This window comes from Chiloscyllium plagiosum, unplaced genomic scaffold (genome assembly GCF_037043375.1).
Source record: "Chiloscyllium plagiosum isolate Xiang-an unplaced genomic scaffold, Cpla_swu_hap1 HiC_scaffold_29, whole genome shotgun sequence".
NCBI classification, from domain to species: Eukaryota; Metazoa; Chordata; class Chondrichthyes; order Orectolobiformes; family Hemiscylliidae; genus Chiloscyllium; species Chiloscyllium plagiosum.
The window spans coordinates 35213002-35357180 of NW_028270167.1; the positions used below are offsets into that span (position 1 = coordinate 35213002).

The window sequence follows — 144179 nt, forward strand, 5'->3', positions numbered from 1 at the left end:
GAAGGTTATGTCAGAGAACTACAGGACCTTGATCAGATAGGACAATGAGCAGAGGAGTAGCAGATGGTCTTGAATCGAGGTGAATGTACACTTTGGAAAGGCAAATCAGGGCAGAACTTATACACTTAATGGTAAGGTCCCAGAGAGTGTTGCTGAACAAAGAGACCTTAGAGTGCAGGTTCATAGTTCCTTGAAAGTGGAGTCGCAGATGGATTGGATAGGATAGTGAAGAAGGTGTTTGGTATGCTTACCTTTACTGGTCAATGCACTGAATTTGGGATTTGGGAGGTCATGTTGCAGCTGTACAGGACATTGGTTAGACCACTTTTGGAATACTGTGTTCAGTCTGGTCTCCTTGTTAGAAGCCCTGAAGAAGGGCTTATGCCCGAAACGTCGATTCTCCTGTTCCCTGGATGCTGCCTGACCTGCTGCGCTTTTCCAGCAACACATTTTCAGCTCCTTGTTATGGGAAGGATGTTGTGAAACTTGAAAGGATTCAGAAAAGAGTTACATGGATGTTGCTGGACTTAGAAGGTTTGAGCTACAAGGAGAGGCTGAATAGGCTGGAGCTGTTTTCCCTGGAGTGTTGGAGGCTGAGGGGTGACCATATAGAGGTTTATGAAATCATGAGGGGCATGGATAGAGTAAATAGACAAGGTCCTTTCCCCAGGGAAGGTTAGTCCAAAACTAGAGAGCATAGGTTTAAGGAAAGAGGGCAAAGATATAAAAGGGGTAACATTTTCATGCAGATGCTGGTGAATGTATGGAATGAGCTGCTACAGGAAGTGGTAGAGGCTGGTACAATTACAACATTTAAAAGCCATCTGGCTGGCTATATAAATAGAAAGGCTTCTATGAGCCAAATGCTGGCAAATGGGACTAGATTAATTAGGGATATCTGGTTGGAATGGACAAGTTGGACTGAAGAATCCATTTCTGTGTTGTACATCTCTATGACTCTTTGTCTCTATATCATTTCAAAATATTAACTCTATTTCACCCTCCATTGATGCTGCCAGATTTGCTGAGTTTCTCTAGAACTTTCTATTTTCACTTCACATCTCCAGCATCAGCAGGTCTTCATTTGTTAGAGGGTCAGCCCTTGGCTACGGGCCCGGACAACATTCCGGCAGTAGCACTGAAGTCTTCTGCTCCAGTTCTTACTGATTCCCTAATCAAACTCTTCCTGTACAGGTGCAATAATGGCATCTACCCAACAAGGTGGAAAATTGGCCAGGTATGACCCGTACACAAAAATCAGGATAAATCCAACCCAGCCAATTGTCGCCCCATCAGTCTACTCCCGATCATCAGTAATGTGATGGAAGGTGTCGTCAACAGGGCTATCAAGCAGCACCTGCTCAGCAGTAATCTGCTCAGTGACACCCAGTTTGGGTTCTGCCAAGGCCACCCAGCTCCTGACCTCATCACAGCCTTGGTTCAAACGTGGACAAAAGAGCTGAATTCCAGCGGGGAGGGGAGAGGGACAGCCTTTGACATCAAGGCTGCATTCGACCGAGTGTGGCATCAAGGAGCCCTAGCAAAACGGATACATAGCAAGATGGTTGTGGTTGTTGGAGGTCAGTCATCTCAGCTCCAGGAAATCTCTGCAGGAGTTCCTCAGGGTAGTGTCCTCGGCCCAACCATCTTCAGCTGCTTCATCAATGACCTTCCATCCATCATAAGGCCAGGAGTGGGGTATTCACCAATGATTGCACAATGTTCAGCACCGTTCGTGACTCCTCAGATATTGAAGCAGTCAATGTTTAAATGCTTGGGCTGACAAGTGGCAAGTAACATTTGCGCCACACAAATGTCAGGCAATGACCATCATCAATAATAGACAGTCTAACCACCACACATTTGAATCACTGAATCCCCCGTGATCAACATACTGAGGGTTACCACTGGCCAGAAAGTAACTGTAAATGCAGTGACTACAAAAGCAGGTCATAAGCTAGGAATACTGCAGCAAGTAACTCACCTCCTGACTCCCAAAAGCCTGACCATCAGCTACAAGGCCTAAGTCAGGAGTGTGATGGAATACTCCCCACTTGCCTGGATGAGTACAGCTCCAACAACACTCAAGAAGCTTGACACCATCCAGGACAAAGCAGCCGATTGATTGGCAACACATCCACAAACATCCACTCCCACCATCACCAATGCTCAAAGGCAGCAGATTGTACTATCTACAAGATGCACTGCAGAAATTCACCAAAGATCCTCAGACAGCACCTTTCAAATCCAGGTTCACTTCCATCTAGAAAGACAAGGGCAGCAGATACATGGAAACACCACCACCAGCAAGCTCCCCTCCAAGTCGCCCACCATCCTGATTTGGAAATATATCACCATTCCTTCACTGTCGCTGGGTCAAAATCCTGGAACTCTCTCTCTAAGGGCATTGTGGGTCAACCTGCAGCAGCTCATGAAGACAGTTCACCATTACCTTCTCATAGGCAATAAACACTGGCCTAGCCAACTTCCCAACATCCTATGAAAGAAGAAAAGACAGAGAATCCAGAAATTCTCCAGAGACTGTTTAACTGAGGGCCCTTTCTCTCCCAGTCAGTGGTGCATTGATCCCTTTGACAGATCTGAAACAGGGGCAGACCAAGGAACACCCCCACTGTCTGGCATTGACCTGAATGATGGTAATGCCAGCAGCATTACCATCACTGAGGGGGAGGTGTGAATGGGGATGTGCTGTGGAGTGGGACCAAATTGATTTTGCGTTACCCAGGACACAGAGACGAAAGCAAAAGCTCAAGAGTGTCCAACGCAACTGGGATGGTGCTAGGGCAGTATTGTGACTGAACTGTAATCAGCAGAGGTACAGGCCAATGCTCGAGAGACATCTGGTGCAATGTAACATGTGATTGATTAATAACATGTTAAATTGAAAGCTGGTTTCAAATATGGTCAAGGTCAGAAGTCACACAACACCAGGCTATAGTCAAACAGGTTTATTTGAAATCATAAGCTTTTGGAGCGCTGCCCCTTCATCAGGTGAAATGTGAGACTCCACCTGATGAAGGATCTGATGTGATTTCAAATAAACCTGTTGGACTATAACCTGGGCACCCGCATGGCACCCAGCTATGCCTGCCTCTTCGTAGGATATGTGGAACAATCCATCTTCCGCAACTACACTGGCCCCACCCCCTACCTTTTCCTCCGCTACATCGATGACTGTATCGGCGCCGCCTCGTGCTCCCACGAGGAGGTTGAACAGTTCATCCACTTCACCAACACCTTCCACCCCGACCTCAAATTCACCTGGACAGTCTCAGATTCCTCCCTCCCCTTCCTCGACCTTTCTATTTCTATCTCAGGCGACCGAATCAACACGGACATCTACTACAAACCGACCGACTCCCACAGCTACCTGGACTATACCTCCTCCCATCCTGCCCCCTGTAAAAATGCCATCCCATTCTCCCAATTCCTTTGACTCCGCCGCATCTGCTCCCAGGAGGACCAGTTCCAAAAACGCACAACCCAGATGGCCTCCTTCTTCAAGGACCGCAATTTCCCCCCCGACGTGGTCGACGATGCCCTCCACCGCATCTCTTCCACTTCCCGCTCCTCCGCCCTTGAACCCCGCCCCTCCAACCGCCACCAGGACAGAACCCCACTGGTCCTCACCTACCACCCCACCAATCTCCATGTACAGCGCATCATCCGCCGTCATTTCCGCTACCTCCAAACGGACCCCACCACCAGGGATATATTTCCCTCCCCTCCCCTATCAGCATTCCGTAAAGACCACTCCCTCCGTGACTCCCTCGTCAGATCCACACCCCCCACCAACCCAACCTCCACTCCCGGCACCTTCCCCTGCAACCGCAGGAGGTGCAAGACTTGCGCCCACACCTCCCCCCTCACCTCCCTCCAAGGCCCCAAAGGAAACTTCCATATCCGCCATAGATTCACCTGCACCTCCACACATATCATCTATTGCATCCTCTGCACCCGATGTGGCCTCCTCTATATTGGGGAGACAGGCCGGCTACTTGCGGACCGTTTCAGAGAACACCTCTGGGACACCCGGACCAACCAACCCAACCACCCTGTAGCTCAACATTTCAATTCCCCCTCCCACTCCACCAAGGATATGCAGGTCTTTGGACTCCTCCATCGTCAGACCACAACAAAACGGTTGGAGGAAGAACGCCTCATCTTCCGGCTAGGAACGCTCCAACCACAAGGGATGAACTCGGATTTCACCAGTTTCCTCATTTCCCCTCCCCCCACCCTGTCTCAGTCAAATCCATCAAATTCAGCACCGCCTTCCTAACCTGCAATCTTCTTCCCGACCTCTCCGCCCCCACCCCAGTCTGACCTATCACCCTCACCTTGACCTCTTTCCACCTATCACATTTCCGACGCCCCTCCCCCAAGTCCCTCCTCCCTACCTTTTATCTTAGCCTGCTGGACAAACTTTCCTCATTCCTGAAGAAGGGCTTATGCCTGAAACGTCGATTCTCCTGTTCCCTGGATGCTGCCTGACCTGCTGCGCTTTTCCAGCAACACATTTCCAGCTCTGATCTCCAGCATCTGCAGACCTCACTTTCTCCTATAACCTGGTGTCACCTGACTTCTGACCTTGTCCACCCCAGTCCAACACAAACACCTCCACTTCAGTATGATGACTATGGAGTGTCATAACTCTCATGCCCTTTGGAAGAGGGTGGAAAATACGAGTAGGCCCCTTTGAACCTGCTCCATTATTCAACATGATTATGGCTGACCATCCAACTCAGCCCCTGTTCCTGTTTTCTCCCCTTAACCTGAAAACTGTATCTAACTCCTTCCTGAAAACATTCAATGTTTTGACCTCAACCTCCTTCTGTAGTAGAGAATCCCACAGACCCTCCAGTCTCTAGCTGGAGACATTTCTCCTCATCTCAGTCCTAACTGACCTCCCCCTTAAAGATCCTTAAACTATGACCCTGAGCTCTGGATGCTGTGACTCCAGACCCACAGCAGTGTAATTCTTACTGAAATGGTCTGGCACACTACTCAGTTCAAGGGCAATTAGGAATTGGCCACAACTGATGGCCTTATCAGTGACATCCTTGTTCATTGAACAATAAAAAAAATTGAATCCCAGATCAAGGACAGAACTTGATTTTTCCTAAGTTGGTGTTGCTCAGTGTAATGGTGAGCTACTCCTTCTGCACCAACATTTACAAATCACCTTGTGTTAATCTGATGGGAAAATAATTTATTTTACATGAGAACAATGGACCAACTTATTCTTTTTACATTTATTGTACAGGTCAGGGTCAGAGATAAGGGGTGGCATGGTTGCTCAATGGCTAGCACTGCCGCCTCACAGCGCCAGGGACCTGGGTTCGATTCCAGCCTCAGATGACTGTCTGTGTGGAGTTTGCACCTTCTCCCCGTGTCTGCGTGGGTTTCCTCTGGGTGCTCCGGTTTCCTCCCACAGTCCAAGGATGTACAGGTTAGGTGAATAGGCCGTGTTTAATTACCCATAGTGTTCAGCGATGTGTAGGTTCGGTGTATTAATCAGGGGTAAGTGTAGAGTAGTAGGGTAGGAGAATGGGTCTGGGTGGGTTACTCATCGGAGGGTCAGTGTGGACTTGTTGGGCCGAAGTGCCTGTTTCCACACTGTAGGGATTCTATTCTATAACGTGGTAATCTTGTGATTGTGGCAGCTTGGAAACACTTAGTTTGCAATGAACTGCATTTAGATAGCACCTTTTGACAAAATAACAGCATCCCAAAGTGCTTCACAGGGTTGACTATCTGAACAAAATTGATAGATTTAGAAATGGTGGGGCCTATCAACTGGCTTTGACTCTGGATTCCTTTTAGAAAAAGGAAAACCCTCCTCGATCGATGTATCTTCTGTTTTAAGATTCTCAAACGAGTACACATTTTACATGTGCGCAGGACTGTTTATTTTTGAATGTGTGGGGGATATTGCTAATCCCCGGGATCTGACCCTCTGCTAGTCTCAGAGTGAGTTGGTTTGAAGGGAAAGGTGATACCAGTGCCTGAGCATTCCATCAGAACAATCCAATCTGTTTGTTTTCCAGCCTCAGCTCCCTGAGGCCAGCAGGAGCCAGGTGTTAGAATGGTAAATCACTACGAGTGTCACTCGAGGAGGCTGCTTCACAGGCAGCAGTGCGGTACCCTCCTCCATCTGGCAAGCAACTCTACATCCTCACCGGCAAATAACAGTACCAACACCAAAGGATTACAGGCACAGATCTTTCTAACTTTTTATTCTTTCACTCATTCCTTAATTCATTTCCTCTCTCTCACTGCCTTCTCACTGTTCCTTGTTACCTCCTTTTTCATTTCTTTTTTACTCCATTCATTCTTCCCCCTTTCACTCCCACACCCTCTCTCTCTTCCTCACCTTTCATGTCCACCTCTTAACTCCATCCCTTTCTCCTTTACTCCCTCTCCCCAGCACCTTGTTGTTTCAGCCCCATTCTCTTCCTCTTTCACCCAACTCCTCATTCCCTCCCTCTTTGCCTCTGAGCTTCTCTTTTTCTTCATCCCTCTCTCGCTTCTAGATCTTCATTCCATCCTTTCCTCCTTCAATCCCTCTCCTCACCACCTTGTTCTTACACTCCCACTCCCTCATTTCACTAACCCCTCATTCACCCCCTGACTCATCTTTCACTTGTATCTCTCCTCCTCACAGAGAATCATTGAATCCCCACAGCTTGGAAGCAGGTCATTTGGCCCATCAACTCCACACCAACCCTCTGAAGAGTATTCCACCCAGAACCTATCCCTGTAACCCTGCATTTCCCACAGCTAATCCACCTAGCCTGCACATTCCTGGACACTATGGGCAATTTAACATGGTCAATCCACCCTAACCTGTACATTTTTGGACTGTGGGAGGAAACCGGAGCAACTGGAGGAAACCCACGCAAAATTGAACCTGGGTCCCTGGTGCTGAGAGGCAGCAGTTCTAACCACTGAGCCACCATGCCACCCCTCCCTTATAGGTCCTCTTCTCTCTTTCACTCTCAATCCTTCCATCTCCCTCCCTCCGTCACCCTTCACCACCTCTCTGTCACTTGACTCTACCCAATGCTCCTTAAAACCAAAGACCTAGGCCCTTGTTGAAATAACTCCACAGAGGCCGGTATCCCATCACCAAGCCACCCTTGATTTACACATGGAGGGGCCGTGACACTGATCCAGCTCCCTCACAGCTAACTCTCAGAGTGAACAGGATGTCTGACACTCCTGTTTACATCTGTCAGCCAGGACTCCCTGATTGAACCAGGTTAACAATCAGGGAACTCATATTCTGTGAGGCCCTGCTGGCTGACCATGTTACAATCATTACACTTGTCTAACCAGTGGCCAGCCTGTAACTGCTCTTGTCCTTGTTAATTGCCTGTGCCCCTCTACGACAAAGTAGACTCAAGAACGAAAATCATACAAAATAAATTCCAGACATGACTAACCTTGTGCAATACCTTCCCAACATGAGCCAGTTCCTCTCCAACTCACATCATTGGGGTTTGCTCTACTGAGCATTCATTCAGTTGTTCCAAGAGATTTTTTTCGACAAGCATTTAAGATGGGTTACACATGATTTATGTTACAGTCCTGCTCATTTATTGTTGGTGGTCATAGGCAAAAATTAAACTGGCATTTCCCATCATGTACTCAGTCCTCAGAGGAAATGAATAAAGCTTTCCCTTGGCAGGTTTACCCTGGCATCCACCTGGGAGGTCTAATTGAAATGTTTTCCAGATTCTTAAGGGACTTGACAGAGTCGGTGCAGAAAGGTTGTTTCCCCTTGTGGGAGAGTCTAGGGACCAGAGGGAAAAATCTCAGGATGAGCAGTCACCCATTTCAGTCAGAAATGAGCAAGAGTCTTTTCTCTCAGAGGAGAATAAATCTGTGGAAATCTTTACTGCGGAGTGCTGTTGAGGATGGGTTGTTTAGTATGTTCAAGACTGAGTATCAATTGCCTTTAATAAGTAAGGGCATACTGGAGAATGGGGAAAAGGCAAGAAAGCAGAGCTGAAGATGATCAGATCAGCCACTGAGTGGTGGAACGGGCCTACTTCTGTGCCTGGCTCTTCCACTCTTGTGGTAACACTGGGTCTTGCCCTTCCTTCCAAGCTGGAAGCTCTGCGTTCCAGTGCCATTCCAGGATTTGATAACTAAGGAGGTACATCCAAACAGGCTGAGTTCAAACCTAGAAATCCTTCCCAGCATTGAGGCACAGACCACCCTTGATCAGCTGCAATGGCCCGGAACATCGCCCACGTGACCAACAGGAGACTCCCCCAGCAGGAGCTCTACTTCCAGCCTCAAAACAGCAGGTGAGCCTCAGGTGGACAGAGGAACTGCTTTGGGGATACCCACAAGGCCTCACTGGTGAAGTGTGTCATTCCCACAGACACCTGGGAATGACTGACCCAAGACCATCCGAAGTGGAGGAGGAGAATCTGGGAAGATGTCGAGCGCTTAGAGATTTGCTGTCAGGAAAAAAATGGAAGCCAGGCGGAAACAGTGCGAGGAGCGTGCTGCCACACCAACACCCCTTCTACCCCCTTCCCATGACCATCTCCTGCCCACAGTGTAACAGAGCCTGTGGTAGCCGCTACAGCCTGCTACAGACTCACCCTGAGAGTGGGAGAGAGTCATCCCCATCCGTGAGGGACTGCCGATGATGATGAAATCCTTCCCTTGTCTGCCAATGGCAAGGGGTAAGATTCCTGGTCAGCCTGCATATTCCCTGAGAATTTCTGAAAGTTGGAGCCCATGTCATCACTGTCCAGAACTCCAGACTGCGCCATGCGTGTCAAAGCATGTAGTCCCTGATATGTCAATGATTACTCTTCTTATATTCAGAGGCAAATGATGAAACCCCCACAGGAACACTCCCCACCCATAGACCTTGTGGAGCTTGCAGTCTTTTGAATTATTTTCAACTGAACTGAGGTGAGGAGTTTGAACACGGTGAAAAACTGAGCCAAGAATGGTGAATCTCTCTCTAACCTGAGGCCTGAACTCCTGGGGTATGACATCGCCTGGACTGGATGGTAGCTATGTACACAATTCTAAGCCTGCCCTGTGGAATTTCCTGCTTGTTTACCTACGTCAAGGCAATCATGGTGCCAAGCAGTACCATCGCTGCGAAGCTGGAAGTGGTTTGGTACACCCAAAAATTGTGCGATAGTTTATCACAGTGAACTGAGTCCTCTGCTTGCGACATTTTCCCCCACCCCTTCCCCCATTGTTAAAAAACCTCGTGCCAGATTTTTGGGAACTGCTTCCAAATTACCACCAGATTTCCAGGCACAGCAGCCATCTTGTCCTCTGATCTTTGATTGCAATTTTTAAAAAACATAAACAAATGATCCTCACTGAAACCTGTTATGGGATTTCCCACTTCTTGAAAGGCATTTATACATACCACACTTAAAGCTATAAAGCTTTTCCAATCACTAGTTCTCGCAGTATCTGGCATCCCTAAGTGATGGTTAAGTAAGGAAAGACTTTAATTTCCAGAGTTAAATCAAGATTATTGGATGTGTGTCTGGCTGTGTTCTTGGATCCTGGTACTTTACACTGATTTATATATTTTTCTCAAGCCAGCAGTTCTTTGAGAAGTTCGGGATTTTGAGTGTTCCTTATAATCAGCAGAACAGGCATGGTGTTGGCCAGCTTTTTGGGTCTAGCATTCGGTTGCCCATTCTAAGACAAAAAGTGAAGATTTATCCCCAACTCTAAAGTTAATTGAATGGAAGTTCCCGGACACCAAGATGTTGTCGGGAAGGGAGGGGTCGAGTTGTCAGGATAGGCTGGAAAAACTGGGACTATTTATTCTCTGGAGCATAGGAGATTGAGAGGTGATTTTATAGCGGCTTAGGAAACCATGAGGGGCAGAGATAAAGTGAATGGCAGGTGTCATTTCCCTAGGGTGGGGGATTTCAAGACTAGGGGGCATATTTTTAAGACGAGAGGAGAAAGATTTTAAAAAGAGATGTGGAGCATATTTTTATCAGAGTGAGTGGTGAAAGTGGTGGATGCGGGTACAGTTATAACATTGACAAGGCCTTTAGGTAAGTACATGAATAATAAATGTTTGGAGGGATATGGTCCAAACACAGGCAAGTGGGACTAATTTAATTTGGCATTTTGGTTAGACTGGTTGGACCGAAGGGTCTGTGCCTGTGTTGTATGACTCTATGACTTTGTCTCCAACAGTCACACACACAGGCCCGTCTCACTGAGATAGCTCCCTTCATTCCGCACTACCAGACTATTATTCAGTGCTGACCAGAATTCGGAAATGGCCGGACTTGTGGGAAAGGGTCCTGGAAGGATTCCAAAGAAACATCATTTTAAGGTGCGTCATATTTCAATGTGGAGCCACTAGAGGAGGAACGGTCCTGGTTATCTCCACTTCCCTGTTTTTCTCTCTCCTCTTTTACATTGTCCCTGAAAACCTGCCTGATTGAGCAAGTTTCAGTCACTGTTGTGGATGTGCTGGTTTTAACTTATCCAGCGAAGTTTGGTATCTCTCAAAACAAAAGAAACTGGGCCTGGATAATGTGGTATTAATGAATCCAAAAGACTTTATTACAACTAATTATTAAGTACAAATATTATATTTCTCAGGCACATGGTGTCTAGGCTTGTGCTAATGAATAATTTACAACAGAGGAGTATGCTCTGGTAGGTTGTCATGCTTCAAGGGGTCCTGAGGTAAGATGGAGCATGAGATCATTATATCTTTAGGTCACATGTTACAACGCAGTGATGATACCATGTCTCTTAAAGACATATTGACCTACTGCGTCTGTAAAAGGTATACTGACACACTGATCATGAGACATACCACAACAGTTGTCCTTCGAGAGTGTGGTGCTGGAAAAGCAGAGCAGAGCATCCGAGGAGCAGGAGAATCGACATTTTGGGCATAAGCCCTTCATTATGTGGTGCTTTTCCAGCACCACACTCTCGACTCTGATCTCCAACATCTGGAGTCTTCACTTTCTCCTCCACAACCGTTGTGCGTCCTGAATGGTTGCAACTTTACTTGATAATGCTCTTGGGAAATACTTTGCTGCATTTCGCAACGTTAAAGGCATGAACGAAAGATGAGTTGCTCTTATTGTCATGGTGCTTTCCAAATTGGTCATTGTCCATTCAAAGTCAGAAGTCACACGACACCAGGTTATAGTCCGAACAGGTTTCTTTTGAAGTCCCGAGCTTTCGGTAGGTGAAGTGAGAGAGAAGGGCACACAGGCATAGAATTTATAGGCAGACAGACCAAGGGCAGAGAGATTCCATTCAAATTGATCTTGTTTGCTGGGAATCCAAAGGAGGGGCCTTACCTCATGATGGGCTTTGTAGAATCGTGCTGACTTGTGACACCATTATGTAGATACCTGAGTAGGATGACAGAATTCACTGTGTCAGTGTTTGGTTTCGAACAATGAGTGACCCATATGATATCCAGGTGCTGTGTCATGTATGCACCAACATGTGGATGTGGTATGATGGGGGATGGGGGAAGAAGTTCTAGTCTGAGACTTCCTGAATCACCAACGGAGACCAAACATTAAACCCTCTCAGGAATGCTCCCTCAAGACATGGGCCGGTTCCTCATCTGCAGCTCCTCAGGTACCGCGCCCTCTTTATCCTGTCAGAAACGACTGATCATAACCATAAATCAGCGCCCTTCATTCTTTTCATATTAATTCACTGCTGCGCCCCGAGGAAATCACGCCTCCCTCTTTCCTGCCCCTTTCCCATGTTCTCTCCCTAAAGCTAATACCGTGTTGCAGGACAAAACTACCAACTGCACCAATCAGAGAGCAAGGCAGCTGGACTCATGCACAAACTTCAATACAAAGCAAACAGGGTCTGTTCCTGCAGAATAAACAGGAATGCTGAAAATTGGGAACATTTGAACATTTTTTTGGGAAAATTGTCAGGCCACTGAGAGCCTTAATAAAAGTGAAACCCAAGAGATTTGGCCATACAATCAGTCACCACTGAGTGGCTTTTCTCCAACCTTCACTCATTATTATATCACAAACAGAGTAAGGTCATTGGTTAAAAACGTATTTACACATTGAATGAGCTTTGTGATTCTTTCTTCTTTCTGTTTTTCTTTCTTTCTCCCCTTTTCTTCTCTTTTCCATTCTCTGTCCCTCTCGACACCTGAAAAGGTTCCAATCCCAAATGTATAAGTTAAACTTGGTGACCAAAGGCATTGCCCGGAATTACAAGGAGCATCCGGCTAATCTTGAGCTTGGCTCCATCCATGTTCAAGGGACTTACGTTGGAAAAACCAAGTTGGGACATAGTCCATTTCCCAAGCCTCGCGGAGTCACTGTGACAAGCAGCAACGACAAGACCCTTCCAACCTCTGGAGCATTTGAGATGCAGCTTAAACTTCACTCAGCCTGTAACTACATTTAACTGTAAGATGTAGGAGCAGAAGCAAGCTTTTCGGCCCATTGAGTCTACTGCACCATGGCTGGTTTACAAACGCTGACACTGAACCAGGCAGAAAGTGAAGGCGATTGGCATCGATGCCTAACCATCATGATGCGTGAGTTACATTCACAGTGGCTCAGTAAGCCTTTCACTGCCCCTAACCTTCTCAGAACCAAGTCGGTCCTCCTTCTCAATCAGGCAAGCTAGTGATACACATTTCTCAGCTCCCGCCCCTCTTCTCCGGGGGCAATAATCAAGTTGTGGGCACCATGTCACTGATCCAGAAGCAGCGGCTTCTAACCTCATTCACAGTGAAAAATCAGCTGGGAGTGATGCACAACACTCACTGCTGATTCCAATCAAAGATGACAAGAAAGAGGGCATCAATCCCTCTACTCGAGGGTGGCACAGTGGCTCAGTGGTCAGCACTGCTGCCTCACAGCGCCAGGGACCCGAGTCCGATTCCAGCCTCGGGGGACTGTCTGTGTGGAGTTTGCACATTCTCCCAGTGTCTGCGTGGGTTTCCTTTAGGTGCTCCAGTTTCCTCCCACAGTCCAAAGGTGTGCAGGTTAGGTGGATTGGCCATGCTAAAGTACCCGTAGTGTCCAGGGATATGCAGGCTAGGTGGGTTAGCCATGGCAAACACGCAGGGTTACAGGGATAGGGTGTGGGGTCTTATCTGGGTGGGATACCGTTCAGAGGGTTGGTGCAGACTCAGTGGCCTCTTTCCACGCTGTGGGGATTCTACACTGGGGCTGGGGTATAGAATCCTACTACCTTCCCCAAAGGAATAGGGGGAGGCTGTTTGTCAGAATGCACAAAAAATGGCTGCCATAGTGGAGTTATATCAACATAGTCAACCCCACTTAATCAAGTAACTGGTCTTTGGTAACAAAGCTTTTGGACAAATATGAAGTCAAGCTAGAAAAAACGAAGAGAAGAGAACAGTAGACCAACATATGAGACAAGTTAAAAAATAATATTGAGAGAGAGCAAGAAGGCTACAGCCCAGTTCAAAGGAAACGCAGAGGCCAAAAAACTAGCAGCAAGAGACAGTGAATTCCAAATATTATGGTGTATGCTTTGACTCTGAGCTCAAACATGGCAGGAGAGTGTGGAAATGTTTTACTTGTTTTCAAAACAATTAAACTGTTTCCACATTTCTCATTCCCATTTGCTGTTCTAATCCTGTTGAAATGTGATGTCTGCCCATTAGCTCAGACTTTTAAGAGCGTTGCAGTTTTCCACTGAACAAATGACGGAGCTGCTTAACTATTTACAAGACCTTGCTGGGTGTCAGCGCAGTTTTAACTGAGGAATACCTCAGTTGTCGGTCTTTCTCCTTGCCTCCAATCCTCCTCCACCAAAGAATTTTGGGTTTATGGATTTGTCAGTTAGTTCTCTGAAACCGAGTATTTGGGTTGGTGGCACAGCTCGAGGATATCACAAACAGCTTTAAACTCCAGTCATTGTCGAATAGTAGAAAATGCAGCAGCTAATGTGCATGCAGCTGACTCTCATAAACAGCAAAACGGCAAATGATCAGCTTGCTTGTTCTTGTGATGGTCAGGGAGATCTGGGAGAATTGCCCTTCCCTGGGATCTTTCCCCTGCATCTGAAAAGGCAGCTTGGGATGCAGCGTCGCCTTGAGAAGGCTGAACCCTCGGTGGCACAGTGCCATCTCAGTACAGCACCGGATGTTGTGTCTAGTCACCGGGGTACAACCTAAAAAAACCCTGAAATTCAGAGGCAATACTGCAACAAACAGAGTGATGGTCAGCGCATGCTGAGCTCCACTGGATAGGACAGCAGTGAGAAGGGGCAGGATGTTGGGGGAGCAGGCAGCGAGAGGAGGTGGGGTGGTTGGGGGTGAAGAAGTGGAGGTGGAGGAGGTGTGGGGGAGTGAGTGGTGGTGGAGGGGTGGGGAATTGAGTGGTGGAGGGGTGGGGGAGTGAGTGGAGGTGGAGGGGTTGGGGGAGAGTAAGTGGTGGTGGAGGGGGTGTGGGGGAGTGAGTCATGGCGGAGGGGGTGGGGAATTGAGTGGTGGAGGGGTGGGGGAGTGAGTGGAGGTGGAGGGGTTGTGGGGGGAGTGAGTGGTGGTGGAGGGGGTGGGGGATTGAGTGGAAGTGGAGGAGGTGTGGTGGGAGTGAGTGGTGGTGGAGTGGGTGGGGGATTGAGTGGAGGTGAAGGGAGTGGGGGATAGAGTGGAGTTGGAGGGGGTGTGGGGGAGTGAGTGGTGGTGGAGGGGGTGGGGTATTGAGTGGTGGTGGAGGGGGTATGGGGGAAGTGAGTGATGGTGGAAGGGGTGGGGGTTTGAGTGGAGGTGGAAGGAGTGGGGGGAGTAAGTGGTGGTGGAGGGGGTGTGGGGGGAGTGAGTGGTGGTTGAAGGGATGTGGGGGAGTAGAGAGCAAGGGGGATGGGGAGAGAGTGGAGGTGGAGGGTGTGGGGGAGTGAGTGGAGTTGGAGGGGGTGGGGAGTGGAGGTGGAGGGGGTGGGGGAGTGCATGGAGGTGGAGGGGGTGGGGGGAGTGGAGGTGGAGGGTGTCAAGGGGGAGTAGAGGTGGAGGGGGTGGGGGAGTGGAGGTGAAGAGGATGGGGGAGTGACTGGAGGTGGAGGGTTGGGGGAGTGGAGGTGGAGGGGTTGGGGGAGTGAGTGGTGGTGGAGGGGTGTGGGGAGTGGAGGTGGAAGGGGTGGTGGAGTGAGTGGTGTGGAGGGAGTGGCGAATTAAGTGGTGGTGGAGGGGGTGTGGGTGGAGTCATTGGTGGTGGAGGGGGTGGGGGGGATTGAGTGGAGGTGGAGAGGGTGTGGGGAGAATGATTGGTGGTGGACGGGAGTGGGGTATTGAGAGGTGGTGGAGGGGGTGTGGGAGAAGTGAGTGATGGTGGAGGGGTGGGGGTTTGAGTGGAGGTGGAAGGGGTGGGGGGAGTAAGTGGTGGTGGAGGGGGTGTGGGGAGGGTGAGTGGTAGTTGAAGGGGTGTGGGGGAGTAGAGGGCAAGGGGGGTGGGGAAGAGAGTGGAGGTGGAGGGTGTGGGGGAGTGAGTGGAGGTGGAGCGGGGTTGGGGAGTGGAGGTGGAGGGGTGGGGGGGAGTAAGTGGTGGTGGAGGGGGTGTGGAGGAGTGATTGGTGGTGGAGGGGATGGGAGATTGAGTGGAGGTGGAGGGGTGTGGGGAGCGTGAGATTAAGTGGAAGTGGAGGGGGTGGGGGTTTGAGTGGAGGTGGAGGGGATATGGGGGGATTGAGTGGTGGTGGAGGGGGTGGGGTGAGTAAGTGGTGGTGGAGGGGGCTTGGGGGATTGAGTGGAGGTGGAAGAGGTGTGGGGGATTGAGTGGAGGTGGAGGCAGTGTGGGGGGAGTAATTGGTGGTGGAGCGGGTGGGGGATTGAGTGGAGGTGGAGGGGGTGTGGGGGGAGTGAGTGGTGGTGGAGGGGGTGTGGGGGGAGTAATTGGTGGTGGAGCGGGTGGGGGATTGAGTGGAGGTGGAGGGGGTGTGGGGGGAGTGAGTGGTGGTGGAGGGGGTGTGGGGGGAGTAATTGGTGGTGGAGCGGGTGGGGGATTGAGTGGAGGTGGAGGGGGTGGGGGTGAGTAAGTGGTGGTGGAGGGGGTGTGGGGGGAGTGAGTGGTGGTCGAAGGGGTGTGGGGGGAGTGGAGGGGGTGGGGAGGGGGGTGGGGAGAGAGTGGAGGTCGAAGGGGGTGGGGGAGTGAGTGGAGGTGGAGGGGGTGGGGAGGGGGGTGAGGGAGTGAGTGGAGGTGGAGGGGGTCGGGGGGAGTGAGTGGAGGTGGACGGGGGTGGGGGAGGTGAGCAGAGGTGCAGGTGGAGGTGGAGGGGGTCAGGGAGAGTCAGTGAAGGTGAGGGTGGTTGGGAGGAATGAGTGAAGGTGGAGGGAAGGGTGAACCGAGTATCAATTATTATTTCACCTTTTCGCTGTGATATGCATTTTTTTGTGGAGAATGGTTGATGAAAAGATGAGATGACCCTCCACAGTTGAATAGTTTGATGAAACTCGCTGCATGGACTGAAGAATTTTCAAACATGGATCATCGAGATGAGGTGCTGGCAACAGCCAGAGAGGGGTGAAGGCTTGTTGCAGGAATAATGGATATATGGGCAGATCAGGACAGACTAATCACTGTCCTTCCCTAAAAGCTGCAGCTAGTGTTTTACCCTCAAGGAATACAATCCCAATGGAATACAACCCTTTCCCTTTATGCCGATTATGGAGAATCCCAGTAAACCAAACCTTTTCCAATTCACTTCCACTGTGTAAGAACATGAGAAATTGGAATAAGGGGAGGCCAGATAGTTGCTCAAGCTCGCTGTGCTACTCAATGAAACTGGAGTCAATCATCTTCCTCTCTACTTTCTACGTCCCTCCTGTGAATACCCTATTGTGTTTTGAGCCTCAGATTCAAGGAGAGATAACACCAGTCCCTATGTTACAGGAGCTCAATTCAATGCTTTAACATGTCATGCACTATTGTCTAATTTCTCTTAGTCACCACACCCAGGCCCGACTAATAATACAGCAAACAGTTAACAGACACATGTAATCAAACACAGAACAATTGAAAAATTTAATGTTCCTCATTTTCTCTTTGTAAAACTAAAAGATGGTTATTTTTAATTTAAAACAAAGAACATATGCACTTCCAGTTATTTCTCAGAGTAAGAGTTCCATGTGGTCAGCTTGATAAGGTAGAAACATGGCCATTTACCAGAAAAATAAATATTTTCTTCAATCACTGTCCTTAGTATATCTTTGTTTGCTTGCTACCAGGTGTCTCATATTCCACTTGAAGTTGTTATTTATAATGGGAAGGGTGTCTTGTGAGGTGTAATAGTGTCCCTATCACTGAGCCTGGAGGTCTGGGTTTAAGTCCCACTGGATTCATGGATGTGGAATAATAGTGATTGAATTGGTTAATTGAAAAATATCATCCATATCACTTCCACCAGAAAGTGGCGGTGGTGAGGGAGGGTAGTTGGAGAAGTCAAATGGACTCTTGTTGTGAGACAGAATACCTTTGGGAGAAGGAGGGAAGGTGGAGCAGACAGAAAGGATTCCTCAGGTTAATGTGACCCACAGGTTTTGCTCCATGTATACTTCCTGTTTGTAATGAGCTGGTGCCAGTGGAAGGGCAAATCCCTGCTTCATGATCTTTGGACCTTTCATGTGTTCAAATCTCCTGCTATATCCCCAACAGGTTTGTACCGAGCAACCATTTGATTTGCTTTAGGTCCAGGACGAGATGATTTGAGTTTGTAGTCATGTGCTAGCCATCTGATGTGAACTCAGTCTCCAACTTCATAAATTGGGTTCCACTTGTTGCCGTACACTTTTTTGTTTTAGCTTTAAAATTTCTTCTGCTCGTGCTCTGCCATCCCCATGAGATACCATTGGTGGCTGAAGATTCACGACCATCATACATTGAGCTGGTGTCTTGCCCCTCAGAATGTCAGGCGTCGGTTGTCCTGTATCCTGATGTTAGCTGGTTCATTTTAGCAATAAAGTCCAGCAAACCTCATTTTGCAAGTAGTTTGTCTAAGAATATTAGTGATCAAAGTGGTGGTTGTGGAATTTGTTGCAGCAATTTCTGGCCATTTGGTTTGTACATCATGAACATAGTAAGCAGGAAATGATGGTTCCCAGGACCTGTTTGCACTTCTCTGAAAATATCTACTTGGATTTGTTGCCATGGTTTTGTTAGCCCTTGGGATCAGTCATCGAGATGTAGAACACTGCTTCACTGATTTCTTACTTTGTGTGAAAACCACCCAGTTTCTCATGGACTCGCCTCTGCAATTACCTGTTGCTGGCCATCAGGGTCGCTTTGCAGAAATGTTCCTCATTTGAACATCATGCAGATGTCCTCATGGGTAAGATGCAATACCTGTTGCTGCAGAACTTTCACAGTAAACTGCTCAAGTTCTGCATGGTGAGTCAAGTGCCAACACACAGTTTGAATTCGATGCAGACTCTGACATACGGGACACATTCCTCCTCAATGATGTCCTGAGACTAATTGTTTACTCGAGCTGCTGCCTTCTGCAGTCTGCTCATTCTGCCTTCGACTCTTCTCAGTAAAGAGGTTCATGGTTATGTGTGTAATCACCATAATTGTGTCTTCCTCAATATTGCTGGCTGCTTCCCTCTCACCAAGCAGTGTACATTAAACATGTCAGCTACATGGTTATGTGGACCTCTAAGATAAATCATAGTAACAGGAGTAGGCCATTCAGCCCCACGAGCCTGTTCCACTATTCATTGAGATCATGGCTGAACTGCGGCCTAACACCATAAACCTGCCTTTGGTCCATATCTCTTAATACCTTTGCTTAACAAAAATATATCTATCTCAGATGTAAAACTAACAACTGATCCTGCACCCACTACCATTTATGGTAAAGAGTTCCAAGCCTCTACCACTCATTGTGTGCAGATATGCTTCCTAACATCTCTCCTCAACGGTGTGGCCCTAATTCTCAGTCTATGCTCCCAGTTCTGGAATCCCGAGCTAGTGGAAATACTTTATCTTTATTTGTCTGTCTTTTCTTATTACTATCTTGAAGACTTTGATCATTTTGCCTCTTAACTTTCCAAACTCTAGCAAAAACAGGTCAAATTTGTATAACCTCTCCTCAAACGTCACCTCTGAAGTTTAAGCATCATGCTGGTAAACTGACATTGTATTCCTTCCAAAGCTGATATATTCTTCCCTCCAAAGGTGTGGAGCCCAAATGCACTCTCACTTCCCCAAGTGGGGTCTTTTCACATACTGTTATGTCTGCATCCTTATACTCCAATCCTCTAGTTCAGTATTCCTGCAGCCTTCCTGAATATCTTCTGCACCTATTCGACCTTGGAATTGTGTAGATGAAGACGGCTTGACCACCTCTTGGTATCGAGAGGTCAGTGACCAGGTCCTGATGCAGCTAACAATTAAGGCCCAGATTTCAACATCAGTGCAGAGAGTGAACAATCCCCTCTTGTGATGTCTGTGTCAAAGTTGTCACAAGTGGAGATGCAGCCTGATGCTCCCAGTAAAATATTTACATTCAGTTTCCAATCACAGGCATGATGCATTAGGAATTCCTTCTCAGCTTTCTTCAGTGTGCACTGTCAGAGTGTAGCTCCTGGTTCATCTCTTGTGGTTTGAAATTTACAAGGAACAGAGAGATAGGGTTAAATTGCTTCCCATTCCCTTCTATTGCACAGAATTCCAGTAATGCAATCTTATTCCCACTCCTTTCCCCTACATCAAGTGAATTCCCATTTATATAAATGCTCTGCTTCAGAGCCTTCCCCAGAAACTGCTGTTTAACTGACAGCTCCAGTGTATGGACTGGACGTGATCTGTGAATGATGTCTATTTGCACAGAATGAAAGATTGAGTAAAAGAGCAATGTTCTGCAGATGAGTTGTTTTCGACTTGAAAGATCCCCTCTGATATTCCTCTCTCTGCAGAAGCTGCCAGACCTGCTGAGTTTCTCTCCTGCACTTTCTGTTTTTATTTCAGATTTCGGAGATCCACAGTATTTTGATTTCCTTTTCATAAAAAAAAACGGCTCTGGGTGCAAAGAAGCAAAAAGGAGGCGATTTTTATCTGCAGTTTATAGAAATCTTGATCAAAGCAGAACGTTTCCTGGCAAACCGGTGAGTTTTATATTTATTGGAAACTTCCTGTGCCTATTAAAGCCTTCATAGAGAACATCAAAAGGACCAGGATGCGTGAATAAATCATTCCCTCTCCATTTCTGGATGATTAAACATCAATTGCCTTGTGCTTACGACTGTAGACCAAGGAGAAACAGTGGATACCAAGGTCATCGAAGCTCATCTGAGTGAGTGGGTGCCAGGACAGAGCAAATACTATCTTCATTTCGATGTGACTTGCCTCAGGCCTGCCGATGGATAGACCATCTTGCTCCTTGTCATTAAATGATGGGACATGGGCGTCACTGACAAGGCGACTGCTGACTTTGCTAGAGATGTGAGCGTGGGGCGGACTGCCACAGATATGGTCGTAAAGGTACTTCAAAGTTTTCTTGGCCGGGGGGGGGGGGGGCGCCCGGTGGGAGAGGAATTTCAGGAATTTGGCTCAGTGATCCCAGATCTTACTACTGTCACATCTTTAGCTTGTACCATTCCAAGTGGGAATGCAAATTTGCTGAAATTCAGTGTTAATCCCAGTCACTTGGAATGAGATCTGAAGCAGCAAAGATGGTTGCATATTTGTATCTTTCAGAATGATTCTGGTCATGAGTTGATGATGGGTGTTTAAATAATGGGTGGCATGGTGGCTCAGTAGTTAGCACTGCTGCCTCACAATGCCAAGGACCCAGGTTCATTTCCACTGTTGGGGCGACTGTCTGTGTAGAGTTTGCACATTCTCCCCATGTCTGCGTGGGATTCCCCCGGGTTTCCTCCCACACTCCAAAGATGTGCAAGTTAGGTGGATTGTCCATGCTAATCCTCCCACAGCGTCCAGGGGTGTGCAGGTTAGGTGGGTGAGCCATGGGAAATGCTGGCTTACAAGGGTGAGGTGGAGGGGGTGAGTCTGGGTGGGATGCTGTTCAGAGGGTCAGTGTGAACTCAATGGACCGAAAGGCTTGCTATCACTCTGTGATATTCTATTCTATGATTCTAACTTATTAAAGAAGGAGACTCCACAAATATCCTTATCCTCCCTGAATAAGGAGCCCAGTACATCAGTGCAAAAGATAAGGCTGAAGTATTCATAGCGATCTTCAGGCAGAAATACTGAGTGAATGACCTCCTTCAGAGGTCCCCAGCATCATATTCACAGCCAGTTTGATCACTCCATGTGATATCAAGAAACAGTTGGATATACTCGACACTGTAAAGCCCTGACAACATTCTAGAAATAGTTGTGCCCATGTCCAAGCTCTCCCAGTACAGTTACAAGACTGGCATCTAGCCGGCTAAAAAGCAGGCCAAATCCACTCTGGCCACTTAATACCCTGTCACTCTGCTCTCAATCATTGGTAACGTGATGGAAGGTGTTGTTGGTGGGGCCTTCACAGGAATAACCTATTTGCTGAATCTTCGTTTGAGTTCTGATCAACCAACTCATCATCTGACCTCAGATTAGCCTTTCAAAGCAGGACCAAAAGCTCTGAGGTTGAAAGGGGAACTGACGGGGAATGCTATTGATGTCAGGGTTACATTTAATGTGGCATCAAGGAAAACCTACTCTCCAATGACTGGTGGTTCAATAAGGCAACTCGCCACCACCTTTACCAGGACAGTTAGGAATGCACAATAAAGGCAGGTCTTGCCCGCATCCTGTATGCAGTGGTGAACAATTAAGCTATCCATTATAACAAAAAGATGACCCGAGTGTATACCCTAGGTTTCATTTGCAATATTTTAAACTTGTCTACTCCATTCATTGCTCTGGCTTCCGATTCTGATCATATATAATACATTTACTTTTTGCTGAGTCCACACTCAGACTGAACTAGTCAAACACAGTGAATATTAATACTGAACAGACTCAGCTACCAAACACAGAAAAATTCAATACCAAGGCAATTAGTGTTTTAGATTCCCTACAGTGTGGAAACAGGCCCTTTGACCCAACAAGTCCACACCGACCCTCCAAAGAGTAACCCACCCAGACCCATTTCCCTCTGACTAGTGCACCTAACACTCTGGGCAATTTAGCATGGTCAATTCACCTGACCTGCACATCTTTGGACTGTGGGAGGAAACCGGAGCAAACCCACACAAACACGGGGAGAATGTGCAAATTCCACACATCAGTTGCCCGAGGTAGGAATTGAACCCGGGTCCCTGGCGCTGTGAGGCAGCAGTGCTAACCACTGAGTCACCGTGCTGCCAAAAACCTGAACCTCTTTCACACACTAAGCTTCCTAAGGTTTTTGTTGGTGCATTTATTAACATTTGACAATGAGCCACAAGAGCTGATCAAATGTGATGATGTTAGGAAGTTGTTCGAAGTGAGCATCTTATTGGAAAGACCGAGCTTGTGACCTAGGCAGCTGGAGGCATTGCCGTAATGACAGGGTGATTAAAGCTGGGAATGCAGAAGAGACCAGAATTGGCGGGCCACTGATATCTCAGATAGTTGTGGAGATACAGGAGCTTGCAAAGATATGGAAGATCAGGTCCTGAACAGGTTTAAAAATAAGGATGTGAATTCTAAAATCTAGGTTTTGCTTAATTTAGATCCAATGTTGGTCAATATGCATTAGGAAGATGAATCATAGAATCCCTACAGGGTGGAAACAGACCATTTAACTGATCAAGACCACACCGACCCTCTGAAGAGCATCTCAGCCAGACTGATCCCATCCCTATACCTCTGCATTTCCCATGCCTATTCCACCTAGCCTACATGTCCCTTGACACTATGGGCAATCTACCGAACCTACACATCTTTGGACTATGGGAGGAAACCAGAACATCCAGAGGAAACACGTGCAGATACAGGGAGAAGGTACAGGTTCCACACAGACAATCACCCTAAGGTAGAATCGAACCCAGGTCCCTGGCGCTGTGGAGGCTGCTGGGCTAACCATTGTGCCACCCCAGAAAATCATAGAAACATGAATACACACAACTTTACATTCCCAGCAAAAGGTGGACCTTATGGACTTTTATTAAAAGTCCCAGAAGGGGCTGAGTGCTGCTTCCCTGAGATGCTGAAAGCCTCAGGAGTAGGAGGGTATTGGCAAAGGTCATTTGGTTCGTGCTTTAATGCTTTGAACTGACCTCCTTGCATTTACTTTTTCCCTGTGGTGTTTTCAGATTCCCACTCTCTTTAATGTATTCATTTGCACATAAGGAGATAAGAACTAGGTGCAGGAGTAGATAATCCATCCCTTCAACCTGCTCTGTCATTTAATACGATCCTAGATGACTCATCTTGGCCTCAACTCCATTTTCCTGCTTCTTCCAAGAACCCTTCCTCCCATTCCTGATGTTGTGGACAGATGATTCAAACACAATTAATCTAGATTTGAAAATCAGACTCAGTAAAGGTGGGTACAAGGTTATTATCAATTCATGTAAAAACCCACCTGGTTCACTATGTCCTTTATGGAAGGAAATTCTGCCATCCTTACCTGCTCTGGCCTCTACGTGACTCCAGACCCTCAACAATATGGTTGATTCTTAGCTGCTTTCTGAGATAGCTAACAAACCACTCCATTTAAGGGCAATTAAGGTACAGTCTGTCCATGTCCCATGAAAGAATACAAGAAATGAATGCGATAGTATTTCTGTATGAATTTCTAAAGCATCTACTGTGAATGAACACATCTCACATCTTGGAGCAACATCAGACCTACGTGGCATATATGAAGATATGCGATCAACAAATTTGCTAATGCTCTTCAGGAGGGTTTAAACAAATTCAGCGGGGGGGGGGGGGGGGGGGTGGGCACCTGAATTGTAGTTCCAGTGTCCAAGAGGTTAAGAGTAGTGAGGTCAGAAATAAGGTTTCAAGGTCGCAAGAGTGCACCAGCAAGCAGGAAGGCGGTTTAAATTTTGTCTACTTCAACGCCAAGAGCATCCGGAAGAAGGTGAGTGAACTTGCAGCATGGGTTAGTACCTGGGATTTCAATGTTATGGCCATTTCGGAGACATGAATAGAGCAGGGACAGGAATAATTGTTGCAGGTTCTGGGATTTAGCTGTTTCAGTAAGAACAGGGAAGACGATAAAAGAGGGGGGAGATGTGACATTGTTAGTCAAGGATGGTATTATGTTGCAGAAAGGACGTTTGAGGACTCGTCTACTGAGGTAGTATGGGCTGAGGTTAGAAACAGGAAAGGAGAGGTCACCCTGTTGGGAGTTTTCTATAGGCCTCTGAATAGTTCCAGAGATGTAGAGGAAAGGATAGCAAAGACGTTTCTGGATAGGAGCGAGAGTGACAGAGTGGTTGTTAAGGGGGACCTTAACTTTCCAAATATTAACTTGAAATACTATAGTTTGAGTACTTTAGATGGGTCAATTTTTGTCCAATGTGTGCAGGAGGGTTTCCTGACACAGTATGTAGACAGGCCAACAAGGGGCGAGGCCACATTGGATTTGGTACTGGTAATGAACCTGACCAGGTGTTAGATTTGGAGCACTTTGGTTTTAGTGGCTACAATTTGGTTATAGTTACTTTAATGATGGAATGGGATAGGTATATACCGCAAGGCATGAGTTATTGCTGGGGGAAAGGTAATTATGGTGCAATTAGACAAGATTGAGGATGCACAGGATGGGGAAGGAAACTGCAGGTGATAGGCACAATTGAAATATGGACCTTATTCAAGAAGCAGCAACCGCGTGTCCTTGATAAGTATGTACCTGGCAGGCAGGAAGGAAATGGTCGAGCGAGGGAGCTGTGGTTTACTAAAGAAGTTGAATCTCTTGTTAAGAGGAAGAAGAAGGATTATGTTAGGATGAGACGTGAAGGCTCAGTTAGGGCACTTGAGAGTTACAAGTTAGCCAGGAAAGACCTAAACAGAGAGCTAAGAAGAGCCAGGAGGGGGCATGAGAAGTCATTGGCAGATAGGATCAAGGAAAACCCTAAAGCTTTCCATAGGTATGTCAGGAATAAGAGAATGACTAGAGTAAGATTAGGGCCAGTCAAGGATAGTAGCGGGAAGTTGTGCGTGGAGTTCGAGGAGATAGGGGAAGCATTAAATAAATATTTTTCGTCAGTATTCAGACTGGAAAAAGACAATGTTATTGAGGAGGATACTGAGATACAGGCTATTAGACAAGATAGGATTGAGGTTCACAAGGAGGAGGTGTTAGCAATTCTGGAAAGTGTGAAAGTAGCTAAGTCCCCTGGGCCGGATGGGATTTATCCTTGGATTCTCTGGGAAGCCAGGGAGGAGATTGCGGAGCTTTTGGTTTTATATCATTATAGTCGACAGGAATAGTGCCAGAAGAAGGGTGGATAACAAATGTCCCCTTGTTCTAGAAGGGGAGTAGAGACAACCCTGGTAATTATAGACCAGTAAGCCTTACTTCAGTTGTGGATAAATTGTTGGAAAAGGATTATAAAAGATAGGATTTATAATCATCTAGAAAAGAATAGGTTGATTATGGATAGTCAACATGGTTTTGTGAATGGTAGATCGTGCCTCACAAACCTTATTGAATTCTTTGAGAAGGTGACCAAACAGGTGGAGGAGAGTAAAGTGGTTGATATCGTGTATATGGATTTCAGTAAGGCATTTAATAAGGTTCCCTAAGGTAGGCTATTACACAAAATATGGAGGCGTGGGATTGAGGTGATTTAGTGGCTTGGATCAGAAATTGATGAGCTGAAAAAAGACAGGGTGGTGTTTGATAGGAGGTGTTCATCCTGAAATTCAGTTACTAGTGGTGTACTGCAAGGATCTGTTTTGGGGCCTCTGCTGTTTGTTATTTTTATAAATGACCTCTGAGGGTGTAGAAGGATGGGTTAGTAAATTTGTGGATGACACTAAGGTCGATGGAGTTGTGGGCTTCAGATGGTTTCACAGGTTGGCACAACATCCAGGGACAAAAGGCCTGTACTGCGCTGTAATGTTCTAGGTTCTAAATTTGCTTAATGTAGCTTTTAAGGAACATCTTGATTGGGAGGCAAAAGCTGTAGAGGGAAATATTTAAGAAAGGAATTCTCAACCCTTGTCTTGAAAGCTGAAGACCCTGGGAGAGCAATGAACAAGGGGAGTAACACAGGGATGGAGGGTGTTTCAGAGATAGTGAGGGAGATCTGAGTTTTTAGCTTGCCCCCCACTATTCATGTAAAAACAAGACATAGTTTTGTTCCAAAGGAAAGTCAGACATTCAGGGCAGCAAAATAACTTCCAGCAGCGATCTGAGCAGGACAGTTCTGTCTCTTCTATAAATGCCAGCACTGTTTGGTTAACTGTGCATTAATCTCAGAAAGTGCACCCTCATTGTGAACTGCGGAGAAAGACAGAGAGAGAGAGAGAGCAGAAAGATCCTGTGCAGATCTCTGCGTAAACAAACACATAGGGATTGGACAGCAGGGAGCAGGAAACCGCAGTTTACAAATGAAATATAAATCCCGTTCCAGAGAGGAGGGGAAACCTTAACACTTCTGTATACTCCAGCCGAGAGTTTGTGTAATTTTGCTGCTGTTTGTTTTGTTTACAGTTACCAAAGAAATCATTGCCGTTCATGTCTTGTAAAGACAAATAAATAACTGACTGCCTGGTGAAGGAAGTGGTTGAGCGTTTGACCCTCAGCTTCATCATCGAACACTTGTGCCTCAGGGCTCCCATCTGCAGCCAGCACTGGGAGCAGGACTGGCCATCTCATTGTTGTGGGTTCAAGTCTCATTCCAGAGAGCTGAGCATATCATCTAGGCTGACGCTCCTACACTGCAGCCAGGTCCTGGTGATTACAGGCACCAGATGAGGGAGGGGAGAGAGCGTGGGGATAATATCAGTGACTGTGTGCCAGTGTGTTTAGGTTCTGTGCCTGCTGCAACGGCATAGTGGTAAGTTTGTGAAGTCAGTAACAAGTACATGTATGTTGGTATGATTCGAAGGGGAGATGGCACAGTGACTCAGTGGTTACCACTGCTGCCTCACAACACCAGGGACCTGGCTTTGGTTCCAGCCTCGGGTGATTGTGTGGAGTTTGTACGTTCTCCTTGTGTCTATCGGGTTTCCTCCCACACTCCAAAGGTGTATAGGTTAGGTGGACTGGCCAAACTAAATTGCTTATTGTGTCCAGGGATATCTAGTTTAGGTGGATCAGTCGTGGGAAATGCAGGGTTACAAGGATGGGGTGGGATGCTGTTCAGAGGGTCAGTGCAGACTCAATGGGCTAACTTGCTTCTTTCCACACTGTAGGATTTTATAATTCTATGATCTTCAGAGGGTTGGTGTGGACTCGATGGGCCAAATGGCCTACTTCCACATTTCAGGATTCTATGTTCAGGATGAGTCTAGAATGTATTGTTTGGGAATATTGATCTTAGTGAGATGTAGGTGGAGTGCTGAAGTGTAGTCTGGGGATTTGCTCACCTTGCCTGTCCTAGTGAGATCATTACATTTTCATCATCACTGCAGCCATGTTCAAAGTCCAGAGTCCGAAGATTTACAGGTTAGGTGGATTGACAATGGGAAATAGGGGTTATGGGAAATGGGGGTTGGGGGGCTGGTGGCTGGGTCTGGATGGGATTCTCTTCAGAGTTCACTGCAGACTCAGTGGGCTGAATGGCCTCTTCGCACACAGTCAGGATTCTATAATTCTTATGATTCTATGTTTCACACTCTGGACATTAAATGCCTTTGCCCCTATCTCACCTTCCACCACAATACGGCCAGGGGCCTCCTGATGAACCAGTGCTGCACTGAAGGCTCCTGTGAAGGTCATGTCACTTGCATTGGTGTAACCATCGCACTGTTTAAATATTCCAGGGGCAAATGCCTGGAATTTCAGACACTGATGCCCCATGAAAAGACACCAGTGTGGTTCTGGATGTAAGAAAACACCTGGTGTTGGAAGTGGTGAATTTCACTGACTTGAAATGTCTCCCTAACTTTCTCCACTCACTTTCGGCCTTATGTCCTCGAGTCTGACTTCTAACCCCTCAACGAACTCTCCCATGGTCTCGTCAATGTAGTACCGGATAAACGCAAGCTTCCAAATTATATCACTCGACACAACGCAGGGTTCAGCAAGTATTCATGATGCCGCATGTTGGGACAGCAAAGGAAGTTTGCCAGTTTTGGGAAATGAGCAACGCACACAGAACAGAGCACTAGCCACATTCCTCAAACACCAACGGCTGCATAGCCAGGATATCTTGATACTGAGGATAGTGCAGAAAAAGACAACCATTGTAGACCACAAGAAACACTGGCAAACAGGACTACTAATTTAGGATATCTGTTCAGCATGGACATGTTGGACCAAACAATCTGTTTCTGTGCTGTACAATTCTAAGACTTTAAATATGAAGAGGATTTAGGATATGGTCCATTGAGTCAACTTCATCACATGACTACTGGCTTGCCAATGTTGTTGTGTTACCCACAAAGGGTGGTTTGTAGATGGAGTGAACATACAATGATGCAGGTAAAATAGCAACATTTAAAAGACATTTGGACAGGTATGTGAGTAGGAAAGGTTTGGAGGGATATGGGCCAAACTATAGTTTAGTTTGAGGAACATAAATGTGAGGGCATCCGTTTTGATAGGAATATCAGCAAAATGGACAGTTATTTAATGGTGAAAATATGCAGCACGCTGCTCTGCAGAGGGACATGGGTGTTGTCATACATGAGTCACAAAGGTTGGTTTGCAGGTACAGCAGGTAATTAAGAAAGCAAATGGACTATTGTCCGTCATTGTTGGAGAGATAGAGTTTAAAAACAGGGAGATTATGCTGCGACTGTACAGGGTGCCGGCGAGGCCACACCTGGGAGTACTGTGTGCAGGTTTGGTCTCCTTACCTGAGAAAGGATGCACTGGCACGAGAAGGGGTGCAGAGGAGGTCGATTCCAGAATTGAGAGGGTGGGCTATTGAGGAGTGGTCGAGTAGACTGGGACTGTGCTCTTTGGAATTTAGAAAAATGAGGGGGGATCTTATAGAAACATAAAATTGTGAAGGGAACAGATCTGATAGAAGCAGAGAGGTTGTTTCTACGGGCGGGCGGTACTAGAACTAGGGACATAGCCTCAAAATAAGGGGGAACAGATTTAGGACTGAGTTGAGGAGGAAATTCTTCACCCAAAGGGTTGTGAATCTGTGGAATTCCCTGCCTAGTGAAGCAATTGAGGCTACCTCGTTGAATGTTTTTAAGGCAAAGATAGATTTTTGTACAGCAAAGGAATTAAGGGTTAAGTGGGTGGGTAAGAGGAGCTGAGTGCACAGAAAGCTCAGCCATGGTCTATTGAATAACAGAGTAGGCTCGAGGGGCCAGACGGCCTACTCCTGCTCCTAGTTCTTCTGTCTTATGAAATTTGGCCGGATTGGAGGAGTTGGAGCAATGGGTCTATTTCCACACTGTATGATTCCATGAAATGTAACACACATGAGATATAAGGCTTCTCTTTCCTTGAATTGCTCTGGTTGGGTCATTGATACCTCACCAAATATTCAAGCATAGAGTAATTTCCAAAATGGAATAATGCAACACCTTCTCCCTCAGCCGTAAATGCTTTCACTTCAGTTTGTGACAGTAATTAAACACAGAACGTAAAATGAAATATCGGAAGTGTGAAACTCAGACTGAGTGAATTTTCAGTGCTGTAAGAGTGACTATAAAAATAAAAAAAAAGCAATGATTAACCATGCCACAGCCTGTAACTTTGAAATGTGGAGTGAGAGAGAATTGCGCATTTTTCTCCTCACTACTTCTGTGGAAACAAAGAGATATGAGAGAGAATTGAAGGCTTCTTTTTGTGCTGGCAATGGTAAAATTAGATTACTTACAATGTGGAAACAGGCCCTTCGGCCCAACAAGTCCACACCAACCCTCCGAAGAGCAACCCACCTAGACCCATTCCCCTACACCTAACACTACGGGCAATTTAGCATGGCCAAGTCACCTGACCTTCACATCTTTGGATTGTGGGAGGAAACCGGAGCACCCAGAGGAAACCCACACAGACACGGGGAGAATGTGCAAACTCCACACAGACAGTTGCCCGAGGCAGGAATTGAACCCAGGTCTCTGGCGCTGTGAGGCAGCAGTGCTATACACTGTGCCACCATGCTGCCCATAAATTATGTGAGAGTTATGGATCAGAATAAAGCGACTGAGCGAAGCAATTCTATTTTCAGTGCTGAGGAAAGAGAGCTACAAGCTGTAGATTAGATTCCCTACAGTGTGGAAACAGCCCCTTTGGAAACAGTCCACACCAAACCTCCGAAGATTAACCCACCCAGACCCATTTCCCTCTGAATGATGCACTTAACACTATGGACAATTTAACATGGCCAATTCATCTGGCCTGCACATCTTTGGACTGTGGGAGGAAACCTGAGCAAACCCTTGCAGACATGGGAAGAATGTGTAAACCCCACACAGACAGTTGCCCGAGGCTGGAATCGAACCAGGCTTCCTGGTGCTGTGAGGTAGCAGTGCTAACCACTGAGCCACCGTGCCACCTAAATCTCACCAAGGAACAAAGAATTCAGACAGGAGAGATTTGAAAGTTTTGAAGATGTATTTTGATCCCTCCATTAATGTTAATCATGAATAACGTAGGTTCAACATCAGAGCTCAGAGCAGAGGGAGACTGTTAGCATGTGATAGCATGGATACATCTAGCTGAAACACGTACTAAAAATGGTTTCCTCAGAGATAGTATTGAATTAGGCGTAAGTAATCCTGGTGGGAGAACATATCTGCTGAAAGAGGTGAAACGTACTCTGAAGAAAGGCTGTCAATATTGCAGAAGCTCTGAGGTTGTCAGATATCATTTAGAGTGTATTATTGGATGAACAGATTCAAATTAGCATTATGCTGAGAGACCCAGTGTGAACAAAATATTGAAAAAAAGGAAGAAATATCTGAAGAAGGGTCTACAGTATAGTCGGAGGTGAAAGGCCAGATGTATATATTGGACAGAATACCAGACACAAAAGAAAAGGTTAACTACAATGGGAAAGAACAGCACTTACTGCAAGAAACTGAATCGCTCTTTAGTCATGTTTTTAGCTAGAAATGAGTAAGCCAGTAGCTGCTGGAGAGATGTCTGTTAATAATTGTCGTGAATGATTCTACACCATTCAACAAGTTGGTGTTATTAGATCTAAAAAAGTGAGAAGTGGCATTTGTGTGGGGATCTAGCTTTGATGGTGAGAGCCTAGTGTTAATAATGTCCCAGTCATGGGTTCAATCCCCACGGTAACAAATGTAGGGGGCTTGCATGCTAACAGTGGCAGTATCTCTATCTTCGAACCAGATTCAAGTCCCACCTGTTCCAGAGGTGTGTAATAACAACTTTGAGAAGATTGATTAAAAAATAGGTTAAAAATAAATGGTGTGTGACTGTTAGAATTATGACAGCAGAAGGAGAGCATCAAGTCAATGTGAAGTTTCAGATATGATGTGGAGACGCTGGGGTTGAACTGGGGTGTACAATGTTAAAAATCACACAACACCAGGTTATAGTCCAGCAGGTTTATTTGGAAGCACAAGCTTTCAGAGCGCTGCTCCTTCATCAGGTGGTTGTGGAGCAGGACCATAAGACACAGAATTTATAGCAAAAGGTTAAAATGTCATACCGATGAAACGATATATTGAATAAATCTAGGTTGCTGTTAAGTCTTTCATCTTTTAGAATGGGTTGCAGGTTTTGGTTAATTAATATGTAAATCCCAGAACTTCTTTTAAGTCACATTCTCAAGATAACTTAAGGTTTTATAAAAGAAAAGGTGACATCTCAGCGCCGACATTGCATGAAAGGTGTGAGGTTGGAGTCTGCCTGTATCCCAATCTTGAGTCAGACTGGTTCTATTTCCAAAGTAGAATTTACAAAATATTACATGGATTGACTGCCTGCAGGTTGTGTGCTTTTTGAACAAAATAGAGTGTATCTGCAAATATAATTCTGAAAATACAAATTCACCCCATAGACTTATACATGTGTGTGTGTGTGCATGAGGGAGAGAGAGTGAGTGTGTGAGTGTGAGTGCGCGTGAGAGAGTGTGTGTATGCTTGGTAAAGTGTGTGTGTGAGTGTGTTGGTATATCAGCCTGCGAGAGGGGGTGTGAGTGTGGGAGTGTAAGTGTGTGTGTATGAGAGAGAGTGTGTATGAGAGAGAGTCTGCATGAGTGTGAGTAGGTGTGTGTATATTGTAGTGGGGTCACCTGTAGTGTGACATGAACCCAAGGTCCCGTTGAGGCCATCCCCATGGATACCGAACTTGGCTATCAGCCTCTGCTCAGCCACTCTATGTTGTTGCCTATCCCGAAGTCCACCTTAGAGGATAGTCACCCAAAGATCCAAGGCCGAATGTCCCTGACCACTGAAGTGCTCCCCAACTCTGAGGGAATACTCCTGTCTAGTGATCGTTGCGCAGTGTCCATTCATCCATTGTCATAGCATCTGCTTGGTTTCACCAATATACCATGCCTTGGAGCATCCTTGCCTGCAGTGTATGAGATTGACAACGTTGGCTGAGTCACATGTGTACCTGCCTGGTACATGGTGGGTAGTGTCCCCACGTGTAATAGTGGTATCCATGTCGACACTCAGACACGTCTTGCAGTGGTTGCCAGGACCAGGTTGTACCGTGTTGTGGTCGATGTTGTCCTGAAGGCTGGGCTGTGCGAACAATGATCTATTTGAGGTTTGGCGGTTGTTTAAAGGTGAGGCGTGGGGAAGGTCTTGGTGAGATGCTCATCCTCATATCCTGCAGATACATTCTATTTTGCTCAAAAAGCACACAATCTTCAGGCAGTCAATGCAGGCAGTCAATCCATGTAATATTTTGTAAATTCCACTTTGGAAGTAGAACCAGTCTCACTCCAACCTCACACCTTTCATGCAATTTCGGCGCTGAGATGTCACCTTTTTTAAAAATAAAACCTTAAGTTACCTAGAGAATGTGACTTAAAAGAAGTTCTGGGATTTACATATTAATGAACCGAAACCTGCAACCCATTCTAAAAGATGAAAGACTTAACAGCAATCTAGGTTTGTTCAGTATATCATTTCAGTTGCATGACACTGTAATTTTGCTATAAATTCTGTGTCTTAGAGTCATAGAGATGTACAGCACGGAAACAGACCCTTCTGTCCAACTCATCCATGTCGACCAGATATCCCAATCCAATCTAGTCCCACCTGCCAGCACCCGGTCCATATCCCTCCAAACCCTTCCTATTCATATACCCATCCAGATGCCTCTTAAATTTTGTAATTGTACCAGCCTCTGCCACTTCCTCTGGCAGCTTATTCTATACATGTACCACCCTCTGTGTGAAAAAGTTCCCCTTAGGTCTCTTTTATATCTTTTATGGTCCTGCTCCACAGCTACCTGATGAAGGAGCAGTGCTACGAAAGCTAGTGCTTCCAACTAAACCTGTTGGATTATAACCTGGTGTTGTGTGATATTTAACCACGATTTAGATAGACATTGGTATGTGGGCAACATCATGAACTTCACAAACCTGTGTGAGGTGGCTCAAGACACCTAATCAGGATTGAAGCCCTTGAATATAAGCTCATGGCTATCTGCTGGAATGATGCTCATCCCAAAAGGACAAGTAAAGTTGAGAGCACAATGCAATGGGAAGAGCAGTTCCAGATAGCAGGCATTGTGCAATGTCTACTCATCTCAGCTGAAGCATTCTAAAACTGGGACTGGTTAGCCCACGTGGGCTGGAATAGATTTGCCGTATGTTGTAAGTTATAAAGCCATTGACTGCTGAACAAATGCTAGAAGATTTAAAGCGGACATTCTAATTGGTTTTGATTGCCTTACTGGTCATCTCCAAGTAGCTGAGAGTGCAGGATGAGTTTGGCTAAGTTAGTTAAGTACCGTCAGGTACAGTCTGAAAGACAAGATCAAGGAACCGGTGCTCCCAACCCAGGACATCCCAGAGACTGCAAGCTGATGATAAGCCAGTGACAGCAGGAGTAACAGAGTTCACGGAAGTGCAGAGGAAGAAGCTGATAACAGAAAAGAATGGAGCAAGGCGAGAACGATGTGCTGAAGTTATGAGTCCATCGATCATGTACTGATTGTGGAAACACTTTACCCAGACTCTGATAAGGAGACAGCTGCAGCAGTGATGTAGCTACAAACAGATGTAAAAGCAATGTCCTTACCTAATTTCTCATCAGAGAATGAGCATCTATTCCATCTCATTGCAAAGGATCTGCAGCAATAAAGGTCTCGAAGAAATGGACAAGAGAGGCAGAAATGAAGAAACAGATAGGGCCAAGAATAAATTACCGTGAAAGCTACAGCTACCAACACCAACAGTAAACTCTCCAATTTAATTCCAAAATCTCTTTGCTGTCAAATCGTAATGCCTAATAACTTTGCAAATCTGGTGGAAAAATTGGAGTGGGAGGATGACCATTTGGATTTTAAGCACAGTTGAACTAAGTATAAACAGGAGTCAGGAACCTTTGAAACACATGAACAAATATCCCATACACAAAGCTGCATCTGCCAGAGGTTGTTCAGCCAGGATCGAGGACAAGAATCAGCTTTCACTTGAAACAAAAATAAAACTAGCAACGATGTCTCTACATGTTCTGGAAGAAGTGAATCTGAGAGACAACTGTCTTGCTCTTTCATTCAGCTCAGGACTCATTCTACACATCGTCAAACCCATTTCACTGAAGGTGCTGAGGTGAGCACAATATCAGAAAGGCTGCAATAAACAGGGTGTGGAGATGCCGGTGTTGGACTGGGGTGTACAAAGTTAAAAGTCACACAGTACCAGGTTATAGTTCAACAGGTTTATTTGGAAGCACACTAGCTTTCAGAGCGCTGCTCCTTCATCAGGTGGTTATCACCAGGTGACAGCTACCTGACGGAGGAACAGTACTCCAAAAGCTAGTGCTTCCAAATAAACCTGTCGGACTATAACCAGGTACTGTGTGATTTTTAACTTTGTACAATAAACAGCAATGTCAGATTGGGGTTATATTTGACTTTAGAATGACAGCAGCCAGTGTCCTGTGCATTAAAACCCAACTTTTAAACAAGGTGATATATTTAGATTGAACATCACATTCAATCCCACTAGCAGCAGTTCTGAGAAGCTTCACAGACATGAGGCTGATATCTTATCTGCAAGGATTGGACAGGTTGAGTTTGTAGATTCAGAGAATCCCTACCGTGTGGAAGCAAGCCATTCAGCCCATCAAGTCAGCACTGACCTTCTAAAAAGCATCCTGTCCAGACCTACCCACTAAACTCTATAACCCTGAATTTCCCATGGTTAATCCACCTAGCCTGCACATCTCTGGACACTATGGGAATTTTAGCATGGTCAATCCATCTAACCTGCACATTGTTGACTGTTCCTTCTGCTATTAAATGGTATGTAGTGGATGAGGATGGCCACCTTTCTGAGCTAATTGGAAGAGACTTGTTGTCGTACAATATGGAGGTTATTATCATGGAACAACTATTTCCACATTACGTGGATAGACGATAGAGAATGTTGGCAGCTCGCTAGTCCCAGATTAGTCTCCTACCAGCTCCTTCTTTATTCTGACCAAGTCCTTGAGACATCATTGGGGTGTTCCCTGATGAAGGAGCAGCGCTGGGTGTTCCTTACTATACTCAATGAAGTATTAATCCTGTCAAGTTTCTTTTTCAAAATACTATTATTGCTGTGCATTTGTTTATAAATTTATATTTACTACTATCTCATCACCCCCATTCTCCCTCCCACTACCACCACCCTCCAAGTGTTTGACTTTCCAAATTCAGGTGATCTGGCGGTTTCACTATTCTCTCTGAACGTATTCTTCTTGGACTTGGAGCATTGTAGTTTGTCATGTCGAACGTATTTGGCTTGGTCTGTCCTCCTGATGCTCTAAAGTCTACAGTCACCTTGGGTTTCCCAGGTTTATATCCCGTTCATCCCAAAACAATAACCTGTGTCCTATCAACTCGATAGGAATGGGATAAGATTTTGTTGTTTCTTCACAACAACGTTGACAGTGCAGACGATGTACAATCTCTGTTGGTTTGTATCCACGTTGTTATTCTTATCTTTTCTACTCATGTTTTTATTCATATTCATATTTCAGATCTACACATGTTGCCTCACACCTAGTTCTGGAAGATTCTTGCACAAGTCATGTGAGGCCTCTTCTGGAATACTATGTCCAAGTCTGGTCGCCCTGTTATAGGAAGGATATTTTTAAGCTGGAGAGGGTTCAGGAGGGATTTAACAGGATGTTGCAGGAATCGGGAATTTGAGTTCTAGGGAAAGGGTGCATAGGCTAGAACTTTTCTCACTGGAACATAGGAAGTTCATGGGTGACCTTATAGAGGTTTATGAAATCATGAGGAGTACATATTAGGTGAATGGCAAGTGTCTTTTCCCTTTGGTGGAAAGTTCAAAACTAGGAGGCATATTTTTAAGATGAGGGAAGAAAGACTTATAAAGACATGAGGGGCAACATTTTTACACAGAGAGTGTGGAATGAACTTTCAGATGAGGTGGTGGATGTTGGTACAGTTACGATGTTTAAAAGATATTTAGATAAGTACATGAATAGGAAATGTTTGGAGGGATATGGGCCATGCGCAGGCAGGTGGGACTTGTTTACTTTTGGGTTATGGTCAGCATGGACTGGTTGGACCGAAGGGCCTGTTTCTGTGCTGTTTGACTCTATGATTCTAAGACTATGTTAACGTCTATCGTGATGTATTCTGTTTTACTTTTGGGTTATGGTTGGCCTGGACTAGTTGGACCGAAGGGTCTGTTTCCTATGTGCTGTATGCCTATGATTCTAAGACTCTATGTGAATGTCTATCGTGATGTATTCTGTTTTTAATCTCTTTTAACTCTGAACAAATTGGGATAGTTTCCTTTCAAAGGAGCGTTTGGCTTTGTTGTTCAATCTCTTCCACCATTTAAATGAGAATGAGGTTAATACATGCCTTTCTGCTCAGGAGACAGAATTTATAATTGTAAACTACATTAAAGTTTTCTAGTATGTACTGTCCATTATCTCCAAGTGTTTCTTGTAGCATACCTTTACTCTGAAGTGCAATGCTTCATGCATCATGAAGTTGAACTTGTGTTGCCTGTAAGCAGTGTTTTGTCAACCCAAGGTTCACAATTTGCCAACACTGTGAGACTTGCTCCCACATTTAAATTGACATTTGTGAAATGTCTATTGACATAAATGTCTGCACGTCAAAATGTTTGGTCGATGGTCAATCGTTTCTCCCAGGAAAACTTTGCTATTTTCTATTTGTTATTCCTCTGGCCTGCTTTGATGTATTTTCTGAAACTGAACTAGTTTTTCATGATGAAAGTATTTAGTTTTGAACGTTAGGCACAGTTTGTGTCTGTGAGACTTGTTTGTTCATCTGTCCTACCCACTGCATTGGCTTATCAGGTGTGTCTTTTGTGGATTGTGCCTTCAAACTGAATGAATTCTGTAGATTTCCTCTATCAAGTTTAATCTTAAGATGGATTTGCTTTACAAAGAACAAAGAAAATCTAAGTCACAAACAGGTCCTTCAGCCCTTCAAGCCTAGACCAATCCAAATCCACTGTCTAAACCTATCGCCCAATTCCTAAGTATCTGTATCCCTCTGCTCCCCACCTACTCATGCATCTTAAATGAATCTACTGTGCCTACCTCTACTACCTCTGCTGGTAATGTGTTCCAGGCACCTACCACTCTCTGTGTAAAATACTTTCTGCGTGTATCCCCCTTAAACTTTTCTCCTCTCACCTTGAACGCGAATTCCTCACCCTGGGAAAAAGCTTATCTCTCTCCATCCTGTCTATACCTTTCATGATTTTGTAGACCTCAATCTGGTCCCCCCTCAATCTCTTTTTTCTAATGAAAACAATCCTAACCTACTCAACCTCTATTCATAGCTAGCAGCTTCCATACCAGGCAACATCCTCGTAAACCTCCTCTGCACCCTCTCCAAAGTGTCCACATCCTTTTGGTCTCTCACCATGGCTCTCTCTCTCGAGATTGATCTTCTTTGGTTTGCGATTAATCTGAGTATCATAAAATCCTTACAGTGTGGAAACAGGCCATTTGGCTCAACAAGGTATTAGCTGTGAACAGTTGCCCCATAGTGCCATGGGATGTTAGGTTATTGTGGTATGGCCGTGTTAAATTGTCACGTATTGCTCAGGGATATGGAGGTTAGGGTGAATTGACTGTTTAAATTGATCGAAGTTCCCAACAATGTGCAGATTTTTGGGCACTTTGCGAAGAGTAATCCTCCCAAAACCCATCCCCATACATTTGCCCCTGACTAATGCACCTAACCTACCCATCCCTGAACACAATGGCAATCTAGCATGGCTAATTCACCTAACCTGCACACCTTTGGACTGTGGGATGAAACCCACGCAGACATAGGGAGAAATATGCAAACTTCACACAGCTGTTTCCCGAGGCGAGAATTGAACCTGGGTCCCTGGTGCTGTGAGGCAGCAGTGGTAGCCACTGAGCCACCGTGCCACCCAAATCGAGTGGTAATTGATCAGACTAAGTAATGCCTGCATCAATCTAAACTCATATGAATTCTGATTTTACATAGAGATCGGGAATTAAATTAGCTATGGATTCATTTGCATGTCATACTCCTTTTTGAAATATGTCCTTTGAAGAATGTTTCCAGTTCTGTGTTTAAATAATTCTGAAACATTTTCATTAACTCTTTAAATTTGACTGATGTTTCTGTTACCCCTTGGAGAGCAATAATGGTGTCTGTTATAGTCCCATTCGTGTATGGAAGTGTATTTACTTGTTCAGCTTCAGTCTTAATATCTAATTTGAAAACCACTCTAATCCTCAATAATTGTCTTTCCCAGAATGTGTAGCTTTATATTTTATTTGGTCCATCTGAGAAATTAAACCTTCCTGGCAATACTATTTCTGATGCCATAGCTTCCTAATGCGAAGAGCCAGTTTTATTTCATAACACCAATGGTTCTCCCACAGTTTGTAGTCGCAATGGAGGTTTTTCCATCTTCATGACTTTAAAGAGCCTCTTCGCGACTTGCATTCTCCTTGTTTCCTGAAAGAATTTCTGTGTTCGACCAGAATCGTATTCTTCTTCCGATTGTCCAAGCTTTAAATACCTTGGTTAGCAAAATACCCCAGCCCTGTGCTCCCAGCTAAAAAGTGTTCACTCCTCCTGTTCATTTGATCAACCAATCTCATGGTAATTGTGCTGTATGGAATTACTCCCAATCAGAACTACAACATTTTAAAAATTTCTGCCCTTTCTTTCCAAATTGTTGCACCATTTAATGTTTCCCCGTATTAAAAAAGGATTTTATCATTTTGTCTCAGGCAGTCATCAATGTTTGGTCAGCTCATTAGCTCAATTTGATTAGCAGCCTCTTCCACAGGTCATGCCTTGTGATGCTCCCTATTCCTCTGTCTTGGAGCTGCAGATTTTCTTTTTGTCTCTTTGCATCTTCTGCCAGCTCTGAAACATTTCCTTGTCATTCTCTGAAGGATTCTTCTTTGTCATGTTCTGCCGTAAGTTTTTGCAGAGCTAGCAGTTGTCAGCAAACAGCAAAATCTGCTGATCCTGAAAGCTGGTTCACCAGCCTGTCGTCTCATTGTTGTTTTTCTTGAAAGCTAGAAGTCAAATTTCTCTTTGTTAACAACCTTTACAAGTAACGTTGGTCAGTGCTGTTGGTGAGGTTGTGACAGGTCCTCAGCACTGTCTCGTCACATCACTGCTCATCATGCTGCATTTGTGGGTTCTTACAAATCCAAAGTGTTACAAAGTGCATGAGCATCGCTACATTTCTGGACTAATTAGAATAGTATTTTTGAGTAAATAATTTGAAGTTGTTTGCAAATATTTACAGACTATTTGAATCTGAACTTGCTTATTAAATCGTTAGGAGCATAGTAACCTCAGGTCTGTATCCTACAAGCTCCTTCTTTACTCCGAACCAAGTCCTTATGACATCATCACAGAGGATGGTACTATCAAGTGGCATGGTGGTTCAGTGGTTAGCACTCATGCTCCACAGCGCCAGGTACCCGGGTTCAGTTGCACTCTTGGGCGACTGCCTGCACTGAGTTTGCACATACACCCCGTGTCTGTCCTGGTCTCCTCTGGGTGATCCAGTTTCCTCCCACAGTCCAAAAATGTGCAGGCTAGGTAGATTGGCCATAGTACATTGCCCATTGTGTCCAGGGGTGTACAGGTTAGGTGGAGTAGCCATGGGAAATGCAGGGTTATGGTGATCGGCTGTGGTCATAGGTTTGGGTGGGATGCTCTTTGGAGGGTTGGCGTGGACTTGATGGGCTGAATGGCCTCTTTCTGTACTGTAGGGATTCTATGATTCTAAGTATTAATGCTTTCAGCCCCAAAGACAACAGAACCTGGATTAATAGAAGAATGGGAGGTGATCTTATTGAGACATGTACAATCCTGAAGAATTTGCTGAGAGGATGTTTCCCCTTGTAGGACAGACTAGAATATGAGGTGTCCCATTTAAGATGGAAATGTGGAGGTTGCATTTCTTCTCAGAGCGTTGGGAGTCTGGGAAATTCTCCAGGGAGCACTGGGAGGCTCCTTCAATAATTTTAAGGCAGAGTTAGATTCTTGATCAGAAAGGATCAAAGAGTCTGAGAGGTATGTGGGGAAGTAGACTGGAGGCGACAATCAGGTCAATTGCGATCTCATCAAATAGTGGAGTAGGTTCAAGAGACTAAAGGCCTATTCCAACTCCCAGTTTGTGTATTTATATGAATTGAAATTATTAGAAAAAAATGGGTCCATTGGGTTTCTATGGAATATGACAAAATGTAAAGGTGTTTGATTCATTGGGAGAATCAATGAAAAAGAGTTTGGTGAATATTTGCAGAACTGAACTGACACATTTTAGTCCAGGAATGTGTCTAAACCTAACAGTGCTCCTGTGCTTTACAAAACAGGTCTCCAACACTAAATCCCAGCTCTGTCCACTGCTCCAGTTCACTTTCTCTCGCCTGGGAGGAGTGGTTTCATCAGGACTGACCCTCTGTCTTGGTATTGTGGGGAGTCCACACATGTTTATGTATTACTGGCCAAAGTTAATCTGTGGCACCTCGAAGAATGGATGAGAACTGAACTGAACTGAACTGAACTGAACTGGTGTGAGCCCAGCCCTACATGAGCCTGGCAGCTTTGGAATGATTGTGCAGACGGCTGAGTGATAAAGTCTGGAATCACGCTCACAGGATCAGGGGGAATGGGAACTCTGGCTGCTCAGTACTCCCCAAATCCCAAGATCTGAACTTGGAGTTCCTTTAGGGAGGCCGTATCTATCCTCTCAAAACTTTGAAAAATCTTTTGCTTTGCAACCTCATGAACATGACTACCAGGAATGTACCGCACTCCACTAACAGTGAGATGTCCAACAGGCTGGTTGCAATTGGAGAAGTGTGTATTAGTTGAGTTTATATTAAACAGTGTACAACAGGTGGTTGTCGATAAGTGGAGTTAATAATGAGCAAGTGTATAACAGCGATGTATGTAAGGGGTGGGAGAGTGATGTGGTGTGTACCAGCTGGCTGTTTAAAGGACAAGCAAAATCAGAGGTAGCCTGTAACTGGTGACTGCACAACAGCCAAGTTATATAACAGGGTGTGTAATGGGAGGTTGTACAGGTATACTTTTGGTGCATAACTGGTGGAGTGTGTAACTAACAGATGTATGAGAGATAGGTTGTGTAGTAGGTGGGTGTGTAAGGGGTGAGTGTTTAACCAATGAGTGTGCCCCAAGCTGTATCACATTTGTGTAAAACGTGGATGTGCAATAGGTGAAAAGTATGGTGGCAAAGTGTAACAGGCAGGTGTGCTAACAGTAGTGTGAAATGGTTGGTGTGTCTGGGTAGTGGATGGTGTATATTATGCTGGTGTATAACAGGGTATCATGGTCACGTATGTAACAGACACGGTGTACAAAGGGTGACTGTGTACTGCTGGGTATATAGTGGGTGGGAGGAGGACGTGGTGTATAGTGGGTAGGGACATAACAGGTAGAGTGTGCAACATGGAGTGTATAACAGGCATGTTTTGGGCATGTATAATAGACAGAATATATCTGATGCAGATAAAGGCAGAGTGTATATCAGGTGGAGTGCATATATTTCTTAATCTTTGCCTGACCACTACAATCAAAACCATAACTTTACTACTCCATCTCCTGATGGACAAAATGGCTGCTGCGGGAGTCCTGGCAATGCCAGGTTGTGTGCTGGAAGGGGTCCTTTGCAGATGAGATGTTAAACCAGAGACTCCCCCCACCCAGTCCCCAGGTGGATGTGTAAACCCCATGCACCATTCTGAGGAACAAAAGAGTTCTCACTCATGCCCCAGACAATAGGTAACCCTCATGACCCTATTAAAGCAGATGATCTGGTCATTATCATGTTGCTGTTTGTGAGAGAGATACAGGTTGCTGAGCTCAAGTCAGCTGCTGTATTTCAAACATTCCAACAGGTCTGGTCTCCCTGTTATAGGAAGGATTTTATTAAGCTGGACAGGGTTCAGAATAGATTTGTCTAGATTAGAGTGGTGCTGGAAAAGCACAGCCAGTCAGGCAACATCCGGGGAGCAGGAAAATCGACATTTCGTGCAAAAACCTTGGATGCTGCCTGACCTGCTGTGCTTTTCCAGCACCACTCTAATCTAGACTCTGATTTCCAGCATCTGCAATCCTCACGTTTGCCTTCAGAGGAGATTTGCCAGGATGTTGCTGGGAATGGAGAGTTCGAGTTATAAGGAGAGGCTGGAAAGGCTGGAACATTTTTCACTGGAGCGTAGATGGTTGCGGGGTGGCATTATAGCGGTCTATAAAATAAAGTAAATGGCAGGTGTCTTTTCCCAGCGGTGTGGGATTTTAAGATTGGGGCATATTTTTAAGGTGAGAGGAGAAAGATTTTAAAAAGCCATGAGGGGCAATTGTTTTTACACAGATTCTCGCTCGTGTCTGGAATGAACTTTCACAGGAAGTGATGAATCCGGATAAAGTTACAACATTTAAAAGACATTTCGATAATGTTTGGAGGGCTAAGGGCCAAGCACAGGCAGGTGGGACTAGTTCAGTTTGTGATTATGGTCGGCATGGACTGTTGGATTGAAGGGTCCGTTTCCTAACTGTATGACTCTATGATTACAATTCACTGTCTGTAAAGCATTCTGGAATATCCTGTGGTCACTCAAGAGACAATGGAAACACATATCCTTGTTGTTAAAGCATCAGGAGACAGAGGGAGTAGCACACTGTCAGGTGATGAAAGCTCACTCACCACCAGAGAAGATGGAGATGAGGAGCATTTAGGTTTTAAATATATTGATGTTGAGAGAGTATTTCAGCTGGGTCCCTGAGAAAGACAGACTCACTGTTTCCTTTGGGTAAGGAGTGTGAATCAATTCCTTCATGACAGTCTTCCACAGGTTGAAGAACGAAAAAAGAAAGAAAATGCAAGGTCTCTGTCTGAATTAGGCATTACTCTGTTCAAAAGCTGCCTTTTGTTAGCAGCACAGACTTTGTCTATAAAGTGCATCCTGTCCTCGGCATGAGGGTGGAAAATTGCTACTCACCTCCCAGCCAGCACTGCAAGACCCTTTCCCCATTATTGCAATCACCTCAAAGCTTGGCAGCTGCCTAATTGAAGCCAAACTTTTGTTTCTTCTGCGAACAAACATGGAAGAAGGAGAAAAAAAAAAAATCCCCAAAGGTTTTCCGCTCCTTCGAGAGTCTAACTGTCCACAGGTGTCTGAGGAATGTTAATGGCTCAGGGCTGCTCTCTCTGCATTTGGGAAAAATTAAAAGCACCTCTCAAACAAAGATCCAACTGCCAGAAAGTGCCTTCAGGAGGCAATTATTAGCCACTGTTAGAAAAATGTGAAACACTCTCAAACAGATGTCAGGAGCAGATTGGAAATGCGTAATTGAATAATGTTTCCAGTGCTAATGAAAATTTGTGTGAGGGTAGGGAAGGGGGTAGAAAAATGAAAGGAAAATTTGGCTGCTGAACCGGACACGCAGTTGGAGCTTGGCTTTTTCTGCTGGAATGACTCTCTCCCCAGCCCTGTTGATTTCCTCTGGCTGTTCCCTAATGCATTAAGAGGGTCATAGGTCAAGGGAAGTGACTGCCATTAACCAGATGGCATATTGTCAAAAACAGTCACTCCCAGGGCAGCCCATAGCAGCCACAGAATCCTTACAGTGTGAAAACAGGCCATTCAGCCCATCGAGTCTACACCAGTCCTCCGAAGAGCATCCCACCCCCTTAACCCTGCATTTGTCTTGGCTAATCCACCTGGCCTGCACATCATGGGGCAATTTAGCACGGCCAATCCACCTACCCTGCACATCTTTGGACTGTTTCCCAGAAGAAACCCACACAAACACGGGGAGAACATGCAAAACCAAGCAAATACTCGCCCAAGGCTAGAATCGAACCCAGGACTCTGGTGCTGTGAGGCAATAATGCTAACCACTGAGCCATTGTGTTGCCCAGAGGGGTAGCTACATCCATAGGTGGTCTTTCATCCCCTAGCCCTGCCTCCCCATTCAATCAAACCATAGTTAATCTGCGCCTTCACTCTGTTTCCCCATCTTTTCTTCATGTCCATTGCTAGCCTTAGCCAACAAAAAGAGAAACCTGGCCCAATGGAAACTGCTGTGTCTACTAGTCAGGACATTCTGTGGTCCGCCTCCCGATTGAATCATGCTCCAACTGCCAACAGGCGCTGGCCAAGATACATAGAGGGTAACAGATGGCTGGCACTGAGCTTCAAGATACTAATTCAAGTGAGGCTGAGCCTCGAGTTGTTTACGAAAGTCAGCAGAATCGTGAGCTGGAATAGTTGTCTTTAGCAATGCCAGATGTGCGTTCGTTTAGATACAGTTATTATAATAATATCCAATTTTTAGTTGACTTTGGATTAACCAATACGGCATATTGAGGACAGTTAAGGATGGAGGAGATTGTAGGTGAAAGGTTCAGATGATTGATAAGTCTAATCACATACGAGGGAACATCTTGAGAACATCTAATTCTAAATTGAAACAAGTTGTTCAAACCTTGAATAGACTAGCGACGAGGCCATCTTTGGAATATTGTGTAAATGTAAGGCACCCGACCTTCAAGAGTTGCTTGATATTTTGGAGAAGGTCTAAAGAGCAGCGACTAGCCTTGTTAGAATTCTCGGCTACAGAAAGAAATGGAAAGAATTTGATCTTCTATTGAACTTTATCCCATTTTTAGGATGTCTCAAACTGCTTTATATTCACTTGGGCTAGAAATTGCAAGACATGGCCTTTACTCAATGACCCAAGCAGCAGAACTTCACAGGGATTTCAACACTTGGGGTCTCTAGAGTGGGGCTTGAACCTATAGATATCTGATGAGAATAACAGGGTTACCCACCGGATTTGAAACTGAGAATTTGGAATAGATAATCTAGAGATGCTCGGGTTAATTTTACTGGTCAATGAGCAAGGGATTGCAAACCATGGGTGGTGTCAGCTTAGACATCACAACCAATGCTCAGATTAGAGGCGATGTGTTTTTTGCTGAAGTTAGTGATTACGTAGAATAGATTCTGCGCATTTTCCCCAACAATCTGCTCACTACCATTTTACCATTTCCTTTTCATCCTTTCTTGTTTTATGGGATGTGGGTAGAGTAAGAGTTGGTGCCCATTGCTAAATGCCTTTGGACTGAGTGGCTTTGCTCAGCCATTTCAGCGAGAGGTTAAGAGTCAACCTCATTGCTGGAGATCTGCTTTGAATTCCAGTTACCGTGGTGGGATTTGTACTCCAGTGTATTAATCAGCTGCTTCTGAATGCCTAATCTACTTACATTAGTACCACGCCATCATCGCTCCTTCTTATCCCAGCGCTTTTGTGGATAGCATTTGAGAGTGATAATGGGACCTCAATATCATGTCCCATCATAAAAAACAGATCTTTGACCTTGATACTTGCGGTGTCCAAAAATATCCCAGTAAACAACAAGATTTGGGTTTGTCTGTCGTTGTGGTTTGGGCATTCTATTCTTCGTTTGACCTGAAATATTTGCCCATTTCAATATGTTTTTCCTTTGCAGCTTGTTTGTTAAATACGTTTATATGATTTTATTTGATTGCACAGCTAGCCCACTTTAACTCGTAGAATTGTACTTCATTGTGTAATTTCAAGTTAATGGTAAGAACTGCCTTGAGTTTGCAGTAATGTTCATTTAATGTGTCATTAATGTAGCTCTGTGTTTATGTCTGGCTTGCTGGCAGAAGGGTTTATTTATTTAGTTTGCTGTAATCAGCTTTCACCACGGCCGTGTGATAATACGCGTGCTCGGCTTTTTCTTACATTTTCATAAATTTTTAAAATTATACAGGTAATGCAAAATGGAAGCAGTCCATTTAACCCATCGAATGCATGCTGTGATCTTGAGGTGTGGAGCTCACATGCTTGCCCTGATCCAGGGTTGTCAATGGGATAGGATTGTCTCAAAGCCTTCACCAGGTCTTTCCGCAGGATACTGCTGAGAGCAACTCTGGAGAATTATTATAGGGGCATCCAAACTAATGTTTCTGAAATTTTCATAGAATCCCTACAGTGTAAAAACAGGCCATTTGGCCCATTGACTCCACACCAAACCCCTGAGGAGCATCCCACCCAGACCCACCCCTCTACCCCTAAACCTGTAACCCTGCATTTTCCACGGCTAATCCATCTAACCTACACACCCCTGAACACTATGGGCAATTTAGCATGGCTGATTCACCTACTCTGCACATCTTTTGACTGTGGGAGGAAACCAGAGCATCTGGAGGAAACCCACGCAGATACGGGAGAGAATGTTCAAACTCCAAACAGTCACCCAAAAGTGGATTTGAACCAGTGGGTGAGGCAGCAGTGCTAACCACTGAGCTACAGTGCATTTCCTTTGAACACATTTGTTTATTTGTTATGAGAATATGGTCAAAAGGGCTGTTGGATTGACAGTGGAGAACCATCCAATCAGGTAAAGGAGAGTCTATTGTGATTGATAATGGAAGGCAGGCAGTAGATAGATGGATGTGGTACACTGTGCAGACATAAAGAGCTGAATGTCTTCCTTCTATACCATGACAATCTGCGATGTGTTGGCAGCTCAACGACAGAAGTGTGGCTGGGTAACTAGCCATGGAATTCTCAGTCGCTGACCTGCTCTTGTATTGATAAGACTGGCCCAATAAGGTTTTGGTAATTCCCCCACCCCAGAATGTTGATGGTAGTGGAATCAGTGACCTTAATGCTGTTTAACGTTTGGGAAGACAGTTAAATTTTCTCTTGTGGGAGAAGATCATTGGCTAGCATTTCATTGGCACAAATATTATTTGCCACTAATCAGCCCAAGCATGGATGTTGTCCAAGTCTTGTTACCTACAAGATGGATTGCTTCAGTATCTGAAGCATTACGGGCAGTGTTAAACACTGAAATCATCTCCATTTCTTATCCTATCATGGAGAGAAGGTCATTGATGAAGCAGCTGAAGATGGTTGAGCCTAGGGCACTAGCTTGAGGAACTCTTACTGAGATATCCTGGAGCTGAGATGACTGGCCTCACATCCAACAACCACAACCATTTTCCAGTGTTCCAGTTATAACTCCAACTAGTTGCTGCTGGCAAAGTGCAACTTGATAGTACTGTTGGTGTCACCGTCCAGTACAGTGCTGATTATAAGAGAGCAGGCCACAAGGGTGCTAATAGACTGGGCTGTGTTGTTGCTGAATTTCGTGGGCAGGGAATATTTGCCACATTGTGGGTGGACATTGCAATTGTAACTTTATTGACGTAGCTTCGTTAGGGATGTTACATCTCTGGCTCCTTTATGCAAGTTCACTGATCTCTTGTACAATATTGCTAAACTATAAGTTGGTCCAACATATCACATAGTGTACAGAGGACCGAACAGAGAGATCTACTGTAGCTCTCCTCACTCAAGCTACAAACAGCTGAACTCCTACAGACGTAAGTGACTGCTGGTCACATGTGGCTTAATAGTTTGGTCCCTCAGTCATTTGCATATTCTCTTCAAATGTAATCGCAACAAAGGTTACGGATACTTGTGTCCTCAGCAGGATGTTACCTAGTCTGATAGCCTTTCCTGTATACACGGATTTAAGTCACTTCTTGAGATCATATGGAATGAATCAAATTTGGTGAAGATGGGCACTGGTGAAGTTAAGGACCTCAGAAGGGGGCCGCGCTGAGTTATCCATCAGCACGTCTGGCTGAAGGTGGGTTCAAATGCTTCAGCCTGATCTGTTGTACAGATATACTGGGCATCCCATCATTGGGGATGGGGATATTAACAAGGCCTCATCCTCTCCTTAGTTATTCATTGGTCATCACCATTCACGACTGGATGTGGCATGACTACAGAGCTTTCATCTGATCCTTTGGTGGTGGTGGTGGTGGTCGGGGGTGGGGGGGAGGTGGGTGGGAGATGTTGGTGAGAATCATTTAGCTCTCTCTGTAACATGTTAATGCCAATTTGGCACAAGTCCCAGGGGTTAGTGAGGAGGGGCTGAGATTTCACACAGACTGAGAAATAAGATCCAAATTTGCTTTCGAATCAGAAACCTGTCTCCAGCAGGAAACTGGAGAAGGTTAAAGCCGTTCAACTGGGGAGGCTCATGGCTGATCTAGATACACTGTCTGGAGAGACACTGAAGGTTTCTGCTTATCTGAAGGAAACAATTTACTGACTGTGCCAAAGTCTTCCACCTCCCCAAAGAGAAGCGAGATATCAGAAAAGGGGAACTCGGGGCAAGAAAGAACCTTTATGCAACAAAACTGACCTCAGACCAATTCTGATGGAATAAGAGTCCTGAGTGATTGTGTTTAATCCAGCCATAGTGCAACACTTAGACATGTCCTTCTTGTGTGCAGAATCAGTCAAGGTTTGTACTAGCAGCCAGAATGAAGCTGTTCACTCAGCACCCCTGTATGTTACATTGGCTCCTGAGGCAACACTCCTGTGATTTTAAATTTCTTACTTGTATTTTACTTCTATGGACTTGTCCATCTCCATCCCTGCGACTTCCTCTGACCTTACAATCTCCGAGACCTTGGTGCTCCTTAATCACTGGCCTCCTGATCTTCCTGATTTTCGTTAATCCACCAATAGCATTAGGCATTTCTCTAGCCTGTACAAAATACACGAGACTTTGTTTATTTAGCCTCTCCATTATTCTCTTTTTAGGAATGTGGTCTTTCAAAAAGTCTTTGCTCACCTGTTTGAAAAGCTTAGGTAGCTTAGTGGAAAATGCAGTTTGATATTAGCGACAGGAAAATGACTTGAACCATTTCACTATGCTGTGTACTTGACTGCATGGAGTGTAGTAACTCGGAATTTACCACTTTTCCTACCTCTGCTGGGTCATCCTACATGGGCAAGTGCTCTCAGAACCAGGAGAAGTGGCAACCATCTCCAAAAAACCTGACTAACATGGCTATTTACCTCTGCACTCTGGTGTTGCTGATTACAATCCCACAATAGTATTTGACAGTGTAACAGACAGAAGTTAATGCAACCATTATTTGCAGGACAAATACAAAAGGCAGGGGCTGTCCCAGGCTGTGAACATCCTTGTGGAAATAAAGAAACTGTCAGGGTGAGAGGCATATTCCACTTTTAAGAATTCACAGCATTAAAAACGATGTTTAACCTTAGTCTGTGCATGCTGCTTGGCTGATCATTGTACTAACCTCAACTATACACTGGTCATCCCTGTGTTGCAGGTAAAGGGCATTCACACTCTGAGACCAATTAGCAAGCTGGTTCAAGTGGAAGAAGAAAAGAATTTTGGCTTCTTCAAAGATCACAGTCTCAAAGATGATGACTATTAATGTTTCAATATCCCTTCTCAAGCCACCCAGAAAATGATCCGTATATCTATTAATTTTTGTTTTAATGGACTCACTTTTCTTTTCTAATCTCTTCGCATTATTGTTTCTTCTCATGTTTAAACTCATTCTTTGGTTAACTCAGGAAAGCCTACTTAGATTGGGTCCTATTAAACCATAACTTCCTTTGGACTGGGCGAATGGTATCCACAAAGGAGGTGGAGTCCTTTCTAAATTGACCTTCCTACAACTAACCAAGAAGGGAGAGAGTCCTCACTGAGGAACCTAACAATCTGGTGGTTCACAGATTGGGGAAACTCACCCTGGTTTTGACAGCAAAGCACACCAAATGACTCTCTCATGCAACATTGCCAAGCAAGAATAGTTAAAAGAAATGTTGGGGACTGATATTAAATGTCTGTGTCTTGCAAAACAGAGCCTTCTGGCTGATGCAGTTTTCTGCTGAGTACCCAGCTGACTGGAACTTTACAAACTGTTTGGCTATTTGGTGTCAGCTCTTCAGGGGTTCGGAATGCCTGTATGACACTTTGTAAAATGATGTCAGTCTGAGTTAGTGATACAACACAGAGCTGCTGAGGGTAGCAGGAAGTCTCATTCAGTTTATGATCTGCGCATTCTTCAGATACCATGAGTCTAGGAGTTTTCACAGCGACCATTTTGTTGGTTGAACCACCAGTGGTGAATGCCAGGAATCTGGATGTGGTTCAAATCTAACTGGTGCCTGGCCTTTTTATTGGACACCTGCCTCAGTTAGTGACACCGTCACCAGGGCAGGTCAGTCAGGATCTTTTTTATTCATTCATAGGATGTGAGCATTGCTTCTGGATGGAAGAGGTCATGGGTTTGGAAGGTGCTGACTAAGGATCTTTGGTGCATTTCTGCAGTGCATCTGCATAGAACACACTGCTGCTGCTGATCATCGGTAGTGGAGGGGGTGGATGTTTGTGGATGTGGTGCCAATCAAGTAAGCTGCTTTGTCCTGGATGTGCCAAACTTCTTAAGTGTTGTTGGAGCTGTACCTATCCAGGCAAATGGGGAGTATTCCATCACACTCCTGACTTGTGCCTTGCAGATGGTAAACTTTAGGGAGTCAGGAGGTGAGTTACTTGCTACAGGATTCCTAACCTCTGACCCGCGCTTGTAGCCATTGCATTTATGTGACGAGCCCAGTTCAGTTTCTTGTCAATGGTAACCTTTAGGATGTTGTGGAAATTCAGTGATGGCAATGCCATTGAACGTCAAGCTGTGATGGTCAGATTTACTCTTGTTGGTAATGGTCATTGTCTGGCATTTGCGTGACATGAATGAGATTTGCTTTCTTGTCAGCCCAATCCTAGATATTGCCGAAGTCGAGTTGCATTTAAACACATATTGTGTTATTGACCAGATCAAACCGCCTCAAACTATATGAAGAAGATAATCTAGACCCTAACTTTTTCTTTTTTTAGGGTAAGTGTAAGGCGTCCTGCTCCAGATGCAATTTGATTGGTCGAACTACTAGGCTTGAAACAAACCACACTTTATTCATACACTTTAATTGAAATACAGACAAAATAAAAATGAAGAATTTGGCTTAATTGTAACTCTGTCAAAATGCTTAACATAATATATATGGTAACATCTCACAAAAACACTCTTGGCAAAGGTAAATTCCGTAAAATAGATTGTCTCACAGGCAATTCTGCCAGCAGGAAGAGAACCCCAGCTTTTAGCTCTAACAGAGAGGGGAATAAGAACTTCCTCATCCAGCTTTAAGACCCCAAAAGCTGCTTAAATCTAACACTAAAAATCCTGGTTCTGTGGGAGCATAATCCCACCCATTCAGGCTACTTCTATTGTTCCAACCTTTAAAAAACCCAAGATCTCACTGCTGTTTACTGTATTGGCTTTGGAGCAGACCATTTGATACCTCTGTCTGAATTTTCCTTCTTAAAAATATCCAGGATAAAATACTCCTTTTAAAGCCATCACAACTGCTTCAGTATCTGAGGAGTCATGAATGGTGCTGAATATTGTGCAATAATTGACAAGTATCCATACTTCTTGACCTTATGATGGAGGGAAGGTCATTGATGAAGCAGCTGAAGATGGTTGGGCCGAGGACACTACCCTGAGGAACTCCTGCAGAGATTTCCTGGCGCTGAGATGACTGACCTCCAACAACCACAACCATCTTCCTCTATGCTAGGTATGGCTGCAATCAGTTTTCCCTTGACTTCTATTGACTTGAGTTTTGCCAGGGCTCCTTGATGCTACACTTGGTCAAATGTGGCCTTGATAACAAGGGCAATCACACTCATGTCATCTCTGGAATTCAGCTCTTTCGTTCATGTTTAAAACAAGGAAGTTAATGGGGTAAGGAGTTGAGTAGTCCTGACAGAACACAAACTGTGTGTAACTGAGCAGATTATGTCAGGTAAGTGTTGCTTGATGAAACCATCTGTTCCTTTACCTTCTTCTAAATTAAGCACCGAGAGGACCTGAGCACGGAACACCAATCTGAAGGTGCCACACTGTTGGAGATGCCATTCTTCAGTTCTAACTGGTGGTTGTGCCAGAGCGAACATTCTGGAGGCATTAAGCGCAGGGAGTTCTTCTGTCAGTATTACCATGAACCAACACAGTGAAGAGAAAGAGGAGGACCTTTCATTTATATAGGTGTCTTTCATGATTCTGGGATCTTCTGAAGCACATTATAGCCAATGGAGTAATAATGAACTGTAGTCACTGTTTTAATGCAGGGAACTTTGCACACAGCAAGATCCCATGAACAGCAAAATGATCTGCTCCCTATCGCGGATGTTAGTGGAATCTTGCTGTGTGCAAATTGACTGCACTCCCTGACTATTTATTGGTTGTAATGGACTTTGCTGAAACCACGAAAGGCATTATAGGAACAAAGGCTCTCCTTCTGCCTTCTTTTCACAAACCTCACATCTTCAAGAGCTTTGTTCTGAAGGGGATTGGGACCACAGTAACTAGATGTGTTAATGAACTTTGACCTCTGTCCGTTTCCATTAAACACACACTAAAGACAAGGCCTGTGCGCCTTTCCTTCCTCAACCCGTTCAAGGCCTTTCACTTATAATGAGCTCTGTTGATGGTTGGGTTTCAACTACTGATTTTGTGACTCATTTTCCTCTGATAAAATTTGAATAAGTGTCAGCTCTTATGGTTCATTAGCTGGCAGCTCAGAACCTGGATATTTTTGCCCTCTGACCTCTTATCTCTGCCACCTCCCTATGCTGTCATTACTCAACTGTTTCATTAACACAATGATTTCAATGTGCTCACTCTGTCTGTAAGGAGCCCTTAGCTTTCCAGCCCTGATTACCACGCACAGGAGAGAGTGAATCTAATTGGCCATTAGGATTTTACCTACCACAGTCATGACAGAAGTCATCAATCACACGTTGTCGTTTGGCACAGTGTGAACCTCCCGAGAACCGAGACAGATCCTGATCGGAGCAGCCCTCAGTTCCTCGGAGTTAACTGTGTTCCAGCAGAGGGACAGCTTGAGGTGACACCCAGATAGCTACCCTCCTGATAAAAACTGGCATGTTTATTGAAAGCAAGCCTTGTAAAAACCTTCCTGCAAAGGCAATGAAACACTGCCCTGCATATCCTGGGGTTCTCTCGTTAATGAGGGACGGGAAAATGCTTGCAAAGAAATATAGAAAGTAAATGTGAGACTGAGAGTTAAACAGAGAGAATGGGGGAATGGACAAAGAGACTGTTTAGCTGTAGAGCAAGGTGGGGAAGGTTGAGAGAGAGCTGCATATGGACTGGAAGAAATATTTAAATGGCATTGGTAAGTCGGTAAAGGTAACATAGATAATAATAGACATGATGGCAGAACAAAAGATTATTGTGAGCTTCCTGTCTCCAAATTTCTTCTCATTTCAACTCTGCCAATGTGATCCCAGTTTCAATTATTATAATCATTATTATAATCTTTATGATTATTCATCCTTGAACTGCTACGGCATGGATAAAACTGGGGAAGGCCGCTCAGCCTCCATAACCTATCAATGGGCCCAATATACTGTTGTAGTGGTTGCTGGATGGTTCAGTTATCAATTCCCAATATTTCTGATCACTCCCATGAAAAGATTGAGATCTTGCCACAAGGTAAATTGGTTGATGGTGAATTGATGGCCAACCTGTTACTGTCTTGATCTTTATTTATGGTATAAATAAAACATTGGATTGATGTGTGAAACAAACTGCTGACTCCAAACCCGTGGCTTCTACCACATACTGGGACAAGGATAAATGATTAGCAACACCACCACTTATGAGTTCCCCTCAAAGCCACACATCATTCTGACTTGGAGTTATTCCTTTAGTGCTGCTGGGTCAAAATCCTGGAACTTGCTTCCTCACAGCTCTATGAGTCTCTCTACACCACATGGGCTGCAACAGTTCATGATGGCACCCCATCACCATGTTCTCCAGGGCAATTATGGATGGGCAATAAATGTTGAAGTGGCCAGTGGTACACCATGTTCTGTGAAAGAAGAAAGAAAAACTCACATTCATTTTGCACAATCAGACATTGTCAAGATCTTTTGTGAAGAATGGTACCTTTTCCTAATCTGAACGTGTCCTCACTTTGTTCAGCTCTACTTACATGGATACAGTAGCCACTTGGAGGAATCATTCCAACCACTGAACAACTTGGGCATCGGTGAGAACATTGGGAGAATCACATGATGGCCAGTTAGAGGGTTCCTGACATCAAGAGCAGAAGGTCCCATTTTCCAACAATATGAGGAATAGCTAGTGCATGGCAGGAGGTTTATTTGTATGTTTTAGCAATAATTAGTATCTTCATTGTTTTGTTATTTTGCTTCATTGACATGCATTTCCCCATTCTCTCACTCACCTGATAGAAACTAAATGGTGACAGTTCCTCAATGAAAGTTGGTATGAGACCTGGAAAGGAGAAAGTGAGGACTGCAGATGCTGGAGATCAGAGCTGGAAATGTGTTGCTGGAAAAGCGCAGCAGGTCAGGCAGCATCCAGGGAACAGGAGAATCGACGTTTCGGGCATAAGCCCTTCCTGAAGAAGGGCTTATGCCCAAAACATCGATTCTCCTGTTCCCTGGATGCTGCCTGACCTGCTGCGCTTTTCCAGCAACACATTTCCAGCATGAGACCTGGAAACCCCAGTATGTCACTTGCTCTTTTGGTTCTCCATCTTTGACACCAGGAGCCAACATCTCAGGGTGTGCTTTGCGGGTTGTGACCCTATGCACCCTCCCCATTCACCAGGACCTCCAGGAGCTGTCAGCAAAGCAGGTGTATCTTCCTTCTGCCCCACATGCCTGGCACAATTGACAGAAACAATGCAGGGCTTGACCCGGTGCATTCTGACATTTAAAGATGATGGAATCCTGGGAATTCACAGCAGCGGCCATTACTTCCCCAACGACCAGTGGGAGAATATATTGCCAAGTGGAGAAATTCGAGGGACATGAAGCAGAGATGATGGTTTGAGAAGATCGCTTGAGAATACTCATTAAGGTTCTCAGAGGGAGTCCCTCTAATTAATTCATTGAAATTGACACATAGGTTGAATTTTACCAAAAATCAACTCTGGTAATTTTTAAATAAAAATCACAATGTTATAATGCTCACAACAGAGCTAGAATGATCTCTCCTCTTCCCAGGACTTACCTGGGGGTCAGAAGCTGCACACAGAAACAATTTTGCATGGTTCTGTCTGGTTTGGAACGAACATTTAGCCATCGGGTTTCTGAAAGCTTTCATTTTGTAAACTTTCTGCACTGGACATAACATAGGCTGAGGCTGAGATGGGTTAACTCAAAACAACATTTGGCATGTCTATCAATGTGGGATACTGACAGACCATCTGCTAAAGACATCCAGCTGTGGAAGCGTGGCTGGAAATTCAGTTTCCCATCTTCTTCCCGGATGTATGTGTTGTGAACATTTGCTGAGTCTTGGCACCAGGTCAGCTATGTATGGGAAACAGACGATAGGGAAAGGTGCATGTTATTTCAGAACCTCAGTCTCTTGTGAATGTGCCACTAAAGAGGGCTGTACGATGGTCTGGAGTGTTGGAGAACAATGGAGGGTTCCATCAAGGACTGCGATTCACAACCCTGGCAATTCAATCCCAAACTTGGTCATACAGCCATACAGCTGTAAACCATAGAAACAGGCCCTTCGGTCCAACTCATCCATGCCAACCAGATATCCCAAATTAATCCAGTCCCATTGCCAGCATTTGGCCCAAATCCCTCTAAGCCTTTCCTATTCATATACCCATCCCGATGCCAATAAGATGTTGTAATTGTACCAACCTCTACCACCTCTTCTGGAAGCTCATTCCATACACGCATCACCCTCTGCGTGAAAAAGTTGTCCCTCAGGTCTCTTTTAGATCTTTCCCATCTTACCTTCTGGTAAGTGTGGCCAAATACAGAGATCTTGGGACACAGGTTCATAGTTCATTAACGGTGGAGACAGGTTAGTGAAGAAGGGGTTTGAGCCACTTGCCTTTAATGCCCAGTGCATTGAGTATAGAAGTTGGGTGGTCATGTTGTGGCTGTACAGGGCATTGGTTAGGTCACTTTTGGAATAATGCATTCAATTCGGGTCTCCCTGCTGTAAGAAGGATGTTGTGAAACTTGAAAGGGTTCAGAAAAGATTTGCAAGAATGTTGCCTGGGTTGGAGGGTTTAAGCTATCGGAAGGAGCTGAATTGACTGGCTATTTTCCCTGGAGCGTCGGAGGCTAAAGGGTGACCTTATAGAGGTTTGTAAAATCATGAGGGGCATGGGTAAGGTGAATAGCCATGGTCTTTATCCCAGGGTAGGGGAGTTCAAAACTTAGGGCATAGTTTTAAGGTGAGAGGGGAAAAATTTAAAATGGGTCTAATGAGCAAGAAATGCTGGCAAATGGGACTAGTTTAATATTAGATATCTGATCGGCATGGAAGAGTTGGAGCGAACGGTCTATTTCTGTGCTGTACATCTCAATGACTTTATAACATAATTGACTGAACATACACTAGGGTTAAAAAAAAGTGTTTTTGAATTCAATCTATGCTGTATGTGCCCTGGGAGAATTTTCAGGCAGTGTGGGGGTAACTTTACACTGATCAAGAGTTTGCATTTGAGATCCTGTTTGAATATTCACTCAGGTTAGATTACTTACAGTGTGGAACCAGGCCCTTCGGCCCAACAAGTCCACACCGACCCTCCGAAGCGCGACCCACTCCTCTACATTTACCCCTTCACCTAACACTACGAGCAATTTAGCGTGGCCAATTCACCTGGCCTGCACACTTTTCAATTGTGGGAGGAAACCCACGCAGACATGGGGAGAATGTGCAAATTCCACAGAGAGTCATCTGAGCTGGGAATTGAACCCGGGTCTCTGATGCTGTGATGCAGCAGTGCTAACCACTGAGCCATCGTGCCGCACATGATCAGTTCATTGATCGATCAAGATGAAATGTCTGCATGGATTCAGACTATTTGTAGGGAAGGGTAGCTGCAGTGGTGGTGCTCAGTTGGAGTTGGGAAGGGCTGGGCAGATTTGGGTACAAGCCATCTTAAGGGCAACGAACAAATCAAAAGCAGATATCAAAGAGATGTGCCCACAAGTCATCTGTACCCATCACGCCTGTACAAACAGGGTGAGCGCCCTGCAAACCTGCCAAGGCTGTGGAATTGGGGGAAAAGCTTTCAGTTATCAAAAAAGAAAAAAGGTGATTAAAACATTCAAAAATGGTTGGGAATCCATTTAATCATCAGTTTTAGAAGCAGGGAAGGGAAATCATAACCTCTGAACTCTAACGCCAACCGTTATTTTGGTCACTGACTTTCATGAAGACTTTGAGCTGGAATTTACAGAGGCAGTGGGATGGGTGTTGCCATCCCACTCAGTAGCAAAATTACTCACAAGCAAACCAGTTTTGAAAAGATTACCCTTCACTAGGGATGAAGGGTTTATGTCACACATTGGTAATGTCCTTACCTCTAAAACAGGGCTACCGGGTTCAAATCCCACCCGTTCATGAGGTGTGTCATAAGATTTTTGAATAAGTTGATTAGAAAATATCTACCCTAAGTGATGGCCTTAATGAGGTAATTATCAGCCATCTTCCCCTGAGGGAAGAGAAACCCCAATCTTGGGAGTTGCTGTTCAATCTGATTGGCTGACAGCTAATTAGTCTCAGCAGAGCCAGAGCTCGGTAGTGGTTGCTGATGGGACTGCAGGCAAATCCAAGGAGACGAGGCATGGGGGAGTCTAGGAATCTTGGGAAACATGGGTGGGGTGTGACGGTTTTTGGGGAGAAGGGTGTTTGGGATTTCACCAATGGCCATGGTATCCCCTTCCTTTTCATTGGTGATGATGAAACCATGGGCTAATCTCCAATCATTCCACCTTCCTCAGCCATTACTGTGGCAGGGACAGAAGCGGGCCCTTAAATGGTCAATTATAAGCCTCAGTAAGCCTAAGGCCTTGCCAAGTGCTTGGGTCAGAAGGTTGACATGGGTTGGGGCCATGTATTTGTCACCTAACCTATTTTACTTGGAGTACAGCAGTTGCAGAGATGTTACGTTCTCCCCCAAATAACGTGCTCTGGAGGCCCCTGTCCCATGATAAATGTAACCTGAGCTGGGCTGAGCTGATTCTCTGATGCTTGAGCTTATGGAACCACAGAGACTAGCTCCGCACACAGCAGGCCTCTGAAGGTTCATGGCTCAGTGCAGGTTGATTCCTTGGTCAGTAATCCCTTCAACATCGGTCTATGGCGAGTGTTAAATTCATCCACTGAGATTATTAATCAGCACTTTGGTTTGTTATTGCTCCCTTCCATTTATTTATTGAATTACACCCTCCCTGGGTGAATTCTTTTCGAATGCTCTTTGTGGGTTAAATGTTGCTTGTCTTCCCATTTCCTCAGTGCCTTACTGACCCCATTGTTTGTGTAGTTACAGGGGAGTTATTGTTGTGTGTAAGCTCTGAGCTCTGTAGAGATTTGGACGGGGCTGATTTATTCATCAGGCGGGAGCTGAGAGTGGGGAATGTGAACTCTGTACTCCACAGGGAACATGTCAACCCTCAGTGCTGTGCACTTACTGCAGGTGCTCTCAAAGTCTTTTTAACCTCCCCTTTAAAAAAGAAAACATTCAAAACTGGTAACCATTTTACCGAGTATTGGATAAAGTTAACAGCAGAGCAATAGACTGTTTAGCCCAATGTATTCACTGTGTTTCTGCTGCACACAAGACTCCCCTTGCCCCTCTAGATCTCATGCTATCCACATCACCTTTTTTCCCTTTCTCCTTCCTGTGTTTCTCTTGACTTGCCTGAGCTGAGGGGCTCTTGCCCAGCAGTGGGCTTCATCCTGCCTCTGAAATGCTGGGTTCACCTCCCACTCCCGGTCTTGTTGGCCAGGAAGGTGGACTAAGGAAAGGCAATGGCCTAGTGGTAGTATTGCTGGACTTTTAACCCAGAGACTGAGCAAATGTTCTGAGGAGCCAGGTACAAATCCACTAGGTTAGGTGGATTGGCCATGCTAAATTGCCCATAGTGTCCAGGGTGGGTTAGTCATGGGTTGAAGAGTGTGGTGCTGGAAAAGCACAGCTGGTCAGGCAGCATTCAAGGAGCAGGATGGTCATGGGAAATACAGGGTTACAGGGATATGTTGGGGGGGGGGGTAACGTGTCTGGGCATGATGCTCTTCACAGGGTTGGTGTGGGCTCAATGGGCTGAATGGCCTGCTTACACACTGTAGGGGTTCTATGATTTTATGAAATCCTTCCATAGCAGATGGTTGAATTTGAATCCAACAAAAATCTGGAATTAAGAGTCTAATGGTGACCATGAATCCATTGTTGATTGTCAGGAAAACCCCATCTGGTTCACTAATGTCTGGTCCCTACTGGGAGTGCTGTGTTCACTAATGAAGGAAACTGCCTTCCTTACCTAGTCTGGTCTGCATGTGACTCCAGAACCACAGTGATGTGGTTGACTCTTTATTGCCTTCTTGGGCAGTTAGAGATGGGCAATGAATGCTGGTTTAGCCAGTGACACCCTCATCCTGTCAATGAATTAAAAAAAAATCAAAACACAGCAAACAATTTGATGACCAACCTGTAACTCCCTCTAACACACACTGATGGCAGGCAGTAAGACTGGGAGAGATTCCTGGTCAGATGTGTGGTGAAAAGAACCATTTTACATGGGTTTCCAATGGTGCTCCTGTTTCCTCCCACAGTCCAAAGATGTGTAGACTAGGATAGTAGCCATGGAAATGTGTTGCTGGAAAAGCGCAGCAGGTCAGGCAGCATCTAGGGAACAGGAGAATCGACGTTTCGGGCATTAGCCCTTCTTCAGGAATGAGGAAAGTTGGTCCAGCAGGCTAAGATAAAAGATAGGGAGGAGGGACTTGGGGGAGGGGCGTCGGAAATGTGATAGGTGGAAAGAGGTCAAGGTGAGGGTGATAGGTCAGACTGGGGTGGGAGCGGAGAGGTCGGGAAGAAGATTGCAGGTTAGGAAGGCAGTGCTGAATTTGATGGATTTGACTGAGACAGGCTGGGGGGAGGGGAAATGAGGAAACTGGTGAAATCCGAGTTCATCCCTTGTGGTTGGAGGGTTCCTAGCCGGAAGATGAGGCGTTCTTCCTCCAACTGTCGTTTCGCTGTGGTCTGACGATGGAGGAGTCCAAAGACCTGCATATCCTTGGTGGAGTGGGAGGGGGAATTGAAATGTTGAGCTACAGGGTGGTTGGGTTGGTTGGTTGGTTGGATAGTAGCCATGGTAAATGTGGGGTTACAGGAATAAGATGAGGGAGCTGGATCTGGATGGGATACTCTTTGGAGGGTCAGTGCAAGCTTGATAGGCCGAATGGCCTATATCTGCATTGTAGAGATTCTATGACACACGATAGCATTATGCTATCTGTATGTTCCCTGGCTCTGAATCATTTTCTAAGCTTGAAGGCTTCTAGTAGCTCATCCCCTTTGACTTTATCTTCCTGCAGTAAAGAACTGGAGCATTGCCCATGCTTGACCTGATGCGATGAGACTTCATAGGGTTTGGAGTCAATATTCAGGACTCGCATAGTAACTTGTACACCATTGTGCTGCTGTACCATTTCGGGTGGATCTATTCCACTGGTCGGGAGAGAAAGACAGGATGAGATCTTCACCTGATGGACATAGTTCATTTGGTGATGATATCAATGACTCAGATACATTTCATTTACAATCAGGACGATGACAAATGAAGAGCTGAAGAAGTGAAAGTCAAGGGGGGGATAAGAATCAACACGATGGAAAACACTGAGAAAGGTAAAAGCACAGGATTTAGGAGCAAGAGTAGGCCATTTGGCCCGAAGGATCTGCTCCACCATTCAATAAATGAATGGTCAAGTTGTTGTCTCAACTGCACTTAGCTGCCTGGCTTCCAGAGCCCTTCACTCCCTTGTCAATTGAAAATGTATCAACCTCATTAGTGCATAAATTCGATGACCCAACTTCTACAACTTCCTGGTGAAAAGAATTCTTCAGACAAGCTACATGGTGAGGGAAGACGATAAGATATAGGAATAGAATTAGGCCATTCGGCCCATCAAGTCTGCTCGGCCATTCGATCATGGTTGATACATTTCTCAACCCCATTCTCCTGCCTTCTCCAGAACCACGAAACTGCCTGATATTGTTCCTGATATTGACCTGTCCAATTTACCTTAATTCCCTTACTGATCAAGAACATAAATACACTCAATAACTTGGCCTCCATTGTTCTCTGTGGCAATGAGTTCCAGAATCACCACTGTCTGGTGGAAGAAATTCTTTCTCATCTCAGTTTTAAAGGGTTGTCCCTTCACCCTGAGGCTGTGCCCTCAGGTCCTAGTCTCTCCTACTTGTGGAAACATCTTCTCCATGTTCAGTCTACCCAGAACTCTCAGTATGCATTAAATTTCAATCAGAACTCCCTCATCCTTCTAAATATTGAATACAGACCCAGAGTCCTCAACCACTCTTGATATGACAAGCTCTTCATACCCAAACATCATTCTCTTCATCCCTGTCTTAAATGGAAAACTTCCCATTGTGTCCCCTAGTATTAGACTTTCCCACAAGATGGAACATCCTCTGAGTATCGACCTGATCATGTCCCCTTGGGATCTTATATTTTTCAGTGAGATTACTTTTTGCAAAGGCTTAACCTGTTCGACCATCCCCTAGAAGGTCAGCCTCTCAGCACAAGAACGCTTGAGTGGGGTTAGAGGTGTAGGTGAATAGGAAAATATAGTCACTTTTCCTGATCTGGTTAGATCATTAAGCAGCTTCCAACATTGCATCTCAGGCAGGGGCACAACATTCCTGTGTCTCAGCTACCTCTAGCCTCAGTGAAACCCACAGCTTTCTTCCTCCCAGTGCTGGCGATGATAGGTCCCCTCCTCCTCTTGAGTAACATGTCAGCCATGATCGAATGGTGGAGCAGACTCAATGGTCGGAATAGCCTAATTCTGCTCAGATCTCTTTTTCCTCCTCCTCTTGACTGCCCCTGTCGAGAGAACTGTCATTGAATCTGGGTGTTGTCGTGCTCTGTATTCGCCAGGTACTCCGAACCTTCCATTCTCTATAGAAATGTGGCAGAGATTACAATGAGCTAGTCCACTGTTAGATTGGAGATTAAAACAACTTGTGAGATTTTAGTTTTTAGTAGCCCCCTCCCCCCCACTTATATTTCTCACTTATTTCTGAGACTTTGCCACTCGTCTTCAGCTTTCATATTGGGCCGCGTAAATGACTTTCTCTCCATGTCACTAACTCTTTCCACTTGGAATGGAGAGGGGGCTTTTAACCTCCATCAGTTTGACAGAACCTAGGTGAACAAATAAGATCACCCAGGTCACTATGAACCTGCCAGGTTCCTGATATTGACCAGTCCAATTACCCTTCAGATTAAAATGCCTCGTGGTGGAGTGACCAGTGTCCCTGCTCTCTTCCAGGTTTCAGGCCCACCTCAGGGTTTGATGGCCACTGTAGGTGGGTCATAATCTGCTAATGGTCCCCCAGTTAACCAAAATCATGCTGCATTGCAACAGACTCCCCATGGAGACCACGACAAACAGCCATTTATGGTCAAGGGACCATCAGAAGAAGACTAACATGCACCCACAGTTAGTTCTCATTTAGAAATATTTTCTCATCAATCTGTTCATTGATCTGATTACAGGCAGTCACTGGGCTGCGAATGTGTTCTGTTCCTGAGTCTGTTTCTAAGTCGATTTGTACACAAATTGGAACACCACAAGACAATGTTAAGGCGCCATTCGTAAGTACAGGAAATGTTCATCTTTAAAATGGACACCTCTGTACAAGATTGTATTTAATCACGAAGGTTCTTATCCCTGTACCCACCTCTGGAGCAAATGGGACTTCAACCTGAACCTCCTGGCTTAGAGGGAGGGACACAACCACTGCATCACAAGCACCTTTTTGTCTCATTTATTATCCAATTTTCCAACCAACCTGTTCAGAAATTTATTACCCACCTCCAGAACAGGTAGGACTTGAACCCAGACCTCCTGACTTAAAGGTATGGACACTGCCGCTACACCACAACAGCATTTTTACTCATTCATATTGTCTATCTCAATCACCTTCACTCGTAACTTACTCTAAAGCCAATTAACCCTTCAGCAATTGAGTACGCTTTCTGGTTCCGACTCCCAAATCCTATTCCCTATCCCAGTCCTTGAACAAGCCCTAGTGTGGACAATTTGTTCGGATGAATCCTTAAGTCATCTCAAGCATTCTTCTGCAGGTGAGAATTACTTTTTAGCCAATTCCGGTCACCTCCTCCGCGCAGCATGTCCTGTGAGTGAAATCTGTGAAGCCTATATAGCCAGTAGTGATAGCTCTGTGAGTATGAACTGGTCTGTGGCCTGCTCTTTTACCCCTGGAGATTCAGACCGGCTGGTGTGAAAATATGCACTTTATCCTGCGATCTCTTGAACTCAATTGTTGGAAACGAGTGCTGTCATTTTAATGCAAAGTGCCTGTAATTATGACACTCTGAGTGAAAGACGGAGGTTACTTTGACCGTTGGATCATTTACAGAAAGTAAGTGAAGTGGCTGATGTTCACCATCTGATTCTAGTTAATGGAACGTAAACAAGCATTTTAACTTATTACATGACAGGAGTCGGGGTATATCAAAGCTCAAAAGATGGTTTCAATCTTCATCTGGGTCTGGGTTCCTCAGTTTCTCACTGTTTTACACTTGGAAGAGAAGAAGCAAATGGATTACAAGATGTGGAAGTGCCGGTGTTGGACTAAGGTGGACACAGTCAGAAGTCACACGACACCAGGTTAGAGTCCAACAGGTTTATTTGAAATCACAAGTTTTCGGAGCACTGCTCCTTCATTAAGTGAACGAGTAAATCATTCACTTAATGGGATGAGCAATGAATGTTGGCCCAGTCAGTGACATCTACATCACTTGAGTAATTTTAAAAACGATCGACTATTTCCCTTTGCCACAAATGTTTTTTGTGTAGACTCTTATGTGACTACTAGCTGTTTCCTATTGCACAATTAAACACAGTTGAGAAAGAATTAAGTTGGTTTCATGTAGTGTTTTTCACAATTAATATATTGCAAATTTCTTTAAAATCAGTAATGTACGATTTGAAGTATTTCCATGGTTGTAGCTGTGTGAGGTCAGCCAGGTGGACCTCATCGAATATGAGTTCCCCGTTTGGGATTGTAAATCTGATCCAAACGGGGAGCCCAGGCTGACAGATATAAACAGGAGTGTCAGAGGGTCTGTCCACTCTGAGAGCTGGCTGTGAGGGAGCTGCAGCAGTGTCTCGTGCCATGCACATGTAAATAAAGGGTGACTCGGTGATGGGACACCAGCCTGTGTGGAGTTATTTTAGTGGCAAGTAAGAATACAGCTATTGTGCTTCTGCTCGTCAATAAAGTCTATTATCCCTGGAACCAAAAAGCTGAATTCCGTGACACCATGTTCTAAATTTCTTGAGGGCTTTGGTGGAGGAACTAAGATGTTTAATGAGCTCTCAGGGAGAACAGTGATCTAATGTCAGAAAGGAAGAATATTCTCTGAAGGGTGATCAGCTCTTACTTTAACTATTCCCTTCATATGAAATCTTCAGGCTGAAGTCAGTTTAGCTTTTCAGCTTGACGTGCAATGAATGGAAGAGTCAGGAAGAGATGCTGCCAACAGTTTGGGAGTAATCTTAATCCTTCGATCGCCCACTTGCATTTCTCTCTTCCTTTCCCAGGCACAGACAGATGCCAGGACCTGGATCATAGGAGCAGAATATGATTACAGGAAAGTAGGACCAGATGATAATCCCCAATAATATTGGGCAGTCAGCCATGTTTTAAATTCAGGGCAGCATTGTTAAAGAGGCCTGAGCTATACATAAATCCAAGTGGAATATTTTCACTGATGGATATCTGGTTGACCGGCCTAACAGCCAGCTCAGCAGGAGATGAATCAAGGTTAGGCTTGTGAAATGTGTATGACTGGGAATCATCAAAATAATCCAGTCCGATCAGCTCCTGCTGTTGTTTCAGCCTTCTGGCTCTGACAGTGGAAAATACAGAATCAGACCGAACTACTTAGAACATGGCTCTGTCGATGAGAACGAAGAACAAACAGTCTATCAGGAAATTTGGGTTTTGTGAAACATTTTGTAATGATTAATTCCTCTTTCTCCCTGAGGATTGAGGCCTTCTTGTATCCACTTTGCGTTGTTGTGTTCTGGGACCAACAAGCCCCAGTGCGGAATCCATTGTGCATGGAACAGATGGTGTGTGGAGGGTCAGAGAGCTCAGTTTTTGGAGGTTTACAACTCTCTTTTTGTTTGGAGAGCCTTTGCCTGTTCCTGATGAAACCTCTCGATGTGTCCAGTGCCTTCCCGAACAAACCTTCTTCACTTTTGTTGGTCACAAGTCAGAGAGTCTCATGAGTCACTCAGGATGTCTGATTCTTCAGGATTGAAGATTGAATGATTTAAGGATATCCTTGTGGTTCTGTTCGCCGAGCTGGGAATTTGTGTTGCAGACATTTTGTCCCCTGTCTAGGTGACATCCTCAGTGCTTGGGAGCCTCCTGTGAAGCACTTCCTGCCGAAGGAAACATCACAGAAGCGCTTCACAGGAGGCTCCCAAGCACTGAGGATGTCACCTAGACAGGGGACAAAATGTCTGCAACATAAATTCCCAGCTCGGCGAACAGAACCACAACAACGAGCACCCGAGCTACAAATCTTCTCCCAAACTTTGATTTAAGGATGTCTTCAGGGTTGTGAGTGAGCGAGTTCTGAGTAGAATACTCTAAGTAGAACATTTGGGCGGCACGGTGGCACAGTGGTTAGCACTGCTGCCTCACAGCGCCAGAGACCCGGGTTCAATTCCCGCCTTGGGTGACTGTCTGTGTGGAGTTTGCACATTCTCCCCGTGTCTGCATGGGTTTCCTCCGGGTGCTCCGGTTTCCTCCCACAGTCCAAAGATGTGCAGGTCAGGTGAATTGGCCATGCTAAATTGTCCGTAGTGTTAGCTAAGGGGTAAATGTAAGGGTATGGGTGGTTTGCGCTTCAGCGGGTCGGTGTGGACTTGTTGGGCCGAAGGGCCTGTTTCCACACTGTAAAGTAATCTAATCTAAAATTTGTATACTTAGGGAACAATAGACACTAGATGACACAGAGCACCATGGATTCCTCAGAGAGAAACACAGTAATACAAAAATAGGAGTAGGCTATTCAGCCCTTCGAGTCTGCACTGCCATTCAATACAATCATCCTACTCAGTGCCCTGTTCTCCTTTCATCCTGTACTGTTTTACCCTTTTAGTACTAAGATCTATATCTAACTCCCTTTGAAAAACATTCAATGTTTTACCCTCAACGACTTTCTGTGGCATAGAATTTCACAGACTCTCTAGATGAAAAAAATAACCATACAGGAGAAAAGGGACAGTTCAGAGGCATATACAGAGAAGATAAGTGGTACAATTCACTACCTTCATCCAATGATCATAAAAACAAATGCACCCACACTCTCCTCTCTCCCAATGTTGCTTATCTTCATATTGTGATACGCTTTACTAATCTGCTGCTTACCCATTGTTGCTGAAGATCATATTCAAACTCCTTCTTAACCCACTGTCATCTTTATGCAATAATTGATGCTGCTGAGATGTCTATCATTCTTCACTGACTCTCTGAGGGGATTTCCTGACCTCGAATGGAGTCAACCCTACTGCTGCCTCAACATTGCACTGATGTACCCAGCCTCCCCACTCCCACTGCCAAGGCCTGACGCCATCTATCCACCCTGCTTCAAGGTTAAACATGGTGACCATCCTCGGTTCCAGTCTCAATGTCAGGCACAAAGCTCCTGTCTTCAGGCTCCACCGAGACCCCATCTTAATACTCAAGAGTTCAGGGGACAATTCAAACAGGAACAGGGAGATGGCCTGACCAAACCCTGACACCACATCCAACACCACCCACACACAGATCATCTGGTCCTTTCTGGTATTAGCTGTGTCTCAATTAACACTAACATTTTAACTTCTGCAGTAAAGGTCACAAGTGAAGTTCCACTCAAGTGATTTTGATGTAAATTCTTTGCTGACATTCTAGTGAGGGAGTGCTGCTGGCTTTTGAGGGAGACATTAAACCAAGATCCTGTCTGCTCTCACTTGAAGATCCCGTGATACTATTTGAAGAAGAGGTAGGTTCTATCTGCAGCATGAGGGATTACGTCTGACTCTGACATATGCTAACAAGACTACTCAGAAGGAATAACCAATAAAATCCACAAATGACACGCAATGGTCCATCATGTGTGCTTCAAAATGGATCTGCTGTACAACTGGTATATTTATTTCCATGTAGGACTGCTTTTGTTCGACTGTATTTTCCCTCTGGGTCAGAATCTACCAACACAGGAAGTGATCCAATGGCACAGAACCATTATCATACAATCCCTACAGTGTGGAAGCCGGTCATTGAGTCCACACCTACCCTCCAGACAGCAATCCACCCCATACCTGCATGTGCCATGGCCAATCCACCTAACCTGGACTGTGAGAGGAAACCAGATCACCAGAGAAAACCTGTGCAGGCACAGGGCGAATGTGTAAACTCCACACAGATAGTCACCTGAAGTTGGAATTGAACCCAGGTCCCTGGCGCTGTGAGGCAGCCATGCTAACCACTGAGGCACCGTGCCACCTCCTTCTGTTATGGCACAGAAGGAGACCATTCAGCCCATCGCACCTGACATATGCTAACAAGACTACTCAGACTGGCTTGTTAAATGAACATTACCTAGTGCCAATCTCCAGCTTTATTCCCATACCTCATTCAACATTCTTTGTAACCAAATAATCTTCCAATGCCCTCTTGAATGCTTTAATTGAATCTGCCTCCACCACATTCCCAGGCAGTGCATTGCAGACCCTAACGACTCACTCAGTGAATAAGGTTTTTCTCACATCACTCTTCCTTCTTTTATAGATCACTTTAAAACTATACCCTCTTGTTCTTGTTCCTTTTCACAAGTGGGAACAGTTTATCTCAATCTACAAATCTCTGTCATCCACCAAATGAACTTAGCGTCTCTTGAAACCTTGTGGGAAGATGAAGTCACACTAAGATGTTTCTTTAATGAAGTGACCTTTACACAATGAGGTTAGGATTATCTTAACTTTTGATTACCTGGTTAATTCTAAAGGGGGTGGGGTGAATGACCAGACAGATCAAAGGGTAAAAGTTAATAAGTTCCTTAAGGTGGTCAAGCAGGTTGGGAATATCCTTCAGAAATGCCACAGGTCTCTTGGCTTTATACATAGAAACATAGAATACAACACCAAGGAAGTTTAATGGATCTTTATGAAACACTGGTTTAACATCAACTGGACTTTGGTGTCCACTTCTGGATCCTGAACTTTAGGAAGGAAGTGAAGGCCTCAAAGAATTGTAGAATAGTTTTATGAGAACACTTTCTAGGATTGAGGACTATGACATCGATATTGGAAAATCTGGAGTTGAAGTGAAGAAGGGGATTTGATGGAGTGTTCAAAATCATGAGGAGTCTGGACAGAGCAGATAGGGAGAAACTGTTCCCTCTGGTAGATTCAGAGGACACTGATTTAAGGTGAAGGACAAGAGGACAATGGATGGCACAGTGGTTAGCACTGCTGCCTCACAGCGCCAGAGACCTGGGTTCAATTCCCGACTCAGGCGACTGACTGTGTGGAGTTTGCACATTCTCCCTGTGTCTGCGTGGGTTTCCTCCGGGTGCTCCGGGTTCCTCCCACAGCCCAAAGATGTGCAGGCCGGGTGAATTGGCCATGCTAAATTGCCCGTAGCGTTCGGTAAATGTAGGGGGATGGGTGGGTGGCGGGTCAGTGTGGACTTCTTGGGCCGAAGGGCCTGTTTCCACACTGTAAGTAATCTAATCTAAAAAGGATGGGCAAACATGGGGAAATACCTCTTTATATAATGAGCAGTTTAAATACACTGTCAGAGAAAGAGGTGAAAGCAGATTCGATCCTGGATTTCAAAAGGAATTGGTAGAGAAAGAACATGGAGGATTAAGGGAAATGTGGCTGTCTGAATTTGCAATGCAGACAGCCTGCAAGGACACAATAGGCTGAATGGCCTCATTCTGAGCTATAACCATGGATCTATCATTAACTGTAATATATTTTTGGGATGGTATGCAGGTGTGAAACACAAAATATAAATGTATTTTGCTTGCTTGTTTGTGGGAGTCTGCTGTGTTACCAGGCACAGCATTAACAAAACTAATTCACCATCTGTGAGATGCTATGAGATCTCATCGAAACTGTTATGGGGTGCTCTGTAAATCTATGCTCTTCCTTTCTGTTCTGGATTGTAGCTCTGCAAATCCCCATCCATTCACTCCTTAAGAGACAGCAAACTGAACATTTGGATGTGTTAGAAATAGGACCCAGAGCACTGGGAAAGCAAGAAATACTTGCAAAACTCTTCCCCCACTGGCTTCACTTTGCCTCATGGCGATAGGGAAAGGACCTGCCAAAACATTACATAATGCTTCCATCTTCTACAGCAACAATGCTCCACTCAACATCAGAGCAGAGTTAATGAACATGGCCAGATAGTTTTAATGAAGATTCAGGATCCTGTACACAATCCCACGTGGGAGATGTAAACAGCATTCTCAGGATCGGAGGTCTGGCCTTTCCATAGAAACCAACAAATGTGACACTTGTAGGAAAGTCTTCAGGAAATAACAATCGATGAACAAGCAATAAAAATCCTTTCAATAAACAAACTTGTTCATTATGCAACAATTTACTTTGGAAAAAAAATATTCTTGGGATATGAACATCAGTTTATTGTCTATCTCTGGTTGCCCGTCAAATGCTGCTGAGCAGTCTTTTAGATTAGATTACTTACAGTGTGGAAACAGGCCGCTCGGCCCAACAAGTCCACACCGACCCTTTGAAGAGCAGACCCATTCCCCTACACCTAACACTACGGGCAATTTAGCCAGGCCAATTCACCTAACCTGCACATTTTTGGACTGTGGGAGGAAACCCACACAGACACGGGGAGAATGTGCAAACTCCACACAGATGGTTGCCTGAGGTGGGAATTGAACCCAGGACCTTGGCGCTGGGAGGCAACAGTGCTAACCACTGTGCCACCATGCCACCCACTTCTTGAACGGGAGTTCAGGACATTCCTTAAGGTTTATCCATCTTTGTAACAGTTCAGCTGAATGAATGAATGATTTTATTGCCACATATATCCAGGAAGATACAGTGAGAAGTGTTTTGTTGCCACAGTTTGATGCCATTTTGAGTTATAAGAAAATATAAAAATAATTTACATAGATAGATACAGGGCAGCATGATGGCTGAGTGGTTAGCACTGCTTGCCTCACAGCACGAGGAATCCGGGTCCGGTTCCAGCCTCAGGCTGTGTGGAGTTTGCACACTCTCCCCACGTCTGCGTGGGTTTCGTCCAGGTGCTCTACTATCCTTCCACAATCCAAAGGTGAATTGGCCATGCTAAATTGCCCATAGTATTCAGGGATGTGTAGATGCGGTGCAGAAATCAGGGATCAATATAATGTAGGGGAATGGGTCTGGGTTGGCTACTCTTCGGAGGGTCGGTGTGGACTTATTGGGCCAAAGGGCCTGTTTCCACACTGCAGGGATTTTGAGAGTTCATCTTCTCTATAAGGAGTCTTCAAACACATCTCCAGGGTTTCTGTAGGGTCTCTGCAAGGTGTTCTGGTCCTCAAGGAATCTTCACTCTGGACACAGCAACAATGACAAAAAGGAGTTCCCGCTCTGGGCACCACCTCAGGAAAGAGCTGTCCAGCTAAACCATTTCAAAGGGCAAGTTAAGAGTCCGTCACCTTGTTACAGGCATGGAGTCACATGTAAGCAAGTGCAAATCCTTGGAAATGCAGGAGACAAAGCAATCCTAGTCAAAGTTAGATGGCTACAGAGAAGGAACCTCATGGCAAGCACGTCCCACTGGAGATCTGTGGGGAAATTCCCGAATGTGGTGTCACATGGGATGCTATTCTCACACTCTGCTCGCCACCAAACTAGCCCCCAACACTTCTCCCAGCACCCCCATCCCTGTCCCACTGTCCTGCCGTGGGATTAATCCTGAAAAGCGGTCACACAGACTGAAAAGCTACAGAAGATTATGAAAATTATGTCAAAAGAAAACATAAAAGGGCTGGAATTCACTGAATGGAGGCAAGTTACAAATGGACAAACTCTGAGACAATGGCAGTTTCGGAGATTGGGACGGGATCGTTTGAAAAGGGAGGTAAACCTGCACCATTTCCGCAGCCGCTACAGCAGCTGTTTGCTGGAAAGATTCCGTTCCTAATGTGTTCCTTTGAAGAAATTCCTCTGACTGATCCTTTCTTGTCGAATTACAACATTAAATACATATTTCTGAGTAAACATAGCCCCAAATGGGAAGCATTATTCAACATTGTAGATTATTGCAGAATGCTCAGTGATTAATCCATAACACAGCTGCACATAGTTCAGAGCCTTATCAGTGAACTGATTCTGTATGACCATTCCTTTTTATTCGTTCACAGGATATAGTTCCCACTGGCTGTGCCAACATTTAATGCCCCATTTCTAATTGCCCCTTGAGAAGGTGGTGGTGAACTGACTTCTTGAACCGCTGCTGTCCATATGGTGTAGGTATGCCTACAGTGCTGTTAGGGAAGGTTCCAGAACTTTGACCCAGTGACACTGAATGAACGTGATATATTTTCAAGTCATGATTCTGAATGGCTTAGAGAGGAACTTGCTAGTGGTGGTGTTCCCATGTATCTGGTGCCCTTGTCCTTCGAGATGGAAGTGGTCGTGGGATTGGAAGGTGCTGTCAAACGATCTTTGATGAAGTTCTGCAGGGCATCTTGCTGCTGCTACTGTGTTTTGTTGGTGGAGGGAGTGAATGTTGAAGGTTTTAGTTTGGGCACCAATCAAGCAGGCAGCTTTATTCTGGATGATGGTCAAGCTTCTAGTGTTGTTGGAGCAACACACATCCAGGCAAGAGGAGAGGATTTCCATACATTCCTGACTTGTCCCTTGTAGCTGGTGGACAGGTTTAATGGGGAATCAGGTGGTGAGTTACCCACTGCAGATTTCCCAGTCACTGATATGCTCTTGTCGCCACAGTATTTAGATGGTTAGTCTCGTTCAGTTTCTGGTCAGTGGTCAGCCCCAGGATGTTGATAGTTGTGGGGGTGGGGGGGGGAGCGGTCAGTAAATGTAATGCCATTTGGCTAAAGGCTCTCCTTTGTTACCAGGTGCTTGTTAAGAGCCATTCAAATCATATCCTTTTCATCGCATCCTTTCAATACTACCTCTGGCAGCACCTCGAAAGTCACATCCTGTTTTATAGTTTGTTTGTTTGTTTTGAACAAAACACTTGCCTTTCGGATTTAATGTGTCTATTAGTTCGATGACTATCAACCTGCTGTTTCTAGATTTCACATCCTATTTTCAACTTTCTTCACAGAGAGTACTACTCTCAACAGCATATATACATCTGATTCCCTTGCTTGAATGTCATACCCATATGATAGCTCTGCAGACAAGGTAACATGCTTTGGGCTTCTAATTCCAGGTTTGTATTCAACTCAAATTCCATTATCTGCCATGGTGAGATTTGAACTCAGATTCCCAGTACGTTACTTGATCTCTGGATTACTGGTCCAGCAACAATGCTACTAGGTCATCACCTCCTCTAAGTCCTTTTGCTATCAGTGCATGAAAAATGTAAATGACTTCAGGTATCTTAATGATATCATTTACTTGTTCAGCTTCATGTTCAACTACTAAGCTCTCTCTAGCAGTCACATTAGATTCCATCTTTCATTGTGTCTCCACAATCATCTGGGTACAGTTCCACTCTGGGAAGATCATTGATTGCATGCTATAGTAGTGGTAGTAAGATGTCTTCAAAGTTTAATTATGATGTTATAGGTCTATACAAACTCACAGTTTTCTAGACTTTCCACTGCTACCATGCTACAAATTCAGCCTGAAGGGCAAGTCACTTTCTTGATTACTCCTTTCTTTTCATCTCCTCTTTCTTGTCTTTTAGTTTGACCTTGAAGGCAGCTGGAATTTTCCATAGTACACGTTGTGTTGGTCTCATACTCTCATCTACTTTAGATCATATTCACAAAGAAGACATCTGATATCTGTAAAAATATCTTTGTAATCAGTGGCTTAGTGCCCTGTGAGATGTTGCAAATTTCTTTTGACATGTGTAGGATTTCCAGCCAAGATCTAGGCTGCTTCAGTTGCAATAAGTGGATTTTCCTTAATGTCTACTGTCTGGGACTCCAAATCTTCATTCTTCCCATTGCATTGGTCTCTTTTCTTAGTTTGTCTGTTGGGATGAATATTGTTCAAGCGTTCAGCCTCAAGCTGACCTTCAAGGACTGCACTCCTGGCTCATCGCATTCAGGCATTTCATATGAGTCTGTGAAGCTCAACCTGACAATTCACGTTTACTTGACATTGTCCCTCCCTGGTCATTGTTCTAACAGTCCCAATGTTGAATATTACAAAGTAAATTTATCAGAATCATTGACTGGCATATCTCCATCAGTTGTAGGATTACTTTGCTTCTTTATAGCTCAATGATTGTATGTAAAGAGTTTCCAGCTTGTTTTAGTTGGAACAATAGTTTCCCCATGATGGACATCTGCTCTTTTCTTCTGTGCAATATTTGTATCCTACTGTTTGGACTTGAACTTTCTGCTAATCCTTCTGGATCTATTCCTTCCCTTTTCCAATACGTTGTTTTCTTTTGGCCTGGAATGTCTCTCAGCAAAATGCAAAGTCGTGTCTGTTCTGTTGACTGACAACTTCAGACTTCCGACTCATGTCGTTGGTTTCTTGAGAGTAGGTTTCTCCTCTCTTGCTTGACATAACCTTGGGCAGGGCGGCGAAAGTGAGGACGACAGCTGCTGGAGATTAGCGTCGAGAGTGTGTTGCTGGAAAAGCACGGGAGATAGACACAATCTTGGGCAGGATCTGTTATGTCTAAGACACTCCTGTCGAGGGTGAAATTATCTTTGAGTTGCCAAACCTGTCAGGCTTCAGCTCTCAACACGTTGATCAATAGTCTCCCACTCCCCTGAGTCTGATGCTGAACACATAATGTTCATAAATAACATTTATGCCGGTGTTGGGCTAGAGTGGGCAAGGTCAGAAGTCACACAACGTCAGGTTATAGTCCAATGGGTTATTTGAAATCACAAGCTTTTGGAGCACTGCTCCTTCATCGGGTGAAGTGGCAACTTCACCTGATAAAAGGGCAACACTCCAACAGCATGTGATTTACAAATTAACCTGTTGGACTATAACCTGGTATCATTTGACTTCTGACCTTCATAAATAACAATCGGAGAGAGATTAAATTAATCTCTCTTCCTGGGTTCTCTGCTCCCAAATGAGAGCTAGGCTGCAACATAATTTCTAGCTCTCTTTCTCTGGCACTGACAACAGGATTCCTACCCTTGATTTACTTAGTCTTTATTGTTATTCTGCAGTTATTTCATGGTTTTGCCACTGAAAGTGAAAACGATTGAATTCTGCCTTCTCTCCTTTCGTTTCCACAACAGCAGGGAGTGTATTTATGGTCATTCTAACACAAGCAGTAAAAGGACTACAGTTTTAATTCTTCCTTGCCTCTTTTTTGCAGTCGTTGGCTCCAATACAGTTATGAAAATCCATATAATTCCTGACACCATGTTTCAAATGATGTATTTAATGACTGTCACAAATTGAGGTGAAACTGCTTAAAGCAGAGCTGTGTACAGCAGGCCAGCCAGTAAAGCATATACAAATTCACTTCTAGTCAGACAACACCAGGTTATAGTCCAACAGGTTTATTTGAAATCACAAGCTTTCGAAACGCTACCCCTTCTTCATGCCCTAAAACCTGGTGTCACCTGACTTCTGACCTTGTCCACCCCAGTCCAACACCGGCAGCTCCACATCAAATGCATTTCTCCAAAACATTCGCAGGACATTGGGCTGCAAAGTTGGGACTTATTTGTCTTAGTTTTCCATCTGGCAGTCTGATACAGCAAGGATTCATTCCTGTTCCTAATCATTCCGAGCAGATCCTTAGGTTATGAATCTAAGTCCTGTGTAATTGTCTGAAAGTTTCATTTGAGGATAGGCACATCTTAACTATTTCAAAGGGCTCTAAGTCAATCTCTCGTTTCACTGCTAGTAGTGAGATGGGGATGACACCGCACCATATAAATTGACCACCTTTCTTGCAGAGTATGTTCTTGGCTGCCAGTTAAAGACTCTGGCTTTGCCTGTATTTCTCACCTATAAAACATTAAAGAAATAATTCTCTTTCAGTGTTGTTCCTCGTAACGATTTACAGCTTCAATAACAAACACAAATCACAGCTCTCGGGTTTATCTTTTCTTCAAATCCCATGTAATTGTTAAGAATAACATTACACAAGGCATCTATCACAGCCTGTCCCAAGAGCTGAGCGTTCACACTTGATTGAAATTAAAAACATCCCTGCCTGTTCGCTCTGGTTCAACACTCTGCCGAAGAGTAATGGGTCCTGCAGCAAACTCAGATCTAAAATGTTAATGCCACTTTGATGGGATATGCTGTCAATATCCTTCCATTTACGAGATAAACAGTCCACCATCAGACGGGAAGTTTTCTCTGTTTCTGATGATGCGGATCACTGAGAATTTCTGCTGTATCTGAAAATATACTGCATTGTGAATCATTATCTTCAACCTTGGCTCCCCTTGTCAAACCCCTTCAGCCATTATCTGGTACATACAGATATAAGAATCAAAGCTACCTCCAACGCGTTCTCAGTGTCTGCACTGTAATATAACAGCAGTGTTTGTGACAATATAGGAGATATAATCAGCACTCATTTCCACTTGCTGAATGTATTGAGTTCATTAATAATAGAAATGACCTAAAATTTTGCTTCACGTCTTTGCATTCAAGTTGCTGAATTCCATCACAGCTCAATACTCATTGCCACACTACATTAAACAGCTTTTATTTCAACATCTACTTAATTCCTTCATTTTGTATTCATTTCGAGACCTTAATAGTTTTAGATTTCACAGTTTACACTGAGATTATCCATTCCCTTGAGATGGAAGGGAAATATTTATCAGTACTGGGTGGCTGTACGTTTAACACCATGACATGCCAGTGTGTCAGTAACACTGGGGGCTGGTACTGAGGGTCAGTAATATTGAGGGATAGTCCTGAGAGTCAGTAACACTGGGGGATGGTACTGAGGGTCAGTAATATTGAGGGATAGTCCTGAGAGTCAGTAACCCTGGGGGATGGTGCTGAGAGTCAGCAATATTGGAAAATGATGCTGAGGGTCAATAACACTGAGGGATAGTCCAGAGGGTCAGTAATATTGAGGGATGGTCCTGAGGGTTAGTAACACAGGGTGGTTGTCCTGAGGGTCAGTAACGCTGGGGGATGGCTGTGGGATTTGCTCAAGCAGGGACTAATCTCGAGTTTCAGTAGAGATTAGTTCTGTTGGTTACCATTGGTCATTGTTGCTGTTCCTGGCTCAAGTCGAACGAACTCCCCATATGGCCAGGATGGTGGCAGGGGAAGGCAGTGGGGAATCTTTCATGGTCTCAAGTGCCATGGAGAGGCAGCACACAGTGTCTGAGGATACACACACAAAACAAACACTTTTGGAGCAGGACTATAGACCAGTCTGCCCACTCTAGCTATTAGTCTAGCAAGCCTTCTGAACTGCATTCAATGCAGTTACAATTGGTGTTAAATAAGGAAACCAATACTAAACACAGTACTCCAAATGTAGTCTTACCAACAACCCTCTCTTGACAGCCTTCCATTGGGACCATTCTCTCTTGGTCCACTCCTCCTCCATTCACAACATCTTCCTATGCACCTCGGCACAGTCCCACGTAATTGCAGAAGGTGAAAAACCTGTCCATTTCCTTCCTCCCTCCCCACTATCCAAGGCCTCAGACATAGCTTCCAGGTGAAGCAGCACTTCACCTGCACTTTGTTCAATCCAGCCTAATGTCTTTGCTGCCTAATGTCTCCTCTACACTGGGAAGACAAAACATAGACTAGCCGACAGCTTTGTGGAATACCTACACTCTGTTTGTAAAAACGACCCTGATCTCCCAGCTGCCTGCCACTTTAACACACCGTGTTTTAACATAAATACCATTCCTTTGCAGCTATTTGCAATTCTAATGAAGGACTCGAAACATTAACTCTGTTTCTCTCTTTCAGCAGATGTTGCCAGACTTGCTGCGTTTGTTTTCAGCACTTTTTGTTTGTGTTTCAGCTTTCCAGCATCCATGGTTCTCTGCTTTTATGATATTGTTGTCATCTTACCAACACCCTGTGCAACTAAAATCTAACATCTATACTTTTGCATTCAATTATTCCGCAATAAACGATAATATTTGAGACCTTAAATAAACAGTGCATACTGTAGGGACTGCAGTTTCTGATAGACAAGCATAATAATATTATGATTTCAAACTGTAAGTTTATTTTGGTTTAATTAGACCTTGTGTTTAAATTATTCTATTAGTGGGGCCTTTTTACGAGGAGGCACTTATGCAGCTGTCTCTCAACCTCAGAGTCGACAGGGACAATCTGAGGAAGTGCAGGAAAGAGAAACATTTGAGGCTGAAGTCTTCAAATACCCAGTGAGTGGGGACAGGGGTGTAGGAGTACATGTGGGAGGAAAACTGAAGGGAAAGACTGTTCCCAGCTCCCAGAAGGATGTCCTTTTTGAAGGGTACGGGTGTGAAGGTGGCACAGTGGTTAGCATTGCTGCCTCACAGCATCAGGGTTTCGGGTTTGATTTTGCCCTTGGGTGACTGTCTGTGTGCAGTTTGCACATTCTCCCTGCGTCTGCGTGGATTTCATCCTGGTGCTCCAGTTTCCTCCCACAGTCCAAAGATGTGCATGTTAGGTGGAGTGGCCATGCTAAATTGCCCAAGGTGTCCAGGGATAGGTGGGTTAGCCATGGGAAATGCAGGGTTACAGGGATAGGGTAGGGGGTGTGGGTGTGGGTGTGGGTCTGAGTGGGATGCTGTTTGGAGGGCTGGTGTGGACTCGATAGGCTGAATGGCCTGCTTCCACACTGTAGGGATTCTATTCTATCTTAGGTGGTGTCATTGTGTTTGAAATTCAACTTTGGATGGGACAGAGGCAATAATAAATGGGCAGAGCCTCTTCCCCATCATTCTCTCTGCTGACTGTCAAAAACATGTGCCTCATGTACCCTGGATACCCAACTTTACAGTTTCATTAATGGAGGTGATTGATTATTTATCGGGTGTGTGGTCATCTTGCTGAACGTGAAATTCAGCCCTCTGTTTCTGGTTCAAGAATTATTGACGGAGATATTTATAATCACACTGTCGGCAGTGATACAGCTCTGGAGTAGGGGGGTCTTGAACTTCTGAAGTTCAGAGGGACAGACACTACCACAAAGCCCTTACTGTTGTTGTAAGAAGTGGAGAAACACTGAAGGATTGGATGTGCCTGGTTCACATCCTGCTCAGAAAACTGCTGTTTACTGATAAGTCAGTGAAGCACACCCACTCAACACCCATCATTATAATACACTGCCAAAGTAAATGAGTTTAAACCTTTCTAAATAAACGTCTCAGCATTGGGAAGTAGATCAATTATCCAATTTGTCTAGTTTCAATATTTTGAATAACAGGCTTTTGAATTTCTCTGAGTTATATTTACATCAGCCTCAGGGTTAAGATAATCATTATCTCACTAGGCCCTGGCCCTCTGCGATCTGTTTAGAGAGGGTGATTTGAAGTTTAATGAGTTTGTATAAAAACAGATGTGAGTTTACAATGGAGAAACACACAGCGATGGGCTGGTAGCTGGGGGCCTCTTCCCCAGCTGTGCGGTCAAACAGAAGGGAATCACACACATCCCATGTGATACATTCACACCATTAGGAACCAGTGCTCACTCCGAACCCTTGTTTCTGCTGGAATATTCCAGCTCTTTAAAATTCTATCATCACCTCTCCATGTGTGCATCCAGTGCAGTCAGATACGGTGTCCTCTTTATCCAGTGGCAGCTACACACAGCGTCCTCTTTATCCAGTGGCAGTCACACACAGTGTCCTCTTTATCCAGTGTCCTCTTTATCCAGTGGCAGTCACACCCAGTGTCCTCTTTATCCAGTGGCAGTCACACACAGTGTCCTCTTTATCCAGTGACAGTCACACCCAGCGTTATCTTTATCCAGTGACAGTCACACCCAGCGTCCTCTTTATCCAGTGGCAGTCACACCCAGCGTTATCTTTATCCAGTGGCAGTCACACACAGTGTCCTCTTTATCCAGTGGCAATCACATACTCTATATCTAGTGACAGCCAAAATAGTGATTGCAGTAACCAGTGACTGTGACATGACGGTATTCTCTGTACTGCCACTCACTTCCTCAATGCGGTCCCACCACAAGTGCCAACTCCTACAAGGACACCTGCGTTTAGCTTGTGCCAGCATCTTCCACTCTTTTCTCTCTGTCTGTGGCTGATATAAGGATTGCCTGCACTATCAGCTTATATCAGGTGGCATCACACCAATGGTGACACTGGTGATAATGAGTAATGGTTTGCTCAACTACTGCATTGGCACCAACTGGCACAGTATGTGTTGTGTGTGGCTCCGGGTCATTTACCCTCTTCCTGAGGCATGCCACTGCATTTCACAGAGAGGCACCCCTTACTGCTCCAGTGTGACATTGCAAGCAGCAGTCCTGTTCCCTGTCTGACTGGTAAACTAGTAGGAAGTGAAAGTGCAGAAGAATAAAGGGAGGCAGTGAGAGGATGTGGGAAGCAGATCAGAGAGGGATCGGAATGAAAACATGAAATGCTGGAAGCAGACACCAAGTTCTGGAAGCTATCTCCCAGCTACACCTCCCAGCGGATGTTCCTATTCCCCTCCTACAGTCCTCACTCCATGCCTGTTAACAACAGCTACTTGTGTCTATATTGCACAGTCACAGAATTGTTAAGATGAAGAATGAGGCCATTTGGCCCATTGTGCCCACACCAGCTCTTCAAACAAGCATCATTACCGAATGTCAATCCCTTGCTTTATCCTTCCCACCCTGTTCGACACTTTTAATGTCGCAACACATCCCAAAGGAGTGATTATTGGAGAAGGTATGACACTGCGTCAAATAATGAAATGAGATGCTGGAACAAGTAACCAACAGCTTGGTCAGAAGTGTTGAGTATAATAATCATGATTAGGTTCGGGTTATTTTTGGCAGCTCATTCCATACACGCACCACCCTCTGTGTGAAAAAGTTGTCACTCAGGTCCCTTTTAAATGTTCCCCCTCTGACTTTAAACCCATGTCATCTAGGTTAGGACTCCCCCACCCTGGGAAAAGGACTTTAGCTATTCTCCTATCCATACCCCTCATGATTTTATAAACCTTTATTAGGTCACCCCTCAGCCTCGGATACACCAAGGAAAACATCCTCATCTTCTTCAGCCTCTCCATACAGCTCAAACCTTCCTACTCCGGCAGCATCCTTGTAAATCTGTTCTGAACCCTTTCAAGTTTCACAGTATCCTTCCTATAGCAGGGAGATCAGAATTGAATGCAGTATTCCAAAAGTGGCCTAACTAAAGTCCTGTACAGCCACTATGTGAGGGGGGAAAAGAACTGACAGAAAGAATCCAATCTAAGAAATGAGAGGTAATCTATGTTGATGGAAAAAAAAACAAAATACAGACTATAATTTAATGGTGAGATGCTGGGAAGTCATAGGGCCATAGAGTCATAGAGACGTACAGCACGGAAACAGACCCTTCGGTCCAACCTGTTCATGCCGACCAACCCAATCTAGTCCCACCTGCTAGCACCCGGCCCATATCCTTCCAAACCCTTCCTATTCATATACCCATCCAAATGCCACTTAAATGTTGCAGTTGTACCAGCCTCCACCACTTCCTCTGACAGCTAATTCCATACATGTACTACCCTCTGCGTGAAAAAGTTGCCCCGTAGGTCTCTTTTGAACTTCAAAAGAATTTGAGCATCTTTGATCCTGAGCTATTGAACGTTAACATGTATATACTGCTAGCAATTAAGAAGACAAATAGGATATTGACCCTTTCTACATGAGTGTTTGCATTTCGGAGTAAAGTTGTCTTACTGCAATTCCATGGAGTGTTGGTGGTTTATGACCTAACACTCACATAACGGGATGGTGAGTTGCGTTAAACGCCCACAGCAAATCCAATTTTCCCTGACATTGATATTGCTTCAAAGCCCTTTGGATCCTGGTGACAGTGGGAATCACTTCAGGTTTAGTCATTTCCTGATTTAAGGAATACACATTTTCCTCCATTTTTATTACATTCATTTCCCCTCGTTAGTGATTGGTTTGCTCTCACCTACTTTCTGCTATTAACAACTAATGATTCCATGTAAGATTGTCTTAACTCATTTTTTAGATTAGAATCAGTCTAAACATTAAGGCATAGACAGTAGCACACAGGGGGCTAACATCTTCAACATATTATCTGGCTGACACCAATTGTTAAAATCAACTACGCAAAAGTGAGCACTGCAGATGCTGGAAGACAGAGTTTAGATCAGAGTGGTGCTGGAAAAGCACAGCAGGTCAGGCAGCATCCGAGGAGCAGGAAAATTGACGTTTCAGGCAAAAGCACTTCATCAGGAATATTCCTGTGCTTTTCCAGCACCACCCTGATCTAAACACCAATTGTTAAAGTTAACCTGAGAATGTAACATTTTAAAACAGTTTTGCGATTTACATATGTAGGAAGTGAAACTAACGTGGTCCTTCTAACAGATGAGAGACTTAACAAACAATCAAGATAATTTTCACTGTATAATTTCAGTTACATCACAAAGTAAACTTTTGCTATAAATTCTGTGCCTTACAATTGTGTCCTCCACAACCACCTGATGAAGGACCAGCGCTCCGAAAACTAGTGCTTCCAATTAAATCTGTTGGACTATAACCTGGAATTGCGTGATTTTTAATTTTGTACACCCCAGTCCAACACCGGCATCTCCAAATCACAACTAATGGCTGATACTTATTTTTCATCTATATCCTCCTCTACTATCAGTAGCACTCTCTTTGCCTTTTGTTCTGGGCACCTTGTTCTACTCAAACTTTCCCTTCCCACCTTTTGTCAAAAGCATAAAATCCATCATTTTCACGCTCCCTTTAGTTCCAAAGATAAGTCATGTTGGACCCAAACCATTAACTCCATGCCTACATTGGAATTGAGCATGTTTGAACAAATAAGTTTACAATATCTTAGCCCAATGGGGTACGATGATTTATGTTTATAACTCAGTGGTTGATCAGAAGGCATCTGTCCACAAAAGGTAACTGGTCATTTAATTGAGCTTTGTGCAAGGATTCATATGCATCAAAATATTTGGTACAATCCCTACAGTGTGGAAGCTGGCCATGCGGCCCATCGAGAGTCATGGGTTTGAAAGGTTTACCAGGATGTAGGGTACAGAAGAGGTTTACTGGGATGTTGCCTGGTATGGGGGAATTTAGCTCTGAAGGAAGGTTGGATAGACTGAGTTTGTTCGCACCGGAACACAGGAGGTTGAGGGACGACCTGATAGAAGTTTAAAAGATTGTGAATGGCATGGATAGAATGGAAAGTATGAGGCTTTTTTCCCAGCGTCAATTACTAGAGGACACAGGTTCAAGATGTGAGGGAATAAGTTTAAAAAGAGATGTGCAAGGCAAGGTTTTCACACACAGAGTGGGGAGTGCCAGAGGAGGTGGAGGAAGCAGACACAATAGCAGGATCATGAAGCACCTGGACAAATACGTGAATAACAAGAAAACAGAGGGGTACGGATCTTGAAAGTGAAGACAGTTTTATTATGAAAGGGCAAAATTTGTCAGCACAGGCTTGGAGGGCGAAAGCTCCTGTTCCTGTGCTGTATTGTTCATTGAGTCCGCACTGGCCTTCTGAAGAGCATCACACCCAGACCCTATCCTAACCCTGCATTCCCCATGGCCTAGCCTGCATATCCCTGGACGCTATGAGAAATTTAGCATGGCCAACCCAACTAACCTGCACATCTTTGGATCAAGGGAGTAAACCCAAACAGACAAGGGAAGAATGCGCACACTCCATACAGACAGACATCAAAGGGTAGAATTGAACCCAGGCCCCTAACACTTAGGCAATTGTGCTAACCACTGAATCAACTGATCTCAGCTCATGGAACAGTTAGGCCATTACAATTTGACCTTAGTGCCTTGGAATGAGTTGAGAGGGAGCAGCCAGGATTCCTCTTAGTAACCAGGATTGAGTGACTTCTCTAAGAAATGAGTACGTATGAGTATCCTGTTTAAAAGAATTGGACTGGCCTGTGCAGATGACATGGTCAAACAGCCCACCTAGGCCCAAAACCTGAGATTTGGAAATGCCGTATGGTCCAATTGTTCCTGCTACTGCTGTGGGGCCTATTCCCTCAGCAAGAGTGAGCTGGAAGAAAAGAATTTTTTTTTAAAAATAACTTTAAAGAGAAACAGATTCCCAATAATTGAAAGGACAGACAGGAAGCATCTGTTACATTGATCTGCAAAACATCCCAAAGAAGGAGGTGGAAACATTAAGTCCACGTTGTTGGACAAATTCATTCAAACACATTTGCAGCCAAGCTCCAATTTTTTTTACTCTTCAGAACCAAACTCGAAACAGGAGCCTGGAAACACAGGGAGAAGGTTTAGCCACTCAAGCCACATCTGTCATTCAGTTCCCTCCATGGCCAAGGGTCACTTCCAATTCATTTTCCTGCCCTTCACCCAAATCACAGAATTCTTATCGTACTGAGGGAAGCTATTCAGCCCACTGCATCTGCACTGGTGTTCCAAATGACCATCTCGATTCCTGCAACTCTGTCTTCTCGCTTACTCATTGTTCATTTTCAAAAGCCATCCAATTGCCTTTAGAATGTTGGCATGGACAAGATGGAGCAAATGGCCTCCTTCTTGGTTGCATCATTTCTCTGGTTCTATGGAATGCTTGGATTCAACCTGCCTCCATCGTCAGTGCACTCCAAATCTTAACAACTCACTGTATGAAAACCTTCTCCAACTATCCTCTTTTCCCAATTACTTTAGATCGGTGCCTTTTAATTAAAACTTAGAAATATAGAAAATAGGAGCAGGAGCCTGCATCATCATTCATTATGACCATGATTGATCCTGCAATCTCAGTATCCCATTCCCGCTTTCTCTCCATACCCCTTGATCCATTTAGTCACAAGGGCTATGTCCAGCTCCCTCTTGAATATATTGAATGAACTGGTCCCCAACAGCTTCCTGTGAGACAGAATTCCACAGGTTCACAGGTCTCTGAAGAAATTCTTCCACATCTCAGTCCTGAATGGCTTACCCCTTATTTTCATTCTCAATTGTTTTTGAATGGAAGTATTTTCTCCCTATTTACGTTCTTCAGACCAGTCATGACTTCAGTCAGATCTCATCTCAACCTCTGCTCCTCCAGGCAAACTTCTCCAAATTAGCCTCAATGAAAATTCCTCATCCCTAGAACCATTCACATCTACCTTTCCTGCACAAATGCCTTCAGGTCCTTCCTAAAATATGATGCCCAGAACTGGATGCAATACTCTAGCTGAAGCCCAGTGTTCAACACGACTCCCTTGCTGCATTCTGAATATTACTACAAGACCTCAGTCTCCACGGATAAGAACTCCTTGGGCATATTCTCAACCTTTTTCGTGACTATTGTTCAGTTCCCGGCCCACTTACAGAATTTGGACTGAACTTTGTGGCCTTCCATATCTTTACCTTATTTTGCCAATCCACGGATTTTACATTGAACATTTAACCAATGTCAGCATTTTCCTGTGGCTTCTCCCACTCTTCCTATAGTGGTCACATTCACTGGTCCCTTCCAACGTAGAGACTACTTTGGACCTAACTTTCAGCAGTTATTCTGTGTCTCTATCGTTTTGTCCATATGCTTTATATTGTCATGAATCAGATCCTGTATATGAAGTCCATAGTGTTTCATCACTTTCTATAGCTTGTTCAGATTCTAAAAATGTGTAATTTGTGTCAGATGACCTGAGGAATGCACCCTACCTGTTTGATTGTAAAATTACTATCCCTCTGTCACTAACTGAAACCTCATCCTGATCTTTCAACTTTTTCTGTCTTTCCTTTTTATAACAAATCATGCCCCTAGATTAAAACTTATTTCTGGTCGATTTATATGAGGTCACAAGCCTTCCTGGGTTTTCTCTGAATCCTCAACCTTAATAAACACCCTTCTCCCTAGGTGCAGCAAACTCGAAATTCTGACTGAATTAGACAGGGTAAATGTAGGAGGGATGTGGTGCCAGAGTCCAGAACCTTGGATCACAGTCAAAGGATACAGGGTAGGCCATTTAGGACTGAGGTGTGGAGAAATGCTTTCACCCAGAGATGTGGAGGAGCCGATGTTGGACTGGGGTGGACAAAGTTAAAAATCACACAACACCAGGTCATAGTCCAACAGGTTTATTTGGAAGCACTAGCTTTCAGAGCGCTGCTCCTTCATCAGGTAGCTTGTGGGGCAAGATCACAGGACTCAGAATTTAAGATCAAAGTGTCATACAACTGATGCGATGTATTGAATAAACCCCTAGACTGCTGTTAAGTCTTTAATCACTTCGAATGGCTTGCAGGTTTCAATTCATTAATATGTAAATCCCTTTCTCCTCCACCCCCACCACACACACACACACACACACACACACACACACACGTCTATGGGGTGAATTTGTATTTGCAGATACATTCCATTTTGTTCAAAAAGCCCACAAACCGTAGGCAGTCAGTCAATGTGAGATTTTATACATTCCAACTTTGGAAATAGAACTCAAGGTTGGGTTGCAGACAGACTTTAATCTCACACCTTTAGTACATTATTAGAGCTGAGAGATCACTATTTTTTTAAACTGATAAAACCTTAGGTTATCTTGGGGCTGTGACTTGAAAGATGAGATTTCCATATTAATGAATCGAAACCTGCACCTCCATTCTAAGTGATTAAAGACTTGACAGCAATCTAGGTTTGTTCAATACATCACATCAGTTGTATGACACTTTGATCTTTTACTATAAATTCTGTGCGCTATAATCCTGCCCCACTAGCTCCTTGTTGAAGGAGCAGTGCTCTGAAAGCTTGTACTTCCCATAACCTGGTGTTTGTGATTTTTAACTTTGTTCAACCAGAGAGTGGGGAACGTGGTTGAGGCCAGAGCAGAACGCTGCAATCTTACATATAAATCTGTAAAATTTCATTACATATAGAATATCCATTCTGCTTTCTAAATCAATCAAAGTCTGACCACTACTCAACAGCTCTTAATAAATCATCCTTAGAAATGTTAATAGAATTTCCAAACCTTCCTCAGAGTCAAATTTTTAAAACATTCTTTCAGGGGATGAGGGGCTTCATCAGCATTTATTGCTTATTCCAAGTTACCCATGAGGTCATTAAGAGTCATCCCCCGTGCTGTGGGTTCAGAGTCACATACAGACCAGACCAAGATGGAGTTCGATAAAACGCATGTTTCATCAGCATGAATTGGCTCTAACGCGATTGATAGATTGTGGACACTGTTTGGATAATGCAAACTTTCTACTGAGCTTGTATAGCGATTTTCTATTAGCGATCTTTTGCTCTTGATTTTCTATAGCTGTTTCCCACAGCGTGATTTTCTAGGGCGCAAGATTTAGGCACAAATTTCAGGTACAAATAGCACCATTGTCCTAAGACCCCTCCCAATCTATTTCTCCACTACCTTGTTCAAAATATTACAATTATCTCTTCATTGTATATTACTGTACACTGACTGAATCTCGTTGTCATGATTACAAATTGTAAGATACAATATTTTTCTCCTTATCCTATAAGTGCACTGCAATAACATTATTAAAGTGAAGCTCAATGTAGGCCATGGTGTCCTATACTTATATAGATCACATTTATCATTGATTTCTTCTTTAGGTTTAATATTTTGGATATGTTTGGATAACGCAAACTCTCTACTGAACATGTATAGCGATTTTCTATTAGTGATCTTTTACATGTGATTTTCTATAGCTGCTTCCCATTGCGTGATTTTCTATAGCGCAAGGTTTCAAAGTCATAGAGTCATACAGATGTACAGCACGGAGACAGACCCTTTGGTCCAACCAATCCATGCCGGCCAGATATCTCAACCCAATCTAGTCCCACCTGCCAGCACCTGGCCCATATCCCTCCAAATCCTCCCTATTCATATACCCATCCAAATGCCTTTTAAATGTTGCAATTGTACCAGCTGCCACCACTTCCCCTGGCAGCTCATTCCATACACTTTCCACCCTCTGAGTGAAAAAGTTGCCCATTAGGTCTCTTTTATATCTTTCCCCTCTCACCCTAAACCTATGCCCTCATGTTCTGGACTCCTCCACCCCATGGAAAATACTATTTATCCTATCCATTCCCCTCATGATTTTATAAACCTCTATAAGGTCAACCCTCAGCCTCCAATGCTCCAGGGAAAACAGCCCCAGCCTGTTCAGCCTCTCCCTACAGCTCAAATCCTCCAACCCTGGCAATATCCTTGTAAATCTTTTCTGAACCCTTTCAAGTTTCACAACATCTTTCCGATAGGAAGGAGACCAGAACTGCACACAATATTCCAACAGTGGCCCAACCAATGTCCTGTACAGCTGCAGTATGACCTCCTAATTGCTATACTCAGTCCTCTGACCAGTAAAGAAATTCATACCAAACACCTTCTTCACTATCCTATCTACCTGCGACTCCACTTTCAAGGAGCTATGAACTTGCACCTCAAGGTGTCTATTCAGCAACACTCCCCAGAACCTTACCAATAAGTGCATAAGTCCTGCTAAGATTTGCTATCCCAAAATACAGAACCTCACATTTATCTGAATTAAACTCCATTGAATGACAGAGGAACACATCTGTCGAGTTATAGCAGAATGACCTGTATTTCTTAGGGTTAATGGGATCACAAAATATATGGGGGAAAGTGGAAACAGGGCAATGAGTTAGATGATAAACCATCACCATATTGAATGACAGAGCAGATTTGAAGGGCTGATTGGTCAACTCCTTTTTTTTTAATGTTTTTATGTCTCAGTCAGAGAAGGTGAAGCTAATTTTAGTTAACTGCAATTAATTCCCAAGCTGCCTGTGATCACTCACTACAGACAAAATTTTTGGATTTCTCCTTAAAATAATTGAGATGTGCTCTCCTTTCCCCGTAACAAGCACCAATCCTCCCTCACAGACACACCCCATCCCTGATCCCCATCGTTTGCAGTGAATTCTTCACATCAACTCTCTACACCAGGGCAAATGTTGAATTATATCTTTGATGGTCCACTAGGGTTTTAGGAACTGTCTCATCTATTACTGGGTGACTTCTCTCACTCCCTCCACAACTAAAGGGACTTTCCACTGCCACAAATTTTCATTGCCATGAAGTTCATATTTTCAAACATATCCCCAAGTTCATCACTGACAAATTATCTTCCAAAATTTCAGGTACAAATAGCACCAGTGCCCTAAGACCCCTCCCAATCTATTTCTCCACTACCTTGTTCAAAATATTACAATTATCTCTTCACTGTATATTACTGTACACTGACTGAATCTAGTTGTCATGATTACAGATTGTAAGGCACAATATTTTTCTCCTTCTCCTATAAGTGCACTGCAATAACATTATTAAAGTGAAGCTCAATGTAGGCCATTGTGTCCTATACTAATATGGATCACATTTATCATTGATATCTTCTTTAGGTTTAATATTCTCATTGACCCTTACTCCTGCATCCTTTAGTAGGATTTATAAAGATGAGTGGGTAAACTCTTAATGATTGGCCTAATTTCTCTTTGTAAACTCCTATTTCCTGATATCAGTAACAGCTGCACAAAAGTTTGACTAAAGAAGTTAGATCTTGCTCATGTAATACAGTTTGTCCAATCCAGATATCATTGTAAGTCTACCAACCTCCCAAAAACAATTGCTTTGTCATGTTCCATGTCCAGTTTCATTTAAGCCTTTGAAATAGAAGGCCTGCTCAACAGTGAGGTTATTTCAGTGCTGATGAAATTGATTATCTGATCTATTTTACAGGAATTGTCACTTTTTGTAATGGTTTCAGCCGATTATCCTCCTCAACCTGAAATGGATAGAACTCTCATATTCCTTAACTTGACCTTGATCCATATTTTTGAAAGAATCTAGATAACATTTTGACCAATCTATTCCATACACTGTTGACTTACATCCCCTGCCCAACACAATGGAACGGAATGAGTCTTTGCCCAAAACATTTGTTTACTGGATTAAAACTTCTCAAACTCATGCAATTTCTTCTGCCTGATCAGTATCACTACCATCTCCTTCCAGACCTTCACATTGTACATCGTTCACAAACCTTGTTACTCATTTGGGAATTTCCGATGCAGAATGGTGTTTTGAGTCACATCTGAAATTCCTGTTGACTGTATTCCCAGTATTCCTGAGATTCATACTTCTATTCTAATTCCCTAATTCTGGCTGTCTGCTCTATTTGCCAGAGGCATCTCTATCGTCACTCCTTTTAAGTTATCTCTCTCATTCCATATTGATGTTTTTGTCCTGTGTCTGGACAGTCTCTCATTGCCTCTACCATTGAATCCTCCAATCTTTATGTCACTGCTGAATGCCCCATTTGAACCCCGAAAGCCTGTGGGAATGAACACTCTCCCAGAACTTTTATAAAGCTTATGACATCTGTTCCAAAAGCATATTTTTTTCTGATAGTCAAACTCCAGTTAATATAAGGAGTCTAAACATGTTTGGCACCTGTGCACAGTCCACCAATTTAAAGGCAAATACTGAATTAAAATCTCCAACTAGAATTTTTCCAACTTTTATACAAATCTGTGAAATTTCATTTCATATTTTTCTATAGAATATCCATTCTGCTTTCTAAATCAAAGTCTGACCCTTACTCAACAGCTTTTAATAAATCATCCTTAGAAATTTTAATACAATTTCCAAACCTTCCTCAGAGTCCAAATTTTAAAAGAATTGCTTCTGGGGATGTGGGCGTCATTAGCATTTATTGCTTATTCCAAGTTGCTCAAGGGGTTATTAAGAGTCATCCCAGGTGCTGTGGGTCCAGAGTCATATCATTGTGTCAGACAATGTTAACAGGTTTCTTTCCCTGGAGGAAGAAGATGCATTCTATGACAATTGATTGTCTTTACATGATTATCATTACTTCAGATTTGTTTTAAATTGAAATTTTACCATCTGCTTTGGTGAATTTTGAACCCATGTCCCTAGAATACTAGCCTGATATTACCAGTGCACCACCATCTTGATAAATATCTAACTTTGAGAATACTTTACACTTAATCTTTCAGGAAGAAGAGGCATCACCAAAACCATACCACACTACTTTCTTGCTAAAGATGTAATCCACACATTCACTGCCTTTTTCCTTGAATTGTAAGGTTCAGCTTCACAAAACACCTGTGGGAAGATATAGCCTCAAAACTGTTCATTTGGCTTTAGCCATTGTGTGCCAAAGTATCTCAACCTTCCGTCTTCACCTTGAAGTTAACATCCTCTTTTATCAAGATGAGCCCGAGCCCGAGCCCGAGTCCGAGCCCGAGCCCGAGCCCGTCAATGGGATAAAACCCAAGACACCTATTTTTGAAGTTTATTAATTACCCAATCTTACAGCTCCTTCTACATACCACTCCCATCTGTTCCCCTTTATATCTACCCCATCAACTAAAGCCTTAATCAATTAACCGCAATGACCTGCTTAACTACTTGCTAGATTAACAAAATGGTTCTTAACGCATGGGAGAGTTGGAGGATCAAACTCACCCATAACCTTTGCATGACTTCAATCATCAAAGGGGCAATGCTGCACATTGATTGGCAATTCCATTCTTGGCCAGTTCTGTACTGGAGGACAAGGTTTGTAGGGGGCGTGACTCTGAGGGGCCTTAATGCGTTTATTCTTTTTCAAACGAATATATCTTCTTGGATGAATTAAAGGTGCTTGAAATCCTTCCCTTCTAGAATGCTGAAGAAAGATCACTCATTTATTTTCCACATAACATTTGATCTATTCCAAACAGTTGACCAACACACAATCTTCCTTGAATATACAGTCAGGCATTTCAGGGCCTACAGCGAGAGTGGATCTGGATGTGGAAAATAGACAGCTGGTCGAGGAGATGGAATACACTCTGAAAACCGTGGCATGCATTAAATCCAGGCCGAAACGAAGATGACTAGCAAACTCCTCTGTACTAACGCCTGGAGATCACGGTGCTGTATGTAACTAGGAATAATTTTACAGACATAATTTACATTATGTAACTATCCTCCAATCTCTGCATTTCACTGTAACAAAATAACCCTGTTTTTATTGGGAGCATTGGTCGTGGGTTCTGTTTATGCCAATTCATAGCGACTGTTTAAATAGACTTTGTTTGCTGAGTAAATGTTTGCTACAAGTCTTGAAAAAAGTCCAGCCTTTTCCCATTCTCATTGGCTAAGACTTGGATGCCAATCTTTACTCTGTAAAGAGCAATGAGCTCCACTCCTCCCCCTAACGGCCGAAATTTGAAGTGAGAGAATGGACAGGGCTGGACTGGGAATGGGACTGAACGACTGCTCATTTTAGTTTTGCTGAATGACATCCCCTAATGATTCACTCGGTGAGTGTGAAACGTTGGCAGGATCTGAATTCCAGGTGAAACCCCTGGCAAGGGAGAAGCCATTTACACTTAAGAGCTGCGATATTGTTCACTGAAGAACTTGTCTCCCACCACACTTTGTACAAAGGGACTGTCATCCAACAAATATCCCTCGAGTCTCAGGCACAAGCGCATTGCGACATGTCATGCCAAAAATATTCCCATAATCCCTTTCATGGCCATTAAGGATCTTTCACGAGAATTTCCCCCATAATACCCAGCACCACATTCAGAAACAAAAGCCCCGAGGAAGCCAGGTATTCAGCTTAATCTCTTATTAATACACAGGGAGGAACCACTAAAAGGAATAATATGATCCCTAAGGCCTGTTTGACATTGATGAATTACTGCTTGCAACTGCAGGAGCCACAAAACTGGCAGGTCAAAGGGCACAGTCCACGCTCAATAAGTTCCCTGTAGATTCCTATAGAAGGTCAAAGCCACAAGGGTAATTCCATTCTCTGAAATGAGACACAGACGGATGTTTCTTCATTTTCCTGGGAATATTGGCTCCTGAGGCCAGCTTTTCTGTTTACTGGAAGCAGCATCGCATTCATAACCTGACACTTTCTCTTTAAAGCTCACTTTTCTTCGTAGTTCATTAGCAATGGCAAACTGTCAGATCCCATCGTTCATATTTGATGTGGTTAATTATTGAACTAGCCCTTCAGACAAATGATTCCTTTGTTGTTCAAAAACAATATTTCAGATTGTCTCCTAATAATGAGGGAGTCATCGTTCAGCATTGTACCTCAGCATAACAGCATACTCTGCAGCTTTGAATTTAAAGAGAGGGTTCAATAACCTGAGCCACTGAGAATGTAAAATTAAAAAGATAGATACGTGGTGATACTGAAAAGAATCACCAAGAGGAATTATCTGTGTTCCACTGCTGCCATTGATTTAGTTACTCTTTAGCTGAGTGTGAGTGGCATGCTGCTAAGTCTGTAATCGTCCACATGGGCATTTAATTTTAGATTAGATTAGACTACTTACAGTGTGGAAACAGTTCCCTTCGGCCCAACTAGTCCACACTGACCCTCCGAAGAGTAACCCACCCAGACCCATTCCCCCTGACTAATGCACCTAACGCTACGGGCAATTTAGCATGGCCAATTCACCTAATGTGCACATCTTTGAACTGTGGGAGGAAACCGGAGCACCCGGAGGAAACCCACGCAAACACGGGGAGAATGTGCAAACTCCACACAGACAGCTGCCCAAGGCTGGAATCGAACCCAGGTCCCTGACACTGTGAGGCAGCAGTGCTAACCACTGAGCCACCATACTGCCCCTAATTTGTAGGATCGGATCTTTTGAGAGATATCCAATCCCTCAAAACATTCTTTCTCCCTCCCTCCTTCAATCTTGAGCCATTACAAGTGCCACCAATGCCATTTATCCTGTGGTACCTTATTGCAAGAGGGGCATTCAACAGATCTGTGCCCAGGTGCTGCTTGTCAACAGAACTGCAAACATCGGTGTGGCACAATGCCAGGCTTTATCTTATATTTACCCATGACCAGGCTTACCAACGGTGTTCACTAGTCAATGGTCAGGGATGAGGGTGTTGCCGCTGAACAGGGGACCCTAAAAGATTCAACCCGTTCCAATCCAGAGATGTTTCTGCCAATTGTTAAATCCCATTTGCTGTTGCCAGTGATATCACATCAACCCTGTGCTAGCTGGCAATACCCACGTTTCCCTGATGGATTCTTTCCAAGATATTGCCCAGAAGCTGGAATACATTGTATTCTGTCATAATTGTCCCTGATTTCGAAATGCTCTCTTTGGGTATTTCAGCATGACACTGGGGAGTGGTAGCACATTCTTGGTTACTTCTTTGTTCTTATAGAACTTGATTAAACCCCCACTTGGCTTCTTCATGGCCTTTTCAAACATTTCTTTCTGCACTGAGAGTAATATAACAGATTCTTTCCTCGTTTCGGGTAACACCATGAATCTAGGAAGCCCAGTGAAATCTGCTACTGGTTGCCCCTTCATTGCTTTGTGACCGTGATTCGTTTCTAGTTTGGTCGGCATTTTGGAACTAACAGGACTCCTGACTTTTTCTGAAGCCGACGTCCAAACATACATACTAGCTCAAAACTGAAAAGTGTAGATTGAAAACTATGTAAATAGTTTCAATTCTCTGGAGTTGCAGTGTAACGTGGAGCATAACTATGCTCTCTACAGTAATCTCACCTGTCAGTTGGGATGATGGGATAGTGACCTCAGTCTTGGTATCAAGGTTAAAGTCAACGAGATTTCCATTGACATAAAAAAAATTCTGTGAATCCACAATCATTGGGATCAATTTCTCCCATACGTGCCTCAGTTAAATTTTCCAAACGAGGTTGCTGTAAAATTTTCTCCGTAATTGTGTGTTACTTCTGCACTTTAATGTTTAATTTTGTGGCAATGCTATATCTTAACAACTGTGGCTTCCACAAATCCCAATCTGTGTTCTGCATGATCCATCTGTGACCTTGAATCTGCCAGGAAGTTTTAAACCTCTTTTCAATCCCCCTCAATATGCTGATCAATTTTATTACTGTAAAGCTGTTTTAAGTCTGTGATACAGTATTGCCTGTAAACTGCTGTCCCTCAAGTTTTGTATTGCTTTTACAAAAGCAGTTATAAATTTAATGACTATAGTGTATTACTTCTGTTCCGTATTAATTTACTGCTTTCGAGCTTTTTAAAAATCTTTTTCTGTTTAATACTGTGTCTCTTTGCTGCTTGCTGGGTTATCCCTTGTTTTTCTGCATTTTCCTGCTCTTTTCTAATGGTTATGAAATGATGGTTTCCCTACCTTCTGTAGCCAAGGTGGAGGTTTTTCGCTTTGTCCTGGGTAAAACAGATATTTTCCCTGTCTCCTATGTTCGAAAACACCAAGCACTTCCTTCTAATAAAATTTACAAATTGAATTCTTGAGCTGAGGCCTTTATATTTTTTTCTCTGCCAAAATGGAAGCTTAATTATTGAATCCCAGTTCTTTTAAATCTTTCACCTCTTCTCACTTTTCATTTTCTGTTGGACTCTTTCACTGGATTTTTAAAAAAATTGCTCTTATCCAGCTAAATGAACTCTGAGGCACTCCCAAGTATAAGTTCCCTTTCTTCCCTGTTCACTAGTCTGTTGCACCTTGTGATATAATGTTAGTAGTAGGGATACTTGTTATGAGAGGTGAGAATTCTCCTTTATATTCCCTTTCAAGTCCTTGTATTGTTTTGTTTTAATAAAGGTATTCCCTTTTACCTCCTGGAGTGTTTCATGTCTGACTGACCATTGGCCTTTTTAAAGCAGTGATGCACTTAAAATTATAAAATGGCTTGCCTGAAATTTTTCCTTTTATTCCTGGATCTTCTGGTAGTTTTCAGTGAAAGCCACATTCACACCATTTTATTGATATGGTATTTGCCACCTTTGCTGGTTTGTGGTACTGGGGAAAGGTTGCTTCACTGCCGCTAATCCTGTTTTCTCTTTGTCCTAGCTAAAGATTATTGATGAAAGGGTAAAGTCACCATAGTCCTACAGGGCTCTCATTAGAGAGAGAGACTCTGATGGCAGTTTAATCTGAGAGTCACCACACCTCAGGAAGAGATTGAGAAGAAGAATCCTTCATGGAAACCTCAGCCAGGGCAGGAATTGAACCCATATGATTAGCATAGCTCTACGTCACAAACCAGCCAGCCAGCCAACTGAGTTAGCCAATCCTCATGGCTGTTGATGGAGGATACACCATAATAGGGTATCTACAGGAAGTGCAATGTCCTCAGGTAATGAGAAGGTGTATCTTATCTTTATTTCTTTACTTTTCTACTTTTCTGCTAAGAAGACTATCCTACTGAACTTTTTAAATTATTTCTTTATTTTTCTATTTCTGTAACTATGATTTTGTGCCCAGCTACTCTGTACCTTTGATGACACCATGTGTGCTGACATTGTCCACTTTTCACTGTGCTCTTGTACCCTGTACTTGACCGCACATGACAATAAAACCTAAAGTCTAAATCTAAACCTATTCTATGATAGCAATAAATATCATGACATTTGGTCAGGCCTAAAGACTTGGGGAACTGGCCCCAATATAGCTGCTCCCTCAAAAAACTCAAGTCAAACTCCTGGTCTCTAACAACAGACTGTATGTGACTTCAGTAGAATAGCTGGAGTTAATGTAACATGAACTTTAACCCCTTCAGAGCAATTACGTGATACAACTGCTAACTCCTCAAATCCTCTTCACCACCTGTAGTCTACAATTCCCTAATGGGATGGAATAATCTCCATTTGTTTGAATGGCACAGTTGTAATACTCATGAAGCTTGCTATCCTCTGAGACAAATTAACCCTCTTAATTGGCATGCCATTCAACAGCTTAGTCATTCGCTCCCTTCACCGTGAGCGCACGGTGGCTACAGACTGTAATTGTCACACGGTGAACTACAACTTGCCAATGATTCTTGACAGCATCTCCCAATCTTCCACATTCACCAGAGGAACAAGAGCAGAGCCTCTCCAAATCTGGCTGCATCCTCACTGAGACATTTATTGCTGATCCTCCACCATTGCTGGATCCAAATTCATCTTCACCGTGTCCACTGTTTCAAGGGGATGATCTATAGTCTTCTTTCCAAGGGTAACCTGGCCCAGTCTTGTTTCAGAACAAGTTAGAAACAAATGCGAGGTGGCGTTTTTGCCCATCCCCAGATACTTTGAGAAGGTTCTGAAACATCGGAATCCCTTTTGATGATTTTACAAAAGTGTGAAGCCGACATTTCCAGGATTCTGAACCAGTGATGCTGAAGGAGCTCATTACATGCCTAGCTGAGAACAGTGTGTGACCTAGGGGTGGTGCTCTGGGATACAGTGTTCCGATAACATTGTTATGTTTTGGTCATGTCAGTGATGAGGTGAGAAGAGCAGGAAGGCTCTGTCAGGGTCACCTTTCCAAACCTGTGACCACTGCCATACAACAGCAGCAAAGATTTCTCCATCCAACACACCACCCTGGCTTGACACTATGCAATTATCATAACTACCTTCTCAAGGGTAATTAGGGATGCATAAATGAATACAGCCTAGCCAGTGACATTTGGCTCCAGTGAAAGGATTTTAAAAAAGACCACGGTGCATTCCTGTCACAGACAATAGATGGGGCAAAAGACAGCAACAGCGTGGGTTCAATTCCTGCACCAGCTGAGATTACCACAAAGGACTCTCCCTCTCAAACTCTACCCTTGCCTGAGGCATGGTGACAGTCGGTTAAACTCTCTCTCTAATAGAGAGATGTCTGGTCCGGTAGGATAATAGATGGGGTAAAAGATTGCCTGCTTCATATAAAGAGTTCTTCCTTCCTCAAGATTACATTAGGATTCAATAATTGACAACAACATGTCACAAAGATCCAAAATATCCCATGAGATCACCAGTACCATAAATAGGCTTTAAAGAATTTACTTTAATTCTCTTAATCAAGCAGGACTTTCATTTAGGAATCTATTGTTGCCAAAAGTGACATCTGGAATGATAAACATGGAACACAGGATATCTCTTCTTCATCTCCTGGTTCATTCTTCATCAGCTGAAAACATCAGTTCAAGTCCTCTAAGCCATCAGCTCCAGTCTGGAAACCAGATGTCCTAATGCTCAACATTAAACTAGAACCTGGTTTCAATTGCTCAGCAACTTCCTTTCGTTATTTGGAGGTAAGATCACATGAGAAAGATAACTTCTGCTATTGTTTTCAAAATGGAGAGAAACAGAAATTCCATCTCAGGGGCAGGAAGTCAGACAGGGCCTAACTGAAAACAAATAAAGTTTGCAAAACTATCAGGAAAAGAGACGACACTGCAAGAGTGAAATTCATTCATTGTCACAGAGAATCGACAATTTCATGTGCAGTTGTTTTTTTTACCTTTTATCAGGAAGTGAAAAACGAGTGACAAAGAAAAAAATGAAACAACATTTAGAACTTTTAGATGAAGGTATGCTCATGAGAGTCGACTTGGCACAAGTCAAGTCTTCAACCCTGACTGAGGATTTTAGCACATTATATCAATGAGGGAATATGGTGATGTTGGAATTCTGTCTTATGCACTATAGGATAAACTGAGGGTTTCTCTCTCTGTGATAGTTAAAAATAAAACACTGACAGCACAATTCAGAGAAGGTTAGAGTTCTCTGAGATTCCTGGCTAATATTGCCTCCTACATCAAATAATCCTTGGCATTGGCTACTTTTTATAGGATTGCTCTGTACAAAGAGTGGTCACTTGAGTCTCAGCCATTAGGAAGTGGCATAATACTGAGACCAGAAGAGTGGTGAGGCTGGCTGTATTTCTGTCTTCAAGGACAGTTGAGAGTTCCTGTGAAGTCCTTGCTGATGTCTAGCTCAGTCCTCAATGTTTACACTGGAAACATTACTAATTGCTGCATCTGCCCTCCAACGATCCAATGGTGGTTGTGCTTTGGACACTTTGGTCAGTCTGTCTATTAAAACATTTTACCTGATCGTTCTTGTTGGTGAGGTGGACAAAGGGACACAGAATTCAGTTTGCAGTTTCACTCGATTTTGTTTACAAAATATTCCTTATTAAAACACTCCGTGAGCATTTCCCAAATTTCCATGATATTTACTCTGTATTGAGCTCTATCCATCTGAGAAAGGATGTTACCTGCAATGATCCACATGTTTCAGCTGGGCCATTGCAATCTCCTTTGTCTCTGACACAGGGCTGACTCTCTTCCATGAGATTGGTCTTGTAGGTCAGGGTGGATCTTCCATCTCTCTCCCCATCTCTCTCTCTCTCTCTCTCTCTCTCTCTTTCTCTTTCTCTCTCTCTCTCTTTCTCGCTTTTTCCAGGTGGTTGGAGCTCCACTGCTGTGCCAGGTCGAGTCATCATGATGAGTCTTCCCTGAGGGTTGGCTTTCAGGTGTGCTTTCTTATCCCATCGCCCTGGACCTTCCTGAAGGTTCTGTGACTTTTGACCAATGGGGTCATGAGCTGGGTTCAAATCATCCAATGAGGTTGCACCAATACCCTTCACTGTTGCCATGCTGGGAGGTGTGATGTGCACATACTCAGGGAGTCAAGGTACGAGAAGGTCTGATTGATACTTCTCCAATACACAACCCTTGGGCTGGTTGTGACTGGTTCGCTTTGAACTGTTCGCTGTAGCCAATAGCTGCTGGCTGCTGTTTGATTCGGTTTTGTCAATTATCTGTCAGGCCTGATTTCCCCAGCTGCGGGCTAATTTAGAGTGCCCAGTTTAGGGTCTGTGATTGCCTGAGCACACCAGCTCATGTCAACGCTCTTAAAGAAAGGGAAAGAAGTGGGGAAGCAGAATTTGGGGTAGGTTGGAGATGGGACCCGAGGACTTTGACAGCTGATGGTGCAACTTCCAAAGATCAGGAAGGAAGAAAGGGATCCGCGGAGTCAGGGAACAGAGGATTTGGACGGAAGGGGTCATGGTAGGTGTGGAGAAGGGAGGGTGGATTTCCCAGAGGGCGGATTTCTCAGAACGTCCCACCTGAATTGTTGAGGAGCTGTATGCAGTGTAGCCCAGTGAGGATTGGGCAATGGGTCCTGTCTCTCTCAGCCCAGAAGGACCAGAACAAAAATAGGCAGGAGAAATTAGTCAATAAAGTCTGAATACTTAAATTCTTTTAAATTCTTTCATGGGACGTAGGTGTCTCTGGCAAGACCCGCATTTGTTACTCATCCTTAATTGCCCTTGAACTGAAAAGCTTATGAGGCCCTCTAAGAGAGTGGTTAAGAATCAACCACATTACTGTGTGTCTGGACTGATGTATAAGCCGGACCAGGTAAGGACAGCAGATTTCCTTCCTCAATAGGGCGAGAGTGAACTGTGATTTCTACAACAGTTCATGAAAACTCACAGTCACAATTAGTGAGACTTGCTTCATATTCCACATTTACTGACTAAATGTACACTCTAACATTTCCCCAGAGCATTAGCACAGGATTACTCATTCACTGATTGTAGCTTTACACCACAATCTCCCTTGTCAAGTCTTAACAAGCAAACACCGCTCTGTTTCAGTAAATCTCCATTGACATTAAGTAGCCCGGCTGATGGTACTGAGTGATAGCTACCCACTGAAACTTTGCGTCTCGATTTGATTATCTCAACTAAGCTGGGAATCAGGGTGTCCTCACAGTCTGGAAACAGAGTGACCTCAAGGAGAAGATTACACCAGCTCATGGGAGAGGGTCCTGAGGGAAGGAGGGTCTCTCATCAACCCAAAGGACATATTGCCTCATCAGCATGAGGGGAGGAGTGAGGTTTCCAAAGGATGGAGGTTTCCTCTGATTTGTGCAGATGGGACTCAGAGAGAGAAGAACATTGTTCAGTTCCGAGGGAGGGCTCCGGGGGAGAGAGTCACAGAAAAGGAGATTCCTGGCCTGACAACAGAAACCTCCAGAGTGGGACATAGAAATTAGGGCATCCCAAGAGAAGGGGATTCCCCACTGTCCCAAGGAATGGAGTTGTTTATCTTCCTAGCCCAAGAGTCCTGAGGTGAGGGCAGCCAAGGAATTCTCTCTCGGCCTGTGACCCCAGGCTGGGAAACCCCACCAATGGAAGCCAGACGATGATCTGATGAGACTCACGTGATGCTGCCTATGGTCGAATAGTTCACCATTTCTCAGCATGTGGGCTGACCCACGAAGGCCAAAACATTCAGGGAAAAATTCTGGCAGAGGGTTTGCTTTCAGGAGAGGGAGAAACGCAGGCAGCAAACCTGCAAAACATCAGAATGTGTTTTAAAATCAACACAGCAGAGTTCTGTCTTTGCACATCCAAAGATTGGAAATAGAATCTGTTCATCACCTTGTGCCTGAGATTGAGAGAATCTGGGATAGCAATGGAAATGGAAGATATCAAATATCACATTGGATTGCAATAATGTCTAATACTGGCAGTCTGCAGAATGAAGGGGACTCCTATTTACAATGTCCCTGAACACGTGACACAATCCCCACTTCTCAAATACTGTGAAGAATAGTTAATAGCTCAGCCTGTAAATACTGACAGTATCAATTCAACAAACCGTGCAGCAAATGGCCAGTTTATCAGTCCCCATGGACTCAGGTTGGAATGATGGAGTCAGTTTAACGATATTGGATTGTGAAATCACAGCCATTGGAATGACAGAAACACCACAACCCCCAACAGGATCCCCACCGCGATACTCACCATGATCCCCACCGTGACCCCCACCGTGCTCCCCACTGCGACCCCCACCACAATCCCTACTGCGACCCCCACCACAATCCCTACCCCAACCCCACCACAATCCCCACCGTGACCCCCACCACAATCCCCACTGCGACCCCCACCACAATCCCCACTGCAACCCCACCACAATCCCCACTGCGACCGCCACCACAATCCCCACCGCAACCCCCACCACAATCCCTACTGTGACCCCCACCACAATCCCCACCGCAACCCCACCACAATCCCCACCGCAACCCCCACCATAATCCCTACTGCGACCCCCACCACAATCCCCACTGCGACCGCCACCACAATCCCCACCGCAACCCCACCACAATCCCTACTGCGACCCCCACCACAATCCCCACCGCGACCCCACCACAATCCCCACCGCAACCCCCACCATAATCCCCACCGCAACCCCCACCACAATCCCCACCGTGACCCCCACCACAATCCCCCCGCGACCCCCACCACAATCCCCACCGTGACCCTCCACAATCCCCACCGCGACCCCCACCATAATCCCCACCGTGACCCCCACCACAATCCCCCCGCGACCCCCACCACAATCCCCACCGTGACCCACCACAATCCCCACCGCGACCCCCACCATAATCCCCACCGCGACCCCCACCACAATCCCCACCGCAACCCCCACCACAATCCCCACCGTGACCCCTACCACAATCCCCACCGCGACCCCTACCACAATCCCCACCGCGACCCCCACCATAATCCCCACCGCGACCCCCACCACAATCCCCACCGCGACCCACACCATAATCCCCACCACGACCCCCATCACAATCCCCACCGCAACCCCCACCACAATCCCCACCGTGACCCGCACCACAATCCCCACCTCAAACCCCACCACAATCCCCACTGCGATCCGCACCACGATTCCCAACGTGATGCCCACTACAAACCCCATCGCGAACCCCACCGCAATCCCTACCACAATCCCCACCATGACCCCACTGTGATCCAAACTGTGACCATCACAGTGACCCCCACCGTGACTCCTACCACAGTCAGCATCACATCACAGTGTCTCCGTTGCCTCAGTGACTCTCCCTGTCACACTGGAGCAGGACACTGTGTGGTCAGGGCCTGCACCAGGCTACATTTCCAGCTTCCTGCTCTACTGTGCTCTCTTGATTCGAGTCTATGTCAGCACACACTGCATCCCTGCTTTTCATTGTCTGTCCTTTCGCCCATCAGCCAGAGATACCAGAATCAGAACATTGCTGTTTTGTTTTACCAATTCGGGCAGCACGCTGGCTCAGTGGTTAGCACTGCTGCCTCATAGTGCCCGGGACCTGCGTTCAATTCCACCCTCAGGCAACTGTCTGTTTGCACATTCTCTTTGTGTCTGCATGGGATTCCTCTGGGTGCTCTGGTTTCCTCCCACAGTCCAAAGATGTGCAGGCTAGTGGGGTTGGCCATGGGAAAATGTACATAGTGTCCAGGGATGTGCAAGCTAGGTGGGTTGGCCATGGGAAAATGCATATAGTGTCCATGGATATGCAGGCTAGGTGGATTGGCCATGGGAAAATGTACATAGTGTCCAGGGATGTGCAGGCTAGGTGGGTTAGTCAGGGGTTTATCAGGAAAGGATAATAGGGTGGGTCTGGGTGGGCTGCTGTTCAGAGGGTTGGGTGGACACGATGGGCTGAATGACCTGCTTCCACACCATAGGGATTCTATGATTAGAACCGACACAAAGCCAGGAAGTTTCTCATGGTTGTCAGCAGGTCTCAGTCATGTCAGGAAGGATAGCCTGTCCACAAGGTGCCTTGGCACTGTAGGCCATAGAATCCTACGGCATGGAAACAGGCCCTCTGCTCCATGCTAATCAAAATGTCCATCCACACTAACCCCATTTCCCTGCACTTGGCCCATATCCTTCTAAACCTTTCCTATCCATGTATTTGTCCAAACACCTTTTAATGTTGTTACTGTACCCACCTCAACCATGTCCGCTGGGAGCTCATTCCATATGCGTAACATCCTCTGTGTAAAAAAGTTGCCCCTCAGGTTCCCTTATATCCTTTCCCCTGTAACCTTAAACTGATTCCCTCTAGTCCTCAATTCCCCAATCCTAGGGAAAATACTGAGTGCATTCACCCTGTCCATGCCTCTCATGATCTTCTACATTTCTAGAAGACCTTCCCCCCCGTCAGTCTCCTAACTCTAAACCTCTCCCTATAAGTTAGACCATTGAATCGTGGCAACATCCTTGCAAATTTCTTCTGCACTCTTTCCAATTTAATAACTTCCTTTCTATAGCAAAATGAGCAATACTTCAAGTGCAGCCTCACCAACATCCTGTACAACTGCAACATAACTTCCCAGCTTCTATACTCAATGCTCTGACTGATGAAGACGAGTGTACCAAAAGCCTTCTTCACTGCCCTGTCTGCCTGGGACTCCACTTTTAGAGAACGGTGTACCTGAACTCCAAGGTCCCTCTGTTCCACTACACTCCTTAACGCCCAACCATTCACCATGAAACTCCTACTTTGATTTGACTTTACAAAATGAAAGTCCTCACACTTATCTACATTAAACTCCATTTGCCATTTCTCGGCCCACTTCCCCAGCTGGTCAAGGTCCTGCTGTGATTGCTGATTACCTTCCTCACTATCCATGATATTGCCTGTTTTAGTGTCATCTGCAAACTTACTAATCATGCCTTGTGTATTCTTATCCAAATCATTGATATCGATAACAAACAGCAAAGTGCCCAGCACCGACCTCTGAGGCACTCCACTATTCACAGGCCTTCAGTCCAACAAGCATCCTTCCACGATTACCCTCTGCTTCCTACCATCAAGCCAATTGTGTATCCAATTTGTCTGCTCCCACTGAATTCCATGTGATCTAACCTTCCAGAGCAGCCTATCATGTGGAACCTTATCAAAGGCCTTATTGCAATCCATATGGACTATATCTACTACCCTGCCCTTGTCAACCTTCCTGGTCACTTCATCAAAGAGGTCAAAGGCAGCATCTAATAGCGGGCCTGGGATTTGCACACAGTCAGTCAGTCTCGTGGCATCCTCTCCAGCTAAGGGGTGAGGAGCTGAATGTCAGGCAGCTCATAACTAGTTTTGACTCTTTCTGCCCTATTCCATTCCTGGAATGACAGAGAGGCAGATATTAATGGAGATAAAAGTATGTGGCACGGCTGTTATTCTTGGTGTAGCTGAGGAGGTGGCAGAATGGGCAGCACAGAGGGCATAAATGATTGATTCGTGGTGCCAGGGAGTTAGGATGGGTGACAATGAGGGAAGATGGTGCAGGCAATAGTGAGAGGGGAAGAAGATGAGCCTTAATGGGAGATGGGTACAGTAGCAGAGACAGAGGGAGGTCTCAGGGAGATGATGGTAGCACGTTTGCTGACTGAGTGGAGAAGTCATGAACCCTATTCCTATATTTCCTGGTATTCCTCCAGGTGACTGAGTCTGCTTTAATCTGGATGGAAGCCTTGACCAAGCTGGGCACGGTGTGATGGCGTGGCATCTACTGCAGGTCCTAGGAAAGAGGAGGTCCTGCTCCTGCCCTACTCTATCCACGGGATGCCCAAGTCCTCACCCACAAAGCGGGGCATCGATCTCCCCCTTGTCTGCCATGTGGGCAGCTGGGACTAATTTAGTTTGGGATAATGTTCAGCATGGACTGGCTGGACCAAAGAGTCTGTTTCCGTGCTGTCTGACTCTACGTCCAGGATAAATCTCAGGAGACAGGGGAACTCCAGACTGACAGGTTTTGTCTGGCTGCACCATGGTCTTTATTAGGCCAGTGTGACCATAAGGAATGCCAGTGAATTTGGAATATGTGAATGGTAGAGTGTTACAGGAATAGCACATGCTAAGAAAAGTCTGGAATTAGACACGTGGGAGGGGGCAGGGATAGTTAACAAGGTTTAAGTGAGGACTGCAGATGCTGGTGATCAGAGTCGAGAGTGTGGTACTGGAAGAGCACAGCAGGTCATGCAGCATCCGAGGAGCAGGAGAATCGATGTTTCGGGCATAAGCCCTTCATCAGATGTGTTTGATAAGGTACAGTGACAAAGCCAAAGAGACAAAGAAATCCCTCCAAATATCTTGACATAACTCAGATTTAGCCAAAAAAGAATTGCTGACAAAGTTGATAAATGAGAGTCAATAAACATGGTATACTGAGATTTTTAGAAGCCTTCTGGTAAAATCTCCCAGAGAGATGGTTAGAAACATTAAAGCACGTGAGATATGAGATAGAATACTGGTATGCATTAATGATGAGCTCACAGACAGAAAACAGACAAGAGGAATAAATTGTTTATTGGGTGGAAGCTTGTGGCTAGTGGGGTACTACAACAATCAATACTCAAATCTAGTTGCTCACAAAGTGCCTCAATAGTTTGGTAATGGGAATCAAATGTAACATGCCCAAATTTGCCGCTGATAAAATGCTAGAGACAAACAAAATGCAGATATTCGAGTCTAAGGTAGACAAGACGGAGGCTGGAAGAACACAGCAAGCCAGGCAGCATCAGGAGGTGGGGAAATGGATGTTACAGGACAAGGGTGGGTGTAGGGGGAGCTGCAGGTAAAGGGGGTGGCGGGGGCAGGGTAGTGAAGTGGGGGTAGGTGAGGGCAGGTAGAGGGTACAACCTGTTCGGTCAATGGGAAGAATGACTCTGGTGGGAGGCTGGGAGCAGTGGAAGGGAGGGAGAGGGGTGGGAAGGGAGGTTATTTGAAATTGGAGAACTCAATGTTGAGTCCTCCGGGCTGTAGGCTGCACAGGTGGAAGATGAGATGTTATAGAGTCATAGAGATGTACAGCATGGAAACAGACCCTTCGGTCCAACCCATTCATGCCGACCAGATATCCCAACCCAATCTAGTCCCACCTGCCAGCACCTGGCCCATATCACTCCAAACCCTTCCTATTCATATACCCATCCAAATGCCTCTTAAATGTTGCAATTGTACCAGCCTCCACCACATCATCTGGCAGCTCATTCCATACACGTACCACCCTCTGCATGAAAATGTTGCCCCTTAGGTCTCTTTTATATCTTTCCCCGCTCACCCTAAACCTATGCCCTCTAATTCTGGACTCACCGACTCTTAGGAAAAGACTTTGTCTATTTATCCTATCCATGCCCCTCATAATTTTGTAAACCTCTATAAGGTGACCCCCTCAGCCTCCGACGCTCCAGGGAAAACAGCCCAGCCTGTTCAGCCTCTCCCTATAGCACAAATCCTTCAACCCTGGCAACATCCTTGTAAATCTTTTCTGAACCCTTTCAAGTTTCACAACATCATTCCGATAGGAAGGAGACCAGAATTGCACGCAATATTCTAACAGTGGCCTAACCAATGTCCTGTACAGCCGCAACATGACCTCCCAACTCCTGTACTCAATGCTCTGACCAATAAAGAAAAGCATACTAAATGCCTTCTTCACTATCCTAGCTACCTGTGATTCCACTTTCAAGGAGCTGTGAACCTACACTCCAAGGTCTCTTTGTTCTGCAACACTCCCTTTGACCTTACCATTAAGTGTATAAGTCTTGCTAAGATTTGCTTTCCCAAAGTGCAGCACCTCGCATTTATCTGAATTAACTCCATCTGCCACTTCTCAGCTCATTAGCCCATCTGGTCCAGATCCTGTTGTAACCTGAGGTAACCCTCTTCGCTGTCCACTACACCTCCAATTTTGGTGTCATCTGCAAACTTACTAACTGAACCTCTTATGCTCGCATCCAAATCATTTATGTAAATGAAAAAAAGTAGAGGACCCAGCACCGATCCTTGTGGCACTCCACTGGTCACAGGCCTCCAGTCTGAAAAACACCCTCCACCACCACCCTCTGTCTTCTACCTTTGAGCCAGTTCTGTATCCAAATGGCTAGTTCTCCCTTTATTCCATGAGATCTAACCTTGCTAATCAGTCTCCCATGGGGAACCTTGTCGAACGCCTTACTGAAGTCCATATAGATCACATCTACTGCTCTGCCCTCATCAATCTTCTATGTTACTTCTTCAAAAAGCTCAATCAAGTTTGTGAGACATGATTTCCCACGCACAAAGCCATGTTGACTATCCCGAATCAGTCCTTGCCTTTCCAAATACATGTACATCCTCTCCCTCAGGATTCCCTCCAACAACTTGCCCACCACTGAGGTCAGGCTTGTCTTTACTGCCCTTCTTAAACAGTGGCACCACGTTTGCCAACCTCCAGTCTTCGGGCACCTCACCTGTGACTATCGATGATACAAATATCTCAGCAAGAGGCCCAGCAATCACTTCTCTAGCTTCCCACAGAGTTCTCGGGTTCACCTGATCAGGTCCTGGGGATTTATCCACCTTTAACCGTTTCAAGACATCCAGCACTTCCTCCTCTGTAATCTGGACATTTTGCAAGATGTCAACATCTATTTCCCTACAGTCTATATCTTCTATATCCTTTTCCACAGTAAATACTGATGCAAAATATTCATTTAGTATCTCCCCCGTTTTCTGTGGCTCCACACAAAGGCCGCCTTGCTGATCTTTGAGGGGAAAAAAAGGTAAAAACAATGACTGCAGATGCTGGAAACCTTCTTCTGGATCAGTGGTGCTGGAAGAGCACAGCAATTCAGGCAGCATCCGAGGACAGGCAAAATCGACGTTTCGGGCAAAAGCCCTTCATCAGGAATAAAGGCAGAGAGCCTGAAGCGTGGAGAGATAAGCTAGAGGAGGATGGGGGTGGGGAGAGAGTGGCATAGAGTACAATAGGTCAGTGGGGAAGGAGATGAAGGTGATAGGTCAGGGAGGAGAGGGTGGAGTGGATAGGTGGAAAAGGAGCTGGGCAGGTCGGACAAGTCCGGACAGGTCAGGGGATCGAGTTGCTGGAGGTTAGAAGCTAGGATGAGGTGGGGGAAGGGGAAATGAGGAAACTGTTGAAATCCACATTGATGCCCTGGGGTTGAAGTGTTCCGAGGCGGAAGATGAGGCGTTCTTCCTCCAGGCGTCTGGTGGTGAGGGAGCGGCGGTGGAGGAGGCCCAGCACCTCCATATCCTCGGCAGAGTGGGAGGGGGAGTTGAAATGTTGAGCCACTGGGCGATTTGGTTGATTGGTGCGGGTGTCTCGGAGATGTTCCCTAAAGCGCTCTGCTAGGAGGCGCCCAGTCTCCCCAATGTAGAGGAGACCGCATCGGGAGCAACGGATACAATAGATGATATTAGTGGATGTGCAGGTAAAACTTTGATGGATGTGGAAAGCTCCTTTGGGGCCGATGGATGTGGAAAGCTCCTTTGGGTCCCACCCTCCCATCCTGGCACTTTCCCCTGCCACCGCAGGAACTGTAAAACCTGCGCCCACACCTTCTCCCTCACCTCTATCCAAGGCCCCAAAGGAGCTTTCCACATCCATCAAAGTTTTACCTGCACATCCACTAATATCATCTATTGTATCCGTTGCTCCCGATGCGGTCTCCTCTACATTGGGGAGATTGGGCGCCTCCTAGCAGAGCGCTTTAGGGAACATCTCCGAGACACCCGCACCAATCAACCAAATCGCCCAGTGGCTCAACATTTCAACTCCCCCTCCCACTCTGCCGAGGATATGGAGGTGCTGGGCCTCCTCCACCGCCGCTCCCTCACCACCAGACGCCTGGAGGAAGAACGCCTCATCTTCCGCCTCGGAACACTTCAACCCCAGGGCATCAATGTGGATTTCAACAGTTTCCTCATTTCCCCTTCCCCCACCTCATCCTAGCTTCTAACCTCCAGCAACTCGATCCCCTGACCTGTCCGGACTTGTCCGACCTGCCCAGCTCCTTTTCCACCTATCCACTCCACCCTCTCCTCCCTGACCTATCACCTTCATCTCCTTCCCCACTGACCTATTGTACTCTATGCCACTCTCTCCCCACCCCCACCCTCCTCTAGCTTATCTCTCCACGCTTCAGGCTCTCTGCCTTTATTCCTGATGAAGGGCTTTTGCCCGAAACGTCGATTTTGCCTGTCCTCGGATGCTGCCTGAATTGCTGTGATCTTTGAGGGGCCCTATTCTCTCCCTAGTTACCCTTTTGTCCTTAATTTATTTGTAAAAACCCTTTGGATTCTCCTTAATTATATTTGCCAAAGCTATCTCATGTCCCCTTTTTGCCCTCCTGATTTCCCTCTTAAGTATACTCCTACTTTCTTTATACTCTTATAAGGATTCACTCGATCTGTCCTGTCTATACCTGACATACATTTCCTTCTTTTTCTTAACCAAACCCTCAATTTCTTTAGTCATCCAACATTCCCTATACCTGCCAGCCTTCCCTTTCACTCTGACAGGAATATACTTTCTCTGGATTCTTGTTATCTCATTTCTGAAGGCTTCCCATTTTCTAACCGTCTCTTTACCTGTGAACATCTGCCCCCAATCAGCTTTTGAAAGTTCTTGCCTAATACTGTCAAAATTAAGCTCTTTCCAATTTAGAACTTCAACTTTTAGATCTGGTCTATCCTTTTCCATCACTATTTTAAAACGAATAGAATTATGGTCACTGGCCCCAAAGTGCTCCCCCACTGACACCTCAGTCACCTGCCCTGCCTTATTTCCCAAGAGTAGGTCACATTTTGCACCTTCTCTAGTAGGTACATCCACGTACTGAATCAGAAAATTGTCTTGTATGCACTTGACAAATTCCTCTCCATCTAAACCTTTAATACTATGGCAGTCCCAGTCTATGTTTGGAAAGTTAAAATCCCCCATCATAACTACCCTATTATTCTTACAGATAGCTGAGATCTCCTTACAAGTTTGTTTCTCAATTTCCCTCTGACTATTAGAGGGTCTATAATACAATCCCAATAAGGTGATCATCCCTTTCTTATTTCTCAGTTCCACCCAAATAACTTCCCAGGATGTAGGTGTTGTTCCTCCAAATTGCGGATTGGTTCGTTGTGGCAATGGAGGAGGCCAAGGATGGTCATGTCAGAGAGGGAATGGGAAGGAAAATGAAAATGGACGGTGACTGGGAAGTCTGGCTGACACCTGCGGGTCTGGCTGAGCCATTCCCTAAGTTTACGTTCGGTCTCCCCGACGTAGAGAAGTTCACATCGGGAGAACCTGATGCAGTAAACTAGGTTGGAGGAGAGGCAGTTGAACCTCTGTCTCACCTGAAAGGACTGTTTGGGGTCCTGGATGGAGGGTGAGGGGGTGGTGTGTCAGCAGGTTTTGCATCTTTTCCAGTTGCAGGGGGAGGTATCTGGGGATTCGAGGGTGGGGCAGGGGGTGGTCAGTGGGAGAGTGGCACAACCCAAGACTGGTGAAGGGAACAGACCATGCAGAAGGCAGAGAGGGGTGGGAAGGGGAAGATGTTCTTGGTAGTGGGGTCTATTTGGAGTATGGAAGTGCTTAAAGACGATGTGTTGGATGCAGACACTGGTAGGGTTGTAGGTGAGGACAAGGGGGGGTCTGTCTTTATTGTGTTTGGGGGGGTGGGTTTATAGAAGTGGAATGGGGACTGGAGGTGGTGTGGTGGAGGGCTGTCTGATGACAGAAAGCGGAAAAGCACTGTGTATGAATTAGGCGGACATCTGGGATGCTTGGGAGTGGAATGTCTCCTCGTCAGAGCAGGTGAGACAGAGGCAGATGAATTGGGAGAACGAGATGGAGTTATTGCAGGATACTGGGTGGGAGGAGGTGTAGTCTAGGTAGCTGTGGGAGTCTGTGGGTTTGTAGTAGACATCTCTCTGGACACTGAGGCTGGAGATGGAAATGGAGAGGTCAAGAAAGAGGAGGGAGGTGTTCGAGATGGACCAAGTGAATTTGAGGGCAGGATAGAAGTTGTGGGCAAAGTTGATGAACTGCTCCAGTTCAGCCTGGGTGCAGGACGCTGCGCTGATGCTGTCATCGATGTAACGGCAGAAGAGTTGGGGCACATTGCCTGTGTAAGTACTGAAGAGGGACTGTTCGACATAGCCGACAAAGAGGCAGGTGTAGCTGGGGCTCATCTGGCTGCCCATGGCTACCCCCTGGATTTGGAGGAAACTGGAGGAGTTAAAGGAAAAGTTATTGAGGATGAGGACCAGTTCAGTGAGGCGGAGGAGGGTGTGCAGAGGAGGACTGGATGGGTCTGTTGGAGAGGAAGGAGCAGAGGGCCTGGAGGTGGAGTATGAGGTATGGATGTGTATAACTCTGCACATCCTTATACAATGCTAAGCAGGAATGTGTGTTGTGGGGATGATGTATAATGAACTCAGGAGGATTTGGACAGGCTTAATGAATGATCAAGAACATGGCAGATGGATTATAGCATAATATAGCAAAATGTGAAGTTATCCATCTTATCAGAGAAACAGATGTGCAGAGTATTTCTTCACTGGAGAGAGGTTAGAAAGTGCACAGACATCCAGGAATCCTTGTCGATAAAGTCATTGTAAGCTAACAGGTGGTTCAGCAAGCAATTACTGTATTGAATTGAATTAAATTTATTGACACGTGTACTGAGGCACAGTGAAAAGCTTTGTCTTGCGAGCAATACAGGCAGATCAGATTTAAGTAGCATAGACAGTAAATAATAGGTAAATAACAACAAAAACAAAAACACAGGTACAGGCGAAAATTAAGAGTTTGTGAATCCATTCAGTATTCTCACAACAGTAGGGTAGAAACTGTTTCGAAACCAGCCGGTGCGTGTGTTCAGGCTTCTGTACCTTCTTCCCGATGGTAGGGGTTGTAGAAAAACATTGCCAGGGTGGGATGGGTCTTTGAGAATGCTGGCGGCCTTTCCTTGACAGTGGGCCTGGTGGATGGATTCTATAGATGGGAGGTTGGCCTTTGTGATTGTACGGGCTGAGTTCACCACTGTCTGTAACTGTCTCCGATCTTGAATGGTACAGTTGCCATACCAGGTAGTGATACATCCAGACAGAATGCTCTCGATGGAGCTCCTATAAAAGTTGGCAAGGGTATTCGCTGTCATGCCAAATTTCCTCAGATGCCTGAGGAAGAAGAGACATTGTTGGGCCTTTGTAACCAGTGCGTCCACATGAAGAGTCCAAGAAAGCTTGTTGTGGATGACCACTCCCAGGAGCTTGACACTCCACTCGTTCCACCTCTGTGCTGTTAATGTGTAGGGAGGCATGAGTAACATCCCGCTGAAAATCATTAATGAGTTCCTTGGGTTTGCTGGCATTGAGAGCTAGGTTGTTCTCAGTGCACCATTTTTCCAGGTCTTCCACCTTTCATCTGTAGTCTGTTTTGTCGCCATCTGAGATTCAACTGACTATAGTGGTGTCATCAGTGAACTTGTAAATGGCATTAGTCTGGTATTTGGTGACACAGCCAGGGGTTTGCAGTGAGTACAGTAGGGGGCTGAGTACACACCTCTGGGGGGCGGGGCTCCAGTGTTGAGTGTTAGTGAAATATTGCCCCCAGTCTTCACTGATTGTGGCCTGTGGGTCAGGAAACTGAGGATCCAGTTGCAGAGAGTGGGGCCTAGTTTGAGATCACTAAGTTTAGTAATCAGTCTCGAGGGGATAATATTGAAGGTTGAACTGTAGTCAATGAGTAGGTTTCTTAGGTAGCTGTTCTTGGTGTCAAGATGTTCTGAGGAGGAGTGAAGGGCAAGTAATATGGCATCTGATGTGGATCTGTTGGTCCGATAGGCAAATTGGAGTCGGTCAAGAGTAGTGGGGAGGCTGGAGTTGATTAATGCGATGACCAGCCTTTCAAAGCACTTCATGACCACTAAGGTTAGGCCCACTGGGAGGTAGTCATTGAGACATGCAGCATGAGCCTTCTTAGGCACAGGGATGATGTTGGCCCTCTTGAAACAGGCAGGGACAGTGACCTGCTGCAGGGAGAGGTTGAAGATGTCTGAGAAGATCTCTGCCAGTTGATCTGCACACGCCCTGAGTGCACGGCCTGGTATTCTATCTGGTCCCATCGCTTTTCTTGGACTCACATGAAGGGAAACTGATCTGTCCACTGATGCAATGACTGTTGGGATAGGTTCATCAGGACCTGTAGGAATAGGTGTTTCCTCTCTGCCGAAATTCTGCTCAAAGCGAGCATAGAAGGTGTTGAGTTGATCTGGGAGGGATGTGTATATGCTATCTTGCACTGTCTCTTTTTAGAACCTGTGATGTCATTCAGCCCTTGCCATAGTCACCGGGTGTCTGTCTGGGTCTCTACATTGGATCAGTATTGGTCCTTTCCTGTCTTAATGGCCCTGCGAAGTTCAAAATTGGATTCCTTATATTTGAGTGGGTCTCCTGATCTGAAGGCCTCACACCTGGTTTTTAACAGATTCCATATGTCCTGATTCATCCAGGGTGTCCTGATGGGGAATACCTGGATTGACTTCTTCAGTATACAGTCCTCTACACATGGTCATAGAGTCATAGAGATGTACAGCATGGAAACAGACCCTTCGGTCCAACCCGTCCATGTCAACCTGATATCCCAACCCAATCTAGTCCCACCTGCCAGCACCTGGCCCATATCCCTCCAAACCCTTCCTATTCATATACCAATCCAAATGCCTCTTAAATGCTGCAATTGTACCAGCCTCCACCACATCCTCTGGCAGCTCATTCCATACACGTACCACCCTCTGCATGAAAAGGTTGCCCCTTAGGTCTCTTTTATATATTTCCCCTCTCACCCTAAACCTATGCCCTCTAGTTCTGGACTCCCCGATCCCAGGGAAAAGACTTTGTCTATTTATCCTCATAATTTTGTAAACCTCTATAAGGTGACCCCTTAGCCTCCGACACTCCAGGGAAAACAGCCCCAGCCTGTTCAGCCTCTCCCTGTAACTCAGATCCTCCAACCCTGGCAACATCCTTGTAAATCTTTTCTGAACCCTTTCAAGTTTCATAACATCTTTCCAATAGGAAGGAGACCATAATTACACGCAATATTCCAACAGTGGCCTAACCAATGTCCTGTACAGCTGCAACATGACCTCCCAACTCCTGTACTCAATACTCTGACCAATAAAGGAAAGCATACCAAACACCACCTTCACTATCCTGTCTACCTGTGATTCCACTTTCAAGGAGCTATGAACCTACACTCCAAGGTCTCTTTGTTCTGCAACACTCCCTTGGACCTTACCATTAAGTGTATAAGTCCTGCTAAGATTTGCTTTCCCAAAATGCAGCACCTCGCATTTATCTGAATTAAACTCCATCTGGCACTTCTCAACCCATTGGCCCATCTGGTCCAGATCCTGTTGTAATCTGAGGTAACCCTCTTTGCTGTCCACTACACCTCCAATTTTGGTGTCATCTGCAAACTTATTAACTGTACCTCTTATGCTCGCATCCAAGTCATTTATGTAAATGACAAAAAGTAGAGGGCCCAGCACCGATCCTTGTGACACTCCACTGGTTACAGGCCTCCAGTCTGAAAAACAACCCTCCACCACCACCCTCTGTCTTCTACCTTTGAGCCAGTTCTGTATCCAAATGGCTAGTTCTCCCTGTATTCCGTGAGATCTAACCTTGCTAATCAGTCTCCCATGGGGAACCTTGTCGAACGCCTTACTGAAGTCCATGTAGATCACATCTACTGCTCTGCCCTCATCAATCACCTTTGTTAGTTCCTCAAAAAACTCAATCAAGTTTGTGAGACATGATTTCCCACACACAAAGTCATGGCTGATAAAGTCTGTGATGGTGGTGGTGTACTCGTCCAAGGTACCTGCGGCCTGTTTGAACATGGCCCAATCAGCAGATACCAGACAGCACCAGAGTTGAACCTCTGCCTCCTCCAACCAGCACTGCACCTGTATCCGCGAGGGGGTCTCCTGCTTGAGCTTTTACCTGTAAGCCGGTAAAAGAAACATGACATTGTGGTCGGAGTTCCCAAAATGAGGGCGGGGGAATGGAGTGGTAGACATCCTTCACCCTTCGCAATGAGGAAGGCAAATGGAACATTAGCCTTTATTGAAAGAGGATTTGCGGACAGGGGTAGTGAAATCTCACTTCAGTTTTGTAGTAACTTGGTGAGCCTGCACTTGGAGTATTTTGTACAATTCTTGACTCCTTATAACAGGAAGGATATAATTGCTGGAGAGGTTGTGCGACAAATGTACATCAGCCTTATTCCAGACTGACGATAGAGCGGGGTTGGGCAAGTTAGGTCTGCAGTTTCGACAGTTTTGAAGAATAAGAAGGGATCTCATTTCAGAGATAAAATAATCCCCCTGGTTGGGGAGTCTACAACCTGGGGAAACAATTTAAAAATCAGGTGGAACGCCCCTTCGGACTGAGGTAAGGAGAAATTATTTTACTTTGAATTGTGAACCTTTGGAATTGTCTCTCATGGTGTCATGGAAGTTCTGTCTTTATGTTTAAAGTAAAGATTGGTAGATTTCTGATTAACAGTGGCGTACATGGTTATGGAGAATGGGTGAGTAAAAGGGTTCAATCAGCCATGATCATGTTGAATAGCAGGGCAGACTTAATGGGCTGAATGGCCTCCTCCTGTTTCTTATGTAAGATTCAGCCCCCATGAGTTCACTTGCTACTGTCAGGAGCAGAATGAATTCTGTCAATATTGTAGCTGGGTCAGTGAGAGTTAACTCAGGCACTGAATGAGAATTCCTTGCAGGAATAACTAGATACAAATTCAGATTAATCTTCTGAAAGGTACAAGTCATTTCATGTGAAAGGCACATGTCCAGGCAGTGAATTGTCTCATTTCCTGACACACTGTTAACACAACCAGCTGAAAGGGGACAGTCATTTGGGGAAGGATTAGACTCACGTGAGCTCAATCCCTTATTGATTGCTTTCTCCTTTGAACATATGAGGGTTTATTGCACTCGAGGTTGTGCTAGAATTAGACTGGAAATAAAGAATGTGCAACTAATGTTCAAGGAGAGACAGTAAATTCAATCATAAACAGAAAATGGTGGGAATACTCAACTGCATCCGTGGAGAAAGAAACAAAGTGAAGGTTTGCCATCCGTGATCTCGTTCTGTACTCACAGGATGAGGGTGTCACTGGATAGGCCACAGTTATTACCAGTAGATGACAGCGATCAAGAGACCTCACTGGGGAACCCTGAACCCTGAGGGTGGGAGGGGACAGGTTGTCCCTGAGAGTTCAGAGAGTTGTTCACACAGAGAGGGGCATGTCTCTTGGAGACCCCCGACCCCTTTTGATGCCAAGCCCCTTTGATCGGGCACTTTTTGAAAAAGGAACCGCTACACCTCCAGATAAGCCCAACAGGATTCGCCGGGCAGCTTTCAGAAGGCAGCAGAATGCCATGCCACTTACAGTTTATTAGAGGAGAGTGAGGACTGCAGATGCTGGAGGTCGGAGTCAACACATGTAGTGCTGGAAAAGCGCAGCAGGTCAGGCAGCATCCGAGGAGCAGGAGAATCGACGTTTCAAGAATAAGCTGTTCCTGATGAATAGCTTATACTCGAAACATCGACTCTCCTGCCCCTCGGATGCTGTCTGACCAGCTGTGCAGTTCCAGAACCCCACTTTTTGACACTTACAGTTAATTGCTGAGCTGATATTAAATTCTGAGATAATTTATGTCTGTAGACGCAATAATGAGGAAGGAAATCAAAGCGAGGAAATTGACCGAATGAGAATTAAAATGCAAGGAGACAAGATCAGGACAAGGTGTTTGATCCTGAGATAAGCTGCCAATATTTGAATGTAAAATAACCAATGGAAGAGAAAGGAATATGGAATTCATGGAATGTGAAGACATATGATCTATTTAAAATATTCACTGAATAATTTCTACAAACATTCACCATTGTTTATCCAGTGTCCCAGAAGGTTTTGACATTGCTGTGGTTAAAACACTCGGGAATAGGTTTTGATTTTACCTTTGAGTGGTTGTGCAAACACCACGCTAGCCAACAGCTGATTGAAACACCTCTCTGCATTTATATTTCAATGAAAGGCAATGGTAGTAAGAAAGGGGAATGATAACAAACAGAGAAAATGCTGGAGAAACTTTCACAAGAGTCTTTTATTTTAGATTCCTTACAGTATGGAACAGGCTCTTCAGCCCAACAAGTCCACACCAACCCTCTGAAGAGCAACCCACCCAGACACATTCTCCTAACGTATATTTACCCCTGACTAATGCACCATACTGGACTCGAAACACAAACTTTGCTTTCTCCCCACAGATGCTGTCAGATTTACAGAGTTTCTCCTGGAATTTCTGCGTTTGTTTCGGATTTCCAGCAACAGTATGTTGCTTTTATGGCTGACTTATTATCACCCATTTCACATTATTGCACCAACTCCTCATGAGACAGTAGTCCTTAATACTGCCTTCACCCCAGACGGGATATACCAGAGCATCGGAGAGCAGTGGAGAGGGGATAGCTGGCTCTCTCACTGAGGCTGTGAAATACTTAGTGGGCAATCAGAGGGTTCTGCTGGTCAGGAGGAGAGCAGAATTCGTTTGTGGTAAATTCCTGCAATAATTCTCCAGGTTACCCGTTCTGACTTCAGAAACTGCCACAGGAACTCTGGTATAATAGATATGTTTGTTTTTAACTAAAACAGAAATTGCTGGAAAAGCTCAGGAGGTCTGGCAGCATCTGTGGAGAGAAATTAGAATTAAGTTTTCGGGTCGAGTGGCCCTTCCTCAGAACTGGACCCGAAACGTTAGCTCTGTTTTCTCTCCACAGATGCTGCCAGACCTGCTGAGCTTTTCCAGCAATTACTGATTTCTAGCATCTATAGTTCTTTCCGGTTTTATTGGGTTAGTTTTTAAGTTTGTTAATGGAATGTGGGTGTGACTGGTAAGACTTATTGCCCATTCCTGCCTGTCCATAAACTGAATGGTTTGTTAGATTTTCACAGGGCAGTTGTTGCTGTGGGTCTGGAGTCACAGGTAGGCCAGACCAGGTAAAGATGGCAGATTTCCTTCCGTAAAAGTCATTAGTGAAGAAGATGGGTTTATACAACAAACCTCAAGGGTTGGTGTGGTTCAAGTAGGCAGCTAACTTCTGCCTCCTCCAGAGTAATTAGGGAGGGCAATAAATGCTGACCTAGCCCACATTCCTAGAACAAATATTTTTTTAAAAATTGGTGAGGGTTTTATGGTGACAGTAACTCCATCTATAGCTCCAGAATTATTCATTAAAACTTGAAGCTAAAACTAAGCAACTAAACATTGAGCCTTATTTGACGTTAAGTGAAATTTTGTTGCGTGGAGATTTAGAAATAACAAAAACTTTTGACCTGAATAAAAGAAGAAAATCTAAAGTGCTCCAAATGGGAACAGGAATTGAGGTTGGACCTTGAGTGCCCTTTATCTAAATGTTTGCCTAGAACGAGGGAGATAGACAGCAGAGGTGTCCATCGTCTAATGTAAACCTCTCCCTGTGCAGAATGCCAACTTTCCCCAGAAAAATATAAGTGGCCTTTACAGCAAAACCCTTGTGCATCTTGGAATTGGGTCACAAATCTTTTATATGAGTAATGAACTGTGTATAGCTCCTCACCCCGCTTTAAGGAAGTCAGCATTTACACGTGGGCAGTCATTCATAGTTTTCTTTCATTTATCTGTGTGGGAACATAACTGTATATTTGCTCTCCATATATGTCCTTCCTGACCATATCAACAAGCGTTTTATTCATGTTGCTCGCTCACACTGAAGAATGATGAATGAAAGGCAGTTTCATTTCCCAGAGTGGGATTGAGGATGGTTTAGTGCAAACTGCAAACTCCGTTCAGGCAGTCAATTTAGCAATGTAAGAGAAGGCCATTCAGCCCACACTCCCTGAGACTGTTCCACCATCCAATAAGATAATGATTCATCTGTAACTCACCCCTGTTCATCTGGCTACACAAGACCTTTACAATTGAAGTGGTCAGAAGTCAGGTTATAGTCCAATAGATTTATTTGAAATCATAAGTTTTCGAAGTGCTGCCCCTTCATCAGGTGAGGTGAAAGAGTACCCAGGCTTTGTAATCAGAGAGATCAAAAGATCATACAAATGGTGTGAGTAGAGAGTTGACAGACCCAATAATAAGCCTCTGCAGGTAATCAAGAGTGTCAGACAGTGTGAGGAAAGCGAATAACAAGTGAAGGGATGACCTATAATGTGATGAATTGAGGCAGACTGATAATAACAAAAAATTAAAAATAAAGTTGTGCTAGAGACAAACTGTTTGACTGGATAACATGCTTGGCGTAAGAGTCACATGCTGAGGGTCTAACCAAAGTAGCAAGCGATCCAAACTGTACAAGCTAATTAAAGTAGAGAGATCAAAACAAGTTATCAAGGGGATTGTGTCAAAACAGAACAGTAAGGAAGGTTTTACAGAACACTATGGTGGGGTCACATGTAGTGTGACATGAACCCAAGATCATGGCTGAGGTCGTCTTCATGAGTAGGGAACTTAGCTCTCAGTTTCTGCTCGGCGATTCTGTGTTGTGTATCTTGAAGGAGGACGCTTACCCAAAGATTGGAGGCTGACTGTCCTTGATCGTTAGTCAATGACAAGATTTAACTGGACATTCCCATTTCTGTTTAAACCTCTCAGACTCTCAATTCATTCACACTTTCCAAAGTGATAACATGTGCTGGTTTATTTTGATGGCAAATGTCAGAAAAACCAAGGAAAGGTCTCTCTTGTCTTCTTTGAATGGGGCTATAGGATTTCTGAATGAGTCACGCGTGCACTATGAACCATGTGGCTACATACTGGGTAAGGCCAGTCAGTGTTAGAGTGGTTTGATCAATGGGTTTGGGGTCTTTCTGCAGTGAGTTGGGAGTTTGTGGGTGAATCAATGAATGCAGGATCTGGTGCAGGGCAGATATAGGCAGGAAGAGCAACGGACTGAGCTTGCATGAAGAGGCCCAGTCATTTCTGGTCATGATAGATTCTCCAGTCCTTGAATGTATCCAAACCATGATTTATTTCATTGTTTTCTGTGGGTAGCCTCTGATGTGGGGTCAGCAGGAAGGGCCATCGAGTTGGCAGTTCATGTTGTCATTGTTGGTGCTTGGTACTTCTGAAGCTGTGCCACCCTCTTGCCTTCCTTTGGGCACAGCACATGCTGGGAATTTGGTGTAGTTGACCCTCAAACCATACCGAGGCTACATTTAGCGTTGCACATGAGTTGCTCGGTTACAGTGATTTCCCAAGGGGGGTGATCTGCAGTGCAAATCTGCGTATAACTCTTCCTGTCTTTTTTCCTATACTTATTAAATGCTTGTGAGATGTATTGGGTCGAGTCAATCTCTCTTATTAGTGTTGCTCCACATCCCTGGTGCTGTTGTGTCATGTCCCACAGTCAGGATGTCTCATGATATCACTGCATCATAACATGGGACCTGAGAGTACCAAGGTCTCAGACTCCAGTTTACCTGGCTCACCCAAAGCATGTCACTCTACTAGAAACATGATCCTGAGTTGCAATGTAATTACTTAGCTTTAGCCCAGACACTGATCCACTTGTGAATGTGATACTGTACATAATAGCCAGCTGTAACAAATGTCTGTTGGATCTTTCAATACCACTTTATCCGTGCCTAAGTTCTTATGTTACGAAGGATAACGTAAGCATTTCTGGATCAGATAATACGTCCTGCTAGAGACAAAGCTACATCAGGTGCCTACATGATATCTTTGGCAGAAGGTAGTCCCAGCCTTGTTATACAGAACCTGTTCATTCCATATTATTTAGTTGTCAGATATAGTACATCAGATATACATGAGACTGTCTTCTGAGGTTGAGGCTTTATTTAAAGGGAAGGTACATGATGAAACATTCTGGGATACAGCTTAGATACAGTTATGTAATGGGTATTACATATCACAGACTCCTTTGTAACTCCCAGGAGTACATCTTGATGGGTGCAGCTTATCTTGTGATGTTGGTTAATCCTTTCAGGTAGTGGTTGATTTATTTTCACCACTTTTCAAATGACATGGTGGACTGATACATGGATTCATACAGTCACAGAGCACGGAAACAGACCCTTTGTTCCAACCAGTCCATGCGGAATATAATCCCAAACTAAACTAGTCCCACCTGCCTGCTCCTGGCCCACTTCCCTCCCAACCTTTCCTATTCGCGCACTTATCCAACTATCTTTTAAATGTTGTAATTGTACCCACATTCACCACCTCCTCAGGAAGTTCATTCTACACGTGAACCACCCTCTGTGCAAAACACATTAGCCCTCATATTTCTCCTCTCATCTTAAAAATATGCCCCCTACTCTTGAAATCCCCCATCCTAGGGAAAAGACAACTGCCATTAACTCTAACTCTATGCCGCATTATTTTATAAACTTCTTTAAAGCTGCCTGTCCTATACTCCACTTAGAAATATCCCAGAGTTGAAAAGTGTGGTGCTGGAAAAACACAGCAGGCCAGGCAGCGTCCGAAGAGCAGGAGAATCGATGTTTCAGGCATAAGCCCTTCTTAGAAATATCCCAGCCTATTCCATAACTTAAACTCTTCATACCCGGCAACATCCTGGTAAATCTCTTCCCAAGCTTGACAATATCCATCTTAGAATATGTGTCCAAGTGGAGACAAGAGGCTGTCATTCTTGATCAATGACAGTGGTGAGTTTGAACCCTTGAGGATCTCTCATTCCTGAAATGACTGCACTTCACATTCGGCTTCCCCCTTTCCCTCGCCACCTTACCCTCCACTCCCAGCAACAGCCAAAGGCTATGAATTTGGTATTTTTGACCTGTATGGGCACAAAGCAGTCTCCAGTCAAACAAAATGTTGCTTTAAATGGAACCTGCACTTCCAGCCCGGACTCAAGCACTCCGAGCCCCTTCAGCACAGAAAGGCACTCCCCATGGGGCTCTTCCCAATTTGTCATGGTAACACAGGTTAATCTGATTAGCACGTCTTTGCCCAGGGCTCCCACAGAACGCTCTCTCTTCTCTGAAAGCTCACCAGCATGCTTTGGCGAGCTTGTTCCCAGCTCGGAATTCCAACTCAAATCTGTTTACAAAGATTCTGGGCTGCGGCTTCAAACTTTTTAAAACTAAGGACCCAAAATTCTCCCAAATCAGACAGGCAACATTGCAAACCAATTAGGAAAGAACAAAAGTCTGGTTTTCAGGAAAGCAAACTCAAATCTTAATTGAAAAGGAAACAAATCACCTCGGCCTACTTTAATCAGGCCCTCCTTTCACAGGCCGTACAATCACAATATTGTTTATGAGAAAAAAAACCCTGAATCCTACTGTCCTCTAATTGGCTCTCACAGGGTTTATCACCAGACTCAAGCAAGCAAATTTAAATTAAAAATGCTTTTTATTGCAAGCATGGAATCTGGAATGTTAATATGGATCTAATTAGTGCTCAGTGTGGTGTACAGTTTATTTAGGGACTTCAATAGGAACAAGGAACAGGCCACAACTATTGGTACGTCCTACATATTGGGAACTGGAGCTGAAAAACAAGCAGCTATTTCCCTTTCTCGTCATTGTTTGCCTGTTCCGTTTCTTAAAGGGGCAGGCTTCTCTGTTTAAATGTTTTCCATGGTTGAGGTTGATTTCATAAAGCAAAAGGACACAAAGCGAAACATTGTCAAGATGGTATGTATTCTTGACAATGTTTGACTTTGTTTCCTTTTAGAAAAGAAAGAGAAAGGAACAGGAATGAGCCGACAAAAGCTGGTGAAGCACAGCAAAGCATCTGGTGAGACAATAGTCTTGAAGGAGAGAGAGCAACCATCTAGATTTCTTCACAAACCATGTCTACCATACAAATGTAACTTGTTCCTAGTTGCTATCATGCAATGTGATACATTTTGTGTCAGACATGAGCCTGTTGTCAGATTATCAGGTTGTCTTCCCCTCCCACATTAAAGAAGAGCCTGTAGATCCCAACCTAAAAGTAGCATGGTAACATCAAATCTACATTATAGTGACCAAAGAGTCCAGTTAGCTCAGACAAAACGATGAGCAGTGATGAAGATGTATCATACAACTGAATATAGTGAGGAATGGGGTGAGGAATGGAGTGAGGAATGGGGTGAGGAATGGAGTGAGGAGTGGAGTGAGGAATGGAGTGAGGAGTGGAGTGAGGAATGGAGTGAGGAATGGAGTGAGGAGTGGAGTGAGGAGTGGAGTGAGGAATGGAGTGAGGAGTGGAGTGAGGAATGGAGTGAGGAGTGGAGTGAGGAATGGAGTGAGGAGTGGAGTGAGGAATGGAGTGAGGAATGGAGTGAGGAGTGGAGTGAGGAATGGAGTGAGGAATGGAGTGAGGAATGGAGTGAGGAGTGGAGTGAGGAATGGAGTAGGCAGTGCAGTGAAGAATGCATGAACAATGCAGTGAGGAATACAAAGGGGCATATACTGAGGTATCTCCTCGGAAAATGGTGAGGGCAGTGAGAGGTATACAGCATCATACAGAAGTAGACTCAGAATTACAAAGAGTACACTGAAGTAATTAGAAATGGGAGCTTGCTGTGCACATATGGGTGACTGAATTTTCTACATTACTTCAAAAGTGTTTAATTGCTGAAGGCACTGTGGGACACTCTGTGTTTGCGAAAGACACAGTATAAATACACATTTTTTTTGGTATTACTTGACTCTTGTCCTGCAGCTCCAGACACATAGTCCAAGTTAAACAGTTTGCTCACTGTGTCTCCACCCAAGGGGTCACTCTTGGTGTGTGTGCTAGACGAGAAGTGTTGGCACTACCATTGGCCGATTCCTAATTAGGCTGAGTATGACCCAGTCTTATTCAATCTCCACATACTTTCTAGCAGGGGTCACAGCATGGTGCTCCAGGTGGCTGAGTTTTCCACTCTGTACCCAAGGCAGCCGGGTAAAGTTCTGAACGCCCACTCCCTGCTCTAGCTGAGATCAACCAACTCAGCCAGAACCTGTGGTGGAAGCTGGGCTCTTCCTGGTCTGTTACACTTGGAGTGATATGTTTACCAGTTCAAGCACCAGAGCGTCCATAATACAAGCAATGGGCTGGAAGTGGCACCATTAGAGAGATGTCAGACACCAACTGAAAATACACATGCAAGGACAAGACAAAGAGTCCATTCAACTGGAAGTGGATGAATTGTCAATTGTGTAAACAATTTCCTGCATTCCTTGACCAGTCACACGAGGTGAATTCTAATTCCTGGACTATTGGGAAACCTGCTTCATGTTAGTGCCTTCTCTAAGTGAGACCAGTGACTGGCCCATCTCTAGTCGGTGCCCAAGGGACAGATACTGGGTTTGGGCTGGTTCCACATTAGGCTGTTAAATACATAGCGAGGTACAGCATTGGGCAGGTGGGAGGGGTGCAGGGCACTGGTGAGTGGTGTACAAAATCGGAGTTGGGAATGCAGTGAGAGAGGGGGATGGGACAGGGGTGGTGTTGGGTGACATGTGGTTGTGCCAAATCATTCTGCTCCCATGAAAGTTAATGCTTTTTAACATTTATTTTGGAGGATACCTCCAACTTACAAATTAGATAGCTGATTGTGTCAGGAGGTCTCTGCTGGAGTCACTAAGCATCCTGAGCACTATGGGATACACAAAAAAGCAGTCAGGGTTACTACTTCAACTTTAACTCCTGTACCATCCACTTTCCACCAGCCAGCAACAGTTTACATCCCCCAGCGTAGAGCTGCCAAAACATCTCACACACAATGTATTTCCAGACATTCATAATGCGAAGCTCTCTCTGACAGATCATTCAGGCAAGCCTAGGACTCTTGCTAATTGTATCTGGCAATTCAAAGCTCATTAGTCCCTTCCAACAGCCAGTGATGATTGGGAAAATAATGGCACTAACTATCTGAAGAAGCGAAACTCAAGCGAAAACAAAATTAACTTTTTGTTGTGTTTGCCGCCTTGTGAGGTGAATAGACAGAGCTGAGCGGGGATGGGATTCTTCACTGATTGGAGGCAAAGGTCAAGTCTGAGCCCTGGATTTTCACTCCTGGCTTGGGAGTGCAGAGTCCGCCAACTCAAGCTGGGAAAAGAAATGCCCGAATGTTTTTGCGCTGGGGCAGCATGTTTTTTAGGAGTGGTATCGGGTTGCCTGGAACGAGTCCGGAGGTTGATGGGTGCTCCTGCACTGTTTTGGAGTTATTTTAAAAATTAATTAAACAAGAACTGGCTCTCCAACTGCTCTTCCCCCAAATTCCCATGCCACCTGATGTCTCTGCCCATTCCATAACCTCCCATACCCTCCTTGCTAACCTATGTACCTCTAACCAGCCTGCCATGGCTCCTCATACCGCCTATGTCAATGCATGGCCCATGGGCTTTTATAATCTTTTTGCCAACTCATAGTAACACATACCTCCCACTTATTGAACTCTGCCAACTCACCATGTATCCATCATGGGCATCTATTCATGATGTCAATATGTAAAAGATCAGTTTAAAAGATTCAAGGCTTTGAAATTCCTTCAAATAATCTCTTATGGAGCCAAATGGGCAGAACAGTGTCTCAGTGGTTGGCACTGCTGCCTCACAGTGCCAGGGACTCGGGTTCAAATCCCACCTTGGGCAACTGCCTGTGTGGAGTTTGCACATTCTCCCTGTGTCTGCGTGGGTTTCCTCCGGGTGCTCCAGTTTCCTCCCACCGTACAAAGATGTGCAGATTAGGTGAATTGACCATGCTAAATTACCCGTAGTGTTAGGTGCATTAGTCAAGGGGTGAACGTAGGGGAATGGATCTGGGTGGGTTGCTCTTCAGACGGTCGGTGTGGACTTGTTCGGCCAAAGGGCCTGTTTCCACACTGTAGGGAATCTAATCTAATCAAATGTTTTACTTTACTACTTAATCTGTAGTGAAGGCAAACATTTTACTCTGTAATGAATTGAAGTTGATGATCAAACTGTTCAATTAACAGCCATCTCTCTGCGACAGAGGACGTAATGTCATTGAACTAGGTTTTCTTCATTCATTCCTGGGATGTGGGCATCATTGGTTGGTCTAGCATTTATTGCCCATCCCTGAGTCCCCAGAGGGCAGTTAAGAGTCACCCACATTGCTGTGGGTCTGGAGTCACTTGCAGACCAGACCAGGGAAGGATGGCCATTTCCTTCCTTACAGCGCATTCATGAGCCAGTTGGATTACTTTCCCTACAATTAGCAATGATTTCATGCTCATCATTAAAACCTTATTTCTAGATTATTATTGAATTCAAACTCCACCATCTAACAGGACATTACCTGGGTTTCTGGATTAATAAGTAGGCAGTGAGGACCTCAGATGCTGGAGATTTCCTGATAAAGGGCTTAAGCCCGAAACGTCGATTCTCCTGCTCCTCGGATGCTGCCTGACCTGCTGTGCTTTTCCAGCACCACACTCTTGTTTCTGGATTAATTGTGTAGCGATAATACCACCAGACCATCACCTCCCCATAAATAGTAATAGTTATTCAGAACCTCAGGAAGATGTCCTGGGGACATGGAATTGAATCGCATGGTAAAATTTGAAGTTGATAAAAACCCAAATAAATGAGAAAACAGTGATTATTTCCACAATGTATAATCTTTTATAATGTTTGTAGTTTGTCACTTTAATTGAGTAAACATTGAGTGAAATTGCCCATAGCCTGAACTGTCCAAAGTGTCAGATTGACCAAAAGCAAGGTATGTGGAGTTAGACCACGGATCAGTCGTGATCTCATTGAATGCCAGAACAGACTGGAGGGGCTGAATGGCCTACTTCTGTTCCTATCTGGCAATATCTGAAATCCACAATGGTTTCAGTCCCAGATTTCCAGATTTGAGATACTGCACCTACACATCCCATCCTGGGATGGCAAGACTTGTAAAGAGACTGGATTGGTTAGGAGTATGTTCACTGGGACATAGAATGTAGAATGTGGAATGTGGAATGTGGAGCGTGGGGCCCAAGAACAAGTTCAAAAGAATCATGGATAATACTATAGAAACCTATCAAAGTCTAACAGGGCTATTCTGTAGGGTAACGGCAGGAATGACGTTCAGACCACTTCAGAGGAGGCTGACTCGTTAATAGATCATCCCACTGAGAAAAACTAGCTTGCAACTTTGAACCTGAACTGAATTGATTCCATTTCCACTAGGAATTCAGGTCTAGATTTACATCCAGTTCACACTGAGCCTCCCTCAATCATTGCACTCAGGATTAGACAACAAGATGAGACAAAGTAACCACAGGAAGAATGTCCCAATTACCAGGAAATTCAGAACCAGCTGGTCGGTCTAAGGATCTGGGGTGAGCCATTTAGGACTGAGATGTGGAGAAATGTCTTCACCCAGAAAGTGGTGAGCCTACAGAATTCTCTCCTTCAGCAAGCGGTTCAGGCGGAAAAATTAAATGTTTTCAAGAAACAGTTTGCTATAGTTCTCAGGGCTAAAGGGATCAAAAGAGCATGGGGGAGAAAACGGGACTAAGGTGAATGATCAGCCATTAGGGTATTGCATGGCTGCGCAGGCTTTGAAGGGCTGAATGGCCCTGCTTCGATGCTTTTCTGTTTCTATGACCCTTATGTGTGGATCAGAGTTTATTCATCGTGCCAGCAGTACAGAGTGTGCGTGTGTCATGTTAATCAAGAAAAATGTAACATCGGGGATTACAAGAAGCACAGGAGTGAGCAGTTTACTTTGGGATGATCAATCAGTCTGTAAGATGTCGTGCTGAGTCAGGTTGGAATCATCTTTTGGTTGTTGTTTTTTAATCATTTCTTGGGGAGAGATCTACTTTGCCTTTTAACTCCTTTCCTGGGAGGTTTTGACTGCTTCATTTTGATACTTTTTACTGTATGATGGCAGAAAAATGATGTCAGGCCAAGATTGGAAAATTAATTTAAGTCACAACAGAGAAATGAATTAGGAGAAAACAGATAGAAATGACAAGGAGGGAACGAGACAGAAAACAGAAAGGCAGTAAGAATATTTGCTCGGGGTAGTTGTTGGGAGGGAGAGAAAAAACAAGGAAAATTATATGGAGTGAAACATGGGAAAATGTTTAGATTGGGAAAGAGATAGAGAAAACAGAGAGTGAGAGGGAGATGGACAGAAGTGTGAGATAATTCAAATGAAGGCTGGGGAATACCGGGGAGAATAGTAGAACAAAACAGAGGGAGTGCGAGAGAGAGAGGGACAGAAAGGGTCAAGAGAGGAACACATATGCAATACTAAGGGTCTCAGCTCTGTAGCTCTTAGCTTGACTCACATACGTGGGTATCATAAACTTTCAGATGAGTTGCAACCATGCCAAGATAAACAGGCGCTGTCTAAAAGATTGAGAGAGTGAGCATTTTCAGATTTGGCCGATGTCAGGAAGTGTCCCAATTCCCTGCAGTTATCCAGATGAGGTGTGGCAAGAATTCACTGAGAGCTCTGTCAGGCATTATGCTTGGCTTATCCACTCCTGTACACCAGCCTCACCTCACTCCTACTTTGCTGGTTGTTTGCCTTACAGTAATCCTGTTTTTGGTTTTGATGTGTCTAACTGCACCCAGAAATCATTTTTCAAAAGCAAACCTGACATCTTATTATTCCTCCTTTCTCGTGAATATAACAAATATGAGCTTAGCCTCCTCCTCTCCGTCCCTATCCATCACACTTCCTATACTGTTCGTTCACAGGGGATATTTCTCTCATGTTTTAAGGAACATGTCCATCAGTGACCCCCCACCCGTCTCACTCACCACGAGCCACAGTGTGACCTTGCATTCGCCATCTGGTAATGTAAAACACCCAAGGCCAAAGACAAGCATTTCTTAATGCATTTAGCTTATTGGATTGGTCTCTTGGACTGTGGAAAGTGGTAGACTACAACAACAACTTTCAGTTGTATAGTGCCTGTAACATAATAAAATGTTCCAGTGTTCTTCGTGAGGTATCATCAAGCAGAATTTGAAACCAAGCCATATAAGAAGATATTAGGACAGATGACCAAAACTCCTGTCAGGAATGTAGAGTTTAAAGGACATCTGAGAGGAGGAAACTTAAAAGTGCACACAGAAAGGTTTAGGCAGGGAATCCCAGACCTTAGAACACTGACAGCTAATGCGTGGCTGCCACTCACGGAGTGATTAAATTCAGGGGTGCTGAAGTGGTCAGGATTGGAGGAGTGCAGAGATCTGGCAAGGTTGGTAGGACTGAGGGAGGTGACAAGGATGAGAAAGGATAATGTGGAAACAAGAGTGAGAGTTTGTAAATTGAAGTGTTACAGGATTATAAGCCAGCGAGCACAGGAGTGATGGGGAGAATGCAATATGGTGCAAGCTGGAACACAGCAGCAGGTGATTGGATGAACTCAGGAAGAAGGAAGTGAGACTTTACATCCTCACAGCCATTCTCATTCCCATTCTCCCAGTTTCTGCATCTCTGTCATATCTGTTCTGATGATGCCACCTTTTGCAGGGGAGTCTCAGAAATATTTATCTTTTTCCTTAACCAAGGATTCCCTGTTACCAGGGTAGACTGGGCCCTTAACCATGTTCAACTCATCTGCCCTCACCCCCTCCCTTCCCTGGCACAACACTGATAGGGTACCTCGGTCCTCATCCCACCAGCATCATCATCATCACAGTTATGAGCCGACATTTCTACCACCAGACATCACCAGACATATATCCCCCTCGCCTCCCTTGTTAGCCTTCCACAAGGACTGGTCTCTCTGGAATACCATGGTCCACTCCTCCTCCATTCCCAACACCTCCCCACACCCCTACAACACCTTCCCATGCAATTGCAGAAGGTGTACAATCTGCCTGTTGACCTCCTCTCTCCTCACTATCCAAGGCCCTAGACAACCTTCCAGGTGAAGCAGTCATTTATTTCAGTCAATCTACGCTAACGTATTTGCCACTCACAATGTGGTCTCCTCTACACTGGACAACAAACACCGACTGAGTGACCACTTTGCAGAACACCTACATTCTGTCTTCAGAAATGACCCAGAGCTTCCAGGTGCCTGTCACTTTGACACCCCAGCCTGTTCCCTGGCCAACATCTCTGTCTCGGGCTTGCTGCAGCGCTCCATCGCAAGCTCAAAGACCAACATCTCACTTACTGCTGGGGATCCTCCGGGACTCAACATCGAGTTAAAGCATTTTAGAACCTGATTCCATCCTTCCATGTTTTGTCACCCAACCCCCACCCGTTCCTGTTATGACATAGTGTAACCACCATTCCCATGTACTCCAAGGCTTATTATCCCATGACATTGAGCTGCAATCAGTGTAGCTCTCCCCTTCTCTCCTACACATGGCTCTTATTACACTCATTCTGTTTTTCTTTGCTGCTGGCCTGCTATCCATTGTCTCTCCCTTTCATCTCTCTTTTTCTCTGGGCTCTATTGTCCCACTATTTGCTCATCTCCCCCCTATTCAACTTTCAACTTCAGCATAAATGCCACTTTTGTTCTCATGATTAACTGTCCTGAAGATGAATAATAGAATCCCTACAGAGTGGAAACAGGTCATTCAGCCCATCGAGTCCACACCCACCTTCTGAAGGACTTTCCATCCAGACCCAACCCCTTACCCTATCCCTACATTTCCCATGCCTAGTCGGCCCAGCCTGCACATTAAGGGCAATTTAGCACGGCCAATCCACCTAACCTGCACGTCTTTTGATTGTGGGAGGAAACTAGAGCACCTGGTAGAAACCCGCACATGGGGTGAATGCACAAACTCCACACACAATTGCCCGAGGCTGGAATCAAACTCGGGTCCCTAGCACTGTGAGGCAGCAGTGCTAACCACTGAGCCACTCTACCACCCCCATCATTGGACCAGAAACATTAACTCTGCTTTCTTTCCACAGATGCTGCCAGACCTGCTGAGTTTCTCCATCAATTTCTGTTTTTATTTGAAGGAAATAGGAGGCTGTGTGGTGACAATTAGAATCGTCAAATATAATGATCATAAAGAATGAATATAGGTTCCAGCAGCAAATGCCACAGGGGCAGAGTCAGTCAATCTCATAAAGATGGACATTAGTGATCTGGGGTGATTGGATCAGTATTTGAAACTGATGGTATGTAAGGTTTTGACATAACATGACATATTCTATGGTATCAGAAGATTAGGTGAACTGGAGCCTTACTATCTGGGGTGTACAACCCAGGACAGCCCTGGGACAAATGAAATTAGATATCCATGTCGTATTGGAGTTAGACTATAAAATATCAAAGAGATTTAAAGCAGAGGTATATTAACTGGTAGGGGGGAAGCTACAGCATGTGGACCCTTTAAAATTAAATTGTAGCTTTTCAGACACAAAAGCTGCAATGGTATAGCAGTGGAAACTATTTTGTCAAGTTACATCACGGAGATAATAGCCTGCAGTAAGCAGTTATCATTTGACACGAGAACAATGCAATTAGATGGTGAAATTGAGCTGGGAAGTGTGAGCCGGGATGTGTGTGCAGATTCCAGTGCGAATGTCATAGAGTCATAGAGATGTACAGCATGAAAAGAGACCCTATGGTCCAACCCATCCATGCTGACCAGATATCCTAACCCAATCTAGTCCCATTTGCCAGCACTTGGCCCATATCCCTCCAAACCCTTCCTATTCATATACCCATCCAGATATTGTTTAAATGTTGTAATTGTACCAGCCTCCACCACATCCTCTGGCAGCTCATTCCATACACGCACCACCCTCTGCGTGAAAATGTTACCACTTAGGTCCCTTTTAAATGTTTCCCCTCTCATCTTAAACATATGCCCTCTACTTCTGGACTCCCCCACCTCAGGGAAAAGACCTTGTCACTTTACCCTATGCATGCCCCTCATGATTTTATATACCTCTATAAGGTCACCTCTCAGCCTCGATGCTCCAAGGAAAACAGCCTCTCACTATAGCTCAAATCCTCCAACCATGGTAACATCCTTGTAAACCTTTTGGAGATGGTTTCTTAAATAACTCCACAGCAGCCAGTATCCTGTCACCAAGTCACCCTTTATTTACATGTGGAGAGTCCTTGACACTGATCCAGCTCCCTCAGAGTCAGCTCTCAGAGTGAACAGACCCTCTGACATGCCTGAACTGCTATGCTCTTCCAGCACCACTAATCCAGAATCTGGTTTCCAGCATCTGCAGTCTTTGTTTTTACCTTTATGCCTGTTTATTTTTTTTGCTTAGTGCAGGTGCATTGTTTCTTTTTTTTCCTGTTCTTTTCTTTCTTTTTCTTTGTTTTAATTTAACCCCCACACTACCACCTAAGTGCGGTAGTGCTTATTTTTTCCCCAGCACCCATGGTGTGTGTGTGTGCAGGTGTGAGACACAGTGAGAGTCACAAAGTGCACGAATCTTTATTCAAATTCCACCACCAGGAAGATAGGAAAACACCCGGGTGTCCAGTGACAAACACTGCCCTTCACAAAAACGGGCAATGCTGTGTGATCAAAACAGTGAAGGGGAGGGTAGGGACTAAATCAAAATAGAGTTGGAGGGAGAAATAATGCACTCCACTCCCTGCGGCGCCCACCTCTCCCTGAACAACTCCAGGGTGTTGGTCGACACCACGTGCTCCTTCTCCAAGCACACCCGGGCTCTAACGTAACCGCGGAAGAGGGGCAGGCAGTCGGTCCTAACGACCCCCTCCACGGCCCGCTGCCTGGACCTGTTAATGGCCAGTTTGGCCTTTATGCCTGTTTATATCTTTAGCCAGGGTTCCCTCATTGGAACAGATTAACAGCCCCAATCAGGGAACTCATACTCTATGAGATCCACCTGGCTGGCCTTGTTACAATCTCTACAGTTTCTATCTTGGTCGAGAGGTTCAAGATGGCTCTGACATGAGGTGACTCTTTGTGAGCTCGCCACAGCAGATGTTATTCTCACATTTCTTACAATTGTTGTACACTTTTAAATGCCAATTCTAAGTCTGTAAAAATGACTAACAATGTTCTCTTAAATATACTTGCAGGTCTGATGATTCTCTGAACATCCAGATTAGATTTCTGAATGGACCTCTCAAACTTCAACCCTAATGTTGATCTTGCTTTCTAGGCGCCTTCTTGCCGCCAAAACCTTGCATTCCTCACTCTGTTCTATCACTCTATGATCTTTGTATGGTATGATCTGCCTGTACCTAGGTACATGTAGATACTTTTCACTCTGCTTTTCACTGCACCTAGGTACATATGACAATAATAAATCAAATCAAAGCAAGTGTACATGTAACATCCACTGGAAATATATAGAGTTGGCAGATCATCATGGGGAGACGTTGGCTTCATGGCATTGTCACTGGATTCATAATGAGCTGATAACGCTGATTCGTAATGCTATCACCACAGACACTGGAGGTTAAAATCCATGCATAAAAACTAGAATTGAAAGCTCATGATGATGGCTATCATCAATTGTCATTAAACTCATCAGATTCATTCATGTCCCTTGGGAAGGAAATCAGCCATCCATACCTGGCCTGGTCTATATGCCACTCCTTTCTGCAATAATATGGTTGACTCTTAACTTGACCTCAAAGTTATTCAGTTCAAGGGTGAGTCGGGATTGGCACCTAATGCTGGTCTTGTCATTAATGCCTATGCCCTGAGAAAGAATGTTAAAAATGACACCAGTCTTCAGAGTCACATGGTCTTACAGCAAGGAAACAGACCCTTTGGTCTAATTAGTCTACTAAACGAGTCCCACCTGCCTGCACTTGGCCCATATCCCTCCAAACCATTTCTATCCATGTACATATTTATTTTTCTTTAAAACATTGTAACCTACCTGCTTTCACCATTTCCTCTGGCAGCTCATTCTATACACCAACCACTCGCTGACTAAAAACATTGCTCCTCATGTTCTGTTTTAAATGTGACGTTGATTCGATGCCATCCTGGAGCGTTAAGCTTCTATAACGTCACTTTGTAACCTCATGCCGCTGAACAGAACGTGAAGCAGAATGAATCAGCAGTATTTAGAAAGGCTGTGAGCTACCTCAGAGGTTCATTGCTGGTTCGTATCTTGGCTGTTGCTGCAATTCTACATAGTTTTGGTTCTTTCTCTTGTCAATGCTGATCAATCACAGCATAAATAACAGCCCAGAAACATCACATCGTGTATTACAAGCCACTGAAATATGAACCAAAAATCTTTCCACAAGTATTGGATTGATTTTATCATTTGTTTATGACATCAGATTTTATCGTTAATATTACCACATTCTCCTGAAGCTCTCTGCCAACTGCATGTTGCTGGTTTGTCATAGACTCAGAGTCATACAGCACGGAAACAGACCCTTTGGTCCAAACCTTCGGCCGAACATAATCCCAAACTAAACTAGATCCCACCTGCCTGCTCCTGGCCCATGTCCCTCCAAACCTTTCCTATTCATACGCTTATCCAAATGTCTTTTAAATGTTGAAAATGTACCCACATCCACCACTTCCTCTGGACGTTCATTCCACACACGAACCACCCTCTGTGTTAAACAAAATTGACCTTCATATCTTTTTAAAATTTCATTCCTCTCACCTTAAAAATGTGACCCCATAGTCTTGAAATCCTCCCTCCTGGGGAAAACAATATCTACCATTAACCCTATCTGCACCTCTCCTGATTTATAACCCTTTATAAGACCACTTCTCAACCTACGACACTCCAGTGAGAAAGGTCCCAACCTATCTAGCCTTTCTGTGTAACTTAAACCTCCCACACCTGGCAATATCCTGGTTAATGTCTTCTGAACCCTCTCCAGCTTAATAATATGTTTCCTGTAACTGGGTGACCAGAACTGGACACAGTGCTACAGAACAGGCCTCACCAATGGTCTCAACATGACTTCTCAACCCCTGTACTCAAAGGTCTGAGAAATGAAGAAAAGTGCGCTAAATTACACTTTTTCTATGTGTAATCCAAGCATCAATGAGTTACATACCAGAACCCTAGGTCTCTCTGTTCCACAGCACTACCCAAGGCCCTATCATTAATTCTAAAAGTTCTGTCCTTATTTGTTGTATCAAAACACGGTATCTCACATTTATTCAAATTGAACTACATACTCCATTCTTCAGCCCATTGACCCATTTGATCGCAATCCATTTGTAATCTTAGACAAGTTTCTTTACTGTCTCCTCTGCCATCAATTTTGGTGTCATTAGAGAACACATAAAATTCTGCAGTGGGTCTCACCAGAACTCTTAAATAGTAAATTATGTGACTAAAAACATTTGAAACAATAAATTATGTATCTCAGCCTGAGGTGCAGGAGGCTAAAAATGCAGCTACAGCTGGAAATGGGCACAGGGAACAGTGAGGCACAATTAACTTGTGCCTGTCCTGAGTGATGCAGGAAACATACAATCTTCATTTACTGAGAGCGTCATTGGGACCCAGCTTCATGCAGAACTGAAATCCAGCCCACCCCACTTAAAAGAAACCTATATCTCTGCATTCTGGATAAAGCACCTGCTGGAAGTCGCAACAATTGAGCAGTCGTAGAGGATGGAAATGGTCATTAACAGGCCAGAGGTTTCTAAGCGCAGCAGGTCAGGCAGCATCCAAGGAGCAGGAGAATCGACGTTTCGGGCATGAGCCCTTCTTCAGGAATGAGAAAAGTGTGTCCAGCAGGCTAAGATAAAAGGTAGGGAGGAGGGACTTGGGGGAGGGACATTGGAAATGCGATAGGTGGAAGGAGGTCAAGGTGAAGGTGATAGGCCGGAGTGGGGGTGGGGGCGGAGAGGTCAGGAAGAAGATTGCAGGTTAGGAAGGTGGTGCTGAGTTCGAGGGTTGGGACTGAGACAAGGTGGGGGAAGGGGAAATGAGGAAACTGGAGAAATCCGAGTTCATCCCTTGTGGTTGGAGGGTTCCTAGGCGGAAGATGAGGCGCTCTTCCTCCAACCGTCGTGTTGCTATGGTCTGGTAATGGAGGAGTCCAAGGACCTGCATGTCTTTGGTGGAGTGGGAGGGGGAGTTGAAGTGTTGAGCCACGGGGTAGTTGGGTTGGTTGGTCCAGGTGTCCCAGAGGTGTTCTCTGAAACGTTCTGCAAGTAGGCGGCCTGTCTCCCCAATATAGAGGAGGCCACGTCGGGTGCAGCGGATGCAATAAATGATGTGTGCGGAGGTGCAGGTGAATTTGTGGCGGATATGGAAGGATCCCTTGGGCCTTGGAGGGAAGTAAGGGGGGAGGTGTGGACGCAAGTTTTGCATTTCTTGCGGTTGCAGGGGAAGGTGCCGGGAGTGGAGGTTGGGTTGGTGGGGAGTGTGGACCTGATGAGGGAGTCACGGAGGGAGTAGTCTTTTCGGAACGCTGATAAGGGAGGGGAGGGAAATATATCCCTGGTGGTGGGGTCCGTTTGGAGGTGGCGGAAATGACGAAGGATGATACGATGTATGTGGAGGTTGGTGGGGTGGTAGGTGAGGATCAGTGGGGTTCTGTCCTGGTGACTCCCTCGTCAGGTCCACACCCCCCACCAACCCAACCTCCACTCCCGGCACCTTCCCCTGCAACCGCAAGAAATGAAAAACATGCGCCCACACCTCCCCAATTATTTCCCTCCAAGGCCCCAAGGGACACTTCCATATCCGCCACAAGTTCACCTGCACCTTCACACACATCATTTATTGCATCCGCTGCACCCGATGTGGCCTCTATATTGGGGAGACAGGCCGCCTACTTGCGAAACGTTTCAGAGAACACCTCTGGGACACCTGGAACAACCAACCCAACCACCCCGTGGCTCAACACTTCAACTCCCCCTCCCACTCCACCAAGGACATGCAGGTCCTTGGACTCCTCCATCGCCAGACCATAGCAACATGACGGTTGGAGGAAGAGCGCCTCATCTTCCGCCTAGGAACCCTCCAACCACAAGGGATGAACTCAGATTTCTCCAGTTTCCTCATTTCCCCTCCCCCCACCTTGTCTTAGTCAAATCCCTCGAACTCAGCACCGCCTTCCTAACCTGCAATCTTCTTCCTGACCTCTCCGTCCCACCCCCACTCCGGCCTATCACCCTCACCTTGACCTCCTTCCACCTATCGCATTTCCAATGCCCCTCCCCCAAGTCCCTCCTCCCTACCTTTTATCTTAGCCTGCTGGACACACATTCCTCATTCCTGAAGAAGGGCTCATGCCCGAAACTTCGATTCTCCTACTCCTTGGATGTTGCCTGACCTGCTGCGCTTTTCCAGCAACACATTTTCAGCTCTGATCTCCAGCATCTGCAGTCCTCACTTTCTCCTCAGAGGTTTCTAATAGACTCATAGAGATCTACAGCATAGAAAAAGGCCCTTTAGCCCATTGAGTCCATGCTGGTTAAAAACAAGCACTTAAATATTCCAATCCCATTTTTCAGCACTCAGTCCAAGGTCTTGAATACTGTGGCATTGCCAATGCATATCTGGGCACTGGAGGTTTTGATGCATAAAGTAGGTAAGATGGGAGAGTTTTTCTGCCTTCCCTGGGCCAGAGAGACTTCTGGGCAGGCACCTGGAAGGCAGTGGAAGCAGGTAACTATTGAGATAAGTGAGATCATCTGGGTCAGAGGATCTGAATGTCATGTCACAAGAATTTCACTGATGTCACTTGAGTGGTCAAGGGCACTGAATGCACCTTCAAGGGTCCTATCCTTGCAAAAGAAACAGTAGCCTCACACAGTAGCCCATCCACCACCAGAACCACCCACAGTTACCCCCTTCCCCTGACTTCCCAACAATCCTGGCTCAAGCTCAGCTGCCTCGCCTTACCTTCCCCCCGTTTGCATTGCTGAATCCTCACATTCATAACTCTCAACTTATTCACACCTGGCCAGCTATTTGACTGTGGTAGGCAAACACTCAGGAATATACACTTACTGACATGGTTCCCAGATAAACAGCATCAGCAGATGGATGGGTGTGGCTGAATATTCTTAATTGCTAACGCTTGTTCTAATTGGCACAGCCATTGGGAGTCTGTGGCAATAGGCACGGCTGAAACAATCACATGTTCACATCCAATTCACTTCCTCAGATCCCACAGTCTCTTCTGCTGCAAGCAGCGTTACTATGGACTTGTAGCTTGCACCACCCCCTCTCCTCACACACCCCTTCTCTCAAGCTTAAATCAAAGAAGATGATTGAGAACTTTGAAGGTGGTAAAAAAATTTGGTCTGTTGGTTCAGGTCTGATGGGAAAAGCTGTCAACTGTGGGAAAATGGTGGACAAAATGTTGGAATTCGATTGTGAGAAGTGTGAGGTGATGCACTTGTGAGGACAAACAAGGAAGGGAATACGCAATAAATGGTAGGTTATTGAGGAGTGACAAGGAACAGAAGGAGCTGGGAGGTGTATGTTTGCAGATTCCTGATAGTAGTGGGCCTGGGAGATTTGGTCGTCAGATCCTCTCTATTGGCAGGGAATACAATGGTGGAGCAGTTGCACTAGAACTGAACTTTGGGGTGGCACAGTGGCTCAGTGGTTAGCACTGCTGCCTCACAGTGCCAGGGACCTGGGTTAAATTCCACCCTCAGGCGACTGTCTGTGTGGCGTTTACACATTCTCCCTGTATCTGCTTGGGTTTCCTCCAGGTGCTCCGGTTTCCTCCCACAGTCTAAAGATGTGCAGGTCAGGTGGATTGGCCATGGGAAATGCAGGGCTTTAGGGTAGGGGGGAGGGATGCTCTTCAGAAGGTCAGTATGGACTTGATGGGACAAACGGCCTGCTTCCACACTTTAGGGGTTCTACGAACATTAACTGGACCACAGCTTTATCACTACATACAGTTCAGGCTATTGCAGGCTGTGATCACACTGAAGACAGTATCGAAGGAGATTTGCAGAAATTTTTGCAAGAAGACAGTCTGTAGCAATGAGGAGAGATTTTTGATGTTTTGGACTCCCCCACCCCAGGGAAAAGACCCTGTCCATTTATCCTATCCATGCTCCTCATGATTTTATAAACCTCTATAAGGTCACCCCTCAGCCTCTGACACTCCAGGGAAAACAGCCCCAGCCTATTCAGCCTCTCTCATTTACCTCAAACCCTCCAACCTTGGCAATATTCTTGTAAACCTTTCAATGTTCCCGGCAAACAACTAGGAAGGAACAGTGGATATGTTTTCTGCTCGGGCATTGTGGAAGTGGTTTTGCTCCGATGTGCCTGCTGACCTAGCCCGTGTGGAGGGTGTGGGTTTAGTAGGGCTGCCAAGCCAAATCATTGCCATGCATCTTGCAGATGGTACACACTACTGCCAGTGGGCGCTGCTACTGGTGGTGAACGGGGTGCTGTTTAAGCAGGACTGCTCTCTCTCAGGTAACGTCGGGTTGTTGGAGCTGCACACATTTGGACAAGTGGAGAAAAATCCCATTAATTTCACAATTAATTTCAAAGTCTGAAAATAAGATGTATTCATTTAGAAACTTTTAAGGTTGTCTAACATCCCATGATGTTACGCAGGAGCACAATCAATCAAAAGTCAACAGAATCAAAGAAAGAAAAATATAAGTGAGGATTTTGGCGCATGGAGAGACTGCTTTCCCATATCGAAGGATCTGGAATGATGGATCACCCATTTAAATCAGAGATGAAGAGAATGGTATCAGGAAAAGGTGAGAAGGTGGAACTGAGATTTCAGTCAGATCAGCCATGGTCATACCAAATGACAAAGCAGGCTCAATGAGCTGAATGGCCTACTCCTGTTCCTTGCTCATATCCTCATACATTTTGTATTCAACTGGTGACTAAAGATTTGGTTAAAGGAGGAAGGAATGAGATGGAAAGGCTTTGGGGCATATTTCGTCCTGAATGGATGAAGTTTGTTTATCACTAGCAGAGAGAGGAAATGAGGATATTACAAGGGGCTGGAGCTAAATGAACACAGTTTGTGAAGAATTGTGGAGTAGGCAGGTGTCCCAGAGATCCTGGGTAGTGAAGCCTTGGAGGGATTTGAACATGAGGTTGAGAATTTTAAAATCAGCTCGTTGATTGACTGGAGGCTGCATTGAGAGAGTCAGGATTGAGCCACTCCCTGCTCAATCCCCAGTCTCTGACCTGCTCGAGTCACTGTGGCATTTGCACGACTGCTCCAGACTGAGGCATACCACTCAGCTCACAATAGAACATAGTGTCGAGAGTGCGGTGCTGGAAAAGCACAGCAGGTCAGGCAGCATCCGAGGAGCAGAAGAATCGACGTTTCGGGCAAAAGCCCCTCATTCCTGATGAAGGGGTTTTGCCCGAAACGTTGATTTTCCAGCTCCTCGGATGCTGCCTGACCTGCTGTGCTTTTCCAACACCACTCTTTCTACTCTAATCTTCAGCAACTGCAGGCCTTGCTTTCACCTCACAACAGAACATAGAATAGTATAGCACAGGAACAGGCCCTTCAGCCCATCATGTCTGTACGGGCCATGATGCCATTCTAAAATAATCCCATCTATGGTCCATATCCCTCTATTCCCTACCTGCTCACGTGTCTGTCTAAATGCCTCTTTAACATGACCATTCTAACTGCTTCTACCACCTCCCCAGCACCTACCACCAAAGTCCCTTCCTAGGAAAAACTTTCCTCACATGCCTCCTTTAAACTTTCCCAGTCTCACTTTAAACTAATGCCCCATGGTATTTGACATTTTCACCCTGGGAAAAACATTCTGACTATCCATCACCCTGCCTCTCATAATTTTATACACTTCTATCAGGTCACCCCTCAGCCTCTGACGCTTTAGAGAAAGCAATCCAATTTTGTCCAATCTCTCCTTATAGCTAATACACTCCAATCCAGGCAACATCCTGGTAAATTTCTTTCACACCTTTTCCAAGGCCTCCACATCCTTCCTATGGTGTGGTAACTTGAACTGCACACAGTACTCCAAATGTGACCTAACTAAAGTCATGGACAATAGCAACATGACTTGCTAACTGATGTACTCAGTGCCTTGACTGATGAAAGCAAGTATGCTGTAAACCTTCTTTAGCAGCTTAACCACTTGTATTGGCACTTTCAGGGTGTTATGGACTTGGACCCCAAGATCAATCAGTATATCAATGCTCCTCAGGGCCTGCCATTTACTGTATACTTTCCTCTTGCATTTGACATCCCAAAATGCAACACCTCGCACTTGTCTGGATAAAACTTCATTTGCCATTCCTCCGCCCAACTTTTCAACTGATCTATATTGTATTGTATCATTTGACAACCTTCTTCACTATCCACAATGCCACCAATTTCAGTGTCATTAGCAAATGTATTAATTAGATTCATACAGTTTCATTCAAATCATTTACGTATATTACAAACAAGAGAGGTCTCAGCACTGATCTTTGTGGAGTACCGCTGGTCACAGACCTCCAGTCAGAAAAAAAAGCACCCCTCCATAATTACCTTCTGTCTCCTATGACTAAGCCAAAATGGTATCCACTTGCCAACTTGACATGGATTCCATTGGCTTAATCTTCTGCACCCGGCCTACCATGAGAAACCTTGTCAACTACTTCTCCTGTTTCGTATCATTTGATATTGTAGGAGGTTGAATAAGACAGACTCCTGTACAGTAAGGAATATCAGGTTGTTCATATATGGGGCTTCTTAGCCAATAGCGAAGGACTTTATCCACACAATGGGTGGGATTCAAATCGAGGTTTTAGAGAAGGGATGAGCTAATTTGAATTTCAGTGTGCCAATAATCCTAGACTGCAATATCATGTGGTAACTCAGCTCAAATCAGTTCTCAATTGATGGCTGCTCTTCTGGCCGGGAAAGACATATTTGGCATTTCTGCCTGTAAGGATATTTATCCCTCAGTATATTTTCCAGAGCATATAATCTGGGATATAATGTCCTGGAATAATTCATTGAGTGCATAAGTAGAGTTATTAGAGCCAACTCATGTTACCTCCTTGGACAAGACCTTTTGTAAGGACTTAGACCACAATTTCCTGTTGGTTACTGATAGAAGTTATGCCTACAATATCTTGAATTGTGTGTTTGGCAGACATGGCTCCCCCAATATCACCACCCATTTATAAGATTGCTCCATTCCTTCTCCACTTGTTTCTACAGGCTCTGTCACCTTGCCATTCACAACTAGCTACCTTGTTTTATGCGTCAAAGTAGGTTAAACAGAGCATCGACCTCTGTTCTGGCCTTCCTCACGGGGTTCTCCTCTTTCACTCCCTTCGAGGTTTTACGCATTTGGATATTTTTCTGAAGCCGTCATTTGTTCAGTGAATCCTGCCATACAGCCTTCTGCTGAGCTGCCCTGGGCCAGAGCAGAGACTGAATCCTTTTTTGATGAAAGACAGAGGTTGGAAAGGAAAGAAAGCGGAGGACAAGAACGAAATGCAATCCAGAATATTCTGAGAAGTCGGCTCACTGGCTGACTCGTATTAATGACTTGGTTATCTCTCTATTGGAAACACATGAGCAAAAAACATTTCCAACTTTGGGAGTGCATGCACAGCTGTGGTTTCCTATTCCAAGTGGGCTGTTTATCTGCTGGCTGCCTCTCTCCTGCTTCCAACAAGGTCTGTTCAGTCGACAGGCAGTGCTGCTGCTGCACGGTTTGATTGTCTTGCTTGATCCCTCCTGGTATTGACTTTCACAAAGGTGGAAATCTAGGCCCACTCATCAGAAGCAGGAGAGGGCCAGGCCTAACCCTGTCCCAGTGTAAATGATAGACTTCTCCTGCCCTTTTTACTGAGCAATGGACAACTGCTCTTCAGAAAATATACCCATGATATGCCATGTACTGTTTTAACAAGGTAAAAACAATGACGGAAGTCTTAGAGGAGGTGGAGGGCGTGAAGCCAAATGTCAACTCGAGGACACCTCTTCCTACTGCCCCCACGACCATGACCCCACCCCCCATCACCAAACCATCATCTCCCAGACCATACAGAACCTCATCACCTCAGGAGATCTCTCACCCACAGCTTCCAACCTCATAGTCCGGGAACCCCGCACTGCCCGGTTCTACCTCCTTCCCAAGATCCATAAGCCTGACCACTCTGGCCCACCCATTGTCTCAGCATGCTCCTGCCCCACTGAACTCATCTCTACCTACCTCGACACTGTCCTATCCCCCCTAGTCCAAGAACTCCCCACATACATTCGAGACAAAAACCACGCTCTCCACCTCCTCCAAGACTTCCGTTTCCCTGGACCCCAATGCCTCATCTTCACCATGGATATCCAATCCCTCTACACCTCCATCCGCCATGACCAGGGCCTCCAAGCCCTCCGTTTTTTCCTCTCCAGACGTCCCCAACAATACCCTTCCACCGACACTCTCATTCGTTTGGCCGAACTGGTCCTCACCCTTAATAATTTCTCCTTTGAATCCTCCCACTTCCTCCAGACCAAAGGGGTAGCCATGGGCACACGTATGGGCCCCAGCTATGTCTGTCTCTTTGTTGGCTATGTAGAGCAGTCGATCTTCCGTAACTACACCGGCACCACTCCCCACCTCTTCCTCCGCTACATTGATTACTGCATTGGCGCCACCTCGTGCTCCCGCGAGGAGGTTGAGCAAT

The 144179-nt window shown here is 44.9% G+C and overlaps 1 long non-coding RNA gene across 2 annotated transcripts; it reads right to left on the bottom strand.

Moving 5' to 3' along the window:
• Positions 1-51555: 51555 nt before the first annotated feature.
• On the bottom strand, positions 51556-92233 carry LOC122540739 (uncharacterized). 2 transcript variants are annotated; one of them, XR_015752013.1, is made up of 3 exons: positions 91649-92233; positions 60029-60143; positions 51556-54567 (listed from the first exon to the last, which is right to left on the bottom strand). It is a non-coding gene; the product is annotated as an uncharacterized LOC122540739 (long non-coding RNA). The 2 variants fall into 2 exon arrangements; XR_006309397.2 differs by lacking the exon at positions 60029-60143.
• Between the last annotated feature and the right edge of the window lie 51946 nt (positions 92234-144179).